The 142177-nt window shown below is 42.7% G+C and overlaps 2 protein-coding genes across 2 annotated transcripts; one reads left to right on the top strand and one right to left on the bottom strand.

Annotated features, from left to right (window-relative positions):
• The first annotated feature begins 23515 nt into the window (after nucleotides 1-23515).
• Nucleotides 23516-49025, top strand: LOC106560666 (uncharacterized). The gene is made up of 7 exons (XM_014123768.2): nucleotides 23516-24032; nucleotides 24189-24303; nucleotides 45472-45587; nucleotides 46264-46363; nucleotides 46975-47096; nucleotides 47343-47437; nucleotides 48157-49025. Exons 1-7 carry the CDS (start codon nucleotides 23942-23944, stop codon nucleotides 48202-48204), a joined length of 687 nt encoding a protein of 228 aa, XP_013979243.1. The 5' UTR covers nucleotides 23516-23941; the 3' UTR covers nucleotides 48205-49025.
• A 1-nt stretch (nucleotide 49026) lies between these two features.
• On the bottom strand, nucleotides 49027-108494 carry sec16a (SEC16 homolog A, endoplasmic reticulum export factor; the record flags this gene model as incomplete). Its single annotated transcript, XM_045699333.1, has 27 exons — nucleotides 49027-51847; nucleotides 52164-52235; nucleotides 54240-54299; nucleotides 56228-56299; nucleotides 56425-56510; nucleotides 56681-56821; nucleotides 57295-57418; nucleotides 61088-61144; nucleotides 61318-61401; nucleotides 61980-62123; nucleotides 62216-62263; nucleotides 62350-62750; nucleotides 62911-63112; nucleotides 63205-63318; nucleotides 63682-63822; nucleotides 64212-64317; nucleotides 64849-64960; nucleotides 77675-77792; nucleotides 80446-80527; nucleotides 95680-95777; nucleotides 97313-97555; nucleotides 103701-103839; nucleotides 104124-104185; nucleotides 106759-106901; nucleotides 107178-107361; nucleotides 107533-107731; nucleotides 108316-108494. Coding segments are annotated over 27 exons (3483 nt in total), but the record flags the coding sequence as incomplete, so codon positions are not given.
• Nucleotides 108495-142177: the final 33683 nt, after the last annotated feature.

The raw sequence follows: 142177 nt of genomic DNA, 5'->3' as shown, positions 1-142177 counted from the left end.
AAAATGGTGTAAAATAGTCATATGTTTGAAAAATTGAAGTTTTTGCATTTTTGAGGTATTTGAATATCGCGGCACGGGATTACACTGGCTGTTGAGTAGCCCATAGAAGATATACAGTATATACAGACCCCTTGACTTTTTTTCCAAATTTGTCACATTACAGCCTTTTTCTGAAATGGATTACATTTTTTTTTTTTTTATCCTCAGCAATCTACACACAATACCCCATAATGACAGTGAAAACAGGTTTTTAGAAATGTTTGCAAATTTATAAAAAAAAAGAAATGCCTTACTTGCCTTATAAGTATTCAGACCCTTTGCTATGAGACTTGAAATTGAGCTCAGGTTCATCCCGTTTCCATTGATCATCCTTGAGATGGAAAAAGGCACACACCTGTCTATATAAGATCCCACAGTTGACGGTCCATGTCAGAGCAAAAACCAAGCCATGAGGTCGAAGGAATTGTCCTTAGAGCTCAGAGACAGGATTGTGTCGAGGAACAGATCTGGGGAAGGGTACCAAAAAATATCTGCAGCATTGAGGGTCCCCAAGAACACAGTGGCCTCCATCATTCTTAAATGGAAGAAGTTTGGAACCACCAAGATTCTTCCCAGAGCTGGATGCCGGGCCAAACTGAGTAATCGGGGGAGAAGGGCCTTGGCCAGGGAGGTGACCAAGAACCCAATGGTCACTCTGACAGAGCTCTAGAGTTCCTCTGTGGAGATGGAAGAACCTTCCAGAAGGACAACCATCTCTGCAGCACCACCAATCAGGCCTTTATGGTAGAGTGGCCAGACGGATGTCAGGGTTCCTCCTGGCACCAGAGGGCGGCCGAGACCGCTCTAGAGATTTTTATTGGATCAGGTGTGTCTTACTATTTCATGATTGTGTCACTGTTAAAAGAGATGTTTTCTGTGGTCCTTTGCAGAAGCTTGAATTGTTCACTGTGTCCGGTCGTTTCCTGAGTGAGGTTTGAGACAGTGTTTTTTTGTTTGTTTTTTTTCTCCCCAAAATGTACTGTGATCCTGCGGCAACCATTTCTCAGTAAAGTATTATGTTTATCCTTAACCACTGATTCCTTATCTGGTCTCTTCTCTGCACCTGGGTCCAACCTTATCACGTCACAATGGAAGTCACTCCTCAGTAAAAGGCACATGACAGCCCGCTTGGAGTTTGCCAAAAGGCACCTATAGACTCTCAGACCATGAGAAACAAGATTCTTTGGTCTAGTGAAATCAAGATTGAACTCTTTGGCCTGAATGCCAAGTGTCACGTCTGGAAACCTAGCACCATCCGTACGGTGTTGCATGGTGGTGGCAGTATCATGCTGTGTGGATGTTTTTCAGCGGCGGGGACTGGGAGACTAGTCAAGATCGAGGCAAAGATGAACTGAGTAAAGTACAGAGAGATCCTTGTTGAAAATCTGCTCCAGAGCGCTCAGGACCTCAGACTGGGGCGAAGGTTCACCTTCCAACAGGACAACAACCCTAAGCACACAGCCAAGACAACACAGGAGTGGCTTAGGGACAAGTCTCTGAATGTCCTTGAGTGGACTAGCCAGAGACTGGACTTGAACCTGATCGAACATCTCTGGAGAGACCTGAAAATAGCTGTGCAGCAACGCTCCCCATCCAACCTCACAGAGCTTGAGAGGATCTGCAGAGAAGAATGGGAGAAACTGCCCAAATACAGGTGTGCCAAGCTTGTAGCGTCATACCCAAGCAGATTGGAGGCTATAAAGCGCAGCCAAAGGTGTTTCAACAAAGTACTGAGTAGAGGGTCTGATTACTTATGTAAATGTGATATTTCATTATTTTTTTAAATATAAATTATTTATAAAATTTAAAGACCTGTTTTTGCTTTGTCATTATGGAGTGTTGTGTGTGTGTAGATTGATGAGGGGGAAAAACGATTTAATACATTTTAGAATAATGCTGTAACCTAACAAAATTTGGAAAAAGTCAAGTTGTCTGAATACTTTCCGAATGCACTGTAGATGACGAATACCTTAGTCAGAAAATCCCAGGAGTGGTCAATGCACGTCGCCTGACCCATATGGTAAATGGAAGGAAGGAGAAAAGCGTATCGATGTTATTGTCATTTGAGGAGACTCTGCTTGGATATGTGAGGCATGCGGTGAGAGAATTTGTGTCCAAACCATTACAGTGTGGGAATTGTCAATTATATGGTCACGTGTGACATGTTTGCAGATGGGAGAAGTATAGTGTTGAAGAATCTGTCAAAATAATTTTGCAACTGTGGTATGGATCATACTCCAGACTTCCTTGATTGTCCTGTTGGGGTGAAGGATGTTGAGGTGTCAAGGATCATGGCTGTGCAGCAGATCTCCTACGTGGAGGCGGTGAAGAGAGTCAAAGGGGCAAGAGGCAACAGTGCTGAAGATATGGATACACTCATTGTGAAGAAAGTGGATTTTTTGGGGGGCATTTATAGCCACAGTGATTAATTGTAAAGCACAAGTATCTAAGAAGTCCAAGAAGCTGGTCGTCATTATCTGCAGCCTATACGTTTTTGGGGCTCCAAGACTTCACGGCAGAAGCACTGCATGGACTATTGTTGCTAGGAAATGTCCAGCCCTCACAGGACTCTTTTGAGCCTGTGTAGGGACCTGATTAGAATGAGTTTTTTTTTATAGGGAAGCAGGTTGATTTTTGTTTAGTTCATTTCTTTTTTTTTTATATAGTTTGTATGATATTTGATTTATTTTTACCCACATTATTTCCTTTTTTGTAATACTTATTATTCACCCGCACAGTAGGTGGCGGAAGCACATCAAATTGTTGCGAACGCCATTATACCATAGAAGAAGGGACACTATCTGACAGAGCTTTGTCATTTGTCTCTTATGTCATCGCCTCTGTTTATTTCGCATTATTGATTGAACGAACCGCACATGGATCCAATGGCTAGTAATATTTATTACATTTTAGGCTTAAACTAATATTGAAAAAGATAGTTAATAGCTAAATCTAATAAAGCAAATATTCATTCAGCCAAGTAGATATCAACGTTGTGGGAACATGTTTGATTATGACAACGGAACTGTTTTACTAGTTATTGGATCCGTGTGCGGTTTGTTCAATCAATATGCAAACTTAAACAACTAAGACGGGTAATTATTTCGACTGCGTGAATTCATTTTTCTTATGTCGTCCACAAGATTGAATTAATGAGCAGAGACTCTGTTGGCGTAGAGAGGAGAGGCTGAAACAGGATACGTGTGCAAGCTGTTCTCAAAGTTAAAGGTGTGTGTATCTGATGTTACGGCCCGTGTACACTACTGGTGAAACACCGCTTCCCATTCATTTTCAATGAAAGAAAAGCGGTGAGAAGCAGAGAGGGCAGTGGACCTTTGGGTGTTGCGAACGTGGCGTAGGAGGCGGTGAAAAAGTTCAGCATTTCCCAACTTTATGGAAACCACCAGCGGCGACCGCTGGGCAATGACCAATCATCGAGTGGTTCCCATGACGAATTTGACACTATGCGACCCATCGCTGGTGACTTTCTTCAGCTAAGATGGATGACAAAAATACTACGATGGAAGCAAATATAAGTAATTATGTCATAACGAGTCATGCAAAAAATGTACATTTGAGATGAATATGTTACTTAATGTAGAGTAGCTGCGATTTTAGCATGTAAATCTTGGTGGGGCAAAAAAATAAATATGTGGGAGGCGTGCCAGCAAAGCCACTACACAACACTAAACGGCAACAAACGGTGCCCACAAACTGTTAGGGCCTACATAAAACTGTCCCAACAGCAGAGTCCCAACACCTTACCACTGCTAAACCTGGCTTTCAGTGGAGACTTGTCTGACAGCGAAACAGTTCATTCAGCCTCATTTACTGCCTTTAAAAAAAACATAGCTGATTTGGCTAACTTGCTTAAACAATTGTGGCTTCTATTAACAATTTAGATGTACAAATGATGGCATAAGGGGATGACACAGCCACTCCATTGAATAGCAGGCTAACATTAATGGTTTCTTTGCGATGCTTGCAATTAGCCACTGATTCCTTCCAAACAACTCGTTGAATTTGTGATTTCCAACTTGTTGTGTAATCTTTATGTACAATGGCCACTGAACATACGTTTTATCTATAATTTCTCTTCAGTATTTATCTTCATATGACAAGGATTAAAAAAGATTTGTCGACTTGATGACAACTGATGATGACTGCTAGCTAAGACTTTGAAAGTAAAATCCAATCAAAACTACTGTAGATAGAATGACATCAAACCACATTATATCTGTGGCCAATGACCTTGAGCCTTCTTTGATGGGCACATAATAATATAATATAACTCTATGGCAGAGCCCAAGGGGCAAAATATTTCGAGCTCTAACCTTAGAATTGGGGATGACGTACTGTCCCATGAGTGAAAGAAAACTGAGCCAATCATGACAGAAAACTGAGCTAATCGGGCACAACGCTCTGTATTTTCTGCTGGCTAGCCCCTCCACCACAGAAAGCACTGAGCTAGGTTGAAATACTTCCATTTTGGAGCTAGCTTACTCAAAAAAGCAAAAAGAGACCATGTTTGTATGCAGCTTTATTAACTCAATGCCATTATATATATTTTTTCATTGTTTGAAAACTGACATGTCACACGTATTAATGCCAAAGTAACAAGCAAAACAGGCAAGCCCCCCCCCAAAAAACAAAACAAATGTGGTGCTCAAAACAGGTGGGTCAGAGCCCTGAATGACGGGTCGCTGCTAATCTAGAGACAAACGATTGTGCCTATTTTTTTGTCAAAGTTAACATTAGCCAGCTAGCTAGCTTCATGGGTGTTGTGATGTGAGTATGAAATTGTAATTTGTGTTTAATGTTTTAGGTACTCATGAGAGAACCAGCTGTCGTCTTGTGAAACAGTGGCTAGTTAAAGCATTTACTGCAAATTCAATGTACAATTTTGTAAGCTTGCCTTGCTGATATTTCCCATGCAATGCAGATGAAGTAACGTAGCTAGCTAACTATTTTCTTGCTTATTGTGCAGTGGAGGATAAAATACCTGTATGCCTATGGATGTGTAGCTAGCTATGTAGCAAATCTGTGTTTGGACCCTAAAACGTTTGGTATAAATATTAGTTCAGAACCTAGCTATGAACCTCAGCTATCATACCCTGTTGTATCAACGTCAAAACAGTCGGAATGACATTAATGAAGCCTATGGATTGAGTAGAATATAATATAACTTTATTGTGCCAAGGATGCAAGTCCTACAGTTGTCGGATGTTTACATACTCTTAGGTTGGAGTCATTAAAACTCGTTTTTCAACCACTCCACAAATGACTTGTTAACAAACTATAGTTTTAGCAAGTCGGTTAGGACATCTACTTTGTGCATGACACAAGTAATTTTTCAAACAATTGTTTACAGACAGATTATTTCACTTATAATTCACTGTATCACAATTACAGTGGGTCAGAAGTTTACATAGACTAAGTTGACTGTGCCTTTTAAACAGCTTTGAAAATTCCAGAAAATGATGTCATGGCTTTAGAAGCTTCTGATAGGCTAATTGACATCATTTGAGTGAATTGGAGGTGTACCTGTTGTTGTATTTTAAGGCCTACCTTCAAACTCAGTGCCTCTTTGCTTGACATCATGGGAAAATCAAAAGAAGTCAGCCAAGACCTCAGATAATTGTAGACCTCCACAAGTGTGGTTCATCCTTGGGAGCAATTTCCAAATGCCTGAAGGTACCATGTTCATCTGTACAAACAATAGTACGCAAGTATAAATACCATGGGTCTACACAGCCGTCATTCCGCTCAGGAAGGAGACGAGTTCTGTCTCCTAGAGATGAACGTACTTTGGTGCGAAAAGTGCAAATCAATCCCAGTACAACAGCAAAGGACCCTGTGAAGATGCTGGAGAAAACCCGTACAGAAGTATCTATATCCACAGTAAAACGGGTCCTATATCGACCTAACCTGAAAGGCCGCTCAGCAAGGAAGAAGCCACTGCTCCAAAACCGCCATAAAAAAGCCAGACTATGGTTTGCAACTGCGCACAGGGACAAAGATTGTACTTTTTGGAGAAATGTCCTCTGGTCTGATGAAACAAAAATAGAACTGTTTGGCCATAATGACCATTGTTATGTTTGGAGGAAAAAGGGGGACGCTTGCAAGCCGAGGAACACCATCCCAACCGTGAAGCACGGGGGTGGCAGCATCATGTTGTGGGGGTGCTTTGCTGCAGGAGGGACTGGTGCACTTCACAAAATAGATGGCATCATGAGGAAGTCAAATTATGTGGATATATTGAAGCAACATCTCAAGACATCATTCGGGAAGTTAAAGCTTGGTCGCAAATGGCTCTTCCAAATGGACAATGACCCCAAGCATACTTCCAAAGTTGTGGCAAAATGGCTTAAGGACAACAAAGTCAAGGTATTGGAGTGGCCATCACAAAGCCCTGACCTCAATTCAATAGAACATTTGTGGGCAGAACTGAAAAAGAGTATGTGAGCAAGGAGGCCTACAAACCTCACTCAGTTACACCAGCTCTGTCAGGAGGAATGGGCCAAAATTCACCCAACTTATTGTGTAAAGCTTGTGGAAGGCTACCTGAAACGTTTGACCGAAGTTAAACAATTTAAATGCAATGCTACCAAATACTAATTGAGTGTAATGTAAACTTCTGACCCACTGGGAATGTGATGAAAGAAATAAAAGCTGAAATAAATAATTCTCTACTATTATTCTGACATTTCACATTCTTAAAATAAAGTGGTGATCCTAACTGACCTAAGGCAGGGAATTTTTACTAGGAGTAAATGTCAGGAATTGTGAAACTGAGTTTTAAATGTATTTGGCTAAGGTGCATGTAAACTTCCGACTTCAACTGTGTGTACATGTAGTTAATACCAAGCATGAGATCCCCACGTGTAGCCTGTACATTGAATATATTCACTGATCATGTACTCTACCTTGGAAAATAAAGATGCGATTCAGGCATGAATGTCTGTGAGATTATTTTTCAGTCATATCCAATACCAGGAGTATCAAATTCCAGTCTTTGAATGATGCTGTGTCTGCATGTATGTATTACAATTGTACACTCCAACAGTGTTTACCAATCCTGGTCCTGGGACATCAATGGTCAGACATTGTAACTATGCAATAGTTACAATCCATCTTTATTTTTTTTATATATTTTTTTGTTCTGTTAGTTTTTAATTTGTCTTAATGTATTTTCTTAACTGCATTGTTGGTTAAGGGCTTGTAAGTAAGCATTTGATTTGATTTTTACCCGAAACATGATTTAAGTAATTAAACTATTTACCTATTTAATAACCAGACTTTTGTACAAACTTCTTATGCTGAATTCTTGACGCACAATCGAACGTGCTGCCATATGCTGGCAACACGCCCACAAGCGAGCCACTCTGGGCGGCCAAAGCAGCACACGTCCATTTAATGCATGCTAGTGTACACAAGCCTTCATTAACAGTTGTTTTGAGCGCAGCACAAATCATGCTTCATTGACAGCATGGCCAATGTTGATTGTTTATCATGTTAAGCTTGGAAAAGAGAGCCTTAATCCCAGACTTGGGTCGCCACAGCCACTCCACTGAATAGCAGGCTAGTGATTGCTTTGCAATGCTTGCAGCTAGACACTGATTCCTTCCAAACCACTCATTGTTGAATTTGCGATTTCTAGCTTGTTGTGTAATGTTTATGTCCAATGGCCGATGAGCACTGATACGTTTTATCTATCATTTCTATAATTATTGTCATGTATACTCCCATTAATTATTTGTCTTCATATGACAAGGATTAAAAAGGATTTGCTAGTAGATTGTCGACTTGATTCATGATGATGACTGTTGGCTAAGATTTTTAAAGTATGATGTTGACATGATCAGTCCAATCAAAGCTACTGTAGATATAACGTGATTTGACATAATTTTATCTGTGACCAATGACCTTGAGCCTTCTAATGTAACTCTATGGCAGCACCCAAGAGGCTTGAATTTTCGAGCTCTACCATTACACTTGGCGGTGACGTAGTGTCTCCATGAGTGACAGAACACTGAGCCAATCACGGCGCAACTAGAGAACATTACCAACCCCTACGCTCCGTATTTTCATCTGGCTGCCCCTCCACCACAGAAAGCACTGGAGCTAGGCTGAAACACCTGCATTTTGGAGCTGCCTTACTCAAGAAAACAAAAAAAGAGACCATGTTTGTATGCAGCTTTATTAACTCAAAGATTTAAAAAAAATTGTTACATTGTTTGCAAACTGATATGTGACATGTATTAATGCCAAAATAACATGAAAAACAGGCAAGCCCGCACCAAATTGTATTTATTTTTTGCTAAAAATGTGGGGCTCAAAACAGGTGGGGTTCTGCACAACAGTTATGCCATTCCTTGCCTTGCATGATATGGCTTTGTATATACTAGAGTCCTCAAACTACACTCTGGACCCCGAAGCCAGTTCCATTGCCTTTTTTAATCCCCCCCCCCCCCCTCTAATCAGGGACTGATTTAGACCTAGGACACCAGGTGGGTGCAATTAATTATGAGGTACAACAGAAAAACAACAGGGTCCGGACCTCTTAGGGTAAAAGAGTTGAATATCCCTGTACTAGAGTATAATGACATATTTATATCTGTTTTTCTAGAAGGACAGGGACAGTGTGTAATGTGCAATTAACTAAATTGACTTTGTATTTGACTCTCTGTTTAGAATCTTCATTCTCCATAGATGCTGGATGCAGAATTACAGTATCTTACAATCCCTCTTATCCTACACATGTTCAGTAGACAGCAGAACATCCATAGACATGGAGCTGCTGCAGCAGCTCGACCACTTCCTACAGTTAACACGCACACACAGGAATGGATGAGCACACACAGACACACATGGTCATAATTTCCACATAGAAAGGCTTAAAGTCTGCACGAGAATCTTATGAGTTTTATTTGTGTGTGTGTGTCTGTGTGGTGTGTGTATGTGTGAGGTAACATGCTGATCAGACCGGACACGTCGCAAAATAAATTTCGAAATCCATGTTATTGAATTATTGCACCCACACTGCTCGCGCGCGCCAACGAGCGTCTGCGATGCCAAGGGCTAAAATAGAACTCCTTTCTATTTCTGACGCAGATCGCGCTGCAAGTCCTGCCTCTCCCATCTCCTCATTGGTTTATAGAAGCAGGTACCCACGTGCCATCTCCTCATTGGTTATACCCACGTGGGTGATTGAAAGACGAACTGTGTTGCCGGTTGTCGTGGTAATACTATGAAAGTGTAGATGCCAATCACCATATAAGTTCAAAGATGAAAAAGCCTGGAAGGATGAAGATGACTAGAAACGATTCGGTTGGCCGTTTTATGTGTGGATTAATTGGTGGAGTAGAGGACCTTGTGCATTTCAGGTAAAATAACAACTCAATGTTTATATCCCAGGACAAATTGTCTAGCAACAGCAAGCTAGCTAAATAGGACAAATTAGCTAGCAAGTGCAAGCTAACTAGCTAAATTGCCATAAATTTTTTATTTTTTTTATTTTTTTTATTTCACCTTTATTTAACAAGGTAGGCAAGTTGAGAACAAGTTCTCATTTACAACTGCGACCTGGCCAAGATAAAGCAAAGCAGTGTGACACAGACAACAACACAGAGTTACACATGGAGTAAACAAACAAGCCAATAACACAATAAACAAGTCAATGATACAGTAGAAAAAAGAAAGTCTATATACAGTGTGTGCAAAAGGCATGAGGAGGTAGGCAATAAATAGGCCATAGGAGCAAAGTCTGCCCTACTCATAAAAGTGTTTTCACTATTGTATGAAGTTGATGTGTGTTCTCTGTTGTTTGATTGAATCTCGTTCCCCGGACACTTCCGCCCATGTGCGGAGAGTCTGGTGGGCCAACACGTCAAATGTGGTCAGAGGGAGCAGGGGTCCAGACAGCAGATAGTGGGAGAGGTGGAGAGGGCAGTGGACTCAGTGGAGGACACTGCTACCTCCTACCTGATGGGTAAGTAGACATCACTTATACAATCAATTAGTTTTTTTTACATCAGCACTTTTATAGTAATCCGGTTTACAACAGGGTAACGGCACCATCTTTTTCCCTGTGTGATTTTATTTCCCTTTTAGGTGTTTTATTTTAATTTTTTACCTTTTATTTAACTAGGCAAGTCAGTTAAGAACAAATTCTTATTTTCAATGACGGCCTAGGAACAGGTACCTGGCCAGCCAGCCGAGTGCAGGTGGGCTTTCCCGTCAAGATGAGGCTCCAGCTGCTCCCTCCCCAAATACACACAGTTGCACACATACACAGGTACACACACACACACACACACACACACACACACACACACACACACACACACACACACACACACACACACACACACACACACACACACACACACTATTAGGAATGTTCCCCTATTTACATGTATGTCTGTCAGAGTTGAGGGACGCTAAGCAAGTGTTTTAGAAGAGCCGTCTGGTGTGGGAGGAGGACATGCAGATTCACTCCAAGTTCCTGGACAGAAAGGTGACACATTAGTCTTTCCCTACACCCTACCATTACCCCCTACTCTCACCTAGCCCCCTACTCTTAAACCACTAACCCCTAAGTTTCTAACATGACCTGACGTGTGTGTGTGTGTGTTACAGGACGCATACAGTCCACATTAGAAGTTTCCAAACGGAAAAACATTCAAGGAGATCCAGGGATATGGTGCAACAAAAAGGTTTATTCTTCTTATATCTAACAAAAAAAATGTTTATATGGTCAAAAGACTATACCGCTACCGTGTTTAGCTAGGACTCCCTCCCACGAAGGCCCAACTTCCTGCATTTATCCTATCACTAACACACTTACCACAATACAATGAATGGGCGATGGGGGGGGGGGGGTGGGGCAAAAACTAAGTTACACTAATAACAAAGGAATATATCTCAATCAGCTAAATATAAATCATAAAGGTACGTACCTAACTAAGTTACACTAATAACAAAGGAATATATCTCAATCAGGTAAATATAAATCATAAAGGTACGTACCTAATATTTCATCGTATACATTCATATATTTACACACGTACATGGAGCTCTGTGTGTTCTGTCTTTTATACAAATATGTCCAATTCGGCTCTAACATAATGTATTTCATGTCTTGTATATTTTCCCAGCTTTATTTCTGTTAAGAACTTTATCCTCGAGTGTGATCATTTCAGTAACCTAACTGCTTTAGCTCTGATGTGATCACCTCATAAATTTGTAAGAATGAAGTTCCAAATGAAGGTAATGCTATTGTTTGGATAACTTTGCTGCACCTATTTTCCAAGGATATTGTCATGTATACTCCCAACACATATCAATTAATTAAATCAGACAGCTGGCAAAGATGTTCAATAATTCATAAATGTAATGAACTCCATGCAGTTACTGACAATTAAATGTTTTTATTGTAACATAAACAACAATCAAATGTAACATAGAAACAAGCATTTAACATATTAACAAAACAAACAATTTCAAGTCAACCAACTTCACTTCAAGAAAACATTGTCAGGTCCAACATTTTTGACACCCTTGATAAAGATGAGCAAAAAATACTAAAATAAATAACTATAATAAACATAGAGCTATATTATATGCTCCCTGAAAATATTATTTTATACTCAGAGAAATAGATTATATTTAACAACCAATAATTTCAAAAAAGGCCAATCAAGCAACACTTCCAATTATTGTGTCATTGCAGGGCTACAGCATATTGATGCCATAAGTCAATGGTGCCACCTGTCAATGATTTTAGAAGGTGGGATAATGATGATTTAAATGGTTTCTCTGCCCTGATCTGTCTACACTTGTAAGATATCCAGATGCAATGTGTGCCTGACTACCTCCGGAGGTGGTCAGGAAGATCTGATCACAATGCGCCGTTTAATTGTCTACACCTGTCTGAAAATGTGGGCACAATCAGAATATGGACAAGATCGGGACAATGATGGATGTTAGAACCAGGTATAAATGGGGCTTTTGTCTCCTTGGCAACCTTGACCTTCTACCCCACCAAAACAAACTTCTCTGGATTTATTTTGCTCTGGGAATCTTTCAAAACTCTAAAAACAAAAATAACTCCATACAGCACTGGCACCAACTGATCGTTGAATATGTACACATGGAACAAATCACAATGACAACAACCCATCAAACAGCTGCATTCATTACGGTCTGGAATACATTACTAGTCCATCTGAATCTCATACCCAACTTAACAATTCAACCCCTTCATGTACACTCCAAAATAAATGTCACCCGACTGTACAAAAGTTTTGTATCCCTACTTTGTGAGTTGTGTGTTGGTGGTTCTACCACAGGGTAAGTAGTGTGTCAAGTGCAGTAGCCAAGGGCCACAGATTGAAAGTAGTAAGCCTCCCCTCCCAGTAGCCTCTCCACTATCAAAACCCTTGCAGTGCCTCCTCATGGCAACACATATGGTAAGTAGCTAACTTATGACTCATACTAAACGGCTTGTGATCTTGCAGCAGCAGTGGGCCACAGAGATATAATGTGCATGCCCACTCTCATGTGGACACGCCCAACAACTGCCCCAGCTATGGGTTAATAGTTAAAGAGCTCCAAGCATCAAAGGGTGGAGTGGGACTCTGAGCGCAAACAGCCAACAGCAAATGTCAGGAGGATCTGTGCTCCCTGATGCTCCAGGACTTGGGGAGATTGAGGCCTAAAAGATGCTACCTATTGGCCACTAGTTTTCCAATTGTAGAAAATAAAAATGGTATTCTTTATTCCTATCCTAACATCCATTGATATGACTGGTTTCTATCAGTTATTCATAGAATTGCACCTGTGTCGTATAGGTAATTAGTCCAGACTCCTTAAAGAGTAAGGTTATTGTGAGTACACATGATATATAAGGAAAGGATTTATCTGCAAATAAGCATGGAACTATGGTCAATGAATACAATGTCATATCTAAGGTCTAGACTGGATTGTATCAACACTATGTTGGGGTGTGGATAAGGCAATGGAGCTTAGATGTAAGAAGCGTGGGTTGTGTGAGAAATTGGGTTTAGGTGTTTACAGCCAAGCTGATGTGTGGTAGTAAGTTACTGTTTTGTTTATTTACAAGTACATGATATTCAGGAGATATCGCCCTGCATCTCAAAATTAGTTTTAATCTCTTTTAAGCCGCTGGGAGGAAGACCCCTCTTCCATCTAGAGAGTTTACAGCAAGAAGGAGAAAATGGTTCTTGCAGCTGACTCCCTTCCTGCAGTGGTGTAAAGTACTGAAGTAAAAATATATAAGTAGTACTTAAGTATTTTGGGGGGTATCTGTAATTTAGTATTTATATTTTTGACAACTTTTACTTCACTACATTCCTAAAGAAAGTACACCATACATTTCCCCTGACACTCAAAAGTACTCATTACATTTCGAATGCTTAGGATCACAGGAAAATTGTCAAATTTACCCACCTATCAAGAGAACATCCCTGGTCATCCCTACTGCCTCGGATCTGGTGGACTCACTAAACAGAGAACATCCCTGGTCATCACTACTGCCTCTGATCTGGTGGACTCACTAAACAGAGAACATCCCTGGTCATCCCTACTGCCTCGGATCTGGTGGACTCACTAAACAGAGAACATCCCTGGTCATCCCTACTGCCTCTGATCTGGTGGACTCACTAAACAGAGAACATCCCTGGTCATCCCTACTGCCTCGGATCTGGTGGACTCACTAAACACAAATGCTTAGTTTCTAAATTATGTCTGAGTGTTGGAGTGGGCCCTTAGCTATCCGTAAAGATAAAAAAAAGAAAATCGTGCCGTGTGGTTTTCTTAATATAAGGACTGTGAAATGAGTTTATTTTGTTACTTAAGTATATTTTAGCAATTATATTTACTTTTGATACTTATAATTTAGGCTTTTACTTAACTAGTATTTTAATAGGTGACTTATACTTTAGTAATTTTCTATTAAGGTATCTTTACATTTACTCAAGTATGACAATTAGGTACTTTTTCCACCACTCACTTCCTGCAGTGGTGGCCTCTGTGCAGCTTGCTGACCAGGCTCCACCAGTAAATCCTTCAGCAACAGGTTCTGAAGGACACGTTTTCCTGTGCTGTATGCAGAGGTGAGTGATCTCTGACCTTCTCACTGACTGCCACATTGAAAGCAGTGTGTAGGTCACACTAATCTTTTGCAATTTGCATTTCATTTAGCTGATAGTCCTTGCACATCCAACATGACATGTGTTACACACAGCAACAAGCATTTGCCATGCCTGATGGTCCTGGGCCAATTTTTCAGCCAAGACAGGCTCATGGTCTTCAAATAATTTGTATCAAAGCACAACGCAAAACCCAAATGCAGACACAGGAGGCAGATGGTCGGAGTCTTACAATGTTTATTAATCCAAAGAGGTAGTTAAGAGAATGGTCGTGGACAGGCAAAAGGTCAAAACCAGATCAGAGTCCAGGAGGTACAGAGTGGCAGACAGGCTCGTGGTCAAGGCAGGCAGAATGGTCAGGCAGGCAGGTACAAAGTCCAGAAACAGGCAAGGGTCAAAATCAGGAGGACTAGAAAAAAGAAAATGCAAGAGAACGGGAAAACTGCTGGTTGACTTGGAAACATACAAGACAAACTGGCACAGAGAGACAGGAAACAGGGATAAATACAGTGGGGAAAACAAGCGACACCTGGAAGGTGTGCTGACAATAACGAGGACAGGTGAAACTGATCAGGGTGTGACACATTTGTGGTTGAATCAGAGGTATGGATTAAAGTTTAAAGGACAACAAAACCATGTTGTCTTGACAAATTAGGTAAAGGCCAGTTGAAAGGACACTCATCAAAGTATTCCATTCAGAAACCAGATCATACATACATAGCATTTCATTCTTACAGATTTATGGGGTGATCACATCAGAGCCAAAGCAAGGTAGCAGTTACTGAAATTATCACACTCGAGGATAAAGTTAATATACAAGACATGAAATAATAATAATAATATTTTATTCACACCAACTGACAACTGTAACTCTTGCGACTGGCATATCAACAGTTGATTGGAATTTGTTTCATTGCAGCTCATACAAAAACAGTAGAAAGTAAAAACAGTATCACAAAATAAAATACAAAAAAGATACATAAAAGCATTCATTTGATGATGGAGGGCCTCTACATACTAATGACAAGTGCTAACCAGAACAGTATTGTCCTCACTAAAGTGCCAGTAGGAGGAACCTACAAGACTATTGAGACGCAGGCACAGTGTGTGTCCTCAAGGTGAGGAGGTATTGAAGGTATTGAAGGGTTGCCGGGAGGCGAAGGGAGAGATGTCCTCATGGGCGAACATGAAGACATAGCTCGGTTTTCGTAGTAACAGGAATTGCAAGAAGTCGGCCATCATGGCACAGAGTTCCAGGTGCTTCCACAGGTACGAGGCATGCTCCACCTTCAACTCGTCCTATAACACACACGTCAGGTCATGTTGGAAACTTCGGGGTTGGTGGTTTAAGATTAAGGGGCTAGGTGAGAGTAGGGCTTAGTGGTTTAACAGTAAGGAGCTAGGTGAGAGTAGGGGGTAATGGTAGGGTGTAGGGAAAGACTAATGTGTCACCTTTCTGTCCAGGAACCTGGAGTGAATCTGCATGTCCTCCTCCCACACCAGACGGCCCTTCTAAAATACTTGCTTAGCGTCCCTCAACTCTGACACACATACATGTAAATAGGGGAACATTCCTAATAGTGTGTATGTGTGTGTGTGTGTGTGTGTGTGTGTGTGTGTGTGTGTGTGTGTGTGTATGTGTGCAACTGTGTGTATTTGGGGAGGGAGCAGCTGGAGCCTCATCTTGACGGGAAAGCCCACCTGCACTCGGCTGGCCAGTTACCTAAACAGGAAATGAAATCACACAGGGAAAAGATGGCAAGAGCAGTGGTGCCCTGTATGTCCCGGGTTACCCTGGTGCAGGCTGGGTTACTGTAAAAGCACTTGGTGACAACTGAAAAGAAAATGCCATATATAATTTTGATTGATTGTATAAGTGATGTCTACTTACCCATCAGGTAGAAAGTAGCAGTGCCAACACTGCCAATTGGCTGGGATATCCTCCACTGAGTCCACCGTCCTTCCAAACACACCCACAACTTTCACTCCCACAGTCTGGTGTCTGCACCCCAGCTCCCTCTGACCAGTATGACCCACCAGACTCTTCACACATTTGGGCAGAAGCGAGATTAATTCAAACACAACTAAGAACACACATCAACTTCATAGAGCAGTGAACACACTTATCTCACAAAACACAAGTATTATGAGTAGGGCAGACTAAAACAACTGACACACACGAATGGATGGATATACTCAAATATGTGGAGGTTGAGATGTGTGTCCTGGTGAAAGGAGAGGAATGTCATGTTTTTCGGCAAGTTCTTTCTCAGATGGAGTAGCATCAGAAGTAGCAGGCTGGAGCCCTCACACACTAACCCCTTCAGAGAGGACACTGGGTACGACAAAGTCTGCCTTTTCACTTCCTACACACAGTTAGAGCCTTCAGATACATACCCTCTAACAGAGCACATCGGGGAAACACTCACTCTGCCCCCTTACATCACACAGACTCACACAGACACACACACAAATACGAATAAGATTTTTTTCTTTAATGAGTCCAAGGGGCGAAGATCGGGTTGCCTTGTTAGAAATCGTTGGCGAGTGGGTAACCCGCCTCTACCATCCGTTCTATTGGCCAACGTGCAATCACTAGAAAATAAACTGGATGATCCTACCAACGGGACATTAAAAACTGCCATCTCTTATGTTTCACAGAGTAGTGGCTGAACGACGACACGGAAAATATATATTTGGCTGGGTTTTCCGTGCATCAGCAGCACAGAACAGCTACGTCTGGTAAAACGCGGGGTGGGGGTGTGTGTCTATTTGTCACTAAGACCTGGCACTAAAACCGCACTCAACGAGTTGTATAAGGCCATAAGAAAATGTTCATCCAGAAGCGGCGCTCCTAGTGGCCGGGGACTTTAATGCAGACAAACTTAAGTCCATTTTACTTAATTTCTACCAGCATGTCATATGTGCAACCAGAGGGGAAAAAAACTCTAGACCACCTTTACTCCACACACAGAGACGCATACAAAGCTCTCCCTCGCCCTCCATTTGGCAAATCTGACCGTAATGCTATCCTCATAGTTCCTGTTTATAAGCAAAAACTAAAGCAGGAAGTACCAGTGACTCGCTCAATATGGAAGTGGTCAGATGACGCGGATGCTATGCTACAGGACTGACTTGCTAGCACAGACTGGAATATGTTCCTGGATTCGTCCAATTGCATTGAAAAGTATACCACCTCAGTCACTGGCTCATCAATAAGGGCATCAATGAAGTCGTCCCTACAGTGACCGTATGTACATATCCTGACCAGAAGCCATGGATTAGAGGCAACATCTGCACCGAGCTAAAGGCTAGAGCTGCCGCTTTCAAGGAGCGTGACACTAATCCGGACGCTTATAAGAAATCCCGCTATGCCTTCAGACAAACCATCAAACAGGCAAAGCGACAATAAAGGACTAAGATTGAATCCTACTACATTGGCTCTGACGCTCACCGGATGTGGCAGTCCTTGCAAACTATTACAGACTACAAAGGGAAACCCAGACGTGAGCTGCCTAGTGACGTGAGCCTACCAGATGAGCTAAATGCCCTTTATGCTCGCGTCGAGGCAATCAACACTGAAGCATGCATGAGAGCACCAGCTGTTCCGGACGACTTTGTGATCACGCTCTCTGTGGCCGATGTGAGCAAGACATTCAAACAGGTCAACATTCACAAGGTCGACGGGCCAGATGGGTTACCAGGACGTGTTCTCAGAGCAGGCACGGACCAACTGGCAAGTGTCTTCACTGACATTTTCATCCTCTCCCTGACCGAGTCTGAAATACCTACATGTTTCAAGCAGACCACCATAGTCCCTGTGACCAAGAAATCGAATGTAACCTACCTAAATGACTACAGCCCCGTAGCACTCACGTTGGTAGCTATGAAGTGCTTTGAAAGGCTGGTCATGGCTCACATCAACACCATCATCCCGGAAACCCTAGACCCACTTCAATTCACATACCACCCCAACAGATCAACAAATGATGCAATCTCAATCACAATCCACACTGCCCTTTCCCACCTGGACAAAAGGAACCCCAATGTAAGAATGCTGTTTATTGACTACAGCTCAGCGTTCAACATCCTAGTGCACACAAAGCTCATCACTAAGCTAATGACCCTGGGACTAAACACCTCCCTCTGCAACTGGATCCTGGACTTCCTGACAGGCCGCCGTCAGGTGGTAAGGGTATGCAACAACACGGGGGCCCCTCAGGGGTGCGTGCTTAGTCCCCTCCTGTACTCCCAACACCATCATTAAACTTGCTGATGACACAACAGTGGTAGGCCTGATCACCGACAACGATAATCAAATGGCCTCCCGGACTATTTACATTTCCCCCCACTTTGTTTTTACACTGCCGCTACTCGCTGTTTATTATCTATGCATAGTCACTTTACAAATTACCTCGACTAACCTGTACCCCCGCACATTCACTCAGTACCGGAACCAAAGGGAGTGACATATATAGGGCAGGTAATCAAGAAGGTGATGGAGTCCAGGTGAGAGATGACGCGCAGGTGCGTGTAACGATGGTGACAGGTGTGCGCCATAACGAGCAGCCTGGTGACCTAGAGGCCGGAGAGGGAGTACACGTGACACAACGCATGTGACAAATACAATTTGATTTGATTTGACAGCTTATAGGGAGGAGGTCAGAGACCTTGCAGTGTGGTGCCAGGAAAACAACCTCTCCCTTAACGTGAGCAAAACAAAAGAGCGGATCGTGGACTACAAGAAAAGGCGGGCTGAACACGCCCCCATTCACATCGACGGGGCTGTAGTGGAGTGGGTCGAGAGATTCAAGTCCCTTGGTGTCCACATCACCAACAAACAACCATGGTCCAAACAGTACAAGACAGTCGTGAAGAGGGCACGACAACACCTTTTCCCCCTCAGGAGACTGAAAAGATTTGGCATGGGTCCCCAGATCCTCAAAAAGTTATACAGCTGCACCATCAAGAGCATCCTGGCCGGTTGCATCACTGCCTGGTATGGCAACTGCTCGGCATCAGACCGTAAAGTGCTACAGAAGGTAATGTGTATGGCCCAGTACATCACTAGGGCCAAGATTCCTGCCTTCCAGGACCTACACTACTGTTCAAAAGTTTGGGGTCACTTAGAAATGTCCTTGTTTTTAAAAGAAATGCACATTTTTTGACCATTAAAATAACATCAAATTGATCAGAAATATAGTGTAGACATTGTTAATTTTGTAAATGACTATTGTAGCTGGAAACGGCAGATTTTTTATGGAATATCTACATAGGCGTACAGAGGCCCATTATCAGCAACCATCACTCCTGTGTTCCAATAGCACGTTTTGTTAGCTAATCCAAGTTTATCATTTTAAAAGGCTAATAGATCACTAGACAACACTTTTGCAATTATGTTAGCACAGATGATAACTGTTGTTCTGATTAAAGAAGCAATAAAACTGTCCTTCTTTAGACTAGTTTGTGGGTTCGATTACGGGCTCAAAATGGCCAGAAACAAAGAACTTTCTTCGGAAACTCATCAGTCTATTCTTGTTCTGAGAAATTAAGGCTATTACATGCGAGAAATTGCCAAGAAACTGAAGATCTCGTACAACGCTGTGTACTACTAAACTGGCTCTAACCAGAATAGAAAGAGTAGTTGGAGGCCCCTGTGCACAACTGAGCAAGAGGACAAGTTCATTAGAGTGTCTAGTTTGAGAAACAGACGCCTCACAAGTCCTCAACTGGCAGCGTCATTAAATAGTACCCGCAAAACACCAGTCTCAACAGTGAAGAGGCGACTCCGGGATGTTGGCCTTCTAGGCAGAGTTGCAAAGAAAAAGCCATATCTCAGACTGGCCAATAAAAATAAATTATTAAGATGGGCAAAAGAATACAGACACTGGACAGAGGAATTCTGCCTACAAGGCCAGCATCCCGGAGTCGCTTCTTCACTGTTGACGTTGAGACTGGTGTTTTTAGAACACCTACACATTCAAGGGTTTTTCTTTATTTTTACTATTTTCTACATTGTAGAATAATAGTGAAGACATCAAAACTATGAAATAACACACGTAGTAACCAAAAAAGTGTTTATATTTTATATTTGAGATTCTTCAAATAGCCACCCTTTGCCTTGATGAAAGCTTTGCACACTCTTGGCATTCTCTCAACCAGCTTCACCTGGAATGCTTTTCCAACAGTCTTGAAGGAGTTCCCACATATACTGAGCACTTGTTGGCTGCTTTTCCTTCACTCTGCGGTCCGAGTTATCCCAAACCATCTCAATTTGGTTGAGGTCGGGGGATTGTGGAGGCTGATGCAACACTCCATCACTCTCCTTCTTGGTCAAATAGCCCTTACACTGGAGGTGTGTTGGGTTATTGTCCTGTTGAAAAACAAATAATAGTTCCACAAAGCCCAAACCAGATGGGATGGCGTATCGCTGCAGAATGCTGTGGTAGCCATGCTGGTTAAGTGTGCCTTGAATTCTAAATAAATCACAGACAGTGTCACCAGCAAAGCACCTCCACACCATAACACCTATTCCTCCATGCTTTACATTGGGAAAAACACATGCTGAAATTATCCGTTCACCCACACCGCGTCTCACAAAGACACGGCGGTTGAAACCAAAAATCTCAAATTTGGACTCCAGAGCCAAAGGACACATTTCCACCGGTCTAATGTCCATTGCTTGTATTTCTTGGCCCAAGCTAGTCTCTTCTTCTTATTGGTGTCCTTTAGCAGTGTTTTCTTTGCAGCAATTCGGCCATGAAGGCCTAATTTACGCAGTCTCCACTGAACAACTGATGTTGAGATGTGTTTGTTCCTTCAACTCTGAAGCATTTATTTGGGCTGCAATTTGAGGCTGGTAACTCTAATGAACTTATCCACTGCAGCAGAGGTAACTCTGGGTCTTCCATTCCTGTGGCGGTCCTCATGAGAGCCAGTTTCATCATAGCTCTTGATGGTTTTTGCAACTGCATTTGAAGAAACTTTAAAAGCTCTTGAAATGTTCCGTATTGACTGACCTTCATGTCTTAAAGTAATGATGGACTGTCGTTTCTTTTTGCTTAGTTGAGCTGTTCTTGCCATAATATGGACTTGGTCATTTACTAAATAGGGCTGTCTTCTGTATACCCCCAGTTAATTGAAATGTATTCCAGGTGACTACCTCATGAAGCTGGTTGAGAGAATACCAAGAGTGCGCCAAGCTGTCATCAAGGCAAAGGGTCTCAAATATAAAATATATTTTGATTTGTTTAACACTTTTTTGATGACTACATGATTCCATATGTGCTATTTCATAGTTCTGATGTCTTCAGTACTATTCTACAATGTAGAAAATATTACAAATAAAGAAAAACCCTTGAATGAGTAGGTGTTCTAAAACTTTGGACCAGTAGCGTTCATGGAAAGATCATGTCATGAATGTTGAAACAAAGTGGAAGAAGGTGGTGAATCTTATGCGCTCGGTCTCTGGTTATGAATGGGTTGCTGACAGACAATCGTTGATGGATATTTATAGAGCTCAATTGATTACGGGTGTATAGTTTATGGTAGCGAAGACTTGGCTTCAGAAGCTGGACAGAATCCAGTATATAGCTGTAATGGGTGCGTGCTGGTGGCAGGGAAGTCAGGCACAGGAGAGTGAACTTGGTATAAACGGAGCAGTTTAATAAATGCTAAAAAACACAGAAAACCAATATATACAAAAATAATATAAAAGGGTACAAAACCCATCGCATACCAGAACATGACTTGCAGAAAACATACAACAAACAATCACCGACAAAGACATGAGGGGAAACAGAGGGTTAAATACACAACATGTAATTGATGGGATTGAAACCAGGTGTGAAGTAAGACAAGACAAAACCAATGGAAAATGAAAAATGGATCAGCGATGGCTAGAAGGCCGGTGACATCGACCGCCGAACACCGCCTGAACAAGGAGAGGGACCAACTTCAGCGGAAGTCGTGACAACAGCTTCAAGGATATGTATTGGTGCATTTAAATCAACATCTGTATGTGTCTTACAAGTGGAGGCAGGTGAGATGCCTTTGGATATACAGTGTAAAAAAAATTGTCATTCGTTTATTGGGTTCGGTTGAAAAGCTGTGAGGTTGAGCATCCCACTGCTACTGTTCTAGATGACTGTTGGGAATATACTAGTAGACAAGGCAGTGGTTTTGGTTGGACATTTGGAAAGCTTGCTGATGAGAGTGGTTTGAGGGAGTTACAGGTTGGCCCTTCTGTGGTGATAGGGGATGTTCCCCCATGGTTACTCCCAGATCCTGCTGTTGATCTAACCTTGGTAGAGAAAAGGAAATATTGGTCAGAAGTCAGTGATATAGGGAAACTGGTTGACAATTACATTGGTAGAAGTTTTTATGCTTTTTTACTACTTTTCACAGATGGATCCAAGGACCCAAATAGTGGGTGCACAGGAGCAGGTGTTTTAAGTTCCTGAATGTGATGTGCAGATATGTAGAAGACTAACAGATGAACTGCCAGTATACTCAGTTGAACTGTTGGCGATAATAGTTGCCTTCCAGTGGGTGGAGGACATACAACCGGTTAGAATTATAGTATGCTCAGATTCTCTTTCTTTAATGAATAGTTTATCATCTGGTAAATCTAATAGAAGTGACCTACTATTGTAGGTATTCATGTTATTATGAAGAATTGAGAGAATGGGTGTAGTAGTGAGATTCTGCTGGGTCCCAGCACATTCGGGTGTGGAAGGGAATGAAATTGTAGACCAGTTAGCCAAAAGAGCTTTGAAACGAGATATAATTGATATTAATGTTCCACTGGGTAGAGGTGAGGCCAAATGTAATATCAGAGCCCTTTTGATCGATGAGCAGCAGAAGAGATGAGACTCTGAGCACAAGGGCCGGCATTTATATGCCCTCCAAAGAAAGGTCGTGGACCAAGGTCAAAAGGTCAGATTAGGAAGGAAGAGGTGGTGTTTGCTCAATTGCGCTTAGGACGTACATTGAACTCATTATTACATCTGGTTGGGAAGCATGCGAATGGTTTGTGTCTGGAGTGTATGGTCGGTGAAATGGTGGAGCATGTGTTGTTATATTATATTAAGTATGTTGAAAAGAGGGAAAGATTGAAGTGTAGGGTCATTGAGGTTGGATGGGGTTAGGGGGGGGGATTTTGAGCGATGGAGGAGGGTCTATTAGAAGTTAGTATGGCTCTTTTTATTTTCTCAGAAGTACTGAGTTAAGCAGGAGGATTTAGAAATGTTGTAAACCGTGATTGACCACACACTCCAGCACTAGGTGGCGGCATGTAGCTTTAACGGTGGTTTGCGGACCGCCATTCTATCATAGAAGTAGAAGAATCTTTGTGGATGACATAAGACAAATTAATTAATGCAGTCGAAATGATTATCAGTCTTAGTTGTTTAAGTTCGGATATTGATTGAACGAACAGTACACGGATCCTATTGTTATCGATGTACCTCTAAATCGTATCTGTGTCAACAAGCTAGCTAGCTAATTTAGCTATACATCATCAATTGAGTCTGTCACTGTCAGTCTGATCTAGCTCGTCGATCATAGTTGAGATGTTGCAGCTTTTAAAGATAGTTAGCTACCTCTGTACTTTAAGTTCGAGGTCTCAAATATGAACTTGTAAGTCGGAGAACGAATCAGACAATAGAAAATGTCAGGTTAGCATTGTAAACAACAGCAGCGAATAACCAGTCAAACATCACATCATCATGGAGGATGAGGAAGATCTCGAGGTACTTGGCGAACAACTGTACGATTTAATTTACCCCAAGCACGCTGAGATCGCCGGGAAACTCACAGGTGAGTCACCCATAACGTTTTACATTTACACTCACATTCAAATTGCAAAGCATTACGCAGCTATGTAGGCATATGCATTACTACCAATATGTTATAGCTAGGTAGTAGATTACATTTTACAACATGGTTTCATGGTATATTGTAATTGGGTCGGAGGCATGTTGCTGGAACTACCTGGTCCTGTCCTGACTCGGATGCAGCAGGATGAAGCTATGCTGACAGAGGCCCTTGAGAAAGCACTCAGAGCTCTGCAACTACCTCAGGGCCCCAGGTAAGACTGATAATACCACATTCTTAGACGCTAGCGTTAACTACTCTAGCGCCTATTGACGATAGTATCTTCTGATCGGAGGAGTTTTGTTAAGAGCCCGGAGTCTTGCTTTAATAGGCTGGACATTACATTTTTAACTACGCTTTTTTTTCCTAATAACAACTTATTCATTATGCCCGCCGTGGAGCCCAATTTCATAATATTACCATCTGTCCCAACTGCTTGCCGTAGTCTTGAAGTAATCGTGAAAAAACAGGCCTTATTTTAGGTCATTTTTCAACCTGTCAGCTCCTATTAGTTATATTGAGCACCGTGACACCAACTCACCTTCTGAACCTTCTATTCCCAGTCCATTGTTCAATGTCACAATGCCAAATTCCAGTACCTGGCTGGTTGATCAATGTATTAACTAGGAAAATACGCTTTTCTTTACCTGAGATGACTGAATTAATGTTCAGGATTATTGATAATCGTTAGTGAAATAATAATTCCAAAACATGCACATGAATACAGGTAATAACCAAACATGAAGAGTCATTAATTCACAGTAATCTGTTAAAATACTTTTTAAAAGTATTTCTGTGGTTGTGCAATATCTCAAATGTAACACACATACAATGGAAATTAGCCCTTTATTATGAATGATTTGGCTCTTAAAATAGCCTTTGGTTATGTAAAAGAAATGTATGTTTAAGATTGTTGCACTGGCACTCATATTCTAGTGAATGTAATCACAAGAACAAAACATTTTTGGTGCATTTTAATATAGCCCACACTAGACCATGAGAGGCAGACGCAATATAAAAGTCCTATAAACATAATATACTGTAAAGAGTATAATTAGCATGTCTTTCAATTAAGTACATTATGAACATAAAACCAAAAAATACACACACACATCAAATGACTGAAGTTACGTTTTATAAACTGGCATTCAAGTTTAACAAGGAGATACCTTGTAGGCCCCCTGTCTCATATCACTGTCCTGCAAGTCCTAAAGCAGCTACGTTGCCTCATATTACCGTCCTGTCAGTATCTACTGGTATCGTATCCTAAGGAATAGATCCACTCAGTAGATATAAATGAGAACAAAAACACAGAAATCTATGTAAGAATTCTGACGTCATTTTCATAATCGAATAGAAGTGGATATTCTGATACAGAACTACTCACTTCTTCATCCTCTTCTTCATAGTGTATTACAAATTGTAAGGCGTGGGTGTTTGCTGACGAGGAATCAAGTGCAGGAAGCAGCGATGCAGGGTATTGGCTTTAATAGGCACAATAGCTTAAACGACAGGCCAACCCAAACAGCGCTCAGAGCGCACAACAAAACAAAGTGCCCCAAACACAAGGGACAAAACACAGCTTGCGCAAAACACACGCACCACTGAAAAATACAACAACAGCGTGTCACCACGCACAGCATACAACAGAAACAATCCCGCACAAAGAGCAGGCGGGCCTACTGGCTAATAAAGCCCGCTAATCAGCCCAACTCAGAACAGGTGCACCTAATAATGAAAAGGGGGAAAACAAAAAGGGAATCAGTGGCAGCTAGTAGGCCGGTGACGACGACCGCCGAGTGCCACCCGAGCAGGAGGGGGGGCCACCTTCGGTAGGAGTCGTGACACAAATGTGTCTCCTTTAGAACTAATTACTTTACCCGGCCACCAGCACACGCTCCCATCCTCGCTGCAAATATACATGTGTTAAAAAATGTAGACGACCAGATCCTTTGCACAAACAGGGATACATTTTATACGGTTTTCCTGATATTCCAACCATGAGGGCAACCAGGGCATATAACTAGTTTTGTCATATCTTATTCTAAACTCATAATGTCATCTGATTTTCTAATGTCTACCACTGTTGCATCATACTCTGTATCTAAAACGTTTCCACTAAACGTATGCTGAACACGTTCTACAAGAAACTGCAGTGGCATTTTAATACTTGGTAATCTAACCACATCTAAATGTCCTCTCGTATGCCCCAGATCTTGTGCTTTAAGGTGCTGTTTGGTAGCATCTCTCAAAAATACCTCTTTACTTTGAGCAACAAGATCAGCTGGCGCAGTAATGCATGCTTCATCTAAACTAGTGTCAAGTGGCTCACTCATAACAACTACTACACCCTTCACGTTACTGATGAGCTGATATGATGACAGCCGTTTCTGATATTTTGATAAGTAATAAATGTAATTCTCGTTTTTCTGGCCTAATAAAAAGGCGTCTAAATTTTAACTGCTCTGTCACGGCTGGTATTTACTTAAATTAGCTATCTGCTCGTCGACTTCCTCCACACTGGTCCAGAACCCACCATATTTGCCCATATCTACAGTAATCTGTTGTTTTTACTGACTCCCTGAATGTCTTTTTGCTTTTGTCTATCTTGTTTCTCTTTAAGTGCCTGCAGTCTCTCTTATTTTAAACATACGCTCACAATATATGGCTCTCTGTCGTTTAACTGATGCCCTAGATGTTGTAAGGTCCTCAGCTTTCCTCTCAGGACCAAAACTAGCCAACCATTCCCAAGGCCTATACTGTTTAAACATGATCATGCCCTCTAATGCTATTTTGCTTTCCCTAGACTTTGATCTTATTAATTGATAAAAAAGTCCCAAAATCCCTCTCACACGCAACGTTAGTTTTTGGAGCAGATTCTAATGCTTTACACTGCTCGTCAGATACATTGTCGTACCGTTCATGCTTTAGGTGATTTGCTGTCAACCTACAGCACACCTTCACTAGACTAGCAAAAAAATGCTCTAGAGCTTGTTTTGTGATGTCATCAAACTCTTCTGATTCTTGTGCTATGAGTTTGTCGAAGATGGGTCCCCTGTGGACGTCTGCGTCATGAAACAAAGTGACCTCACCTCTAATGATGGTGCTGCTGTCTGCCTGCCACTCTGAGCTTTCTAACAAGCATACTATACCTGTTGGTCATGTTCTTTCTTTCCAAGAACTCTCCAGAATGGTTCGGTAACCTGTTTGGATATAAGGCCTAATGCCCAATTTGTATTTTATTTATTTTTTATTTATTTAACTAGGCAAGTCAATTAAGAACAAATTCTTATTTACAATAACGGCCTACCAAAAGGCAAAAGGCCTCCTGCGGGGACGGGGGCTGGGATTAAAAATGTGAAAATAAATATAAGACAAAACACACATCACAACAAGAGAGACAACACTACATAAAGAGAGACCTAAGACAACAACATAGCAAGGCAGCACCATATGACAACATAGCATGGTAGCAACACAACATAACAACAACATGTTAGCAGCACAAAACATGGTACAAACATTATTGGGCACAGACAACAGCAAAACCACATGACCTTTGTTTTGGAGGTGTTCAGAACAAGGTTAAGGGTAGAGAAAGCTTGTTGGACACTAAGAAAGCTTTGTTGTAGAGCATTTAACACAAAATCCGGGGAGGGACCAGCTGAGTATAAAACTGTATATAAATGGATGAGATGGCTTCCTAATGCCTGAGCTATATTGTTGATGTAAATTGAGAAGAGCGTGGGGCCTAGGATTGAGCCTTGGGGTACTCCCTTGGTGACAGGCAGGCTGAGACAGCAGATTCTTTGACTTTATACACTGCACTCTTTGAGAGAGGTAGTTAGCAAACCAGGCCAAAGACCCCTCAGAGACACCATTACTCCTTAGCCGGGCCACAAGAATAAAAAAAATAAAGCTTTGGCCAAGTCAATAAAAATAGCAGCACAATATTGCTTAGAATCAAGGGCAATGGTGGCATCATTGAGGACCTTCAAGGTTGCAGTGACACATCCATAACCTGAGCGGAAACCAGATTGCATACCCGAGAGAATACTATAGACATCAGAAAAGCCAGTCAGTTGATTATTGACAAGTTTGTCCAACACTTTCGATAAACATGGCAAAATAGAAATAGGCCTATAACAGTTAGGATCAGCTTGATCTCCCCCTTTAAATAAAGGACGAAGTGTGGCTGCCTTCCAAGCAATGGGAACCTCCCCAGAAAAGTTAAAAAGGTTGGAGTTAGGCTTGGCGATGATAGGGGCAGCAACCTTAAAGAAGAAAGGGTCTAAACCATCTGACCCAGATGTTTTTTTGGGGGTCAAGTTTAAGGAGCTCCTTTAGCACCTCAGACTCAGTGACTGCCTGCAGGAAGAAACTTTGTAGCGGGGCAGGGGAAAAAGAGGGAGGAGCATCGGGGCTAGTCGCATTAGAAGGGGTGGGAGATGAGGAAACGTTGGACGGGCAGGGAGGCATGGCTGAATCAATTAGGAATCCTGACTTAATGAAGTGGTGATTAAAAAGCTCAGCCATGTGCTTCTTGTCAGTAACAACCACATCATCAACATTAAGGGACATGGGCAGCTGTGAGGAGGAGGGTTTATTCTCCAGGTCTTTAACTGTTTTCCAGAAGTTCTTGGGGTTAGACCCACAGAGAGAGAACTGCTCCTTAAAGTAACTAACTTTGCCCTTCCGGATAGCCTGAGTGCACTTATTTCTCATTTGCCTGAAAGATTGCCAGTCACAAAGTATGCACACGCATACTTGGGCTAAGTCACCTTGATTTTGCACTGTGTTTTATCAGTTTATTTATGAAAATATTTAACGAAGTCCATGACAGTAGGTAAAGCAAGGGGCTATAGCAGCACACAAGCAGACTACAAATACATGCTAGGCAGGGCATGCCCTGAGCTCGTGAAATGAGCGCTACTGGAGCGAAATTGGAGCGAGAAGGCCGGCGTTCCAGCCTTTGGGAATCTCGCTCCAGTCAAATTGGGCAGGGCGACCCGCTCCACTCACATACTCAGCTACAGATACGCCGTATTCTGACTTTCACTTAGTTTCCTAATAATTCCACCACCTAAATGCGTGAGGAAACCATGAATAAGGTCTAGCGAAACTGCTGGTTCAAAGTGGAAAAAGCATCTACTACTCCCGATAGAAATAGCATCATTCTCCAGTATCGACCCCACCTGTTTTTTGTTGTTGCCTGTTTTGAATGTTATTTTGGCATTAATACGTGTGACATACCAGTTTGCAAACCATGTAAAAAAAAAACAATATTTCATTGAGTTAATAAAGCCGCACACAAACATGAGAAAAGCAGCTCCAAAATGCAGGTGTTTTAGCCTACCTTTGTGCTTTCTGTGGTGGTGGGGCAGCCAGTGGGAAATACGGAGCGTAGGGGTTGGTAATGTTCTCTACACACCGTGATTGGCTCAGTGTTCTGTCACTCATGGGGACACTACGTCACCGCACGATCTATGGGGAGAGCTCGAAAATTCAAGCTCTCTGAGTGCTGCCATAGAGTTACATTAAAAGGGCCTTCCAAGAAGGCTCAAGGTCATTAGCTACAGATAAAATGATGTCAAATCACTTTATATCTACCGTAGCTTTGATTGGACTGATCATGTCAACATCATACTTTCAAAATCTTTGCTAGTAAGCTAGAAGTCATCATCATAAATCAAGTCGACAATCTTTTCAAATCCTTGTCATGTGAAGATAAATAATTATGAGAAATTATAGATAAAACGTATCGGTGCTCATTGGACATGAACATTACACAAGTTGGAAATCGCAAATTCAACAATGAGAGGTTTGGAAGGAATCGGTGGCTAACTGCAAGCATTGCAAAGCAATAACTAGCCTGCTATTCAGTGGTGTGGGTGTGTGATAAAAGGATAAACATTCAACATTGGCCATGCTGTCAATCCAGCATGACTTCTGCTACGTTCAAAACAACTGGAAACTCGGAACTGGGAAATCTCAGACTTCAGTGAGTTCAAGACAACTGGGAACTCCGACTGGGAATGCTCCGACTGGGAAAATAGGTTTTGAATGGTCATCCAACTCGAAATTGCAAGTCGGGAACTCGGGCCTCTTTCTAGAGCTCCGACCTGAAGATCACTGACATCATGATTCAACCTTGTTTTTTTCCGAGGTACCAGTTGTCTTGAAAGCACCATAAATCCAGAGAAAACCAGACTTTGACAACAAATTTTGATGACAAAATGTGCCCACGAAGGACCGCCACGCCACCTTCCTATTCAATTGAGCACAGCACCACAAGGTGAGTCCCAAAATGTATTGTATGCTGCTGCATAAATGATGTCATATGCCAGGGAGAGACACTGTAGCTAAGAAAGTAATACTAAGTGTATGTTGTGTAGTAAGCTGTTAGTAGCCCATGTACCTCAACCTAATAATTTGGTCCCTTTTCCTTTTCCCCTCATAATTTTGCCTACTGTTCTGACTTGGTGGTGCACATGTAGCTTATAGCCTGTTTTAGAGAAATGTAATTATTGAATATTATAAGAGCTTTCATTGTCTGCTTATATGCCCCCTTTATTTATCCTACGGTTCTGACTTGGTGTACAGGGAGCATACTTTAAGAACGGCCCATGTTCTGAATTCTGTCGCTGTAAATTTCAAAAGTGCTGAACAAATAGTTATATTGACTACGTCCGTCCTAGCTCGCTCATTAATGTCTTAATCGAAATTATAGATTGCTACTTATCCAGTAGAAACCACATTAGTTTAAGCAAGTTTTTTAAAAGGCAGTAAATGAGGCTGAATGAACTGTTTTGCTGCCAGGCAAGGCTTCACTGATAGCCAGGTGTAGCAGTGGTAAGGTGTTGGGACTCTGCTGTTGGGAAAGCTTTATGTAGGCTCTAACAGTTTGTTTGCACCATTTGTCACCGTTATAGTGCAATTAATGTATTGTTTTTCGGTTTGAGACGTTAAACGGGTGTCCTGACACTCTGTGGTCATAAAAAATCCCATGGCATTTCTCGGCGTGTTAACCTTGGTGTCCTGGCGAAATTCCCAACCTGTCGCTATTTCCATCATGGCCACCTAATCATTCTAAATTGGCATATACAGTGCATTCGGAAAGTATTTAGACCCTTAGACTTTTTCCACATTTTGTTATGTTACAGCCTTATTCTAAAATGGATTAAATTATTGTTTTTCCTCATCAATCTACACACAATACCACGTAATGACTAAGCAAAAACAGGTTTTCTGAGAAAACGAGGGAAAAGGGTCAGGGAAGAGTCAGGGAGGTGACCAAGAACCCGATGGTCAATCTGACAGAGCTCCTCTGTAGAGATGGGAGAACCTTCCAGAAGGACAACCATCTATGCAGCACTCCACCAATCAGGCCTATATGGTAGAGTGGCCAGATGGAAGTCACTCCTCAGTAAAAGTCACATGACAGCCCGCTTGTAGTTTGCCAAAAGGCACATAAAGACTCTTAGACCATGAGAAACAATATTCTCTGGTCTGATGAAACCAAGATTGAACTCTTTGGCCTGAATGCCAAGCGTCACATCTGGAGGTAACCTGGCACCATCCCTACGGTGAAGCATGGTGGTGGCAGCATCATGCTGTGGGGATGTTTTTCAGCGGCAGGGACTGGGAGACTAGTCAGGATCGAAGGGAAAATGAACGGAGCAAAGTACAGAGAGATCCTTGATGAAAACTTGCTCCAGAGTGGACCTCAGACAGGGGCGAAGGTTCACCTTCCAATAGGACAACGACCCTAAGGACACAGACAAGACAACGCAGGAGTGGCTTTGGGACAAGTCTCTGAATGTCCTTCAGTGGCCCAGCCAAAGCCCGGATTTGAACCCAATCTAACATCTCTGGGAGACCTGAAAATAGCTGTGCAGCGACGCTCCCCATCCAACCTGACAGAGCTTGAGAGGATCTGTGTCTGAATACTTACCGAATGCACTTTATCACTCCACCTCTTCACCATGCTAGCTGATGTGTGGTGAGCATTCTGGCAGAAAATCGTTGCAGTGCATCACCCAGCTGGGTGGTACACATGGTGGTGGATGAGGTGAGTTTCCCCTTTACTGTGTAAAGCGATTTGAGTACCGTAGTTGATAAAAAGGCACTACATAAATCCAATCCATTATTATTATTATTAACCACACATATTCAACTGCCAATTTACTGTTACTTGCCTTCAGTTGGTTAGGCCTACATTATCATTCCATTACATTGTTTTGTTTACCTTAATTTGCTTCCTCTGTAAACGCCATCAACAGCCTTGTGGTTGCTGCTGAGGAACATCAGTAAAAGTTGGTAATTTATATATATTTTTTAAAGACATGTAGGCTAATTAAATCGTCATGAAGCGCAGCGCAGACCAAGCCGTAACAGTTTGAACCTGACGCATGGCACAATACTTGGCCGTGCCATCACACAGTTCCATGGTTAGTGCAGGCAATAGACGAGGGTATAGCCTACTATTGTACACTATTCGCCCTATTATATTTCTATGTACACTAATCTTCTAACATTACCATGAATTGAAGAACTGAATGTGGCAATTTTTTTAATTAATCAATCCACCATTTCCTTTATTAAGTGCGTAAAGGCCCTCCAAACCTGTTTTTTTTGTGATTCATAAATACTTTACTAAACCTAAATAATCTACATGATCAGAGTATTTTTTTTATCAAGCAATTGGTACTGAAACATTTTTCCCTAATATTCTGAACCCGTTCTCTCAATGAACTCAATATATTCTAGTGAGTCTGTCGTCAAAATTCCAACTAAAAATGTACACAGTATTTAAAGGGATGGCTTAAGATAAATGTACTGAAAACCCTGTTAAAAGAGAACTCCATGAGAAAATCTGTTGGCCAGCAAATGGGAGAGTTTTCAGTGGTTGAATTACATTTATTCAGAGTGCACAAGGCAGCCACACATGTAGAGTGCGTTACGCGACTGAATAAAGTCTGAATACCAAATCTCAGACTTCAGCGCATTCAAAACAACTGTGAACTCTGGAAAAAAACTAGCTCCAACTGGGAAAACAGTTTTGAACGGTCATCCAACTCGGAATTCCAACTCGGGAACTCTGGCCTTTTTCTAGAGCTCCAACTTTCTGACCTGAAGATCACTGATGTCATGATTTGACCTCATACTTTTTCGAGTTCCCAGTTGTTTGAGTCGGGCCACAGGATGAATAATAGACACATGGGCAACTAATCTAGCAGGATGGGGGGGAGGGAAGTCTTACTAACAGACCCCAAACAGCCCTCACCTCTAGTTTTCCTACTCTCCAGGATATTCTCAGTCTAGCTCTCAAAAACCCTTCTCTGTATGTAGGGTTTTCAGCCTTTAGGCCAACGTTCGCCCACATTTGGCTCTGTGTAAACTACAATTCCGATGCTGTGTTTAAACATTTAGAAACATCAATAACCATCGCTTTCTAAACAGATTTCGAAACATGTGGTGATATAAATGGTATAACATTTTATAAAATGGCACCTACAGAGGGGGCTGCCTCGCTTCTAGTCCTTAGGAAACTTTGCAGTATTTAGTTTTCTTACATTGTTAGCCCAGAAAATGGTGTGTTATTACATACAGCCGGGAAGAACTATTGGAAAGGGGGATACCTAGTCAGTTACCTAATATAACTGAATGCATTCAACTGAAATGTGTCTTCCACATTTAACCCAACCCCTCTGAATCAGAGAGGTGCGGGGGGCTGCCAAAATCGACATCCACGTCTTCGGTGCCCGGGGAACAGTGGGTTAACTGCCTTGCTCAGGGGCAGAACAACCCATTTTTACCTTGTCAGCTCGGCGAATCCATCCAGCAACCTTTCGGTTACTGGCCCAACGCTCTAACTACTAGGCTTATTGGATATCAGAGTGGCAGTAACTTACCAGCATTATGACCAGGAATACGACTTACCTGAAGTGGATGGTTTGTTCGCACCACCCAGGGCAATTGAACTGATTCCAGAGGCCGACCCAAAACAACACCAGTGGAGACGAGGGATTCGGAGCAGTCTTCTGGTCAGACTTAGAAGGCGCACACCACCCACCGCTTCCGAGTATATTACTCGCTAGTGTTCAGTCCCTGGATAACAAAGTTGATGAGATCAGGACAATGGTTTCTTTCCAGAGATCAGGGATTGTAACATACTCTGTTTCACGGAAAAACATGGCTCACTCGGGATATACTGTCAGAGTCGGTCCAGCCATCTGGATTCTCAGTTCATCGCGCCGACAGGAATAAACATCTCTAGGGGAAGAAGGGCGGGGGTGTATGTTTCATGGTGTAATTGTAATGACATACAGGAACTCAAGTCCTTTTGTTCACCCAAACTAGAATACCTCACAATCAAATGCCAACCGTATTACCTCCTAAGAGAATTCACTTCAGTTATTGTCACAGCCGTGTATATCCCCCTTCAAGCCGATACCACGACTGCCCTCAAGGAACTTCACTGGACTTTATGCAAACTAGAAACAATATATCCTGGAGGCTGCATTTTTTGTAGCTGGGGACTTGAACAAAGCAAATTTGAGGAAATACCTCAATTCTATTAGCATATTGACTGTAGCACTCGCGCTGGAACAACACTCGACCATTGTTATTACAACTTCCGGGATGCATACGCAATCGCTGAAGTTGGAGACTTTTATTTCCCTCACCAACTTTAAACATCAGCTATCTGAGCAGCTAACCGATCGCTGCAGCTGTACATAGCCCATCTGTACATTGCCCACCCTACCTACCTACCTCATCCCCTTACTGTTTTTATTTTATTTACTTTTCTGCTCTTTTTGCACACCAGTATCTCTACATGCACATCTTCATATGCTCATTTATCACTCCAGTGTTAATCTGCTAAATTGTAATTATTTGCTCCTATGGCCTATTTATTGCCTACCTCCTCATGCCTTTTGCACACACTGTATATAGACTTTCTTTTTTCTACTGTATCATTGACTTGTTTATTGTGTTATTGGCTTGTTTGTTTACTCCATGTGTAACTCTGTGTTGTTGTCTGTGTCACACTGCTTTGCTTTATCTTGGCCAGGTCACAGTTGTAAATGAGAACTTGTTCTCAACTTGCCTACCTGGTTAAATAAAGGTGAAAAAAAATTAAAAAATACAAGGCCCTCCCCCGCCTCCTTTCGGAAAATCTGACCACGACTCCATTTTGCTCCTCACTTCCTAGAGGCAGAAACTCAAACAGGAAGTACCCATGTTAAGGACTATTCAACACTGGTCTGACCAATTGGAATCCACACTTCAAGTTTGTTTTGATCACGTGGACTGGGATATGTTCCGGGTAGCTTCAGAGAATAATATTGATTTATATACCGAGACGGTTACTGAGTTTATCAAGAAGTGTAGAGGACATGTTGTACCCACTATTAAAACCTACCCTAACCAGAAACCATGGATAGATGGCAGCATTCATGCAAAACTGAAAGCGCAAACCACCGTGGCAAGGTGACATGGGAATATGGCAGAATACAAACAGAGTAGTCATTCCCTCCGCAACGCAATCAAACAGGCAAACCATCAGTATAGAGACAAAGTGGAGTCACAATTCAACGGCTCAGACACGAGACGTATGTGGCAGGGTCTACAGACAGTCATGGACTACAAAAGGAAAACCAGCAACGTCGCGGACATCGACATCTTGCTTCCAGGCAAGCTAAACACGTTCTTCGCCCGCTTTGAGGATAACACAGTGCCACCGACATGGCCACCTACCACGGACTGTGGGCTCTCCTTCTCCGTGGCCGACGTGAGTAAGACATTTAAACGGGTTAACCTTCGCAAGGCTGCCGGCCCAGATGGCATCCCTAGCCGTGTCCTCAGAGTATGCGCAGTCCAGCTGGCTGGACATATTCAATCTCTCCCTATCCCAGTCTGTTGTCCCCACATGCTTCAAGATGGCCACCATTGTTCCTATACCCAATAATGCAAAGTTGTAACTGAACTAAATGACAATCGCCCCGTAGCACTCACTTCTGTCATCATGAAGTGCTTTGAGAGACTATTCAAGGATCATCTCACCTCCACCTTACCTGTCACCCTAGACCCAGTTCAATTTGCTTACCGCCCCAATAGGTCCACAGACAATGCAATCGCCATCACACTGCACACTGCCCTATCCCATCTGGACAAGTGGAATACCTATGTAAGATTGCTGTTCATTGACTAGCTCAGCATTCAACACCATAGTACCCTCCAATCTCATCATTAAGCTTGAGGCCCTGGGTCTGAACCCCGCCCTGTGCAATTAAGTCCTGGACTCCTTGATGGGCCTCCCCCAGGTGGTGAAGGTAGGAAACAACACCTCCACTTCGCTGATCCTCAACCCTGGGGCACCACAAGGGTGCGTGCTCAGCCCCCTCCTGTACTCCCAGTTCACCCATGACTGCGGGGCCATGCACACCTCCAACTCAATCATCAAGTTTGCAGACAACAGTTGTACAGTCGTGGCCAAAAGTTTTGAGAATGACACAAATATACATTTTCACAAAGTCTGCTGCCTCAGTTTGTATGATGGCAATTTGCATATACTCCAGAATGTTATGAATAGTGATCAGATGAATTGCAATTAATTGCAAAGTCCCTCTTTGCCATGCAAATGAACTGAATCCCAAAACAAAATTTCCACTGCATTTCAGCCCTGCCACAAAAGGACCAGCTGACATGTCAGTGATTCTCTCGTTAACACAGGTGTGAGTGTTGACACGGACGGACAAGGCTAAAGATCACTCTGTCATGCTGATTGAGTTCGAATAACAGACTGGAAGCTTCAAAAGGAGGGTGGTGCTTGAAATCATTGTTCTTCCTCTGTCAACCATGGTTACCTGCAAGGAAACACGTGCCGTCATCATTGCTTTGCACAAAAAGGGCTTCACAGGCAAGGATATTGCTGCCAATAAGATTGCACCTAAATCAACCATTTATCGTATCATCAAGAACTTCAAGGAGAGCGGTTCAATTGTTGTGAAGAAGGCTTCAGGGCGCCCAAGAAAGTCCAGCAAGCGCCAGGACCATCTCCTAAAGTTGATTCAGCTGCGGGATTGGGGCACCACCAGTACAGAGCTTGCTCAGGAATGGCAGCAGGCAGGTGTGAGTGCATCTGCACGCACAGTGAGGCGCAGACTTTTGGAGGATGGCCTGGTGTCAAGAAGGGCAGCAAAGAAGCCACTTCTCTCCAGGAAAAACAGACTGATATTCTGCAAAAGGTACAGGGATTGGACTGCTGAGGACTGGGGTGAAGTCATTTTCTCGGATGAATCGCCTTTCCGATTGTTTGGGGCATCCGGAAAAAATCTTGCCCGGAGAAGACAAGGTGAGCGCTACCATCAGTCCTGTGTCATGCCAACAGTAAAGCATCCTGAGACCATTCATGTGTGGGGTTGCTTCTCAGCCAAGGGAGTGGGCCCACTCACAATTTTGCCTAAGAAACAGCCATGAATAAGGAATGGTACCAACACATCCTCCGAGAGCAACTTCTCCCAACCATCCAGGAACAGTTTGGTGATGAACAATGCCCTTTCCAGCATGATGGAACACCTTGCCATAAGGCAAAAGTGATAACTAAGTGGCTCGGGGAACAAAACATCGATATTTTGGGTCTATGGCCAGGAAACTCCCCATACCTTAATCCCATTGAGAACTTGTGGTCAATCCTCAAGAGGCGGGTGGACAAACAAAAACCCACAAATTCTGACAAACTCCAAGCATTGATTATGCAAGAATGGGCTGCCATCAGTCACGATGTGGTCCAGAAGTTTATTGACAGCATGCCAGGGTGGATTGCAGAGGTCTTGAAAAAGAAGGGTCAACACTGCAAATATTGACTCTTTGCATGAACTTCATGTAATTGTCAATAAAAGCCTTTGACACATAATTATACTTCAGTATTCCATAGTAACATCTGACAAAAATATCTAAAGACACTGAAGCAGCAAACTTTGTGAAAAATGTATATTTGTGTCATTCTCAACTTTTGGCCACGACTGTACAGTGGTTCTTCCATTAAAAGTTACGAGCTTATGCTGCGACCGTTTGTGCTAGATGGTGACATTCAGTCATTGCACCACACTATCACAAGGAGTAAGAACGCTGATCTATCGGTTGTCTAAACTGTGGCAATTAATGGAGGCGTTTTCAGTCAGAGTCTCCCTGACACTAGAGTCCTGCATCAGGCAACAACAACAAACTGTCGGTGGTCCTGGAGTTAAGAGAGAAAATACAAATGAGGGAATTTCACTTGACGGACGGACAATTTTCCTAAAAATAGGTACGGTGGGCTTTTGGTTTCTTTCCCTATAAAAACAGAAATAATTCTAAATAACAAACTGTCAAACGTATAAATTAGTAAGAACGTCTCACCCCATGTTCAAGAATGGCCTTTTTCCCTTGCATTCACTCATTTTCGGGTTATTTGAAATTAAATGATCTCCAAAATATCGTTATTTTTTAGACAAGTTTTGAGGGAGTGCGCTGACTGCAGGAATGTCCACCAGAGCTGTTCCCAGATCATTTAATGTTAATTTCTCTACCATAAACCGCCTCCAACGTCATTTTATGACTACCGACCCGTAGCACTCACGTCTGTAGCTATGAAGTGCTTTGAAAGGATGGTCATGGCTCACATCAACACCAGCGTCCCAGAAACCCAAGACCCACTCCAATTCGCATACCGCACCAGCAGATGCACAGATGACGAAATCTCTATTGCACTTCACACGGCCTTTCCCACCTGGACAAAAGGAACACCTATGTGAGAATGCTGTTCATTGACTACAGCTCAGCGATCAACACCATAGTGCCCTCAAAGCTCATCACTAAGCTAAGGACCCTGGGACTAAACACCTCCCTCTGCAACTGGATCCTGGACTTCCTGACGGGCCGCCCCCAGGTGGTGTGTGCTTAGTCCCCTTCTGTACTCCCTGTTCACCCATGACTGTGTAGCCAAGCAGGACTCCAACACCATCCATTAAGTTTGCCGACTGGGCCTCCCGAGTGGCGCAGTGGCTCTAAGGCACTGCATCGCAGTTGCTAGCTGTGCCACTAGAGATCCTGGTTCGAGTCCAGGCTCAGCCACGACCGGGAGACCCATGGGGCGGCGCACAAGTGGCCCAGCGTCGTCCGGGTTAGGGGAGGGTTTGACTGGCAGCGATGTCCTTATCACATTGCGCTCTAGCGACTCCTGTGGTGAGCCGGGCGCATGCATGCTGACATGGTCGCCAGGTGTTTCCTCCGACACATTGGTGTGGCTAGCTTCCGGGTTAAGTGGGCATTGTGTCAAGAAGCAGTGCGGCTTGGTTGGGTCATGTTTCGGAGGACGCATGGCTCTCGATTTTCGCCTCTCCCGAGTCCGTACGGGAGTTGCAGCGATGAGACAAGACTGTAACTACCAATTGGATACCACGAAATTGAGAAGGAAAAAGGGGTAAACGTTTTTAAATAAAATTGTATAATAAATAAACAACCTTTGCCGACGACACAATGGTGGTAGGTCACCGACATCAATGAGAGACAGCCTATAGGGAGGAGGTCAGAGACCTGGCAGTGTGATGCCAGGACAACAACCTCTCCCTCAATGTGATCAAGACAAAGGAGATGATCGTGGACTACAGGAAAAGGAAATTCTGACAATTGCTAGGAGATCTCCTGCATCGACCGCTAGTGTAATGTATGACATTTTATATAATAATTTCAATTTAAGTGACCAGGTCACAAAGGACAAGGTAGGTAGTGCTAAAGTAGATCTCACACACACATCAGGCGGGGAGAGTGGTACAGTTAGGCCGAACTGTATGTAAAGCGGTACAGGAAGCCAGTTGAGTTCAGAACATTCTTGCTTAACAAGAATGGTTCTGACAACATTCCTTTAGTTACTTTCAAAGGAAACTGCATAAATGTGATGTTCCACAATGCAGCAGGTGTTTACTATCTCTACACTGACTTGTTGGACTTCACAAGACTCACCCAAAATGAAAACAGGTTCATTCAAGCCATCCATGTTAATCTGAATGTCATTCAGTTCATTGCGGGATGTAGGACCAAACAATTTGATTTACTGGTTTTAAGCATTAAACTTTCATATAGCTCTTTGTTGACTTTTGCTGGATGCTATCGTCCTCCATCAGCACCAGCCTGTACCCTACCTGCACTAAGCTCTCTCCTGGCCCCTTACACTGAGTCTGAATTTGTCCTGCTAGGTGACCTAAACTGGGACATGCTTAAACCACCTGACCAAGTCCTGAAGCAATGGGACGCCCTACATTTTTCTCAGATTATTACCAATCCCACAAGGTATGACTCCAAACACCCAGAAAAGGCTACCCTCCTCGATGTTATCCTCACAAATAATCCTGATAGGTATCAGTCTGGTGTTTTCTGTATTGACCTTAGTGAACACTGTTTTACAGCCTGTGTTCATAATGGCTGCTCAGTGAAACAACCTGTCCTGATTTGTCATAGACGCTTGCTAAAAAACTTTAATGAGCAAGCCTTCCTTCATGAACTGGCCCCTGTAAAATGGTATAGAATCAGCTTGATCCCCTCTGTCGAAGACGCTTGGACCTTCTTTTTTTATATTTTCAGTGGTATTGTTAACAAACACACCCCCATAAAGAAAATGAGAAGTAAAAACCGGTTCAGCCCCTGGTTTGACCGTGATCTTGCAGAGTTACTCCACCTCAAGAATTGCATTTGGCGAAAGGCTCAGCACACGCATACTTAGGCTGACTGGCTCTCGTTCGGGCAAATGAGAAATAAGGGCGTTCAGGCTAACTGGAAGGTCAAAGTTAGGAGCAGTTCTCTCTCTGTGGGTCTAGACCTGGAAAATAAACCCTCACCCTCCTCACAGCTGCCCATGTCCCTTAATGACAAGATGCACATGGCTGAGCTTTTTAATCACCACTTCATTAAGTCAGGATTCCTATTTGATTCAGCCATGCCTCCCTGCCCGTCCAACGTTTCCTCATCTCCCACCCCTTCTAATGCGACTAGCCTCGACGCTCCTCCCTCTTTTTCCCCTGCCCCGCTACAAAGTTTCTTCCTGCAGGCAGTCACTGAGTCTGAGGTGCTAAAGGAGCTCCTTAAACTTGACCCCCCAAAAAAACATCTGGGTCAGATGGTTTAGAACCTTTCTTCTTTAAGGTTGCTGCCCCTATCATCACCAAGCCTATCTCCAACCTTTTTAACCTGTCACTCTTTTCTGGGGAGGTTCCCATTGCTTGGAAGGCAGCCACACTTCGTCCTTTATTTAAAGGGGGAGATCAAGCTGATCCTAACTGTTATAGGCCTATTTCTATTTTGCCATGTTTATCGAAAGTGTTGGACAAACTTGTCAATAATCAACTGATTGGCTTTCTTGATGTCTATAGTATTCTCTCGGGTATGCAATCTGGTTTCCGCTCAGGTTATGGATGTGTCACTGCAACCTTGAAGGTCCTCAATAATGTCACCATTGCCCTTGATTCTAAGCAATGTTGTGCTGCTATTTTTATTGATTTGGCCAAAGCTTTTGATACGGTAGACCATTCCATTCTAAGGCGTATTGGTGTCTCTGAGGGGTCTTTGGCCTGGTTTGCTAACTACCTCTCTCAAAGAGTGCAGTGTATAAAGTCAGAGAATCTGCTGTCTCGGCCACTGCCTGTCACCAAGGGAGTACCCCAAGACTCAATCCTAGGCCCCAGGCTCTTCTCAATTTACATCAACAACATAGCTCAGCCAGTAGGAAGCTCTCTCATCCATTTATATGCAGATGATAGTCTTATACTCAGCTGGCCCCTCCCCGGAATTTGTGTTAAATACTCTACAACAAAGCTTTCTTAGTGTCCAACAAGCTTTCTCTACCCTTAACCTTGTTCTGAACACCTCCAAAACAAAGGTAATGTGGTTTGGTAAGAACAATGCCCTTCTCCCCACAGGTCTGATTACTACCTCAGAGGGTTTAGAGCTTGAGGTAGTCAACTCATACAAGTACTTGGGAGCATGGCTAAACGGTGCACTGTCCTTCTCTCAGCAGATATCTGGCCCTTCTTTGGACACTGCTAACAAGCCTTCAAGCAAGCTTCAACACCATACAACACTCCTTCCGTGGCCTCCAACTGCTTTTAAATGCTAGTAAAACTAAGTGCATGCTCTTCAACCGATTGCTGCCCGCACCTTCCCGCCCGACTAGCATCACTACTCTGGACGGTTCTGACCTAGAATATGTGGACAACTACAAATACCTAGGTGTCTGGTTAGACTGTAAACTCTCCTTCCAGACTCACATTAAGCATCTCCAATCCAAAATTAAATCTAGAATTGGCTTCCTATTTCACAACAAAGCCTCCTTCCCTCATGCTGCCAAACATACCCTCACAAAACTGACTATCCTACCGATCCTTGACTTCGGCAATGCCATTTACAAAATAGCCCCAACACTCTACTGAGCAAACTGGATGTAGTCCACCACAGTGCCATCCGTTTTATCACCAAGCCCCATATACTACCCACCACTGCGACCTGTATGCTCTCGTTGGCTGACCCTCACTACATATCCGTCGCCAAACCCACTGGCTCCAGGTCATCTATAAGTCTTTGCTAGGATAAGCCCCGCCTTATCTCAGCTTACTGGTCACCATAGCAACACCCACCCGTAGCACACGCTCCAGCAGGTATATTGCACTGGTTATCCCCAAAGCCAACACTTACTTTGGCCGCCTTTCCTTCCAGTTCTCTGCTGCCAATGACTGGAACGAATTGCAAAAATCACTGAATCTGAAGTCTTATATCTCCCTCTAACATTTTAGCATCAGCTGTCTGAGCAGCTTACTGATCACTGTACCTGTACACAGCCAATCTGTAAATAGCACACCCGACTACCTCATCCCTATATTATTACTTACCCTCTTGCACCCAAGTATATCTACTTGCACATCATCAATATCTGCACATCTATCACTCCAGTATTAATGCTAAATTGTAATTATTTTCGCCTCTAGGGCCTATTTATTGCCTACCTCCCTACTCTTCTGCATTTGCACACACTGTACATAGATTTTTCTATTTTTCTTTTCTTTTGTGTTATTGACTGTATGTTTGTTTCTGTAACTCTGTGTTGTTGTTTTTGTCGCATTACTTTGCTTTATCTTGGCCAGGTCGCAGTTGTAAATGAGAACTTGTTCTCAACTGGCCTACCTGGTTAAATAAAGCTGCAGGCTCAAGTTAAATCTAGACTTGGTTTCCTCTTTCATAATCGCTGCTCTTTCACCCCAGCTGCCAAACTAACCCTGATTCAGATGACCATCCTACCCATGCTAGATTACGGAGACATAATTTATAGATCGGCAGGTAAGGGTGCTCTCGAGCGGCTAGATGTTCTTTACCATTCGGCCATCAGATTTGCCACCAATGCTCCTTATAGGACACATCACTGCACTCTATACTCCTCTGTAAACTGGACATCTGTATACCCGACGCAAGACCCACTGGTTGATGCTTATTTATAAAACCCTCTTAGGCCTCACTCCACCCTATCTGAGATATCTACTGCAGCCCTCATCCTCCACATACAACACCCGTTCTGCCAGTCACATTCTGTTAAAGTTCCCCAAAGCACATATCCCTGGGTCGCTCCTCTTTTCAGTTTGAGCAGCTAGTGACTGGAACGAGCTACAACAAACACTCAAGCTGGACAGTTTTATCTCAATCTCTTCATTCAAATGACTCAATCATGGACACTCTTACTGACAGTTGTAGCTACTTTGTGTGATGTATTGTTGTCTCTACCTTCTTGCCCTTTGTGCTGTTGTCTGTGCCCAATAATGTTTGTACCATGTTTTATGTTGCTACCATGTTGTTGTGTTGCTACCATGTTGTTGTGTTGCTACCATGTTGTTGTGTTGCTACCATGCTATGTTGTCATATGTTGCTGCCTTGCTATGTTGTTGTCTTAGGTCTCTCTTTATGTAGTGTTGTGTTGTCTCTCTTGTTGTGATGTGTGTTTTGTCTTATATTTATTGTCCCATTTTTAATCCCATCCCCCGTCCCCGCAGGAGGCCTTTTGCCTTTTGGTAGGCCGTCATTGTAAATAAGAATTTGTTCTTAACTGACTTGCCAAGTTAAATAAATGTAATTAAATAAAAATAGGGCATTAGGCCCAGGTTACAGAACATTTCCTTAGTGTTGTCTCTCTTGTTGTAATGTGTGTTTTGTCCTATATTTATATTGTATATATTTATTTTTTTAATCCCAGGCCCCGTCCTCGCAGGAGGTCTTTTGCCTTTTGGTAGGCCGTCATTGTAAATAAGAATTTGTTCTTAGCTGACTTGCCTAGTAAAATATAAAAAATAATTTGAAGTGTTGCCCCCTTTCGCAGCATTTTTTTTTTGGTGCATGTTCTGCAGACAGGGTGACCATCTTCGATTAAGTTCCCCTCAGCACTCTTGTAAAACCCAAAATACGACCACACTTTTTGGTCCTCTAAGAAGGCTGAAAAATCTCCCGAGCGCTGTCACTACCTTCCGCCATGTTGTCACACAAAACAAAACCAACGTTGCAGCTGCGCCTGCGTCAGACTGTTGCTAACTTTGGTTGATGCTGGACAGTATTTACCGTGAGTTTTTCAAACCGTGATAAGCAAACACGATTTTAATGATAATTAAAATTTGAACAGGTAATACTAATCGTCAGGGAATTTTATGTTGAAACCAGTAACCATTTCATCCCTTCTTCTGACCTATTTATGCTGTTTAATATGACATGTAGCCTATTTGAAATGATGTGCAAGTCTTACAATCACCTTTTTCATGTTTATTCAAATACTTTTCATTGAAATCACATGGTTTGGTTTCAATTCTTCAAAACCAAATGGTAGGTCCAGGTTGTCATAAAAATAGATGGGTGTTAAATTGTGATTTTAATGAATTAATTGTATTTGGAGCTGCAGCTTTTTTCCTGTGAGTACAGAGCGGTTTTTAGCTAAGTGATTGGAAAAAGACCGGAGTGGTTGGATTTCCAACCACACAACTCCGCTCACATACTCTGATCTGTAGACACCTCCTCCACACCTTCATTTATTTTATCTCCACCCCAAACAAATAGCGTTTTAAAAGGCAGTAAATGAGGCTGACTGTAGAGAGAAAAGTTCATAAAAAGGGAATTGTGCTCCATTTCCACATGCTTAACTCGGGTTGAACTCCGCCCCGTGTGAGTTTTTGTGTCACAATTTGGTTGAGTTTGATCTTAACTAACCTCCAGAGCCCAGGCTTCTCGTAGTCTAGTCAACGAGACGGATTTGGAAGAATGGCCATGTGAGACTAGACCTCAGCTAACTATGATCTCTCCATGACTTCTGTCCTGTCAGCAATACAATGATGTCAAAGGAGGAAGATGAAGCATCTGCCTCTTCTGACTCGCTTGGGGAACAGCTGTTTGAGCTAGTGGACATCTACAACACTGGCCACACACAGAAAATCACTGGTAATCAACCTACTGATCAGTAAGCCAATCATCTCTCCTCCCTCCAAACGTATGATTTTATTTTATTTACTTAACCCTTATTTTACCAGATTAGTCTCATTGAGAGAAAAGATCTTGCCAAAAAAGCAACACACAAAGTTTGACACTTTTCTGCTTGACCAAAAAGTTCGACAACCTGAGTTAGGCTCTGCACAAATTAATTCCTTAAATCTCTTCCAATGGCAAACAACTGGTTGTGAGACACTCACTCCCTGCGTGTATTTCAGGGGGAGTTGGGATATGCAAGAAATACATTTCCATTACACCCTTCTACAACTGCTTAACCGGACAAATATAGGCACCCCCAAATTATTATTATTATTATTAGGTGTTAACAAATACCAGGTGTAGGCAACTAGATTCAGCTGCGGGATGATTTTTGTTGGACCTGATTTTTGCTGAATCCCTGGTGACTTTAGTCTTTTTTTGACCCAAAACTAAAATTCAGTTTTATTTAAAACATTTTATTTTTATTACAAAAATATGTTTGGGGCCAAGAAAATCACTTGCTGGCCACCTGTTGCTGACCCCTGCCCTATACAATGCGAATCCACACAGTGCAAGCGCAGGCTGATCCTTTATGAACCAACAGCTTATAATGCTTCCCTAACATGTATTTACCCATGTACCACTCCAGGCATGCTACTGGAGCAGCATAAAGAAGCGGTGCTGCATCTTCTCTCAGAACCCTCACTACTGGAGGAGCAGGTGAACCTGGCCTTGAAGACCCTGCAGGAGTGAGTGTGGAGCTGGACATCATTGTGGGGAAGAAAGATATTATGAAGGACTTTGTTTGTATATCCAGACACAACGCTGATGAACCTCTGAATGGATGGAAACTAGTCTGATTAGGCTACTTTCTGTTAATGGCCGTCATTAATTTTAGATCTGGCAGTCAAGCAGACTGAGGCCCTGTCCAAATACATCCCATATTACCCTAGAGTTGGGTAGGTATAAGCAATATGATAGTAGCCACTGATTAACTAATTCTATTTTTCCACCATATTGGTTACACCTACAGTTTCCACACTCAGATCTACCTAAAAGCCTTGAGGATACATGACTTGGGGTTGTTTCTGTATGGGCCATTGGTCTCGAAAGGAGAGCCTAGAAACCTGACACAGAAGGCTAAGACAGCGTTCCTCACTTATACAGTAATATAACACTATCCATCCATTTTATGGTGTCATTATTGTACATCCAATAGTAAATACATGGTGATACCAGAATAATATCTAATATCTCTCTAGTCGAAAGCCATAACGTGTGGGATACTTAGCCTATAATGTGCAATTTTGTTTAGGATATTCATGGTGTGATATGTTTCCCCTACCCTGTTTTGCTGTAGGCTGGGTGTGGAAGAGACAGATGTGAGTGACTCATCAGATGCCGATGACACTGAGAGGCTGGAAGAGAGGCTGTTTCTACTGGTGCAGGAGATGGACGCAGTGCACTCAAATGACATTACAGGTTAGCCCTGCCACTAGCCAGTCCCAATTTGATCCCTACTCTCCCTTTGGCCCTTCAATATTTGCAGATCTGTAAGGCGGAAGCAATATGGTGGCAGCTTCACCACTAAACTGTTTAAACATAAGTCTCTAGAACAAAATGTCTCATTGAGTGAACTGTAATATCACAGATACTGCTAATGCTGTCTTTCATAAACCATTTTAGTGGTCTGTAATAGTTAGAATTTAGAAGGACTCTGTCTCGTAGGCATGCTTTTGGAGATGGACCCTGCAGCTCTCAGACAGATGCTGAGCGACCGCACCATGTTGGAGGGAGCCGTTCAAAAAGCACAAGCAGCGCTGGTAACCTTCAACCGAAACTACCCATGTCAATATATTGATTGATTGTTTGGTACACTAATTAGTGCCCTGCCCATATGGTCTTATAAGACACTATTTCATCAAGTATGTGTACACAGAGCACAAAACAAAAACTACATTTAACAAACTAAAGGCATTTAACAATTAAATGCATAATTAACCGTATCCCCAGGCTATTGCGCACAGCACATATTATAAGCCTGGGATATCAACGATTCAAAATTGGCCTTAGTGGGAGTGACCTTACTGAGTAAATTATTTGGAGGCAAGACACTTATGGGGGAGGGTAGCCTCAGCGCAGTCATAAAACAACCATATGTTCCGGTTTTCAAGGGAAATTGAAGAGAGAGCCTGTGACTCCCGCTTTCAGAGGTTAACAAGGCGACACTCCATTTTACTGGATTGGTTGAACACTGCAGAAAAGAACATGGACAGTTTTGTTACTCTCGTCAACAAGAGCAGAATGTGTGGGGGGGATCTAGTTCCAGGCATTTATTTTACACCTGCCAAGTTAGGTTAGGAAGAAGGTGCTGTGGGAGATGATTGGTTGGTAGATTAAGCCGATTAAAAGAATGCTGATGCGGAGGTAGTTTATCCCAGCCTTTCTAGTGTGCAATGTCAAACTCCCATATACACATGAATTACAATCTTGCTTTGTTAGCCTATAGATTCTAACTACATTTATTTTGGGATTTTTACAGGAAAGCCTTTGGATCCAAGAGGACAAAGAAATCACCAAATCCAAATGAAGTTGGCCCAAATACTGTGACATTTCAGCTGAAGAAAACTACTTTATGAACACAAGAACATTTATGTGCCACTAACCCACAGGATCATAGCTGCCATGAAGGGGTGTATGTATATACTGCACTCTAAGTGGCGATTCCTGATTTCAGATATTTTTCTCACTCGAACTCCCAACACTTGTCGGTGACTTGTTTCGGAGTGCAATGCACTTTAGTTAAGGCCACACTCATGATTGGACAGGAAGGGGAAAATGAGCCAGTGAGGTGTGCTGCGACGCCCTCACACACTTGCTAAAAATAAAACCAGGCACCGTACACTCCTTGAAATATACATGCAAATGCTCCTTTAGACTGCAGACTTCAGGAGTGGAGAATGGAACAGGCCTGTAGTCTTGTTTTTGTTGCTTCCAATGCCATAGGAGAATTTGACCACTGTCTGGGTTGATTGGATTTTTCTACTTGCCAGAGTTGTCAATGAGGGATAGGTAGTACTGGTCCAAAATACTTTCATCCTGCAGAAAGTAACTACATCTGTGATGCCAACAGACTTGATATTGCACACATTTTAGGTCCACAGGTAGTTTTGGGGATATTTGTTTGTACTTCACTCAATAATAAAATGAATTCAGTAACATTACACAAAGATTATAATATTCCATATTCAGACAATTTTAGCCAACTCTTGTGATGTACTGCAATGTGTGAATAGGAAATGTATTTTGATATGTAGATAAAACATGACACTCCATGATGATCCTTGAATACTAATCAGAATAGAATGCACCCTTCACTAGACATACAAAATTAAACATTCTTTCAAAGTGCTAAAGAGCGGCAAAATATCTTTATTACCATTTTTTTTGTCAAGAATTTTACAGGGTTGAATTCTAAAACAGGAAAAATCAACAGCTTTTCTCTGACAAAAAGGAGACCTTTGGGAAAAAAATAATTGGGTGTTCAACACAAACAAAGTCAAGAACAAAGGGGAAGCAAGGAATTTTGGATAACAAAAGCAACAGCAAAAAAATGGAAAACGGCAGTTTTGAGTAAAATTTGCTCTCCTTTCACAGATGTATTTAATGATGGGCTAGTTAATCTGCAGAAGCAGCCGATACAAACGTGAATCCAGGTATTATATAATCTATTAATATCTGCAAAAACAATAGTTGCTCTTCACACTTTTGCTCATGACTACAGCTCATAAATACAATCGATCAGATAAATATTTGGATAGATTAATGACATTTAAAAATTGTAGTCAAATGACACCATGACTATTCCCTATAAAGTGCATGCACTACTTTTGACCTGAGCCACCTAGTTGTGCACTATATAGGAAATATGGTGTCATCTGAGACTTGACCAATATAGTCCTGGGGCCTCATTTATAACTGTTCACACATTTCCGAATTAGAGACATTTCTGAAAATTCAGCGGGAGTACAAAAATATTTAGATTCATACATTTGGTGCACACCCTATATATGCATGATTGTTTCCCGTTTATAAATCGGACCGATTGTAAAACTGCACGCATTAAAACTCTGCCTGGAAAACACCTCCATTCAACTTTTATGGTGACAATAACACACTTTATTTGCTGTAAAATGTGGAATTAGGCCATGGCAGTATCTAACATGGGCAATTGCAATTTTGATCACATTTCTGTGGGCAGAATGTTTTGCAGTTATTCAAACTAAACATGCATGCTGCCTATAGCGAGTGCGTGATGTCTGTAAGGTTGATTGTAGCCTATATTTTGAAACACTTTAAAAGTAGGCTAAATGCTACAGCCCACACTAAAGTGCAAAATAGAAATTGTTTCTATCTATTGATAAACAAAATATTGAACAATGTCCTGCCTTAGTATAGGCTCTGATTAAATTGCCAATGTTGTGCTTCTATCTCACAGCAATACATTAGCTTACCCATAATCAAATATTTTACATAAAACTACTGTGTTGGCAGAATGTTCCAATACAGTTTATGAAAGAGAAAACAAATGGCAAATTGTGGACCTGTCAGCAGAACGTTTAAATTCAACAATGTTTTGCATTGACTTTTCATCTAAATATGATGGGACTGGCCGTGAATTCTGAAAAATTGTCTAAGGCTACCAACTTTTTTTTATTACATTAGCATACATAGGCCTACTTCAATGTAAAAGAAACTGTTCACCTTTTAAATTAGACTGTAGGCTATATTATAAACCACACTGCCTATGGGATTGCACAACTTAATACATAGCCTATCTATTTACTAGGCTCCTAGGTCCAATTAAATTAGATGCACATGCTAATTTGTTGTATGGCTACTTCGGGAATATGAACCCATTACGGCTAGAAAAGGTGAGAAATGTATTCTGCAATGGTTATGAAAATAGAAAGATTCAAATGTTTATTTTAGATTAAATAAAGAATTTTGCTCTTAGTAATGGCAAATGGCTGCATTTGTGTTAATATGTTGTCCTGTTTTTAGTTTTTTTATGAATAAGCTTTTCATCATATCCCCCATTTGGACAAAATACTTGCTTGCCAGCTTGCAATACAATATTTCAGTCACTAGTAGATGTGCTTACGCATGGTCTAAACGGGGAGCTGAGCACATTCTCACATCACGTTACATCTTTATAAATGCCAACTTGATCGTGAAAACTGGCGCATGCACATTTTGGGGTATGCACGCACGGTTTATAAATGAGGCCCCTGAATCCCAGCTCACTCCTTGTTCCTCTAAAGGCCTGCTTCTAAACTCAGTTGGGAGAGAGGAAGCCTAGTTGAGACTTAAGACCTTTGTGCATGATAATGTTGTTGGTAGGCAGCAACATTTTATAAATATCTAAAAAGAACATTCCAACACTCAAACTTCTAAACTCCTAGGGTAGCGAGGCGTGACAGTCACTCCTATTGCCTCTGCTGGACCCCACATCACACCTCCTGAGCACATCTGAATGAGGGAGAGTGAACACAGCAGGCATTGCACTACTGATACTCCACACACATCAGCGCTACAGTACCTTCAGTATCTGTACGGGAACACTGAGGAGCCATATACACTAGTATAAACAAGTGAGCTGAGCTCCCTAAGTGCTACGCATTTTTTTTAAACTCTTTTACACACTAACGTAAGGGGCAAAGACACACGTAATAGATAAAAATTGGACCAGAACAGTCCTTTGTCTCAGCATGTGTGTAGAGGGAATGTTGTCTAAGAGCTAAACACACTAGCATGTCTGTCTCCACAGTCAAGGGAGAACAATAGGTTGTCACATACAGTATAATCAAGCTAAGTATGTGCATGTCCGTTAAGATCCATTGTACCAACTAACTCAGTTTGGACACATGAAAAAGCCCTTTATGACAATCTTGCCTGCAAATAATTAACAAATGTTCTTTTTTTTTTTTTTTTAATTAGTGAAAGAGTGGTATAGTCATTTGACGATGATGGTACTGGTGGTAGTGTTCGTCTGGGGGTGTAAGGGGGGGTCCATCAGAGGGGGAGTTGAGGTGTCTATGCGCTTCCCAGGGGGTGGATAAACCCATAAAGTCTGTTTTAGGATGAACTAGGCTGGATATCTACTTCAGCACTGGGTATGCCCTCTGACCGCCCAACCTCCCAGACAGAAGCCGTCCCGATGGAGTACTCGCCTGGGGAGAAAGAGAGAGGTATACAAGGGTTGATTTGACAGTGTTAACATAGCTACTGGTGTGTCCTAGCACCTCAATGGTGGAACAAGCCTTACTTCTTTTCTTACTAGCACTGATTTCACAGCTTTATTGAGTCAAGTTTTACTTGCAATGACTGATGTGGTTGTACCTTTCGGCTAAATTACCTTAAATGTAAATGATGTCATCACAACTTCACTTGAAATCGTTGATTTTTCCCACAGATGTCAACGTAAACATTTACATAAGTGTCAAGTCTTATTGGGAACCCTGGCCTAACCGTTTTCAACAAACTTACCTGTGCAAACTGGGCGGGGTTATAGAACGTCACACCTCCAGAGGGTGGAGCTCCCTGGGGAGTCGGGGGCACCTGGAAGGCATAGATACAGGAGTTACCTTGGTAACCAGGCAGTGAGGCAAGGCAATAATCCCTTTTTCTCCATGGCTACAGAGAGGACAATCTGTGACCACAGGGTCGTGTTCATTAGGGCATGCAATGAAAAGCGAAAATGAGCATTTCTTGTTGGACAAGTACAGGTAATGTTTGGTACCTAATGAACATGACCCAGGTTTCCTCTTCTGGGTTAATGATGTAATTATGGGAACAGGCCAGGGGGAGGAGCAAGTCTCCAGCATGCCTCTAGTTTGTAAGCAAAGGTATTTTATCAGGTTTTGTATTATCGCATTTGTGATATACACTGAACAAAAATATAAACGCAACATGCAGCAATTTCAAAGATTTATTGAGTTACACTTCATATAAGGAAATCAGTAAATTGAAATAAATAAATTAGGCCCTAATTTATGGATTTCACATGACTGGGAACACAGATATGCAACTATTGGTCACAGATACCTTTAAAAAAAAAAAGTAGGGGCGTGGCTCAGATAAAGTCAGTATCTGGTGTGACCACCATTTGCCTCATGCAGCGCAGCACATCTCCTTCGCATAGAGTTGACCAGGCTGTTGATTGTGGCCTGTGGAATGTTGTCCCACTCTCCAATGGCTGTGTGAAGTTGCTGCATATTGGCGGATGCTGGAAAACACTGTCGTATGCGTCAATCCAGAGCATCCCAAACTTGCTCAATTTGTGACATGTCTGGTGATTATGCAGGCCACGGAAGAACAGACATTGTGTACAGATCCTTGCGACATGGGGCTGTGCCTTATGCTGAAATATGAGGTGATTGTGGCAGATGAATGGCACAACAATGGGCCTCAGGATCTCATCACGGTATCTCTGCATTCAAATTGACATCGATAAAATTCAATTGTGTTCGTTGTCCGTAGCTTATGCCTGCCCATACCATAACCTCACCATGGGGCACTGTGTTCACAACGTTGACATCAGCAAACTGCTCGCCCACAAGACGCCATACACACTGTCTGCCATCTGCCCAGTACAGTTGAAACTGGTATTCATCCATGAAGAGCACGTCTCCAGCTTGCCAGTGGCTATTAAAGGTGACCATTTGCCCACTGAAGTCGGTTACAATGCAGAACTGCAGTCAAGTTAAGACCCTGGTGAGGACGACGAGCACGCAGATGAGCTTCCCTGAGACCGTTTCTGACAGTTTGTGCAGAAATTCTTTGGTTGTGCAAACCCACAGTTTTATCAGCTGTCCGGGTGGCTGGGCTCAGACGATCCTGATGGTGAAGAAGCCGGATGTGGAGGTCCTGGGCTGGCGCGGTTACACGTGGTCTGCAGTTGTGAGGCCGGTTGGACGTACTACCAAATTCTCTAAAACGACATTGAGGCGGCATATGGTAGAGAAATTAACATTCAATTATCGGGCAACAGCTCTGATGGGCATTCCTGCGGTCAGCATGCCAATTGCACGCTCCCTTTGCTGTGTGACAAAACTGCACATTTTAGAGTGGCCTTTTATTGTCCCCAGCACAAGGTGCACCTGTGTAATGATCATGCTGTTTAATCAGCTTCTTGATATGCCACACCTGTTAGGTGGATGGATTATCTTGGCAAAAGAGAAATGCTCACTAACAGGAATGTGCACACCTTTTGATAGAAATAAGCTTTTTGTGCACATGGAACATTTCTGGGATCCTTCAGCTCATAAAACATGGAACCAACACTTACATAGCGTTTATATTTTTGGTCAGTGTAGTATCTTAACATTTTAAAATTAAGTCAGAGACACCATCAGAACAGCTCTAATTGGATGCATTCTCCTCCAATCTGAGAGATGTTGATTACCTCAAATCGGTTGAAAGTTAGCTAGCATGCTAGTGGGTGAGAGAGTGGTGCTTGAGACAGCCAGGGGGATACAGCTGAGGGAATGTTGAGCAGCAAGGCAGTGAGGTGGGGGATGTGGTGAGGGTGTGGGGGGGCGATTGAGGCCCAGCTAGAGGTACCTGGTTTATATGGTGACTCAATTCAAGTGATAAAGAACTCATTGAGCTAGAACGCGACAGCTAAAGATGGCAGGGGAGGGAAATAAACAGCACGGACAAACAAAACCACAGAATTATTTCATCATCCCGTGCATGGATTAGATCAAGATCTGCATCCACTCCCAGTTTAAAAAAATCTCCTCAAAAGCAGATTTAAATCAAAATATCAACATCAGAAATAAATCCTTATTGTCAAGATGCACAATCTTAGGGAGAGGATCCATTATTATTATTATCGGAAGACTCAATAGCCTTGGTTTCTCGAATGACTGCCTCGCCTGGTTCACCAACTACTTTGCAGACAGAGTTCAGTGTGTCAAATCGGAGGGCATGTTGTCCGGACCTCTGGCAGTCTCTATGGGGGTACCACAGGGTTCAACTCTCGGGCCGTCTCTATTCTCTGTATATATCAATGATGTCGCTCTTGCTGTGGGCGATTCCCTGATCCACCTCTATGCAGACAACATCATTCTGTATACTTCTGGCCCTTCCTTAGACACTGTGCTAACTAACCTCCAAATGAGCTTCAATGCCATACAACACTCCTTCCATGGCCTCCAACTGCTCTTAAACGCTAGTAAAACCAAATGCATGCTTTTCAACCGTTCACTGCCCGTACTCGCCCGCCCAACTAGCATCATCACCCCGGACGGTTCTGACCTAGAATATGTGGACAACTATAAATACCTAGGTATCTGGCTAGACTGTAAACTCTCCTTCCAGACTCATATTAAACATCTCCAATCCAAAATCAAATCTACAATCGGCTATTTCGCAACAAAGCCTCCTTTACTCACGCCGCCAAACTTACCCTAGTAAAACTGACTATCTTGCTGATCCTCGACTTCGGCGATGTCATCTACAAAATAGCTTCCAATACTCTACTCAGCAAACTGGATGCAGTCTATCACAGTGCCATCCGTTTTGTTACCAAATCTCCTTATACCACCCACCACTGCGACCTGTATGCTCTAGTCGGCTGGCCCTCGCTACATATTCGTCGCCGACCCACTGGCTCCAGGTCATCGATAAGTCTATGCTAGGTAAATCTCCGCCTTATCTCAGTTCACTGGACACGATAACAACACCCACCCGTAGCACACGTTCCAGCAGGTATATCTCACTGATCATCCCCAAAGCCAACACCTGATTTGGCCGCCTTTCCTTCCAGTTCTCTGCTGCCAGTGACTGGAATGAATTGCAAAAATTGCTGAAGCTGGAGACTTTTATTTCCGTCACCAACTTTAAACATCAGCTATCTGAGCAGCTAACTGATCGCTGCAGCTGTACATAGTCCATCTGTAAATAGCCCACCCAATCTACCTACCTCATCCCATACTGTTTTTATTTTATTTACTTTTCTGCTCTTTTGCACACCAGTATCTCTACTTGCACATCATCATCTGCTCATTTATCACTCCAGTGTTAATCTGCTAAATTGTAATTCTTCGCTACTATGGCCTATTTATTGCCTACCTCCTCATGCCTTTTGCACACACTGTATATAGACTTAATTTTTTTCCCTACTGTGTCATTGACATGTTTATTGTGTTATTGGCTTGTTTATTCCATGTGTAACTCTGTGTTGTCTGTGTCACACTGCTTTGCTTTATCTTGGCCAGGTCGCAGTTGTAAATGAGAACTTGTTCTCAACTAGCCTACCTGGTTGAATAAAGGTAAAATAAAAAATAAAATAAAACATTTGAAAATGTGAGTCTTTTACATGTCGTCCTGCCCAGGTGTTAGCATGGTTATGAGGCCCACACAGGAAAATAAAGGCTGGAAGTTGAAACATGCTCCCACAAACAAACACGCACGTACCAACCATCACTCAACCAAGCTAGATGACTGTTAAAAGTGGAAGGTAATTTGTTTCAATGGGGGCATGAGGGTTTATGATACAGTAGCAGGGGTACTACAGTCCTCTAGGAGGATCGAGGTGCTTCTACCTCTCCTGACGGTGACCCAGAGGCAATAGGGGGCCCCACTGGACCGGGCGGTAACAATGTTGGGTTGAACATCTGGACAGATCAAACATCTTAATTCAGTTCTGCAGATATTGAATTGGTGTGTCTAATCTGATGGTCAGTTGGTGTGAAATCTAGTATACACAACTATAACCATCACTGGGAGTGTAATACGGTACCTGTGGCACAGCACTGGGGTTAGGGTCGCTCTGTTCCTGGTTCCCTCCTGTCTCTGGGACATTACCCTCCATGGGCTGCTGCTCCTCTGGAGCCAGACAGGAGAGAACACATTAGAATACAAATACAGTACACTCACACACCGGTATCAAAGCGACACGCAAACAAACTAATATTCCCAACCCAGTCACACTCATAAAGACCTATGATGACCATCGCTAGAGTTCATTGATATATTTATTCAAAAGGTTAGCATACCTGCTCCGGGCACAAACAGGTTGGCTGGCATGGGCATGGGAGCCAACGGGGCAAAGAAGTCTGACGGGGCAGGTGCCGATCCACCAGGCTTGACACGGGGTCCACCTGGGTTCAGGACATCCACGTAGCGGCTCTTTGTACCTGAGATGGGTGAGAACATACTTTTTTTTTTTTATCTGCTAAAAAAATCACCCAGAAAATCTGACGGGCCAAAATGGCAAGCACTATTAGAGGTTTGTAGTGGTTTCAAGTGCAATGTGACATGTATCATTCTTTTCCTTCACATTCCCGAAAGCCAGGATCATGTACCTGCCTCTATTTCCCTCTACAATGCTCACAAGCCATGCAGGACTTGCTAGAACTGGGAGTGTGACAAACACACCTGGCTAATTCAAAGCATACTCCCTTCAGACATCCTAGTTGCCAAGTGTGAGCAGGGAGTGATGCGCTCCCATAGTAGTCAATGAAACCTGATACACTGGTCATGTGAGCAGCAGCACAAGTGAAACGTAGCCGCAAGAGTTTTGCAGCACCGCATTGAATCTAAAACCTGTATCAGCTAAAAACCCGCAATGAGGGGCTGGTTACGTTATGCCAACACGTGTAAATCTCACCTGCTCTCCTGGAGAACATGTTGACAGGCGGCCCACCAGTAGGGGGACCCCCAGGACCCCCTTGTCCCGGTATGGGTCCCAGCATCTTAGGGAAGCCCGAGGGAGGAGGAGGAGGGGGCTTGTACTGGTTACACAGACACAAACACACATCAATACTTTATTATTAGGATCAATGATATCTCTGTGTTAGTATGATAAACCAAAATAGATGGTCATACATGTGCTAGGACAATAATATAAACCTCTTATTACGAGGACTAGGAATGCACATTTTGGGAAATGTTGCTGCCGACTAACCGACCCTCATTAAACGGTCAACAAACGGTTACATTTTTTCCAAACAGCAATTTGATGTGATCAACAGAAAATACTATGCATGCATGCAAGGAATGGACGTTTTTCATTAAGAGCACAATGGAAGCATGCAACAACAACACGCCTGTCGTCTTCCAGTCAAAAGGCTATATAGCCTATTATTCAACATGCAACTCCTGTAATGAAGCAGATAAAAAAACGTAATTTCAAACATATACCAAAATGCAATTTGAGGGAAAACACTGTTCTAAACAGAGCACCTAATGCGAGCGGTTCAATATGTGACAGATGAAAACACTGTTCTGAACAGAGCACCTAATGCGAGCGGTTCCATACGTGACAGATGAAAACACTGTTCTAAACAGAGGACCTAATGCGAGCGTTTCCATATGTGACAGAGATGAAAACACTGTTCTAAACAGAGCACCTAATGCGAGCAGTTCCACATGTGACAGAGATGAAAACACTGTTCTAAACAGAGCACCTAATGCGAGCGGTTCCATACATGACAGAGATGAAAACACTGTTCTAAACAGAGCACCTAATGCGAGCGGTTCCATACGTGACAGATGAAAACACCGCTCTAAACAGAGCACCTAATGCGAGCGTTTCCATACGTGACAGAGATGAAAACACTGTTCTAAACAGAGCACCTAATGCGAGCGGTTCCATACGTGACAGATGAAAACACCGCTCTAAACAGAGCACCTAATGCGAGCGGTTCCATACGTGACAGAGATAAAAACACTGTTCTAAACAGAGCACCTAATGCGAGTGGTTCCAAACGTGACAGAGATGAAAACACTGTTCTAAACAGAGCACCTAATGTGAGCGGTTCAATATGTGACAGATGAAAACACTGTTCTAAACAGAGGACCTAATGCAAGCGTTTCCATATGTGACAGAGATGAAAACACTGTTCTAAACAGAGCACCTAATGCGAGCGGTTCCATATGTGACAGATGAAAACACTGTTCTAAACAGAGCACCTAATGCGAGCGGTTCAATATGTGACAGATGAAAACACTGTTCTGAACAGAGCACCTAATGCGAGCGATTCCATACGTGACAGAGATGAAAACACTGTCCTAAACAGAGCACCTAATGCGAGCGGTTCCATACGTGACAGATGAAAACATCGCTCTAAACAGAGCACCTAATGCGAGCGTTTCCATATGTGACAGAGATGAAAACACTGTTCTAAACAGAGCACCTAATGCGAGCGGTTCAATATGTGACAGATGAAAAGACTGTTCTAAACAGAGCACCTAATGAGAGCGGTTCCATACGTGACATTGAAAACACTGTTCTAAACAGAGCACCTAATGCCAGCGGTTCCATATGTGACAGAGATGAAAACTCTGTTCTAAACAGAGCACCTAATGCGAGCGGTTCCATATGTGACAGAGATTAATTTTTTTTCTAAACAGAGCACCTAACGCGAGCGGTTCCATATGTGACAGAGATGAAAACACTGTTCTAAACAGAGCACCTAATGCGAGCGGTTCCATATGTGACAGATGAAAACACTGTTCTAAACAGAGCACCTAATGCGAGCGGTTTAATATGTGACAGATGAAAACACTGTTCTAAACAGAGCACGTAATGCGAGCGGTTCCATATGTGACAGAGATGAAAACACTTTTCTAAACAGAGCACTTAACGCGAGCAGTTCCATATGTGACAGAGATGAAAAGACTGTTCTAAACAGAGCACCTAATGCGAGCGGTTCAATATGTGACAGATGAAAAGACTGTTCTAAACAGAGCACCTATTGCGAGCGGTTCCATATGAGACAGAGATGAAAAGACTGTTCTAAACAGAGCACCTAATGCGAGCGGTTCCATACGTGACAGAGATGAAAACACTGTTCTAAACAGAGCACCTAATGCGAGCGGTTCCATACGTGACAGATGAAAACACTGTTCTAAACAGAGGACCTAATGCGAGCGTTTCCATATGTGACAGAGATGAAAACACTGTTCTAAACAGAGCACCTAATGCGAGCAGTTCCACATGTGACAGAGATGAAAACACTGTTCTAAACAGAGCACCTAATGCGAGCGGTTCCATACATGACAGAGATGAAAACACTGTTCTAAACAGAGCACCTAATGCGAGCGGTTCCATACGTGACAGATGAAAACACCGCTCTAAACAGAGCACCTAATGCGAGCGTTTCCATATGTGACAGAGATGAAAACACTGTTCTAAACAGAGCACCTAATGCGAGCGGTTCCATACGTGACAGATGAAAACACCGCTCTAAACAGAGCACCTAATGCGAGCGGTTCCATACGTGACAGAGATAAAAACACTGTTCTAAACAGAGCACCTAATGCGAGTGGTTCCAAACGTGACAGAGATGAAAACACTGTTCTAAACAGAGCACCTAATGCGAGCGGTTCAATATGTGACAGATGAAAACACTGTTCTAAACAGAGCACCTAATGTGAGCGGTTCAATATGTGACAGATGAAAACACTGTTCTAAACAGAGGACCTAATGCGAGCGTTTCCATATGTGACAGAGATGAAAACACTGTTCTAAACAGAGCACCTAATGCGAGCGGTTCCATATGTGACAGATGAAAACACTGTTCTAAACAGAGCACCTAATGCGAGCGGTTCAGTATGTGACAGATGAAAACACTGTTCTAAACAGAGCACCTAATGCGAGCGGTTCAATATGTGACAGATGAAAAGACTGTTCTAAACAGAGCACCTAATGAGAGCGGTTGCATATGTGACAGATGAAAACACTGTTCTAAACAGAGCACCAATTGCGAGCGGTTCCATATGTGACAGAGATGAAAACACTGTTCTAAACAGAGCACCTAATGCGAGCGGTTCCATACGTGACAGATGAAAACACTGTTAGAAACTTAGAAAGAGTGGGAATCTAAAGATGTTACAACTAGGTCGAGTTGCTAATATGACCAGGATTGTGCCATTGGAAAGTAGAAGTCTTTATAACTTTTTGATGGATGGATTTTGGCTAGGCTACTTTGAAGCAAGGTAAGACATGCTTCATTATTTGAAGTAAAGTAAAATAGGTTTCAAACAATTATACTGCCTCAAACTCACATTGCAAAGTTTAACATGTGTTTGAATTTACAATTGTTATTTGTTGCGCAGTGACTGGGCTTATAAAAGCATACATTTCACTCCAGTAGCAGCTTTTTGAGGAGCTGCTGTTGCGCTGTCTGACAGGAGATAGGCTATTCTGCTCTTCAAACTAGGCTCTGTAGCTGTACGCGTATGATAAATAAGATGCATGAGGACTAACAGAAAATACACGCTGCAATTTAAACCACTAAATTAGGCAAATTAACCTATAGACCAATAAGCATGACCGGTCAAATTAAGTTTTGCCGGCTACCGATTAACAGATAACCGTTAACATCCCTAATGAGGACTAATAAAAACAACAATACATATAGACATGCTAATCATAATGGCTAATCATAAAAATTTACCTCCTCCTCTGGCTCATCCAAGTTGACCCATTTCTGTTTCTTCTCGTCCCAGACAATCTGACAGAACAGACCAGTTAACTGAAGCCACTCATCGTTTCCAATACACACACATACTGACCACACTGCCATGTATAAACTGTGAGCTTTTACAGACAGGATTCAGTAGAGTAGTAAGGAAGAGTATGTACAAAAATGACTGGAAAACAAGGAGTGTCGAAGAGTTGACTTACAGATTTGTTCTTGTCATCCGGAAGGTGGGCTTCATTCTTCCCCTTCCTATAGAGCCAGTTGAGCCAACCACCACCCCCCCCTCCCTGAGAGAGAGAAAAATAAAATCAGAAATGGTTACAGAAATAAAGAGCATTTATATATGTGTGTGTGTAAGAGCTGAAATGATAAACCGAAAATTACCGACGCCAACCGAACCAACCAAAGACATTTTGCTGATATCAATAATTACTATAAGTAGCCTATATAAAAAAGAGCTAATCTGGGTGATTGCTAACGGGACAATTGATAGCTACAAAATTCAAAGTAGTAGTAGTTTTAACTAAGTAAGTAGCCTTGCATGAGACTTGGCTTATACCAGCCAGAACGGCACATAGACTCCTGCCCTATCTCCTGTTTCTGTAGCGTGAGGCAGCTTGATGTACAAGTACACCCCCTGGACAGGACGCTAGTCTATCACAGGGCCTTACCCACAATCTATCTCCTTAATGCTGAACTCACAACATTCCAATCTCAGGATGGACACTCTAACCACAAGGCCATTGGGGTAATAATAAAAAGTAACTGTGTTGTGTGTGGGATTGTGTGTGAAAGGGACACAATACGTAGTGTGTGTGTGTGTGTGTGTGTGTGTGTGTGTGTGTGTGTGTTATGTCTGCATAACCTTTTTAGGCGAGTCCTTCTTGGCCTGCTCAGGGATGGAGAGTGGAGGCGGAGAGGACTGCTTGGCTGCCGAGTTGCTCCTCTCTCGTCCTCCGGAGTGTGTGGAAGATTCCGACATGGTGCGGGAGCGGCGACCTGGAGGCTGCTGCAGACAAAACAGAACCAGTCAGACAAACACATGCACACACACTGCCAAAGGTAACAGAGACCTGACACACAAGCATGCACACACCCTACCATGTGCATTGAGGACTGTGAAGTAGTCCTGGATCTTCTTCCTGGGCCCTGTGCAAACAAGACAAGAGTTAGTGACATCAGCTTATCTCCTCAAACTATTCTAACAAGGCTGAATGCACGTAACACACACACACCATGTGAGCCATTTGGTCATAGAAGTCCATCTGAGGCGTGAAGGTGTTCCTCTGTGGAGAGGTGGACATGGGAGGAGGCTGTAGTTCCAGTGGACCCGTCGGCTGATAATCGTCAGAGGGCATCTTTTGTGGCTGCTGTATTTGCGGGGGCATCATCTGTTGCTGATGCTGTGGTGGCGCCATCTGCTGGTGCTGGGCTCCAGGAAACATGTCCTTTTTATCCGGTTGGGGCTGCTGGGGTTGGTAAGGTTGCACAAAGCCAGAGCCTTGGGGAGGGAACCCTGATAAGGGGATCTGGCCAGGTGGTCCAGGGAGACTGGGGGGTACTGGGTAGAACTGGACCCCCTCGTTGGGGTGTGGCGGCTGGGAGACCATTCCGTCCTGGAGGATAGTTGGGGGAGCTAGATGGGTGGAGAAAGTTTCTGTGTTTAGTGGTGGCTGCTTAGATTTGTGAACTGCTTTGGGACAGTGGTCATTGCATTGATTAAGGAGTCAACAAGATCTAAAACGTACATGAACAAACACACACCTATCGTGTTACAAGGTGGGCTTGTTGCTCACCTGGAGGCATCAGCTGCACCCCTTGCTGAGGCGGTCCGGGCATGAGTGATGTCATCAGAGGGTTGTCAGAGGTGTGGCCAACCATGTCCAGAGGCTGGGCATATGGCTCAGGCGGGCTGGTCTGGTCTAACTCAGAATTGGGGGTGCTGCAGTCATACTGTTGAGGAGTAGCCCTGTCTGCATTGTATGCAATCACTCCAGTCTATGGGGGAAAAAAAGAACAGCCCAGTCAGTTACAGACACACCTACAACAACATGAATAGGCTTCTCATGTACATTAATAAACACACACACCCTCATCTGTCCATCCAGCTGTCTCAGATTAATCAGCCACTCTGGCTCGTTGAAGAGCTCCTGATCCGCCTTCTCCTTCAGTTGTGGATCGAAGAATCGCATCTTCTCAGACATCTACAATTAACAGCAGACCAGACATTCAAAATTCTCACACATAGTAACAATCAACACCTAAGAGATAGGTGTGTGTGTGAGAGTGAGTGAGAGAGTGAGAGAGACTCTGCATGTATGAATGCTTCCCTGTGGGGGGCCAGTACAAAAATAAAAAAATAAATGCATGAAATGAAATGTATGCATTCACTACTGTAAGTCGCTCTGGATAAGAGCGTCTGCTAAATGACGTAAATGTAAATGAGGGTATGTGTGTGTGTGCGCGCGCTTGTATTTGTGTGAAAGTATGAGTAAGTACGTGTGTGTTGACAGTGCGCTTGTGTGTGTGTGTTGTGAGAGTGATCGTATGTGGGTGTGTGTGTCTACCTGTATCAGCTGACTGGTGAACACAGGAGAGTGGTAGGACGGCTGCATGAGCACGCTCCTGGAGATAACCTCACAGTAATGGAAGGCCTGAGCACACAGGCCGGCCTCGGCCAGGCGACACGCATAGATCAGCTTGAACACCTAGAGAGAGACAGGAGGAAGAAAGGGCAAAGGTCATGATAGCTGATTTCATCGCACAGAGGCTGGGCACATTCACTTACATTAGGAGTGAAGAGAATTCAACATCTCTTGGAGGGCAGTGGAAGTTGATCAAAATGCTTCTTTAATGATAAAACCAATGTGTTTCAGCCCTTCACATCAGGGTTTTACTTAAATTCGGAGAACAGGGATCAGCACTACTCATAGAAATAGAATGACTAGAAGACATTTCTATGCAGTTACTGCCATGCTATACAGCATCTCTAGATGACCATTCAGTCCATTTCTGTAAGATCATAGGGGGAAAGGTTCAGGAGCTATGTCTATGGTGTGTGCTCAAGTTCAGATGTTTGATATGTGTGTGTACTCACCTGGAAGTTGGGCAGGGAGCAAGGCTGGGAGCCCAGAGACTGGGCATACTCATAGGCCTCCGTCCTCTGGATCGCTTCGTTAGACGCAAACTGGAAGAACGATAGACTAACGAGAAAGAGGTCATCAAAGCCTTTGTATGCCATATGCATGAAAGTTCATATTTCTATGTAAGATTATATGCCTTTGAGTTTGTTCCACAGTGTGGCAGCGAAAGCAGAGCAGAGGTAAGTGTGTGAGAGAGAGTGAGAAAACTGACTGTCCGTGTCCAAATAGCCATACTTGCATTCTAAATAATAGGCATTTTGTGTATGTGAAAAAAAATGGTTTTACATTGTGAAATTTCAAAAATTGAGTATGTGTTAAATGCCAGGATGTCATACTCATTTCAGCTATTCATCTAGTAGAATTCACTGTACACCATTGAGGAAGAGAATAGTCTTTTGAGCGTCAAATGTGTTTGACAACAGCTGATAATCAGCTGAGGGGACATGCTGTTCCCAAATTAACGAATGGCGGGAATCAACGCAATATGTAGTATGTATTCTGATTACTACACAGTAAGCAGTTTAAGTAGTAGGCAAGACATTTCCACAACAGCCAACAAGTGAGAAAGGGACAGAGCAGCAGATGTCTAACCTGTGGTTTGAGCCGATTAGAACCATTTTGGTGCTCTTTTTGGTGAACACCCCCAAACCAACCTGGGCCATCAGGTAACAGAAGTGGGCCGCATCGGTTAGCCCCTTGGAAGCTGTAACACACGTCACTCGATGGTGAAAAGAGCCTGATTGTACCTCAAATTCAACTCAATTTATGAATATCGCAGAACTCTGTTCTGACTGTTTTCGGTCAGGATTGCAGCAGGTAGTTATATTGCATTTATTATCATAATATATAGTTTGTCATCAACATCATAACCATTAGTGATGGGTGGGGAAAAAAACAACAGTTACATATCGCAATATTACTTTGACCAATATCATATAGATACTTTGGACTTCAAGTATTGATTTGTAAAAAGGTAGCATTAGCTAGCGCTAGTCGGATGTACCTGCGTCAATATGCTGGTATTTTTCATCATATAGCTTGGTCTCCATCTTTACAACAACAACAAAAAATTATAGTACGCCAACATGTTTTCAGCACTTTTTATTTTCATGACTGATCAAAACTTGTTTATTATGGCTCTTGCCTCTGCAGCAGACATATAGTGAGCAATATGTTTGGAACATCAAATCACAAAATCAAATGGCAACAATGGAGGCTCCTCAGAAGATGACCATTCTACTCAGTGAATTTAAGAGAAATAAAAAGTGAAACATTAAAAGTGATATTACATTCACTACACTACCAAAAGTATGTGGACAGCTGCTCGTCGAACATCTCATTCCAAAATCATGGAGTCGGTCGCTCATTTGCTGCTGTAACAGCCACCACTCTTCTGTGAAGGCTTTCCACTAGATGTTGGAACATTGCTGATATAACAGCCTCCACTCTTCTGGGAAGGCTTTGCACTAGATGTTGGAACATTTCTGCGGGGACTTGCTTCCATTCAGCTACAAGATCATTAGTGAGGTCGGGCACTGATGTTGGCCGATTAGGCCTGGCTCACAGTCAGCGTTCCAAATCATACCAAAGGCGTTCGATGGGGTTAGACATCGCTTTGTGCACAGGGGCGTTATCATGATGAAACAGGAAGGGGCCTTTCCCAAACTGTTGCCACGAAGTTCAGAATCGTCTAGAATATCAAAGTATGCTGTAATGTTAGGATTTCCCTTCACTGGAACTAAGGGGCCTAGCCCGAACCATAAAAAACAGCCACAGAACATTATTCCTCCTCCTTTACAGTTGGCACTACGCATTGGGCAGGTAGTGTTCTCCTAGCATCCACCAAAACCAGATTCGTCTGTCAGACTGCCAGATGAAGTGCGATTCATCACTCCAGAGAACGCATTTCCACTGCTCAAGTCCCCAATGACGGCAAGCTTTACATCACTCCAGCCGACGCTTGGCATTGCACATGGTGATCTTATGCTTGTGTGCGGCTGCTCGGCCATGGAAACCCATTGCTTGAAGCTCCCGACGAACAGTTCCTGTGCTGACGTTGCTTCCAGAGACAGTTTGGAACTCGGTTGTGAATGTTGCAACCGAGGACAGGCGATTTTTACGTGTTACGCGCTTCAGCACTCGGCGGTCCCGGTCTTTGAGCTTGTCTGGCCTACCACTTCGCGGCTGAGCTGTTGTTGCTCCTAGACATTTCTACCTCACAATAACAGCACTTACAGTTGACCGGAACAGCTCTAGCAGGGCAGAAATTTGACAAACTGACTTGTTGGAAAGGTGGCATCCTATGATGGTACCACGTTGAAAGTCACTTCAGTAAGGCCATTCTACTGCCAATGTTTGTCTATGGAGATTGCATGGCGGTGTACTCGATTTTATAAAATAGCCGAATCCACTAAATTTGTCCACATACTTTTGTATATATTAGTGTATATTCACATCACCAAATATCTGATTAAAACACACTTTTTTGCAATGAAGGTCTACAATAGCCTCAACAGCACCCTCTATGGTAGCACCATGGTGTAGCCGGAGAACAGCTATTTTCAGTTCTCTGGGTACATTGACATCAATACAAAACCTAGGATGATCATGGTTCTCACCCCCTTCCATAGGTACACAGAAATGATGTCTTCTGGAGCATTTCATCATTCCATCCCCATACAGTTTATTGCAACACAGACATTTGTTTCATGTTTAATAGGCATACGATATATTTTAATTTAGCCAACCATTTATTAGCCTGCTATGAGTGGACGCAATGTTTATAGTGCACATGAATGTTAGCAAGACTCATGAGGTAGAAGTTCTGTTCATTTGATTCAATGTATGGTTTCCTTTGTTCATATTTTCTGTGTTATGTCAGAGTTCCTTGTGTCTGTCTCCTACAGTGCATTCGGAAAGTATTCAGACGCTTTTTCCCCCACATTTTCCAGTATTATTATAACATTTATTAAATAATTTTTTCCCTTCAATCTACACACAATACCGCATAATGACAGAGCAAAAACATTTTTTTCAATTTTTTTTCAAATTTAAAAATATTTAAATATGTATTCAGATCTTTTACTCAGTACTTTGTTGAAGCATGTTTTTGCAGCGATTACAGCCTTGAGTCTTCTTGGGTATGACGCTACAAGCTTGGCATACCTGTATTTGGGGAGTTTCTCCCATTCTTCTCTGCCGATCCTTTCAAGCTCTGTCAGGTTGGATGGGGAGAGTCACTGCACAGCTATTTTCAGGTCTCTCCAGAGATGTTCGATCGGTTTCAAGTCCAGGCTCTGGCTGGGCCACTCAAGGACATAGAAACCACTCCTGCGTTGTCCTGTTGGAAGGTGAACCTTCGCCCCAGTCTGAGCGTCCTGAACTCTCTGGAGCAGGTTTTCATTAAGGATCTCTGTACTTTGCTCGACTTCTTGGCGCTGACGGAAACATGGATTACCACAGATAACACTGCTACTCCTACTGCTCTCTCCTCGTCTGCCCACGTGTTCTCGCATACCCCGAGAGCATCTGGCCAGCGGGGTGATGGCACTGGAATCCTCATCTCTCCCAAGTGGACATTCTCTCTTTCTCCCCTGACCCATCTGTCTATCGCCTCCTTTGAATTCCATGCTGTCACAGTTACCAGCCCTTTCAAGCTTAACATCCTTATCATTTATCGCCCTCCAGGTTCCCTTGGAGAGTTCATCAATGAGCTTGACGCCTTGATAAGTTCCTTTCCTGTGGATGGCTCACCCCTCACAGTTCTGGGTGACTTTAACCTCCCTACGTCTACCTTTGACTCATTTCTCTCTGCCTCCTTCTTTACACTCCTCTCCTCTTTTGACCTCACCCTCTCACCGTCACCCCCTACTCACAAGGCAGGCAATACGCTTGACCTCATCTTTACTAGATGCTGTTCTTCCACTAATCTCATTGCAACTCCCCTCCAAGTCTCCGACCACTACCTTGTATCCTTTTCTCTCTCGCTCTCCTCCAACACTTCTCACTCTGCCCCTACTCGGATGGTATTGCGCCGTCGCAACCTTCGCTCTCTCTCTCTCCCGCTACTCTCTCCGCTTCCATCCTATCATCTCTTCCCTCTGCTCAAACCTATCTCCTGATTCTGCCTCCTCAACCCTCCTCTCCTTCCTTTTTGCATCATTTGACTCTCTATGTCCCCTATCCTCCAGGCCGGCTCGGTCCTCCCCTCCTGCTCCGTGGCTCGACGACGTCATTGCGAGCTCACAGAACAGGGCTCCGGGCAGCCGAGCGGAAATGGAGGAAAACTCGCCTCCCTGTGGACCTGGCATCCTTTCACTCCCTCCTCTCTACATTTTCCTCCTCTGTTTCTGCTGCTAAAGCCACTTTCTACCACTCTAAATTCTAAGCATCTGCCTCTAACCCTAGGAAGCTCTTTGCCACCTTCTCCTCCCTCCTGAATCCTCCTCCCCTTCCCTCCTCCCTCTCTGCGGATGACTTCGTCAACCATTTTGAAAAGAAGGTCGACGACATCCGATCCTCGTTTGTTAAGTCAAACGACACCGCTGGTCCTGCTCACACTGCCCTTACCCTGTGCTTTGACCTCTTTCTCCCCCCTCTCTCCAGATGAAATCTCGCGTCTTGTGACGGCCGGCCGCCCAACAACCTGTCCGCTTGACCCTATCCCCTCCTCTCTTCTCCAGACCATTTCCGGAGACCTTCTCCCTTACCTCACCTCGCTCATCAACTCATCCTTGACCGCTGGCTACGTCCCTTCCGTCTTCAAGAGAGCGAGAGTTGCACCCCTTCTGAAAAAACCTACACTCGATCCCTCCGATGTCAACAACTACAGACCAGTATCCCTTCTTTCTTTTCTCTCCAAAACTCTTGAACGTGCCGTCCTTGGCCAGCTCTCTTGCGATCTCTCTCAGAATGACCTTCTTGATCCAAATCAGTCAGGTTTCAAGACTGGTCATTCAACTGAGACTGCTCTTCTCTGTGTCACGGAGGCTCTCCGCACTGCTAAAGCTAACTCTCTCTCCTCTGCTCTCATCCTTCTAGACCCATCTGCTGCCTTTGATACTGTGAACCATCAGATCCTCCTCTCCACCCTCTCCAAGTTGGGCATCTCCGGCGCGGCCCACGCTTGGATTGCGTCCTACCTGACAGGTCGCGCCTACCAGGTGGCATGGCGAGAATCTGTCTCCGCACCACGTGCTCTCACCACTGGTGTCCCCCAGGGCTCTGTTCTAGGCCCTCTCCTATTCTCGCTATACACCAAGTCACTTGGCTCTGTCATATCCTCACATGGTCTCTCCTATCATTGCTATGCAGACGACATTCAATTAATCTTCTCCTTTCCCCCTTCTGATAACCAGGTGGCGAATCGCATCTCTGCATGTCTGGCAGACATATCAGTGTGGATGACGGATCACCACCTCAAGCTGAACCCCGGCAAGACGGAGCTGCTTTTCCTCCCGGGGAAGGACTGCCCGTTCCATGATCTCGCCATCACGGTTGACAACTCCATTGTGTCCTCCTCCCAGAGTGCTAAGAACCTTGGCGTGACCCTGGACAACACCCTGTCGTTCTCCGCTAACATCAAGGCGGTGACCCGATCCTGTAGGTTCATGCTCTACAACATTCGCAGAGCACGACCCTGCCTCACACAGGAAGCGGCGCAGGTCCTAATCCAGGCACTTGTCATCTCCCGTCTGGATTACTGCAACTCGCTGTTGGCTGGGCTCCCTGCCTGTGCCATTAAACCCCTACAACTCATTCAGAACGCCGCAGCCCGTCTGGTGTTCAACCTTTCCAAGTTCTCTCACGTCACCCCGCTCCTCCACACACTCCACTGGCTTCCAGTTGAAGCTCGCATCTGCTACAAGACCATGGTGCTTGCCTATGGAGCTGTGAGGGGAACGGCACCTCCGTACCTTCAGGCTCTGATCAGTCCCTACACCCAAACGAGGGCACTGCGCTCATCCACCTCTGGCCTGCTGGCCCCCCTACCTCTGAGGAAGCACAGTTCCCGCTCAGCCCAGTCAAAACTGTTCGCTGCTCTGGCACCCCTATGGTGGAAGAAGCTCCCTCACGACGCCAGGACAGCGGAGTCAATCACCACCTTCCGGAGACACCTGAAACCCCACCTCTAAGGAATACGTGGGATAGGATAAAGTAATCCTTCTAACCCCCCCCCTAAAAGATTTAGATGCACTATTGTAAAGTGGTTGTTCCACTGGATATCATAAGGTGAATGCACCAATTTGTAAGTCGCTCTGGATAGGAGCGTCTGCTAAATGACTTAAATGTAATGTAAAATGTAATGCTCTGTTCAGCTTTCCCTCCATCTTGAATAGTCTCCCAGTCCCTGCTGCTGAAAAACATCCCCACAGCATGATGCTGCCGCCACCATGCTTCACCATAGGGATGGTGTCAGGTTTCCTCCAGACGTAACGCTTTGCATTCAGGCAAATGAGTTCAACCTTGGTTTCATCAGACCAGAGAATCTTCTCATGTCAGGAGGAATAGGCCAAAATTCACCCAACTTATTGTGGGAAGCTTGTGGAAGGCTACCCAAAACGTTTGCCCCAAGTTAAACAAACCTGTTGGGGCTAGGGGGCAGTATTTGCACGGCCGGATAAAAAACGTACCCGATTTAACCTGTTAGGTACAGACGTTCCGCTAGCGGAACGCCTCCCCAATATCCAATGGTATAGAGTGGCGCGAATTACAAATACCTCAAAAATGCTAAAACTTCAATTTTTCAAACATATGACTATTTTACACAATTTTAAAGACAAGACTCTCCTTTATCTAACCACATTGTCCGATTTCAAAAAGGCTTTACAACGAAAGCAAAACATTAGATTATGTCAGGAGAGTACCCAGCCAGAAATAATCACACACCCATTTTTCAAGCTAGCATATATGTCACAAAATCCAAAACCACAGCTAAATGCAGCACTAACCTTTGATGATCATCAGATGACACTCCTAGGACATTATGTTATACAATACATGCATGTTTTGTTCAATCAAGTTCATATATCAAAAACCAGCTTTTTACATTAGCATGTTTTGTTCAGAACTAGCATACCCACCGAAAACTTCCGGTGAATTTACTAAATGACTCACAATAAACGTTTACAAAAAACATAATTATTTTAAGAATTATAGATACAGAACTCCTTTATGCAATCCCGGTGTCCGATTTTAAAATAGCTTTTCGGTGAAAGCACATTTTGCAATATTCTGAGTAGATAGCCTGACCATCATGGCTAGCTATTTTGACACCCACCAAGTTTGGCACTCACCAAACTCAGATTTACTATAAGAAAAATCGGATTACCTTTGCTGTTCTTCGTCAGAATGCACTCCCAGGACTTCTACTTCAACAACCAATGTTGTTTTGGTTCCAAATAATCCATAGTTATATCCAAATAGCTGCGTTTTGTTCTTGCGTTCAAGACACTATCCGAAGGTTGACGCACCGGCGCGTATCGTGACAAAAAAATGTCAAAATATTCCATTACCGTACTTCGAAGCATGTCAAACGCTGTATAAAATCATTTTTTATGCGATTTTTCTCGTAAAATAGCGACAGTATTCCAACCGGGAGACGTTGTATCCGTTCAAACACTGAAATAAGAAAATGGAGAATTCTCATGAACGCGCTTCTCAGTCTCACTGTTCCCAGGCTGACCACTCACAAACAGAGCTGCTGTACTTCGCTTACTTTGAGGTATTTGTATTGTGCGCCACGCGATTCCACTGGCTGTTGACTAGGTTGACAAGCATCCCACCTCGCCCAGACAGGTTAAAAGGCATTGCTACCAAATACTAATTGAATGAATGTAAACTTCTGACCCACTGGGAATGTGATGAAAGAAATAAAAGCTGAAATAAATCCTTCTCTCTACTATTATTCTGACATTTCACATTCTTAAAATAAAGTGTGATCATAACTGACCTAAGACAGGGAATTTTTACTAAGATTACATGTCAGGAATTGTGAAAAACTGAGTTTAAATGTATTTGGCTAAGGTGTATGTAAACTTCCGACTTCAACCGTACATTTTTATTTAACTAGGCAAGTCAGTTAAGAACAAATTTTTATTTACAATGACGGCCTACTGGGGGAACAGTGGGTTAACTGCCTTGTTCAGGGGTAGAACAACATATTTTTACTTTTCAGCTCAGCGATTCGATCCAGCAACTATTCGTTTACTGGCCTGCCGCCCCAAAATAAGGTATCAGTTTTTATTTGTTAATACATTTGCAAAAATGTCTAAAAACCTGTTTCGCTTTGTAATTATAGGGTATTGTGTGTAGATTGATGAGGGAAAACATTTATTTAATACATTTTAGAGTAAGGCTGTAACGTAACAAAATATGGAAAAAGTGAAGGGGGCTGAAAAATTTCCGAATGCACTGTATGTTTCTATACATTTTTTTGTGCGTAATAGGAGGACGCGCTACCCAGTGCGCATAGAAATAGGCTACGTGGCCTACACTCCACACTATAAGAGAAAAGTATTGTTCCATGTATGCATGGTGTTGAAATATCAATAATCATCAAGTCTGATTAAGACCAATGTAACAATGGATGTCGAAACTGCCTTTTACATTTTAGAACCAGTTTATTGGTTGCAATTGCCAAATTGGGTAATTGTATGGTCCTGGGGGCCAAGTGCTTATGTTATTGTAGGCCTACCTGTTTGAGCTCCTGTTAGACAGATTCGATTTGGTTTCTCAAGGGGAGTCTGTACATTCTATACCTCTACCGGTGTCCGTTCAGATAGGACAGGTTAAGCCTGATACAGAGGCTATTTCTTTTGGGATATTGCCCGTGTCTTTCAGTAAATCTACTTGTATATTTTGTATGACTTGGTGCTTTCACCATTGGATCACAAATACTACACGTCAACCTGCCTTACCTTCTGCTGATTTCAGGCAATTACGACTGCTACAAGGTCCCCATTTTACAATTACATAGGTTAATCAAAACGTGTTGTAGACAAAATAATGAAAAGGGCTGTCTGGTAGTCTCAATAAATAGACAAAGATTTGTAGTTGAACAGGCATGAATAGATTTGTTTTTAAGACTCAACTTGAAAACGTGTGACTCAACTTGACTGGCTCTTAGAATGGGTGACCTGGACTTGACTCCAGTCTTGACCTGTTCTACTTGGGACTCGATTTGAGACTCAGACCTTGTGACTTGAGTCTTGCTTGTGACTCAAATAACACTGAGTGACTTGGTCCCACCTCTTTCAGCCGGTGTAACTGCTAGCTGTACAGTGTACTGCGTGATAGTAAACCCACAAGCCAATCCGTGTACAAACGTGTTAGTTTCAGTTTGTTGACTATAACGTTGAAATGGTGAAAGTATAGTTTAGGCTGTGTAGTGGTTAGCGTCTATGGTTTGAAGAGGTTTTTGTGCCTGATCACAAACAGCTGTTTTGTTGTGCACTAGAGGTCGACAGATTAATCGGAATGGCCGATTAATTAGGGCCGATTTCAAGTTTTCATAACAATCAGTAATCGGTATTTTTGGCCACGGATTTGCCGATTTTTTTTTTTTTTTTAACTAGGCAAGTCAGTGAAGAACACACTCTTATTTTCAATGACGGCCTAGGAACGAACGGTGGGTTAACTGCCTTGTTCAGGGGCAGAACGACAGATTTTTACCTTGTCAGCTTGGGGATTCAATCTTGCAACCTTACGGTTAACTAGTCCAACGCTCTAACCACCTGCTTTACATTGCACTCCTGCCTGTTACGCGAATGCAGGCAGGAGCCTGCCTGTTACGCGAATGCAGTAAGAAGCCAAGGTAAGTTGCTAGCTAGCATTAAACTTATCTTATAAAAAACAATCAATCAATCATAATCACTAGTTAACTACACATGGTTGATGATATTACTAGTTTATCTAGCCTGTCCTGCGTTGCATATAATCGATGCGGTGCGCATTCGCAAAAAAGGACGGTCGTTGCTCCAACTTGTACCTAACCATAAACATCAATGCCTTTCTTAAAATCAATACACAGAAGTATATATTTTTAAACCTGCATATTTAGCTAAAAGAAATCCAGGTTAGCAGGCAATATTAACCAGGTGAAATTGTGTCACTTCTTTTCCGTTCATTGCACGCAGAGTCAGGGTATATGCAACAGTTTGGGCCGCCAGGCTCGTTGCGAACTAATTTGCCAGAATTTTACGTAATTATGACATACATTGAAGGTTGTGCAATGTAACAGGAATATTTAGACTTATGGATGCCACCCGTTAGATAAAATACGGAACGGTTCCATATTTCACTGAAAGAATAAACGTGATCGTTTCGGGATTTGACCATATTAATGACCTAAGGCTCATGTTTGTGTGTTATTATGTTATAATTAAGTCTATGATTTGATAGAGCAGTCTGACTGAGCGATGGTAGGCACCAGCAGGCTCTTCGCAATGCATTGCGCTGTTTATGACTTCAAGCCTGTCAACTCCCAAGATTAGGCTGGTGTAACCGATATGAAATGGCTAGCAAGTTAGCGTTTCAAACGTCACTCGCTCAGACTTGGAGTAGTTGTTTCCCTTGCTCTACATGGGTAACGCTGCTTCGAGGGTGGCTGTTGTCGATGTGTTCCTGGTTCGAGCCCAGGTAGGAGCGAGGAGAGGGACGGAAGCTATACTGTTACACTGGCAATACTAAAGTGCCTATAAGAACATCCAATAGTCAAAGGTATATGAAATACAAACCGTATAGAGAGAAATAGTCCTATAATTCCTATAATAACTACAACCTAAAACTTCTTACCTGGGAATATTGAAGACTCATGTTAAAAGGAACCACCAGCTTTCATATGTTCTGAGCAAGGAACTTAAACGTTAGCTTTCTAACATGGCACATAATGCCCTTTTACTTTCTTCTCCAACACTTTGTTTTTGCATTATTTAAACCAAATTGAACATGTTTCGTTATTTATTTGAGGCTAAATTGATTTTATTGATGTATAAAGTTAAAATAAGTGTTCATTCAGTATTGTTGTAATTGTCATTATTACAAATATATATATATATATATAATAATAATAATAAAAAAAAAAATATATATATATATATATAAATAAATAAATAAATAAATAAATAAATATATATATATATATAAAAAAAAAAACGGCCGATTAATCGGTATCGGCGTTAAAATCATAATCGGTCGACCTCTATTGTGCACTGAAGTCCACAAGCGAAGGGAAAAGTTGAGAGGAGAGCCTATAGATGCAAGAAGGAATTATACACAAGCAAAGTGGTAATGCTGTGGCTGCAATGAAAGTGAACTGTGTGTGTGGATGATCAGCGGTGTATTCATTTAGCCAATTCTGTTGCAAAACGTTTCTTAAACGGAAGCAAACGGAATGAAACGGGGAGAGATCTACCTGAATTTGTCCAATAGAAACTATCGTTTTAGTTGGAAAACAGTGTTTCTGCAACTGTTTGGACTAATGATTACACCCTAGGTCACCTAGATGCAGGCAAAAGTGTGCAAGGCGATATTGAATGTGTCACTGTCTGTCACCTTGATTAGTCCAAACAGTTGCAGAAACACTATTATTTGTCACATGCACAGAATACAAATATTATTTGTCACATGCACAGAATACAACAGGTGTAGACCTTACTGTGAAATGCTTAATTACAAGCCCTTAACCAACAATGCAGTTCAATAAATAAAGTTAAGAAAATAATTAATAAATAAAATAAAAAGTAACAATAAAATAACAATAATGAGGCTATATACAGGGGGTACCGGTACAGAGTCAATGTGTGGGGGTACAGGTTAGTCGAGGAAATTTGTACAACTTATGGGATGCCTACAAGGCCCTCCCCCGCCCTCTCTTCGACAAATCTGATCACAACTCCATTTTGCTCCTCCCTTCCTAGAGGCAGAAATTCAAAACAGGAAATACCCGTGCTAAGGACAATTCCGGGTAGCCTCCGAGAATAACATTGACGAATACATATATACGGTGACTGAGTTCATCAGGAAGTGTATAGGAGATGTTGTACCCACTGTGCCTATTAAAACCTACCCTAACCAGAAACCGTGGATAGATGGCAGCAATTGTGCAAAACTGAAAGTGCGAACCATCGCATTTAAACATGGCAAGGTGACTGGGAATATGGCTGAATACAAACAGTGTAGTTATTCCCTACGTAAGGCAATCAAACAGGCAAAACGTCAGTATAGAGACAAAGTGGAGTCGCAATTCACCAGCTCAGAAACAAGATGTATGTGACAGGGTCTACAGATAATCACGGACTACAAAAGGAAAACAGTCACGTCGTGGACACGAACGTCTTGATTCCGGACAAGCTAATCACCTTCGCCCGCTTTGAGGATAACACAGTGCACCACTGACGCGGCCTGCTACCAAGAACTGTGGGCTCTCCTTCTCCATGGTTGACCTGAGTAAGCCATTTAAGCGTGTTAACCCTCACAAGGCAGCAGGCCCAGACGGCATCCCTAGCCGCGTCCTCAGAGCATGCCTGGACCAGCTGGCTGGAGTGTTTACGGACGTATTCAATCTCTCCCTATCCCAGTCTGCTGTCCCCACATGCTTCAAGATGGCCACCATTGCTCCTGTACCCAAGAAAGCAAAGGTAACTGAACTAAATGACTATCGCCCCGTAGCACTCACTTCTGTCATCATGAAGTGCTTTAAGAGGCTAGTCAAGGATCATATCGCCTCTACCTTACCTGACACCCTAGATCCACTTCAATTTGCTTACCGCCCCAATAGATCCACAGATGATGCAATCGCACTGCACACTGCCCTATTCATAGGCTAGGTTGTAGCAACCTCATGATGAGTATAGGGCAAATTAGAGTATCATGTAGTAACCTAAATCTATCAATGTTACATTAGGCTGGGTGAATGGAATAAGAATGACAGTCATCCAAATGATGCTGTAATAGAAATAAGTCCATGCTTATAAAATTAATAAATAATCGCCCTGCCTAAGCTTAAAAACAGCTCTGACCACCACTGAATCGCAATAGATATAGTACCATGAGGATCGCTATACATATTGTACCGGCACCTAAGTATCGTGATCATATCCTAAGGTCCCTAGCAATTCCCAGTCCTAATAACCATCATAATTCTCATGATGATGACGGTTATGGTTGATGACAAACTATTATATATTATGATGATAAATCTTAATCTTATATTCATGATAGGGAACATTTAGATGGCATTTTCAATTGTCAGCGCACAAGAGTTCAGCAACATACATCCTCCATACATCCTATGCATGTAATGTGATTAAGGACCAGAGTTTCTCCTGACCACATCTGACCTAACCAAGAAAACTATGGTCAGGTTACGTGGTCAAGGAAAACTTCTGGCCCATAAATGTGTCCTTTGATGTCTCACCCAGAGTGTCTCCCATGGTGGTGATGGTACGTGTGTCCAGGTCCAAAGTGTGGGTCAGGTTGGACAGCACCATGGCCAGATGGGGGCGCCAGTCGCCCCACTTCTCATCCCCACAGCACTGCAGAGACACTTATGTAACTTTTACAGTATAGTGCTGAACCCAAATGAACTTTTTTGATCCGTTCTTCAATAAGTGCAGTTCAGTATTGAACAGCCAACTTTAATTTCGCATTGCTGAAAGATCACTTTTTTATTACTTTAAAATGTTCATTCATTAAGCCACAAGAACAATTTAATTTTAAACATGTAATGTTAAAGGGCCAATGCAGCTGTTTTAATCTAATATCATATAATACCTGGTTAACAATTAAGTAACTTACTATGATTGTTTTCAATTGAAATGGTCAAAAAGAAACAAAAATAGGTTAGCAAAGAGCAATTTCTTATGCAAGAATTTTGCTAGGACTGTGAGTGGGGAAGGGAAAACTTAAATCTAACAGAGGTTTGGAATTCTCTCTTATTGGTCTATTAACTAATTTACCACCTGGTGATGTCACCAGGCAAGCCAAAACTCCATCCCACCAAAACAGAATGAACTTTCAGGCAACCTTTTCAAAAAGCTATTACACTAAAAAGGGCATATTATTATTTGACCATGCTGGTCATTTATGAACATTTTAACATTTTAACATTTTGACCATGTTCTGTTATAATATCCACCCTGCACAGCCAGAAGAGGACTGGCCACCCCTCATAGCCTGGTTCCTCTCTAGGTTTCTTCCTAGGTTTTTGGCCTTTCTAGGGAGTTTTTCCTAGGGAGTTTTTCCTAGCCACCGTGCTTCTTTCACATGCTTTGCTTGCTGTTTGGGGTTTTAGGCTGGGTTTCTGTACAGCACTTTGAGAATATCAGCTGATGTACGAAGGGCTATATAAAAATAAATTTGATTTGATTTGATTGTCATAATTTCCCCAATTTCACAGTATTATTCCAACCTTATAGTGTGGAAATATACACTGCTCAAAAAAATAAAGGGAACACTAAAATAACACATCCTAGATCTGAATGAATGAAATAATCTTATTAAATACTTTTTTCTTTACAGAGTTGAATGTGCTGACAACAAAATCACACAAAAATAATCAATGGAAATCCAATTTATCAACCCATGGAGGTCTGGATTTGGAATCACACTCAAAATTAAAGTGGAAAACCACACTACAGGCTGATCCAACTTTGATGTAATGTCCTTAAAACAAGTCAAAATGAGGCTCAGTAGTGTGTGTGGCCTCCACGTGCCTGTATGACCTCCCTACAACGCCTGGGCATGCTCCTGATGAGGTGGCGAATGGTCTCCTGAGGGATCTCCTCCCAGACCTGGACTAAAGCATCCGCCAACTCCTGGACAGTCTGTGGTGCAACGTGGCGTTGGTGGATGGAGCGAGACATGATGTCCCAGATGTGCTCAATTGGATTCAGGTCTGGGGAACGGGTGGGCCAGTCCACAGCATCAATGCCTTCCTCTTGCAGGAACTGCTGACACACTCCAGCCACATGAGGTCCAGCATTGTCTTGCATTAGGAGGAACCCAGGGCCAACCGCACCAGCATATGGTCTAACAAGGGGTCTGAGGATCTCATCTCGGTACCTAATGGCAGTCAGGCTACCTCTGGCGAGCACATGGAGGGCTGTGCGGCCCGCCAAAGAAATGCCACCCCACACCATGACTGACTCACCGCCAAACCGGTCATGCTGGAGGATGTTGCAGGCAGCAGAAAGTTCTCCACGGTGTCTCCAGACTGTCACATGTGCTCAGTGTGAACCTGCATTCATCTGTGAAGAGCACAGGGCGCCAGTGGAAAATTTGCCAATCTTGGTGTTCTCTGGCAAATGCCAAACGTCCTGTACGGTGTTGGGCTGTAAGCACAACCCCCACCTGTGGACGTCGGGCCCTCATACCACCCTCATGGAGTCTGTTATTGACCGTTTGAACAGACACATGCACATTTGTGGCTTGCTGGAGGTCATTTTGCAGGGCTCTGGCAGTGCTCCTCCTGCTCCTCCTTGCACAAAGGTGGAGGTAGCGGTCCTGCTGCTGGGTTGTTGCCCTCCTACGCCCTCCTCCACGTCTCCTGACGTACTGGCCTGTCTCCATGCTCTGGACACTACGCTGACAGACACAGCAAACCTTCTTGCCACAGCTCGCATTGATGTGCCATCCTGGATGAGCTGCACTACCTGAGCCACTTGTGTGGGTTGTAGACTCCCTCTCATGCTACCACTAGAGTGAAAGCACCGCCAGCATTCAAAAGTGACCAGAACATCAGCCAGGAAGCATAGGAACTGAGAAGTGGTCTGTGGTCCCCACCTGCAGAACCACTCCTTTATTGGGGGTGTCTTGCTAATTGCCTATAATTTCTACCTGTTGTCTATTCCATTTGCACAACAGCATGTGAAATTTATTGTCAATCAGTGTTGCTTCCTAAGTGGACAGTTTGATTTCACAGAAGTGTGATTGACTTGGAGTTACATTGTGTTGTTTAAGTGTTCCCTTTATTTTTTTGAGCAGTATATATTAAACACAAGACAATCTCATTTTTGAGATTGGGCCTTTAAATGTAAATTCCTGTTTAAATTAATAACGAATTTAATAAACTTAATTTATTTTTATTTTTTTAAATACTCGCTTTTAATCTCAAAATGTAATTTCTGAACAAGAGAGCAGTGTGGTTCTGTTATTAAATTAGAAAAGGTACCACAGGGTCATACTCACAGTGGCTGAGGCGGGCATCCTCCCAGACATCAGTTGGTACACTGTCTGCAGAGGGTCGTTGATGGGCAGACTGTTCGCAAACCTGACCACCCCAAGAAAAAAGGATCACAAGTTTCATCTTCGGTCAATACATTCACCTCTTTTTAAAAATGTTTTGAGGCGCTGCAGTGGATAGCTAACGTCTTCCGGCCTCCTGACTAATTCTGCTATTTTGTGTGTTTTTTCTACGTTAAGCAACTTTTTTGTACATACAATGCCTTCAGAGAGTATTCCTACCCCTTGACTTATTCCACATTTTGCTGTGTTACAACCTGAATTCAAAATGGATTGAATATATTTTCTTCTCCCCTATCTACACACAATATCCCATAATGACAAAGAGAAAAATGTTTAGAAATTAGCACATTTATTGAAAACGAAATACAGAAATAAACTAAATGACCAAAAGCTTGTGGACACCTGCTCGTCCAACATCTCATTCCAAAATCATGGGCATTAATATGGAGTTGGTCCCCCCTTTGCTGCTATAACAGCCTCCACCCTTCTGGGGAGGACTTTCCACTAGATATTGGAACATTGTTGTGAGGACCTGCTCCTATTCAGCCACAAGAGCATTAGTGAGGTTGGGCACTGGCTCGCAGTCGGTGTTGCAATTCATCCTAAAGGTGTTTGATGGGGTGGAGGTCAGGGCTCTGTGCAGGCCAGTCAAGTTCTTCCACACCAATCCCAACAAACCATTTCTGTATGGACCTCGCTTTGTGCACGGGGATATTGTCATGCTGAAACAGCAAAGGGCCCTCCCCAAACTGATGCCACAAAGTTGGAAGCACAGAATCATCTAGAATGTCATTGTATACCGTAGCGTTAAGATTAACCTCCACTGGAACTATGGGGCCTAGCCCGAACCATGAAAAAAAACAGCCCCAGACCATTATTACTCCTCCATCAAACTTTACAGTTGGCACTATGCATTGGGCAGGTAGCGTTCTCCTGGCATCCGCCAAACCCATATTCATCCGCTGGACTGCCAGATGCTGAAGCGTGATTCATCACTCCCGAGAACGCGTTTCCACTGCTGCCGAGTTCAATGGCGGGGAGCTTTACACCATTCCAGCCGAAGCTTGGCATTGCGCATGGCGATCTTAGGCTTTTGTGCGGCTGCTCGGCTATGGAAACCCATTTCGTGAAGTTCCCGACGAACAGTTAATGTGCTGACGTTGCTTCCAGAGGTAGTTTGGAACTCGGTTGTGAATGTTGCAACTGAGGACAGATGTTTTTTACACACTTTGTGCTTAAGCACTCAGCGGTCCTGTTCTGTGAGCTTGTGTGACCTACCACTTGACAGCTGAGGCGTTGTTGCTCCTAGACGTTTCCACTCCACAATAACGGCACTTACAGTTGACCGAGGCAGCTATAGCAGGGCAGATATTTGACGAACTGACTTGTTGGAAAGGTGGCATCCTATGACGTTGCCTCGTTGAAAGTCACTGAGCTTCCCAGTAAGGTCAAGCTACTGTCAATGTTTGTTTTAAATAGTACCCGCAAAACACCAGTCTCAACAGTGAAGAGGCGACTCCGGGATGCTGGTCTTCTAGGCAGAGTTGCAAAAAAAAATACATTCTCTGTCCAGTGTCTGTTCTTTTGCCCATCTTAATCTTCTCTTTTTATTGGCCAGTCTGAGATATGGCTTTTTCTTTGCAACTCTGCCTAGAAGGCCAGCATCCTGGAGTCGCCTCTTCAACGTTGACATTGAGACTGGTGTTTTGCAGGTACTATTTAATGAAGCTGCCAGTTGAGGACTTGTGAGGCGTCTGTTTCTCAAACTAGACACTGATGTCCTTGTCCTCGTACTCAGTTGTTCAACGGGGCCTCCCACTCATCTTTCTATTAGAGCCAGTTTGCACTGTTCTGTGAAGGGAGTAGTACACAGCGTTGTATGAGACCTTCAGTTTCTTGGAAATTTCTTGCATGGAATAGCCTTCATTTCTCAGAACAAGAATATACTGATGAGTTTCAGAAGAAAGTTATTTGATTCTGGCCATTTTGAGCCTGTAATCGAACCCACAAATGCTGATGCTCCAGATACTCAAATAATCTAAAGGAGGCCAGTTTTATCTTTAATCAGCACAACAGTTTACATCTGTGCTAACAATTGCAAAAGGGTTTTCTAATGACCAATTAGCCTATTAAAATGATAAACTTGGATTAGCTAACACAACGTGCCATTGGAACACAGGAGTGATGGTTGCTGGTAATGGGCCTCTGTACGCCTATGTAGATATTCCATAAAAAAATCGGCCGTTTTTCAGCTACAATAGTCATTTACAATGTCTACACTGTATTTATGATCAATTTGATGTTATTTTAATGGACTTTTTTGTTGTTGTTGCTTTTCTTTCAAAAACAAGGACATTTCTAATTAACCCCAAACCTTTGAACGGTAGTGTATATTTTCAAAGAAGCATGGATCATAATTATTTTGACCGTATAGGTTAAGGTTATAGGTATGGTCCAATAATATATTTAAAATCATCCATCTACCTTCAGGATATGTTTGCACATTTGGTAAAAATGTGTGTTAATTAATATCACCCCCTTTGCCCATGGTGGTTGAATCGGTACAGAGATGAGGTAGTCATTCAAAAATAATGCTAAACACTATTATTGCACACAGAGTGAGTCAATGCATCTTATTATGTGACTTGTTAAGCAAATGTTTATTCCTGAACTTATTTAGGCTTGCCATTGTTGGATTCGGGGTAACCTTTGAACATTGTTATACGCATAAGCATAGTATATAAAAAAAGTGGAAGAGACTGGTTTTTATGTCAGAGGTTAATGGTTCTCTGTAGAAAGACCGATGGCTTTGGAATGTGTTGGGTGGACGGGAGAAAGTAACAGGATTGCTATAGGGGAAGAGGGTGGACATCTGTGGACTAGGCGAAGGAGGGGTTGAGGTCAGGTCAGATCCCCTGAAGGGAGAAAGTATGGTTTATTATCCTATTACCCTCTTCCAGTCGAACCATAAGATGTAAGGATTGGAGAGAAGGAGGTGTGCCCAAAGTGGAGTATATATATATTTGTAGTGGTGGAAACATGTCTTTGTCTGAATACAGCTGTGTCGACCCTTTGGGGAAAAATTGAACTTGGTAAAGCTTCTCTAGTGTCCGTGAGTTATTTACTCTAAAAAATTTGAACCTAATACCATAAGGGGGTTAAATACTTCAACGAGTCGCCAGCACTGGACGCTATGCTTACCCCAGACAAGGAAAATGGGGGCGTGTTGAGCCATGACCAGCCTTTCAAAGCATCTCATAGCTACAGATGTGAGTGCTACGGGGCGATAGTCATTTAGACAGGTTACCTTTGCGTTCTTGGGCACAGGGCCTATAGTACTGCTTGAAACATGTAGGTATTACAGACTGGGTAAGGAAGAGGTTGAAAATGGCAGTGAAGACATTTGCCAGCTGGTCAGCACATGCTCCGAGTAAGCATCCTGGTAATCCGTCTGGCCCTGCAGCCTTGTGATTGTTAACCTGTTTAAAGGTCTTATTCACATTGTCTATGGAGTGAGTGATCACACAGTCGTCCGGAATAGCTGGTGATCTCACACATGGTTCAGTGTTACTTGCCTCGAAGCAGGCATAGAAGGTATTTTTCTAGTCGCGTCACTGAGCAGCTCGTGGCTGGGATTCCCTTTGTAATCCGTGATAGTTTGCAAGCCGTGCCACATCCGACGAGTGTCAGAGCCGGTGTAGTAGGATTAGATCTCAGTCATGTAGTGATGCTATGCCTGTTTGATGGTTCGTCAAAGGGCGTAGCAGGATTTCTTTAAGAGTCCAGATTAGTGTCACCGCTCCTTGAAAGCGGCAGCTTTAGCCAAATAGTAAAAAAATCAAAAAAATAGCTATTTGGTTATTTCACCTTTATTTAACCAGGTAAGCCAGTTAAGAACAAGTTCTCATTTACAACTGTGACCTGGCCAAGATAAAGCAAAGCAGTGTGACACATACAACACAGAGTTACACATGGAATAAACAAACGTACAGTCAATAACACAATAGAAAAGTCTATAAACAGTGTGTGCAAATGAAGTAAGATTAGGGAGGTAAAGCAATAAATAGGCCGTAGTGGCAAAATAACTACAATTTTGCACATAAACACTGGAGTGATAGATGTGCAGAAGATGAATGTGCAAGTAGAGATACTGGGTTGCAAAGGAGCAAAAAAAAAGTTAAAATATAAATAAAATAAATAATAATGGGGATGTGGTAGTTGGATGGGCTGTTTACAGATGGGCTATGTACAGGTGCAATGATCTGTAAGCTGTTCTGATAGCTGATGCTCAAAGTTAGTTAGGAGATCTGAGTCTCCAGCTTCAGTGATTTTTGCAATTCGTTCCAGTCATTGGCAGCAGAGAACTGGAAGGAAAGGCGGCCAAAATAGGAATTGGCTTTGGGGGTGACCAGTGAAATATACCTGCTGGAGCGCGTGCTACGGTTGGGTGCTGCTATGGTGAGCTGAGATAAGGCAGGGCTTTACTGAGCAACGACTTATAGATGACCTGGAGCCAGTGGGTTTGGCGATGAATATGAAGCGAGGGCCAGCCAACGAGAGCATACAGGTTGCAGTGGTGGGTAGTATATGGGGCTTTGGTGACAAAACAGATGGCACTGTGATAGACTTCATCCAATTTGCTGAGTAGAGTGTTGGAGGCTATTTCGTAAATGACATCGCCGAAGTAATATTAATTATGAAGACAAGTCTTGTAGGAAAACCCTCAAACGGATCACTAATACCTTTGACCTTACACAGCTCGTTAAAGGGCCAACCAGGGTGACTTGTTGCTCTAAAACACAGATTGATTTGGTGTTCAGTAATAAACCAGAGAGAGTGACTAAATCATTCAATATGGTTACTGGGCTATCTGATCATAATTTGACACTTATAGCCAGAAAGTTGTCTAAGAGCAGGTTTAAGCTTTCTACTGTTAGAAAGCCGGATCAACTAAGAATACCTAAGAGTGAATTAAACTAATTTGAAAACGCAATTAATGGAATTAACTGGAATGATCTCTTGTCCTATACAGACGTGGAAGCTGATAGTGAGGTTTTTCTATCCACAATCCAGGCTACAATAAATGGTTTCCTAAAGAAAATCAATTCCAAACCTGGCCAAAAGAGCACTCTTCCTTGGCTAAATGGAGAAATTTGGAAATTGATGAAAGAACGAGATTATGCTCTAAAAACAGCCCTAAAATCCAAATTAGAGCATGACAGACGTAGGTTTACCATGTTGAGAAATAAGGTGATGAAAGAAATCAGACAGGCCAAGGCAAACTTTTTTATTAACATAATTGGTGAGGCAAAGGGAAATTCTAAATTGATCTGGGAGAATCTAAAAAAGTTAACAGGGAAAGACCATAGTAACACCGCAAAAGACTAGAAATCATGGTGAATAACAATCTAACACAGGATGCAGTTGAAATAGCAATAGCCTTCAATTCCTACTTTATTGACTCTGTCAAGGTACTGACACAGAACCCCTCCACTGGTTTATTGGGCTCAGTGCTAGTGAATGACGCTCAACCTGTCTTCATCATAAGGGAGGTTTCTGAGTCAAAGGTGAACAAAGTGATTAGCTCACTAAAGAACTCTAAATCCAAAGATGTGTTTGGGCTGGACTCTACCTTTCTTAAAAACTACAAAGAGTCACTCATTGGCCCCATTACTAAGGTCACCAACACATCTATTGGTCTGGGGGTGTTTCCAAGGGTATGGAAGTCAGCCATAATAACGGCCATCTTTAAATCGGGCGACCCTGCTGATGTGAGTAACTACAGGCCCATTAGTATACTACCTGTAGTGTCGAAGGTTGTTGAAAAGTGTGTAGCAGAACAACTGATTTCCCACCTCAACAATAGCCCCTTCACATTACACTCCATGCAGTTTGGCTTCAGAGCGAAACACTCCACAGAAACGGCCAACTGCTTTCTTCTGGAAAATGTGAAGTCCAAGATGGACAAAGGGGGCGTTGTTGGGGCTGTGTTTCTGGACCTAAGGAAGGCTTTCGATACTGTTAACCATGAGATTCTCATCACAAAATTGTCCAAGTTCAACTTTTCCCCCGATGCCTTGAGATGGATGTAAACATACCTTGAAGGCAGAACTCAGTGTGTCAGAGTGAGCAATGAGCTGTCGCCCACTCTTAGCTATGATGTGGGCGTGCCCCAAGGGTCAATACTGGGGCCCCTCCTGTTCAGCCTGTACATTAATGATCTGCCTTCCGTTTGCAACGGGGTCTGAAGTTCAAATGTATGCAGATGATAAAGTGATATATGTGCATGCAAAGAGCAAACAACAAGCTGCACAAGAACTCACTACTGTAATGGTCCAGGTTACAAAGTGGCTCAGTGACTCGTGTTTGCATCTCAATGTGAAAAAAACAGTTTGCATGTTCTTCACAAAGAGGGCAACAGATGCTACTGAGCCAGATGTCTATGTGTCAGGGGAGAAGCTCCAGGTGGTATCTGATTTTAAGTACCTTGGAATCATACTTGATTCCAACCTCTCTTTTAAAAAGCATGTGAAAAAGGTAATTCAAATAACCAAATTCAACCTAGCTAATTTCCGATTTATACGAAATTGTTTGACTACAGAGGTAGCAAAACTGTATTTCAAATCGATGATACTCCCCCACTTAACATACTGCTTGATTAGTTGGACCCAAGCTTGCTATACAACATTAAAACCTATTCAGTCTGTCTACAAACAGGCTCTCAAAGTGCTTGATAGAAAGCCCAATAGCCATCATCACTGTTACATCCTCAGAAAGCATGAGCTCCTGAGTTGGGAAAATCTTGTGCAATACACCGACGCATGTCTTGTATTCAAGATCCTAAATGGCCTAGCTCCCCCTCCACTCAGTATTTTTGTAAAACAGAAAACCCAAACATATGGCAGCAGATCCACAAGGTCTGCCATGAGAGGTGACTGTATAGTTCCCTTAAGGAAAAGCACCTTTAGTAAATCTGCTTTCTCTGTGAGAGCTTCCCATGTCTGGAATACACTGCCATCAGACATACATAACTGCACCACATATCACACTTTCACAAAATGCATGAAGACATGGCTAAAGGTCAATCAGACTTGTGAACATAATCCCTAGCTGTGTATTGCCGCTTTCCATGTTGTCTGTTGTCTGTAGCTTGTGAGGTGTGGAAACACTTTGTTGTTTTTATGGATTTTGTCATGTTGCTTTTTGTTCTATGTTGCTCTGTCTGTATGCTACATCTTGCTTGGCCTATGTTGCTATGTCTTGCTTGTCCTATGTTACTCTGCGTGTGCTCACTGTTCAATGATTGTCTATATTGTAATTGTTTTTAATAACCTGCCCAGGGACTGCGGTTGAAAAATTAGCCAGCTGGCTAAAACCGGCACTTTTACTGAAACGTTGATTAATGTGCACTGTCCCTGAAAAAAAAAAAAACTCAAACTCAAGTCAAGGATCGGTAGGATAGTCAGTTTTACGAGGGTATGTTTGGCAGCATGAGTGAAGGATGCTTTGTTGCGAAATAGGAAGCCGATTCTAGATTTCATTTTGGATTGGAGATGCTTAATATGAGTCTGGAAGGAGAGTTTACAGTCTAACCAGACACCTAGGTATTTGTAGTTGTCCACATATTCTAAGTCAGAACCATCCAGAGCAGTGATGCTAGGCGGGCAGGCAGGTGCGGGCAGCGATCGGTTGAAGAGCATGCATTTAGTTTTACTTGCATTTAAGAGCAGTTGGAGGCCACGGAAGGAGAGTTGTACAGTGTCCAAAGAAGGGCCAGAAGAATACAGAATGGTGTCGTCTGCGTAGAGGTGGATCAGAGAATCCTAGCCGCAAGAGCGACGACATTGATGTATACAGAGAAAAGAGTCGGCCCGAGAATTGAACCCTGTGGCACCCCCATAGAAACTGCCAGAGGTCCGGACAACAGGCCCTCCGATTTGACATACTGAACTCTGTCTGAGAAGTAGTTGGTGAACCAGGCGAGGCAGTCATTTGAGAAACTAAGGCTGTTGAGCCTGCCGATAAGAATGCGGTGACTGAGAGTCGAAAGCCTTGGCCAGGTCTATGAATACAGCTGCACAGTATTGTCTTTTGTCGATGGCGATTATATCGTTTAGGACCTTGAGCGTGGCTGAGGTGCACCCATGACGAGCTCGGAAACCAGATTGCATAGCGGAGAAGGTACGGTGGGATTCGAAATGGTCGGTAATCTGTTTGTTAACTTGGCTATTCGAAGACCTTAGAAAGGCAGGGTAGGATAGATATAGGTCTAACAGTTTGGGTCTAGAGTGTCTCCCCCTTTGAAGAGGGGGATGACCACGGCAGCTTTCTAATCTTTGGGGATCTCAAACAATACGAAAGAGGTTGAACAGGCTAGTAATAGGGGTTGCAACAATTGCAGCCGATCATTTAAAAAAAGAGAGGGTCCAGATTGTCTCGCCCAGCTAATTTGTCGGTTTCCAGATTTTGCAGCTCTTTCAGAACATCAGCTATCTGGATTTGGATGAAGGAGAAATGGGGAGGCTTGGGCAAGTAGCTGTGGGGGGTGCAGAGCTGTTGACCGGGGTAGGGGTAGCCAGGTGGAAAGCATGGCCAGCCGTAGAAAAATGCTTATTGAAATTCTCAATAATCATAGATTCATCAGTGGTGACAGTGTTTCCTAGCCTCAGTGCAGTGGGCAGCTGGGAGGAGGTGCTCTTATTCACCATGGACTTTACAGTGTCCCAGAACTTTTTGGAGTTTGTGCTACAGGATGCAAATTTCTGCTTGAAAAAGCTAGACTTTACTTTCCTAACTGACCGTGTATATTGGTTCCTAACTTCCCTGAAAAGGTGCATATCGCGGGGGCTATTCGATGCTAATGCAGTAACGCCACAGGATGTTTTTGTGCTGGTCAAGGGCAGTCAGGTCTGGAGTGAACCAAGGGCTATATCTGTTCCTGGTTCTACATTTTTTGAATGGGGCATGCTTATTTAAGATGGTGAGGAAAGCACTTTTAAAGAATAACCAGGCATCCTCTACTGACGGAATGAGGTCAATATCTTTCCAGGATACCTGGGCCAGGTCGATTAGAAAGGCCTGCTCGCTGAAGTGTTTTAGGGAGCGTTTGACTGTGTTGAGGGGTGGTCGTTTGACCGCAGACCCATTACGGATGCAGGCAATGTGGCAGTGATCGCTGAGATCGTGGTTGAACACAGCAGAGGTGTATTTAGAGGGCAGGTTGGTCAGGATGATATCTATGAGGGTGCCCGAGTTCATGGATTTGGGGTTGTACCTGGTAGGTTCCATGATAATTTGGGTGAGATTGAGGGCATCTAGCTTAGATTGTAGGGTGGCTGGGGTGTTAAGCATATCCCAGTTTAGGTCACCTAACAGTACAAACTCTGAAGATAAATAGGGGGCAATTCATTCACATATGGTGTCCAGGGCGCAGCTGGGGGCTGGGGGGTCTGTAACAAGCGGCAACAGTGAGAGACTTATTTCTGAAAAGGTGGATTTTTAAAAGTATAAGCTCGAACTGTTTGGGCACAGACCTGGATAGCATGACATAACTCTGCAGGCTGTCTCTGCAGTAGATTGCAACTCCACCCCCTTTGGCAGTTCTATCTTGGCGGAAAATGTTATAGATTTTTGGTGGCCTTCCTAAGCCAGGACTCAGACACGGCTAGGACATCAGGGTTGGCAGAGTGTGCTAAAGCAGTGAAAAAAAAAAACTTAGGGAGGAGGCTTCTGATGTTAACATGCATGAAAACAAAGCTTTTACTTTTACAGAAGTCAACATATGAGAGCACCTGGGGAATAGGAGTGGAGCTAGGCACTGCAGGTCCTGGATTAACCTCTACATCAACAGAGGAGGAGTAGGATAAGTGTACGGCTAAAGGCTATAAGAACTGGTCGTCTAATGCGTTGGGGACAGAGAATAAAAACAGCAGATTTCTGGGTGTGGTAGTATAGATTCAAGGCATAACGTACAGACAAGGGTATGGTAGGATGTGAGTATAGTGGAGGTTAACCTATGCGTTGCGTGATGAGAGGTTTAGTCTCTGGAGTTATCAATTAACACTAGGTGAGGTATCCGCATGTGTGTGGGGTGGGACGAAAGAGCTATCTAAGGCAATTTGAGCGGGACTGAGGGCTCTACAGTGAAATAAAGCCATAAAAACTAGCCAAAACAGCAGTAAACAAGCAGTAGACATATTGACATTAGAGAGGCATAAAGCAATCACAGGTGTTAATCAGGAGAGCTAAGACAACAACGGGTAAATGGCGAAGAAAGGGCAGAGCGGGTCAGTTAGATACATACAGGACCTGAGTTTGAGGCTGGGGCCGACAGGTAAACAAAATTAGGTACCATGTTATTGAAACAGTCCAAGGGGCATCAGCTGTGTCGCCGAGTGATCATAGGGTCAAAAGAGTAGCGATAGGTGAGACAGGGTGCTGTACGGTATTCACTACTACACTGGGCGAGCAGGGGACACAGCATTCAGAAAAAGCTAACAGGCCGGGACTAGTAGATGGTTCTGCGGCGATATCGTAACAGAATAGCCTGATGAGACCACATTGTGCAATCACGTCGGCAGTCCAGTCATGATGGATCGGCGGGGCTCCGTGTCGACAATAAAGGGTCCAGGCCAATTGGCAAAAGAGGTAATTGTAGCCCTAGAATTAGTTGGTTTATGGGCCTCGCTTGAGACTAGCTGGTGCATGTATTGGGACAGAGGCGTTAGCTAACAGTAGCCACTTGTTTGCAGCTAGCTAGGAGTAATGATCCAGTGTAATGATCCATAGCGGCAGGAATCCGGTGATATGGTAGAGAGATGCAGTCCGATGTGTTCTGGGTTGATACCGCCATGTGCAGACTGGCAGGTGATTGTCCGAGCTAAGGCTGGCTGATTGCGGGGGGAAAAGGCAGGGACAGCTAGCCGTGGCTAACAAAGACTAGTAGCTAGTTAGCTGGCTAGCTCCTGATGGAAGTTCCATTTATAAGGAATAAAAATAACAGATCCGCACCACACTGGGTGAGGCGGGTTGCAGGAATCCAGTGATATCGTAGAGAGAAGCAGTCCGATATGCTCTGTGGGTTGCGCTGTGCAGACTGGCAGGTGATTGTCCGAGCTAAGGCTGGCTGATTCCGGGGAAAAAAGGCAAGGACAGTTAGCCATGGCTAACAAAGACTAGTAGCTAGTTAGCTGGCTAGCTCCTGATGGAAGTTCCAGTTATAAGGAATGAAAATAGCAGATCTGTACCACATTGGGTGAGGCGGGTTGCAGGAAAGTATATTTAGTTTGTAGATAGAAGTGAGATTAAGATATACACAAAAAAGACTGGCTATTTACAAGGGAGAAGACAAAGACAGATATACACGTCCTACTGCGCTGCCATCTTGGTTTACCCTGACTATCTGTAGTAACCTCTTTGCACTCACTTTAGGCTCATCACATATGCTGCTGCTACTGTTTATTATCTATCCTGTTGTCATGACGTGGCCCTTTCTGGGTGTAGATCCCAGCTGTCAGGTTTACATCTAAATATTGTGAAAAGTATGTGATTAAACATGAACCTATTTGTGAAAAGATGTAATGTGATATTAACCTTCTAAATGAGAGTATGGATTTTCATATGAAGATTAACTAGTCAGTGGCCACACCCCCGTGAGCCCAGACATCACATTAGGCATCATGGACCGCACTTTTCTACTGAAACGTATAAAACCCACTCCTGATGAAATTCACACCAGACCACGCAAACCATGGTGTAAACTAAGGTTACAAATGGTTGTATTTCTAAGACCAAAACATGCCAGGTGACGCTGGCGTGTGAAGTGGTTTAAACTACAACTCTACCAAAAGGACAAGACTATACCAAGTGGAGCATTAGCTACACAGCTGGAAATGGTTAAACTCTGAGACTATCGATCCCTACAGAATAAGAGCAAATCTTAGACACGAATTACTAGTCTGCAGCTAGAAATTATGTAAACCTGGGACGAGAATACAGACAACCGCCGAAACATCTATTCTATGAGAATTTTTGAATGTACTCTGAAATATCCATTCTAACCACCTACAACCACGAAAGACACTGACTTTTTCTTTGTATCATTGTTAGTAACCAATATCTACTGTTTATGTATTTCTGTGATTAGTTAATTAGTTCGTAAATAAATAATTAAGCCAATTTGTATATTGCTGATTCATAATTTATGCTAAGGTTCGTGCAGATAACCAAGAATTTTATGACGTTTGGAATGAGACTAACAAGGCAATTAATAATCATTAATGGAAGACTGCAATTGATAAGATAAAAATACCTGAAGAGTTATAGTTGGGAAATTATAACTCTAAACATTTTCCTGTGGTGCCCCGACTTCCTAGTTAATTAATGATTACAGGATTAGTTTAATCACCTAATAATTAAACCTAGAGAACTGATTTGATAAAATAACAGTCTTCACATTTAATGATAGTAAAGACACGACACTGTTGCCTAGTCACTTTACCTTTACCTAAATGTACATATCTACCTCAATTACCTCATACCCGTTCACATCGACTCCCGTGTATACACTGGATTTGGAAAGTATTCAGACCCCTTGAATTTTTTTGTGAGATTACAGCCTTATTCTAAAATTGATTAAATCAATCTACACAGAATACCCCAAAATGACAGAGCAAAAACAGGTTTATAGAATTTGTTAGCAAAATTTGGTAAAAATAAAAACAAATACTTTACATAAGTATTCAGATCCTTTGTTATAAGACTCGAAATTGAGCTCCGGTGCATCCTGCTTCTATTGATCATCCTTGAGATGTTTCTACAACTTGATTGGACTCCACCTGTGGTAGATTCAATTGATTGGACATGATTTGGAAAGGCACACACACCTGTCTATATAAAGAACCACAGTTGACAAATGCATGTCAGAGCCAAAACCAAGCTATGAGGTCGAAGGAATTGTCCGTAGAGCTCCGAGGTAGGATTGTGTCGAGGCAGATCTGGGGAAGGTTACCAAAACATTTCTGCAGAGTTCCTCTGTGATGGGAGAACCTTCCAGAAGGACAAACATCTCCGCAGCACACCACCAATCAGGCCTTTATGGTAGAGTGGCCAGATGGAAGCCACTTCTCAGTAAAAGGCACATGACAGCCTGCTTGGAGCTTGCCAAAAGGTACCTAAAGGGCTCTCAGACCATGAGAAAGATTCTCTGGTCTGATAAAACAAAGATCGAACTCCTTGGCTTGAATGCCAAGCGTCACGTCTGGAGGACACCTGGCACCATCCCTATGGTGAAGCATGGGTGGCAGCATCATGCTGTGAGGATGTTTTTCAGCGGCAGAGACTGTGAGACTAGTCAACATCGAGGGAAAGATGAACGGAGCAAAGTACAGAGAGATCCTTGATTAAAAACCTGCTTCAGAGCGCTCAGGACCTCAGACTGGGGCGAAGGTTCACCTTCCAGCAGGACAACGACCCTAAGCACACAGCCTAGACAACGCAGGAGTGGCTTCGGGACAAGTCTCTGAATGTCCTTGAGTGGCCCAGCCAGAACCCGGACTTGAACCCGATCGAACATCTCTGGGGAGACCTGAAAATAGCTGTGCAGCGACACTCCCCATCCAACCTGACAGAGCTTGAGAGGAACTGCAGAGAAGAATGGGAGAAACTCCCCAAATACAGGTGTGCCAAGCTTCTCGTCATACCCAAGAAGACATGAAGCTGTAATCACTGACAAAGGGTTCTTCAATAAAGTACTGAGTAAAGAGTATGAATACTTATGTATATGTGATATTCTTTGGGCTCCCGAGTGGCGCAGCAGTCTAAGGCACTGCATCTCAGTGCTAGAGGCATCACGACAGACCATGGTTCGATCCCTGGCTGTATCACAACCGGCAGTGATCAGGAGTTCCATAGGGCGGTGCACAATTGGCCCAGCATCGTCAGGGTTAGGGGAGGGTTTGGTCGGGGTTGGCCGTCATTGTAAAGTAAGAATTTGTTCTTAACTGACTTGCCTAGTTCAATAAAGGTTAAAATAAATAAATAATAAATAAATAAATATATACACACACATATATGTATGTATATATTATTATTATTTTTTTATTTTTTATTTTAACCTTTATTGAACTAGGCAAGTCAGTTAAGAACAAATTCTTACCACACACACACACACACACACACACACACACACACACACACACACACACACACACACACACAGTACCAGTCAAAGGTTTGGACACCTATTCATTCCAGGGTTTTTCTTTATTTACCATTTTACATTGTAGAATCAAAACTATGAAATAACACATATGGAATCATGTATTATTATTATTGTATTATTGACTATGTTTTTTTACTTAATGTGTAACTCTGTGTTGTTATATGAGTCGAACTGCTTTGCTTTATCTTGGCCAGGTCGCAGTTGTAAATGAGAACTTGTTCTCAACTTGCCTACCTGGTTAAATAAAGGTGAAATAAAATAATAAAAATAAATAAAAAAATGCACTGACCAACAAAGTGTTAAACAAATCAAAATATATTTTATATATGAGATTCTTAAGAACCCTAAGTGTTTGAGCTTCGAGTTGAGGACCAATCAAATTAGATTCCCTCCATCTCGCAAATAGTGCATCATCTTAACTTAACTTAATACAAAAAAAATCTTGATAGAGGGGATAAAGGTGCTTGTGCATTTCACACCAAAGACGGCATTAACGACACGAGGAATAAAAGAAAGACTGCTCTTCTAGTAGCCTATTTCCCACCCTAGCCTGCTGAATAACTTTTTTCATTTTGATTTCGTAAAGAGTTCTGCGTTTGACTAGCTGGGGTGTCCACGTGCAACATGTATGCGCAGTTACAAGCATGGCCGAGTTCTACTCAAGCTAGCGGTAGCTGAAGGATCACTATCCATCCACCTTCGTAACATGGATGAAGCTAACTGAAGCTGGCTAGCTTTAGAAAACCCTGAGTAGAGCTAGCTAGATTCCTAGTATAACCCTCTGGTCCCAGATCTGTTGCTGCATAGCCAACTCCTATGATGGTTATCATGCCATGTTTGGCAGATCTGGGACCGGGCTAGCAGCATAGATCTGTGTTTAGAATCTTATTTTTTTGCTGAAGCCCCTGACTAAAGCCATTCGATGTGCATGGGTTGCATGCATTCGCTTCACCCACCTGGTCATGACGCGAGCATGTGTCCGGCTGTCCATCTTACTGGCCAGCAGCAGGGCGTGGCCCCACAGAGCTCCCTTCATGGCTGCCTCCAGGGCATCCTACACAAGCACAGGTAGTAAAAAGGATATAACACATATAACTGTAGCACACGTAAATCACAACACACAGTCAAAATCCTCCTACTCTCCCACTTAAAACCTGATGTGGATAGGGGGCAGTATTTTCACGGCCGGATGAAAAAACATACCCGATTTAAACTGGTTACTACTCTTGCCCAGAAACGAGAATATGCATATTATTAGTAGATTTGGATAGAAAACACTGAAGTTTCTAAAACTGTTTGAATGGTGTGTGTGAGTATAACAGAACTCATATGGCAGGCAAAAACCTGAGAAAAAGTCAACCAGGAAGTGTGGGATCTGAGAAATGTAGTTCTTCTTTCTAGTCCCTTTCAAAACTACAGTATCTGTGCTGTTACGTTGCACTTACTAAGGCTTCCATTGGCTGTCTAAAGCCTTCAGAAACTGGTTTGAGCCTTCTCCTGTCTCTGGGCAGAGTATAGGAGCTCAGTAACTGAGTGGTCTGCCTGAGGACAAACAGATTGGATATGCGCGTTCCCGTGAGCACGCTGTTTTTTATTTTTCTCCTTAGGAATACACTATTGTCTGGTTGGAATATTATCGCAATTTTACGTTAAAAATACCATAAAAATTTATTTTAAACAGCGTTTGACATGCTTCTAAGTACGGTAATGGAACATTGACTTTTTGTGTCTCGAACTTTGGATAGTGACCTGAACGCACGAACAAAACGGAGGTATTTGGACATAACTATGGATTATTTCGAACAAAAACAACATTTCTTGTGGAAGCAGCAGTCCTGGGAGTGCATTCTGACGAAGATCAGCAAAGGTAATACAATATTTCTAATACTAATTCTGAGTTAAGGTTGCCCCGAACTTGGCGGGTGTCTGAATAGCTCGCCGTAATGGCGAGCTATGTTCTCAGAATATTGAAAAATGTGCTTTCGCCGAAAAGCTATTTTAAAATCTGACACAGCGATTGCATAAAGGAGTTCTGTATCTATAATTCTTTAAATAATTGTTGTGTATTTTGTCAACATTTATGATGAGTATTTTTGTAAATTCACCGGATGTTTTTGGTGGGAATACATTTTCTGAACATCACACGCCAATGTAAAAAGCTGCTTTTGGATATAAATATGAACTTGATTGAACAAAACATACATAATGTCCTAGGAGTGTCATCTGATGAAGATCATCAAAGGTTAGTGCTTCATTTAGCTGTGTTTTGGGTTTTATTGACATATATGCTTGCTTGGAAAATGGCTGTGTGGTTATTTTGGTCTATGTACTCTCCTAACATAATCTAATGTTTTGCTTTCGCTGTAAAGCATTTTTGAAATCGGACAATGTGGTTAGATTAACGAGAGTCTTATCTTTAAAATGGTGTAAAATAGTTGATTGTTTGAGAAAATTGAATTGTGGTATTTTAGTAGTTTTTGTATTTTGCGCCATGTGATCCCATTGGCTGTTGGCTAGGGGTCCCGCTGGAGCGCCTAGATGCAAGAGGTTAACATAAACCAGTAAATTCAAGGTAGATGGCATTCATACCTTCTTGCGACCAAATAGCAGCAGTTCCCTGAAGCGCTCCGTTTCCTTGCCTACGTTCTCGGGGACAGTCATGAAGGTGTCTGATAGGAGGGACAGTGGTCCCGTCCCAGGCTCCTCCTCGGCCCGCGCCAGTGGCTCGTTGTTGAAGTCAATCAGGTTGGCCTCGTTAGGTGACTTGCCCGGCAACCACACTGAGCGATGCTCCTTCAGCAACAGATCAGCTATGTCTGTCCCAACCACGGTCTGGGAGAAAAGGGAAGATCGAGGAAGAGGGAGAAAAAGGGTTGTTTAGATATATGCCTACACCACAGTCATGACCAAAATTATTGGCACCCTTGATAAAGATGAGCAAAAATTACTATAAATATAGAACACTGAGCTATATTGTATGCAACAAAACATTATAATTATTTTATACTAATACAAATTGCTCAAAGAAAATAATTTATTTGCCAAAAACCTGGTTGCCTCTGTCAGGAGGCTGAATCTTGGCCGCAAGTTGATCTTCCAGCAAGACAATTACCCCAAGCTACAGCTGGGCTATATGGCCTAAAAATCATATCTCAATTCTTTCAAACTTATGGGTGGGCCACGATATACATCTCAATTTTATTTAAAGAAAATTCTAAATAAGCTTTGTTGCACCATTAAAGGTCAATATACTACATTTCTAACAGTCAGGAAAAATCTAAATGCTAAGCGCGTCAGAAACTGAGCATACATTTTCCAAAACATGTTCATTGATACTCTCGTTTAATTAAGGTCTGCTTTGTTCTACATTTTGAGTTGGGTCAAAAAGGTTAAGTTCTCATCTATTACAGTAAAATAATGTCTAAGCAATTCTGTGTCCATATGACGATTCTGTTGGACCAAACCTCAAAACCTCAAATGCAAATGGCGAGTTTAAACTGCTTGTTGTCAGAGAGGAAGAAGTGTCTGTGTGCGAGTGGGAAGGTGCACAGTGCACACAGCACAGAAGGAGCGAAGGAGACGAGACCAACAAGACATAGAACGCTCATAAAAACAAGAAACTTGATTCTTGCAATGAAGGCATTTGGGACATTGAACTAAAACATGAATTCAAATTAATTCGATATAATCGCCCAGCCCTACCCCAAACACACATCAAAATCCACAAAGAAAAATGGTTAATTGACCACAAAAGCAACATTTTGCACTGGCCATCTCAGTCTCCGGACTTGAACCACATTGAAAACCTGTGGATTGAATTAAAGAGGGCAGTCCATAAGCGCAAATAAAGAATATCAACAGTCTGGAAAGATTCTGTATGGAGGAATGTTCTAAGATCCCTCCCAATATCTTCTCCAATCTCATAAAAGATTTTAGAAAAAGGCTCAGTGCCATTATCATCACAAGGACAGGGTGTAGGAGTCTTGAAAGAAAGGGTACCAATAATTTTGACCACTAACTTTGAAAAGAAAACATTACTTGTTAACCTGTTAGGGCTAGGGGGCAGTATTTACACCGCCGGATAAAAAACGTACCCGATTTAATCTGGTTACCACTCCTACCCAGTAACTAGAATATGCATATACTTATTACATATGGATAGAAAACACCCTAAAGTTTCTAAAACTGTTTGAATGGTGTCTGAGTATAACAGAACTCATTTGGCAGGCAAAAACCTGAGAAGGTTTCATGCAGGAAGTGGCCTGTCTGACAAGGTGTTGTTGTTCTTGCTTCTGTTTATTGAAGAGTCAGGATCTTAGCTGTAACGTGACATTTCCCACGGCTCCAATAGGCTCTCAGAGCCCGGGAAAAACCTGAACAATGACGAGGCAGCCTCAGGCTGAAACACATAATCGCCTTTGCCAAGTGGCCCATCAGAGGACAATGGAATTAGGCGCGTGCCCGATTCGACCCAGTGATATATTTTCCTTCGGCTGTTTATCTAATTGCAGATTCCCGGTCGGAATATTATCGCTTTTTTACGAGAAAAATTGCATAAAAATTGATTTTAAACAGCGGTTGACATGCTTCGAAGTACGGTAATGAAATATTTAGAAATCTTTTGTCACGAAATGCGCCGTGCGCGCGACCGTTATTTACCATTGGGATAGTGTCTGGGACGCACGAACAAAACGTCGCTGTTGGAACATAACTATGGATTATTTTGGACCAAACCTACATTTGTTATTGAAGTAGAAGTCCTGGGAGTGCATTCTGACGAAGAACAGGAAAGGTAAGACCATTTTTCTTATAGTAAATCTGATATTGGTGAGTGCTAAACCTGCTGGGTGTCTAAATAGCTAGCCCTGTGATGCCGGGCTATGTACTTAGAATATTGCAAAATGTGCTTTCACCGAAAAGCTATTTTAAAATCGGACATATCGAGTGCATAGAGGAGTAATGTATCTATAATTCTTAAAATAATTGTTATGCTTTTTGTGAACGTTTATCGTGAGTAATTTAGTAAATTGTTAGTAAATTCACTGGAAGTTTGCGGGGGGTATGCTAGTTCTGAACGTCACATGCTAATGTAAAAAGCTGTTTTTTGATATAAATATGAACTTGATTGAACAAAACATGCATGTATTGTATAACATAATGTCCTTGGTGTGTCATCTGATGAAGATCATCAAAGGTTAGTGCTGCATTTAGCTGTCTTCTGGGTTTTTGTGACACTATATGCTAGCTTGAAAAATGGGTGTCTGATTATTTCTGGCTTGATACTCTGCTGACATAATCTAATGTTTTGCTTTCGTTGTAAAGCCTTTTTGAAATCGGACAGTGTGGTTAGATTAACGAGAGTCTTGTCTTTAAATAGCTGTAAAATAGTCATATGTTTGAGAAATTGAAGTAATAGGATTTTTAAGGTATTTGAAAATCGCGCCACAGGATTCAACTGGCTGTTACGTAGGTGGGACGAATTCGTCCCGCCTGCCCCATAGAGGTTAAACAAAATGTCTTTCTCTGAGCATTTGTATTTGTATAAAATAACAAATTACCAATTTTTTGGGGCATACAAAATAGTTTAGTATTTGTATTATACAGTCTTTTTTGCACATCTTTATCAAAAATGGTGCAAATAATTTCAGTCATGACTGTGCAAACCAAGACATACCGTCAGTCACACACTATCCCCACTGCTTGATAGACTAGACCTCAAGAGAAGTAGACTTTGCCATAGACACACTCTCACCCTCATAAAGAACCATACTGACACACAAACACAGTAACCACCCAAAAACACCAAAGAGAATGTGGTCTTCACAATCGTCTGATGTCTATGTCTGATGCAACGGTCTGTGTTTGATTTGATTTATTAGGATCCCAATTAGAGACAGCTTGTCTTACTGGGGTCTGACACAACAAAAATACATTACAGACCAGACTTTACAATTGACATATATTTAAAAACATGAACATGTAGTGTGTGTGTGTGCATCAATCAGTTACACATACAGTGCCTTCGGAAAGTATTCAGACCGCTTGACTTACTCCACATTGTCACGCAGCAGCATTATTCCAAAATTGATTAAATCGTTTTTCCCCCTCTCAATCTACAGACAATACCCCATGACAAAGCAAGTTATTTATAAATATACTGCTAAAAAAAAATAAAGGGAACACTTAAACAACACATCCTAGATCTGAATGAAAGAAATAATCTTATTAAATACTTTTTTCTTTACATAGTTGAATGTGCTGACAAAATCACACAAAAATAATCAATGGAAATCCAATTTATCAACCCATGGAGGTCTGGATTTGGAGTCACACTCAAAATTAAAGTGGAAAACCACACTACAGGCTGATCCAACTTTGATGTAATGTCCTTAAAACAAGTCAAAATGAGGCTCAGTAGTGTGTGTGGCCTCCACGTGCCTGTATGACCTCCCTACAATGCCTGGGCATGCTCCTGATGAGGTGGCGTCTGTGGTGGACAGTCTGTGGTGCAACGTGGCGTTGGTGGATGGAGCGAGACATGATGTCCCAGATGTGCTCAATTGGATTCAGGTCTGGGGAACGGGCGGGCCAGTCCATAGCATCAATGCCTTCCTCTTGCAGGAACTGCTGACACACTCCAGCCACATGAGGTCTAGCATTGTCTTGCATTAGGAGGAACCCAGGGCCAGCCACACCAGTATATGGTCTCACAAGGGGTCTGAGGATCTCATCTCGGTACCTAATGGCAGTCAGGCTACCTCTGGCGAGCACATGGAGGGCTGTGCGGCCCCCCAAAGAAATGCCACCCCAGACCATGACTGACCCACCGCCAAACCGGTCATGCTGGAGGATGTTGCAGGCAGCAAAACGTTCTCCACGGCGTCTCCAGACTCTGTCACGTCTGTCACGTGCTCAGTGTGAACCTGCTTTCATCTGTGAAGAGCACAGGGCGCCAGTGGCGAATTTGCCAATCTTGGTGTTCTCTGGCAAATGCCAAACGTCCTGCACGGTGTTGGGCTGTAAGCACAACCCCCATCTGTGGACGTCGGGCCCTCATACCACCCTCATGGAGTCTGTTTCTGACCGTTTGAGCAGACACATGCACATTTGTGGCCTGCTGGAGGTCATTTTGCAGGGTTCTGGCAGTGCTTCTCCTGCTCCTCCTTGCACAAAGGCGGAGGTAGCGGTCCATGCTCTGGACACTACGCTGACAGACACAGCAAACCTTCTTGCCACAGCTCGCATTGATGTGCCATCCTGGATGAGCTGCACTACCTGAGCCACTTGTGTGGGTTGTAGACTCCGTCTCATGCTACCACTAGAGTGAAAGCACCGCCAGTATTCAAAAGTGACCAAAACATCAGCCAGGAAGCAAAGGAACTGAGAAGTGGTCTGTGGTCCCCACCTGCAGAACCACTCCTTTATTGGGGGTGTCTTGCTAATTGCCTATAATTTCTACCTGTTGTCTATTCCATTTGCACAACAGCATGTGAAATTTATTGTCAATCAGTGTTGCTTCCTAAGTGGACAGTTTGATTTCACAGAAGTGTGATTGACTTGGAGTTACATTGTGTCGTTTAAGTGTTCCCTTTATTTTTTTGAGCAGTGTATATATTTTTTGAAATATGGAAATATCACAATTACATAATAATTCAGACCCTTTACTCAGCACTTTTGGCAGCGATTACAGCCTTGAGTCCTTTTTTATTTTTTTATTTCACCTTTATTTAACCAGGTAAGCTAGTTGAGAACAAGTTCTCATTTAAAACTGCAACCGGGCCAAGATAAAGCAAAGCAGTGCGACAGAAACAACACAGAGTTACACATGGAATAAACAAGCGTAGTCAATAACACAATAGGAAAAAAAAGTCTATATACAGTGTGAGCAAATGGCATGAGGTGGTAAGGCAATAAATAGGCCATAGTAGCAAAGTAAGTACAATTTAGCAGATTAACACTGGAGTGATAGACAAGCAAATGATGGTGTGTAAGTAGTGATACTGGTGTGCAAAAGAGCAGCAAAGTAAATAAAAACAATATGGGGATGAGGTAGGTAGATTGGGTGGGCTATTTACAGATGGACTATGTACAGCTGCAGCGATCGGTTAGCTGCTCAGATAGCTGATGTTTAAAGTTAGTAAGGGAAATGTAAGTCTCCAGCTTGAGTCCTCTTGGGTATGACACTACAAGCTTGGCACACCTGTATTTGGGGAGTTTCTCCCCTGCAGATCCTCTCAAGCTCTGTCAGGTAGAATGGGGAGAGTCGCTACACAGTTATTTTCAGGTCTCTCCAGAGATGTTCGAACAGGTTCAAGTCGGGGCTCTGGCTGGGCCACTCAAGAACATTCAGAGACTTGTCCCGAAGCCACTCCTGTATCTGTCTTGGCTGTGTATTAGGGTCGTTGTCCTGCTGGAAGGTGTCCTGAGTGTTCTGGAGCAGGTTTTCATTAAGGATCTCTGTACTTTGCTACGTTCATCTTTCCCTCGATTCTGGCTAGTCTCCCAGTCCCTTCCGCTGAAAATCAAGCTCGCAGTTTCCCATTTCTAAAAACCTGTTTTTGCTTTGTCATTATGGGGAATTGTGTGTAGATTGATGAGGAAAACATTTCATTTAATCAATTTTAAAATAAGGCAGTAACATAACAAAATGTGAATACTTTCTGAATGGACTGTACACACAAAAAGTATGTCTGATGCAACGGTCTATAACAGGGTTATTTAAATCCGACCCTGAAGGGTCCAGTGTACTGCTGTTTTTCTTGATAATGGTACCCACCTGGTGTCCCAGGTCTAAATCAGTCACTTATTAGAAGGGAATAATGAAAAAAAGCTGTGAAACTGGCTTCAAGGTCCAAATTTGAATTTGAGAGGTGTACACCATGTTTATATTTTTGTTGTCTTTTAATGCATCTGTGATACAGACAATGAAACGTATATAATTTAAGAGTCTTGTCCCACCTCCGACCACCAGTCTTACCCCGTTCTGCCTACACAGCAGCACGATGAAGTCCCAGAGGAGGGCAGCCGAGTCCTTGTCCAGAAGGTCATTGTTGCGGGCACACTCCAGGCCTTTGTTCTGGGAGAACTTTATCACGTCGACCTTGTGAGTCTCCTCCCTGTGAGAAGTAACACATAGCTTGTTTGAGGTAACCAGTTTGAGCAAGGCGAGGCACAGAATTGCTCATTTTTAATCACAGAATTTGGGATTCAAGGGGATTTGTAGATCAATCCTTCTGCATAGTCCGCCTCCAATGTTGTCAATCTCACACAGACAGACAAACAGGTAGCACACGTAGCTAAGCAGTTGGGTATGAAAATAGCTAGGATGTAGCCTAATCTTTATCTCATTCTAGGAGACCAGGCGTCAGGGGTTAAGGGTGAAAGGTCAAAATGCTCTTACTTCAAAAGCGGTCCGGGGAAGGAGCGCAGCTCAGATTGGTCTGGTGTGTCCTGCAGCATCATCTGTAAGAAAACCATAGATGGTCAAGAAACACACTTCAAAAGGCCATTTAATGGTCATAATTTCACAATCTATTCAAATTGTGCTTTTTCCTATGATGGATAATAAAACAATGACTTTGTTTAGCATTTCTATTGTCTAATTTATAAAAGCCTAGTTTATTAGCTACGCAAAATGGGTGTCCTGCGTACTAATGTCACAAATATACACACAAGTGTGCAGGTCACAATCTGTAACATGATGCAACTACGAAAGAAAGCAATTTTGCTTAGCTAATTGCGTTACGCTCTTACGTTGGGTATAAAATATGCTTTATACAGAAACCAGCTGTGGTAAACCCTTCATGCATGTTCAGTTCTGTATCGGTCTGATGATACATGAGCTGCAAGTGAACTGCCATCTCCTCTAGTGATTGCCAATCTCAATCCATTCGCTTCCTTACACCCATGTGCTAAAATGCTGATCATACCTCACAACAATCAATGACAGACCCCCAGTTAAGGATGTCTTACACAGACTAGCTAACTCATCAGAAGCATCACCGAAGCAGACGCTGAAATACCAGGGTCACGTTCAGCACCAAGCTGACGTAAAGTAAGTAAGAGCCCATAGCGCAACTACCCACTATACCAGAGGTATTAAAATCGGACCCTGAAGGATCCAGAGTACTGCTGGTTTTCTGTTTTACCTGATCATTAATTGCACCCACTTGGTGTTCCAGGTCTAAAGTCCCTGATTAGAGGGGAAGAATGAAAATCAGCAGTGGAACTGGCTTCAAGTTCTAGATTTGAATTTGCCTGAACTGCAACATTCTTCTCAGCAAAATGATGCTATATTGGAGATATCAACCTCATTATGGCCAACACACTTCACAAGCTGCTTGGTGGACATCCCATCACCTCCCTGTGTATTTAACCTGTTATGGCTAGGGGGCAGTATTTTCACGGCTGGATAAAAAACGTACCCGATTTAATCTGGTTACTACTCCTGCCCAGTAACTAGAATATGCATATAATTATTGGCTTTGGATAGAAAACACTCCAAAGTTTCTAAAACTGTTTGAATGGTGTCTGTGAGTATAACAGAACTCAAATGGCAGGTCAAAACCTGAGAGATTCCTTTACAGGAAGTGGCCTGTCTGACCATTTGTCTTTCTTTGACATCTCATTCAATTACAAAGGATCTCTGCGGTAACGTGACACTTCCCACGGCTCCAATAGGCTCTCAGAGCCCGGGAAAAACCTGAATGTCGTCATTTCAGCCCCAGGCTGAAACACATTATCGCCTTTCTCAAGTGGCCGATCAAGGGACTGTGGGCTTAGGCGCGTGCACTGGCCGCCCCGTCTTTGTGTTTTTTCCTCTGTTTGCCGAAAAGGAGATTCCCGGTCGGAATATTATCGCTTTTTTACGAGATAAATTGCATAAAAATTGATTTTAAACAGCGGTTGACATGCTTCGAAGTACGGTAATGGAATATTTAGAATTTTTTTGTCACGAAATGCGCCATGCACGCGACCCTGATTTACCATTTCGGAATGTTTCTGGAACGCACGAACAAAACGCCGCTATTCGGATATAACGATGGATTATTTTGGACCAAACCAACATTTGTTATTGAAGTAGCAGTCCTGGGAGTGCATTCTGACGAAGACAACAAAAGGTAATCAAACTTTTGTAATAGTAAATCTGATTTTGGTGAAGGCTAAACTTGCCGGGTGTCTAAATAGCTAGCCCGTGATGGCTGGGCTATGTACTTAGAATATTGCAAAATGTGCTTTCACCAAAAAGCTATTTTAAAATCGGACATATCGAGTGCATAGAGGAGTTCTGTATCTATAATTCTTAAAATAATTGTTATGCTTTTTGTGAACGTTTATCGTGAGTAATTTAGTAAATTGTTAGTAAATTCACCGGAAGTTTGCGGGGGGTATGCTAGTTCTGAACGTCACATGCTAATGTAAAAAGCTGTTTTTTGATATAAATATGAACTTGATTGAACAAAACATGCATGTATTGTATAACATAATGTCCTAGGTGGGTCATCTGATGAAGATCATCAAAGGTTAGTGCTGCATTTAGCTGTCTTCTGGGTTTTTGTGACATTATATGCTAGCTTGAAAAATGGGTGTCTGATTATTTCTGGCTGGGTACTCTGCTGACATAATCTAATGTTTTGCTTTCACTGTAAAGCCTTTTTGAAATCGGACAGTGTGGTTAGATAAAGGAGAGTCTTGTCTTTAAAATGCTGTGAAATAGTCATATGTTTGAAAAATTGAAGTTTTTGTATTTTTGAGGAATTTGTAATTCGCGCCACGCCTATCATTGGATATTGGAGCAGGTGTTCCGCTAGCGGAACGTCTAGATGTAAGAGGTTAAAGGTTGACATCACATGGATATTACCATGGGATATTATTGACACAAAGCCACACCCGTACTTCAAATATTTGTTTGAATCCCAATCAACCACAGTATAGATTGATTATTTCCAGTGCTCTTTGAAACGCTATCGGTGACAACTGAATTCTGGCCTTAGCCAATTAGAAGGCTGGGTTGTGGGTTAGGTTCTCAGGGTTACCTCCATGTTGTGGATCTCCACTAGAGCAGGCTGGCCGGCCGAGGGGAGGTTGGGCAGGACCTGGATCAGCTGACCACCTGGCCCGAAGCGGGCACAGCGGTGGGATACCGAGTACTTCTCTGGAGTAACGGGACGAGGAGGAGCTGAGGGGGGAGAGGAAGAACTTTAGAAATAATCCAAAATCTGAACAGACTGAACATTCTGTCCCAATTTCTACAACTCAGGACAGTGGCCAGCACATTCGAGACAAATCAAAGGGGAAAAGGCTACAAGCCATTTCAAGAATCAGATAAGGTCAGCAATCAGGAAAATCCCCAGATCAGTCAGAATCACTCATGGGACTCAACACCTACTGGTTCTTTCTTCTATTCTGCAAACCAGAAATGACAAATGAATGTTACCAGTAACAATGTTCTTACGCTGCTCAGCGACGACCCAGGTGCTGTCATCTGCCTGGTAGCCCGATGTGTAGGGGTACTGGCTGAAGCTCTGTCCGGGATCCGTCTGCTCTGGGTATTGTCCATAGGAGTAGTCCACAGGCAGGGTAGAAACAGTGGGGTCGTAAACCGCTGTCAGGTCAGGCTGGGACCTGTACACCTCGCTCTACAGGGCAGAGGGGGGGTACATAAGTTAATATTTTGGAGGGTTTGAAGAAACTACATCACACAAGTGATTCACACACTGACGTGATGATCCATACTAAAAACAAATTAAAAAGTACCAACACTGGAAGGAAATTAAGACAGTCTTTCGCAAATCCATATAGACACACACCTGTTGTGAGCGGGAGCTAAAGCTGCTGCGTCGGCTGCGATGGCTTTGGGAGCTGTGTAGACTGTGGGCCGACTGTTCGCTGTGGACGCTCCGTCGGTCAAAATCGTCCCTGTACTCATCCCTCTGCCGCCGGTAGTCATCGTCAAAAGTGGCATCGTAACCAGGATAGTAGCGCCACTTGTCGTCATAGCCCTGTGGCCTACACACAGAAACTCCATTAGAACTGGACTTGGCCATGTTAGGCGGCACAACACTGACATCAAACGGGGGTGATTACTAACACTGAGATTGGAATGCAGAACAATCATTTCAGGGCTTGTCTCTCATTAAAGGGGTAGGTCACCCCAAAAGTTAGGTGGTGGCAGTGGCTATGTAAACAAACCTAATCCATGGATTACACCATGTCCTTGTCCATAAATTGCTTACAAGGCAAAGAAACAAATATGTAATTTTGTAATTCGGGTGAACCATCCCTTCAACATAAATATATGACATACATCAAAGTCAAGCTCCTGTAGTGTGTGATGGATGCTACAAGTTGGTTGTAGATGAGGCGAGTTTAGCAAAATACAAAATGTAAACCACTAAGACTGAGTATCTGGAAGTGCTAATGAAGCCATAGTCTGGTTTAGTGGTAGCACTCCTAACTCTGGACCACACATTGCCCCTTGAGGCATGGGTTCAAACCCTGCACTTCATTCTGTATTCCTCTACCCATCTGTCTTTCCCTATCATTAGTGACATATCTCAATGAAAAACAATCAAGGCTGTATAAGCGAATACCTGGCAGTAGCGGCAGGGTACTGCTGGGTGGGCTGCTGGTTGTAGTAGGCTGCCTCCCTTCCCCGGTAGGCCTCAGGGTTGTAGTTGTACCAGTAGTTCTGGTCGTAGTAGTCTCTGTAGCGGGGGTCATAAGTGCCTGCTGAAGCATTGTAGCCCTCCCACCTGCTCCGGTCTGAACAAACACAGACAGGTGGAGACCATCAGGATTACGTCAACGTTAGCTAACACTACATTAGAGATTTTATTATTATGTCATTGTTGTTGCAATTAATCCTGATGTTTACTGTATTTATATTGTCAATTCTGTATGTATATTTTTTATGTTGACTTTGTGTCTGTATTCTGTTTGTACATTGTCTATTGCTGGCAGTACCTATTCACTAAGCGCCCGATTCAGACTTAAGAAATGTACGCCTTTCCTACGCACTTTTCCGCAGTTGGTATTCAGGTGCATAACGGGCTTTGCAGGCGTGGTTCCCTAGTGTGTGCTAAATCCATTTAATTAAACCGCTAAAAACCCTGCCACTTTCTGGACAACATACTTTCTCATGGAGTTTTCATTGAATAGGGTTTTCAGTCCATTTACATAAAGCCATCCCTTTAAATTTGGTGTACCTTTAACTAGAATTTTCGACAGACTCACTAGACTATGGAGAGAATGGTTAGGGATCAATGAAAGAAAGCGATGCAAATACACACATTTTCTCCTTTTCCGCACCAATTGGTACATTTTAAAATTCTCTGATCTTGTATATTACTTAGTATTAGGAAAGTATTGATGCAAATAAAAAAACGGTTTGGACAGCCTTTACACATTAAATATATTTGTGCATAAAAAAAGTGGTTTGATTCATCCTGAAAGTTGCCATATTGAAATTGTTCAATCTATGAAATAGGTTTAAAAAGTATAAAATAGGGGTTGAACTGTAGTCCTATAAATGGAATTGTGATGACAACGGTCCAGTCGTCGTGAACCATGCGCCAGGCTTAAAACTGCTACATATGGTCTGCGTTCCATAATGATTCAAATAGGTTACATGTCCCAAATTATTGCACAACTTAAAATGGCCTACGTTAGCCTAATATGATCCACTTTTGCTTGCAATCCTCAGGAAGAACCACACAAACGTGACAAGAGGAAAGAAAGGTAAACTAACGATGTGATGTAATGGAATGATGCAAAATGTAAGTGAACTAACATTAAAAACAGTGACAGTTATACACTACCGTTAAAAAGTTTGGGGTCACTTAGAAATGTCCTTGATTTTGAAAGAAAAATCACATTTTTTGTCCACTAAAATAACATCAAAGTCTACAGTGTAGACATTGTTAATGTTGTAAATGACTATTGTAGCTGAAAAACGGCAGATTTTTTATGGAATATCTACATTGGCGTACAGAGGCCCATTATCAGCAACCATCACTCCTGTGTTCCAATGGCACATTGTGTTAGCTAATCCAAGTATATAATTTTAACAGGCTAATTGAGCATTAGAAAACCCTTTTGCAATTATGTTAGCACAGATGAAAACTGTTGACATGATGAAAGAAGCAATAAAACTGGCCTTCTTTAGACTAGTCGAGTATCTGGAGCATCAGCATTTGTGGGTTCAATTACAGGCTCAAAATGTCCAGAAACAAAAGGACTTTCTTCTGAAACTCATCAGTCTATTCTTGTTCTGAGAAATGAAGGCTATTCCATGCAAGAAATTGCAAAAGAACAGAAGGTTTCGTACAACGCGGTGTACTACTCCCTTTAAAGAACACCGCAAACTGGCCCTAACCAGAATATCAACTGACTTGAAAAGTCTGAGTTTGGGTTCACTTACCGCTTGACATTTATGCATTCCTCAGTAGACTTTTTGTGAATCCAATAATACCAGTGCAGAGGTGATTTACTTATAGTGCAAGGTTTTGAAGTTGTTAAACGTGGGAAACTTAACATCCAACAAGTCAGGTGACACCAACTGAGTTTGGCCTCCTTTGTAGACTATGTCCCGATTTTCCACACACACCTCTCTCCTTCTAACCACTATTAGTAGACAGAGCGGTGATATAGAGCAAATCTGACCACATGCACGTGTCCGTGAGGATCTCGCTCCAGATGTGTGTTTTATAGTTCTAGCCTTCTAACCATTCAGTCTCTACAGATGTTTTTGTTGGGAAGGTTAACACCAAACCTCCAAATTTAGGATTAGGTCCAATGCCCACATTTTTCAAAGAACCAAACCCACCCTGCTCCTCGTTAGTAGTGAGGGAGGTGGATCCATTTCGTCACGCTGGAGACCGTCTACCGACGGGGAGGAAAGATCAGATTTATTAGTGCAATGTCACTGAAACCACAGGTGGGAAATATGCTGTGAATTAAAGATTGATACTTATTATCTAAACAGTAGGTTTATTTCAGCACGAAGGCATTGCTGTTCGCGGTAGAATTTTCGCTGCCACGCAGGAGCGTCTTTGACCGATTCGCCAATGCAGGAACATTTGGAACGTGTCATTTTGACAAGATGCAACCCTGGAGGAAGAAATTTTTCGGAGATTGCCACCGAAGGCAACTTCGGTCATGGTAGAATTCTCAACCGACTTCAGTGTCTGAGTTTTGGCCACTTACCGCTGGACATTTAATAGCGCATTCTTCAGTAGACTTTTGTGAATCCATTGTAGATTTCTCAGGTGAGGTGATTTACTTTAGCAAGGCTTTAGTTACAAATGGGAACGAATATCCAAATAAGTCAGTGACAACTGTCTTGAGTTTGGCCAGACTAAGTGTCCTGGGATTTCCACACACCTTCCTTCTAACCATTAATAGTGGTTTGAGGTTATAGAGTGAAATCAGATCATACGTGTATTGTGTCCGTGAGTGGTCTCAGCCCATAGATGTACTATAGGTCTCTAGCCTAACCATCTGTAGTCTTTCACAGATGTTTTTGCTAGGCTAACACACCAACCTCTCCAAATTGAGATTAGTATCCACCCATTTTTCAAAGAACCAACCCATCTAGTTCTTCGTTAGCATAGTATGAGTATCCTTACTGTCACGCGAGACCGGGTTCAATTTCACGTGAGGAAAGACTGATTTTATTAGGTGTACAATGTCAATGGAAACCACATAATGGAAATATGTTAGAATTAAAGATTTGACACGACATTCAATGTGTGGGGTTTATTTCGTGCATCAGAAGGGTATTGGTTGTTCAGTGGTAGAATTTCAAGTTGTTACCTAGGAGGCCCAGGGAATTGATCGCCAATGCAGCAAACATTTGAACAAGCCGCCTTGACAAAGTATAAAACCCTCGAGAAGAGAATTTTGGAGATTAAGCAGGCCTATTGTTAAATCTCTTATTATTGGTAGAATTTTCAACTGACCTTAGTGTCTGAGTTTAGTTCACTTTCAATTTTTCTGGGACATTTGCTTACTCAGTGACTTCAGAATCCATTGTAGATTTTGGTGTGTGAGGTGATTTACTTTGCAAGGCTCAGTTGTTAGAATGTAAACTAATATCTGAATGTCAGTGACAACTGTCTTGAGTTTTCTGGCCTTGTGACTTATTATAAGTCTCAGATTTTCCACACACCTCTCTCTAACTACTATTGTGGTGAGCGAGAGTGCAGATAGAGCAAAAATCGACTACATGCATGTGGTCCGTGAGTGGTCTCAGTTTGCTAGATAAAATATGTAGTTCTATTCTAACCATTCAGTTCTCACAGAGCTTGCTGGGCACACCCAACTCTCCAAATTTAGGGATTAGTATCCAATGCTCACACATTTTTCACAAAGAACCAACCCACTCTGCTCGTTAGTAATAGTGGCGAGTATCCTCGCTTTGTCACGAGACCGTATTCAATCCCCGACGGGGAGGAAAGACCGATTTTATTAGGTGCACAATGTCACTGAAACCACAATGGAATATGCTTTGTAATTAAAGATTTGACACGACATTCAGCCGTGTTTATTTGCATCGCACGCATTGCTATTCAGGTAGAATTCTCATTTCTGCCGCCAGGAGGTCTGTTCGATTCTCAATAATGCAGGAACATTTGAATGTCATTTTGACAGCATGAACTTCGAGGAAGAAATTTTGAGATTGCCAGGTCGCATAGCAATCTCTGTCATGGTAGAATTCTCAACCTACCTGAAAAGTCTGGAGTTTCTTGGGTTCACTTACTGCTGGACACGGCGGCATTTCTCGGTGACTTTTGGGAATCCATTGTAAGATTTCAGCAGTGTGAGGTGATTACTTGTGCAAGGGGCTTTAGTTAAGAAATGAACGAATATCCAACAAGTCAGTACAATCGTCTTGAGTCATTCTTGTGACTATATGTTTCCGGGATTTTCCACATTAATTCTCTCTTCTAACTACTATTGTGATAGAGCGGTATAGAGCAAAATCAGATCATATGGCACAAACCAGGAGTGGCCGTCCTTGAAGCTTCCACAGATGTCACAGTAGTCTTACTCAACCATTCAGTCCCACAAGATGTTTTTAAGGGAAGGGTTAACACCCAACCTCCAAATTTAGGACTAGTATCCACGTCTATTGCTTCAAAGAACCAACCCACCTGCTCCTCAAGTTAGTGGCAGAGAACCGCCTGTCACGCGAGATCAGTTCAATCGACGGAGAAAGACTGATTTATTAGGTGCACAATGTCGGAAACCACATAGCGAAATATGCTTAGAATTAAAGACGGATAATGACATTCAGCTATTTATTTCAGCATCGCAAGGTATTGGCTGTTCAGGTAGACCTCGCCTGCTTCGAGGAGGCCCGCCCGATTCCCGCCATCGCAGGAACATTTGAATGTCGTTTTGATATATGCAAAATCGAGTGAATAAATCTTTTTGAGATCGCTGTGGCCTATTGGCACCCCGGCTTTGCAGAATTTCAACCGACTCTTTTAAAAGTCTGAGTTTAAGTTCATCATATCGCTTGGACACGTATTCAGCAGACTTTTGAATCCATTTGTAGAGCCTCATGTGGTGAGGAGATTTACTTTGAAAAGGCTTTTAGTCAGTTGGGAACGGGAAACTAATATCCAACAATAAAGACAACCGTCTTGAGTTTGGCCTTTGCAAGATTATGAACCCAGATTCTTCCACAACACACCTCCTTCAACCACTATTCAGGTATAGAGCGGTATAGTTAAAAATCGACTATATGTACAACTGTGAGGTCTCAGCTTCATAGATGTGTGCCATAGTAGTTCTAGCTCTATCCATTCAGGTCTCTACAGATGTTTTTATGAAGGGCATCTGACCTCTGAAATTTAGGATTAGTATCCAATGCTCCACATTTTTTCAAAGAACCCACCTGTTCCTTAGATATAGAGTATCCCGCCTGTCACGCGAGATCGGGTTCACCTGACGTGGAGAAAGACTGATTTTATTAGGGTACGCCGTCGAAACTACATATGGTATTATGCTGAATTAGTGACGGATAATGGCATTCAGCCGCGGGGTTTATTGCATCGCAAGGCATTGGTTGTCGAAGGGTAGAATTTTGCTTGTCACGAGGAGCAGCCCGGTTCGATTCGTTAATGGAGGAAACATTTGAACAAGTCATCTTGACAGCATGCAAACCTCTGAGGAATAAATTTTCTTTGAGACTGCCAGGTCACAGCAATCTCTGGTCATGGTAGAATTTCAACTGACTTCAGTGCTCCGAGCTATGCTCACTTTACCATTTGGATATTTGATGCATTCTCAGTAGACTTCAGAATCCATTGTAGATTTCAGCAAAAGGATAGATTTACTTCAGTAGTTAGTTTAAAGAAATAAATGGAAACGAACATTCAACATGTCAGTGACAATTGTCTTGAGTTTGGCCTTAGACTATGTCCTGGGATTTTCCACACACCACCTCACCTTCTAACTACTATTGTGTGGCTTAGAGTGGTATAGAGCACTCGACTACATGTAATGTGTCCTGTGAGGGTTTCAGCTTCCATGATGTGTCATAGCAGTCTCAGCTCAATCATCTGTCTCACAGGATGTTTTTTTGTTGGAAGGTTAACACCCAACTCTCTCCAAATTTAGGATAGGTATCCAATGCTCCATATTTTGTCAAAGAACCACCCCACCTGCTCGTTAGTATAGTGATGAGTATCCCCGCCTGTCACGTGAGACCGGGTCTACCGACGGGGGAGGAAAGACTGATTTCATTAGGGGTGTACAATGTCACTGAAACCACAAAAGGGAAATATGCTTAGAATTAAAGATTTTTGATACCTATTTAGTCAAGGGGTTTATTTCAGCATCATAAGGTGATTGGTTGTTCAGGCAATTTCAGCCATTATCGCGATGCCCTGGTTCGATTCTGCACAATGCAGTAGTACCGAACAAGTCATTTTGGATGTAGTATGCAACCACCGAGGAAGAATTCTTGAGATTGCCAGGTCGACAGCAATCTCTGATTACAGAATTTCTTAACCGACCTTGAAAAGTCTGGAGTTTATGTTTCACTTACCATTTGGACATTTACATTCTCAGTAGACTTGTGAATCCAACAGACTTCAGTGGTGGTGAGGTGATTTACTTTGTGCAATATTTTGATGTTGAATGAACTAATATCCAAACATGTCAGTGACAACTGTCTTGAGTTTACCTTGTATAGTTCTGGGATTTTCCACAATACCTTCACCTCTAACCACTATTGCAGGGATGCAGAGCGGTATAGAGCAACACCGACTACACGGTGACGTGTCTGAGATTTCATCAGCAGATGTGTCATAGTTCTAGGCCTAACCATTCAGTCTCTACAGATGTTTTATATTACACCAACTTCAAATCAGATAGCATCCACGCTCCACATTTTGTCAAAGAACCACCCCACCTGCCCTCGTTATATAGTGTAGAGATCCCTACTTGTCACGCCGGGAGACTGGGGTTCAATTTCCGACGGGAGAAAGACTGATTTTATTAGGTGTTAATGTCATCGAAACCAAAGCCGGAAATATGCTTAGAATTGAAGATTTTGATAATGATTAGTCATGTGGTTTATCTTCAGATCGCATATTGCTGTTCAGCGCAGAATTTCTTCGCCACGCTGGAGGCCTCGGTTCGATTCTCGCCAATGCAGGAATGAATAAATATTTTGACAAGTATGTAAACCATCGATAGAAGAATTTTGAGATTACAGGTCGATAGCAATTCTGGTCATGGCAGAATTTCAACCGACTTTTGAAAAGTCTGAGCTTCATGCTCATTACTATTTGGACATTGGCGGTTCTTCAGTAGACTTTGTGAATCCATTGTGATTTTGTGTGTAGAGGTGATTAATGCAGGTAAGGCTTTAGTTGTTAAATGGAAACGGTCCAACATGCTTGGGTGACAAATTGCCCTGGAGTTTGGCCTCAGGACTATGTCCTGGGATTTTCACACACCACCTTCTAACTACTATTGTGTGGCGCCAGAGCTGTATGAGCAACACCAGGACACATGCACATGTCCGTGAGGATCTCAGCCTCCAGATGGCAAGTCATAGTAGTCTCTAGCCTAACCCCAGTCTTAAGATGTTTTTGTTGAAGGGTTAACACCCAACTCTCCAAATTTAGGATAGTATCCAATGTCTATTTTGTCAAAGAACCACCCCACCTGCTCCTCAGATAGTGATTATATCCTCACTGTCACGCGACATCAATTGACTTCCCGATCGGGGAGTGAAAGACTGATTTTATTAGGGTGTATTAATGTCACTGAAACCACAAAGCGGAAATATGCTTAGAATTAAAGATTTTTGATACCGCATTTCTAGCCGCGGGGTTTATTTCAGCATCGCAATAGCTGGTTGTTCAGGCACCTCTCGCTCAAGCACGAGGCCCAGGTTCGACTCTGCCAATGCAGGAAATTCTGAATGTCATTTGACAAGTATGCAAACCTACTGAGGAAGAAATTTTGAGATTGCTGGTCGACAGCAATTCTGAATATGGCAGAATTCCCAACTGACCTTAAAGCCCGAGTTTGCTGCTCACTACTACTTGGGACATTTGCGCATTCTCAGCAGACTTTGTGAATCCATTGCAGATTTCAGTGTGTGAGGAAGATTTGGCTTTGTGTAAAGGCCAGTTGTTAAATGGGAAACGGTCCAACATGCTGTAGCGACAACTGTCTTGAGTTTGGCCTTTGTGACTATGTCCTGACGCACACACACCTCACCTTCTAACTACTATTGTAGTAGCTTAGAGGCGTGATGGGAGCAACACCGACTACATGTACGTGTCCGTGAGGTCTCAGCTTCCACAGACAGCTACAGTAGTCTCTAGCTCTCAACCATTTTAGTCTCTATGAGATGTTTTTGTTGAAGGGTTAACACCCAACTCTCTTCCAAACTTAGGATAGTATCCAATGTCTAACATTTTGTCAAAGAACCACCTGCCTTACTCCTCGTTAGTATAGTGGAGAGTATCCCTGCTCGTCACGCGAGATCGTTCAATTTCTGACGAGGAAAGACTGATTTTATTAGCAAAATAATGTCATTTGAACTAATAAAAGCGGAAATATGCTAGAATTGAAGATTTTTGATATCATTTAGCCACATGGGGTTTATTTCAGCATCAAAGATACATTATTGTTCAGTGGCAATTTACCGCTTGAATGTTGGAGGTCTAGTTCAGATTCCCGCCAATGGCGAATGGAATGTCATTTTATTATACAAAACCTTACCGAGAAATAGTAAACTTTTGAGATTGCCAGGCCGGCTGCTATCTGTCATGGTAGAATTTCAACTGACTCTTGAAAAGTTCGAGTTTATGCTTCGACTACCATTTGGACATTTATGCATTTCCTCAGTAAGACTTTGTGAACCATTGTGGTGATTTCCAGTGTGTGAGTGGTGATTTACTTTGTATACTTATTGTTGGAATGGGAAACGAATATTCAACATGTCAGTGACAACTGTCTTATTTAATTTCTTTGTGATTATGTCCCGGATTTTCCACACACACCTCACCTTCTAACTACTATTGTGGCTTGTGAGCGGTATAGAGCAACACCGATTACATGCATGTCCGTGAGGTCTCAGCTTCCATAGATGTGTCATAGTGAAGTCTCTGTGGCCTAACCATTCAGTTCCCTACAGATGTTATAGCGAATAACACCCAACCTTCAATCACTTAGGGACAGGCATCCATTTGCCCACATTTTGCCAAAGAATCCACTCCCACCTGCCTCGCTATAGTGATGAGTATCCCCGCCTGTCACGAGACCGTTCACCTCGGACAGAGGAAGACTGATTTATTAGTGTACTAATGGCCGAAACTACAAAGCTGGAAATATGCTTAGAATAAAGATTTTTGATACGCATTTCAGCCAATATTTCTGGCATCGCAAGGTTAGTTGTTCAGTGGCAGAATTCTTCATTACGCTGGAGTGGTCTATTCGAATTCTGCCAATGCAGGAACTTTGAACAAGTTATTTTGATGCGGCGCAAAATCTTACCGAGGAAGAGAATCTTTGAGATTACAGAATGACAGCACCCTGGTCATGGTAGAATTTTAACTGACTTCTGAAAGTCTGAGCTATACCACTACCATTTTGGACATTTATGCATTCTCAGTAGACTTTCAGAATCCATTGCAGATTTCCAGTGTGTGAGGTGATTACTGGTGCAAGGCTTTATTGTTAAATGAACTAATATCCAAATACGTCAGTGACAACGTCTTGAGTTTGGCCTTTGTGACATGTCCCGGATTTCCACACACCTCACCTTCTAACTACTATTGTGTGTTTAGAGCAGTATAGAGCAACAATCAACACATGTACGAGGTCCGTGAGGGTCTCAGCTCTATAGATGCGCTCAGTAGCAGTCTCTAGCCTCCCAAACCATCTGCCTCAGCAGATAGTTTTTGTTGAAGCACACTCAACTCTCCAAAATTTAGATAGTATCCAATGCTCCATTATTTTGTCAAAGAACCACCCCACCTGCCCTCGTTAGGCAGTGAGTATATTCATTGTCACGCGGAGATCAATTAATTTAGACGAGGAAAGAGACTGATTTTATTAGTGTATACGTCACTGAAACCACAAAGGAAATATGCTAGAATTAAAGATTTTACCATTTTAACAGTGGGGTTTATTTTCAGCATCGCGAAGGCATTGGTTGTTCAGCAGCAGAATAACTTACTTCGCCACGCGAGGCCCGGTTCGACTTAACATCGCAGGAAATGAATAAGTTACTGGACAAGTATGCAAACCACTGAGGAATAGGGTCTTCTTTGAGATTGCCAGGTCGACAGCAATTATAACAAGGTAGAATTTCAATCACTTGAAAAGTCTGAGCTTATGTCACTTACCATTTGGACATTTATGCATTCTCAGTAGACTTTAGACCCATTAGAGATTTGTGCAGAGGTGGATTACTGCAGCAAGGCTTTAGCTGTTAAATGGGAAATTAATATCCAACATGCTGCGACAACTGTCTTTGAGTTTGGCTTTGTGATCATGTCCTGGGATTTTCCACACACACTACAATTTCAATCATTATTGTGAGCGCAGAGTGGTAGACAACACCCATCGAAAAGGGTACTGTCTGGTGAGGGTCTCAGCTTCTACAGATGTGCCAGTGTCTCTAGCCTAACTATCTGTCTCTCTACAGATGTTTTTATTAAATAAGGAACACCCAACCTCCAAATTCTAGACAGTATCCAAGTTCTATTTTGCCAGCAACCACCCCACCTGCCCGTTAGTATAGTGAGCGATATCCTCGCCTGTCACGCGAGACCGGGTTCACCGACGGAGGGCGACTGATTTTGTTAGGTACAATGTCACCGAAACCACATAAAGCGGAAATATGCTGAATTAAAGACGGATATCGCATTTCAGTCAGTTTATTTCAGCATCGCACATTGCTGTTCAGCGGCAGAATTCTACTAGTTACTGGAGGCCCGGTTCGATCGCCATCGCGAAATTTTGAATGTCATTTGATAAAAGATGCAAACCACACTGAGGAAGAAATTTTTCGAGATTACAGGTCGACAGCACCTGGTCATGGTAGAATTTCAACTGACTCTTGAAAAGTCTGAGTTTATGCTCACTTACCATTTGGACATTATATCTTCGCAGACTTTTGTGAATCCATTGTAGATTTCCAGGTGGGAGAAGATTTACTTTGGTGCAAGGCTTATTGTTAAATGGGAAACCAATATCCAACATGTCAGTGACAACTGTCTTGGAGTTTAGTTTTGTGATCATAACCTGGGATTTTCCACACACACCACTTTCTAACTACTATTGTGTGGCTTTCAGAGCGTAGACAGATATAACACCGCGATCATATGCATTGTGTGTCCGCGAGGGTCTCGCAGCCTCCATAGATGGTTATAGTAGCCCCAGCTCTAACCATTCAGTCTCTACAGATGTTTTTGTTGAAGGGTTAACACCAATCCCTCCAAATTTAGGATATATCCAATTGCTCTACATTTTGGTCAAAGAAACCACCACCTGCTCCTCATAGTATATATAGAGATCCTCATTGCTCATTGCTGGGAGATCAGTCTAATTCTGACTGGGAGCAAAGACTGATTTATTAGTGTATAATGTCACCGAAACCAAAGGAAATATGCTTAGAATAAAGATTTTGATAATGATTAGTGTCATGGGGTTTATTTCAGCACGCAAGGTATTGTTCAGTGCAAGGTGCATCACTTGTTATGCGGAGGTCCTGGTTCGATTCTCGCCAATGCAGGAAATTTTAACAAGTTGTTTGATGTTATGCAAACCACTGAGGAAGAAATTTTTTGAAATTGCCAGGTCGACAGCAATTCATCATGGTAGAATTTCAACTGACTTCGAAAGTTCCGAGTTTGGCGTTTCATTTTACCATTTGACATTTATGCATTCTCAGTAGACTTTTGTGAATCCATTGCAGATTGTGCGTGTGAGATTTATTTTGCAGCAAGGCTTTAGAAGTTATAAATGGGAAACGAATATCGAATATGTCAGTGACAAATTGTCTTGAGCCTGTATTTTTGTGACTATAACCTTCTAGATTTTCCTTACACACACCTCACCTCTAACTACTATTGTGTATTAGAGGTGGTATATATAAACACCGACTACATGTAATGCGTGTCTGTGAGTGGTCTCAGCTTCACAGATGTCATAGTAGTCTCTGTAGCTCTAACCATTCAGTCTCTACAGATGTTTTGTTGAGATGTTAACATCCCAACTTCAGTCTTAGGATAGTATCCAATGCCCAGCACATTTTGTCAAAGAACCACCCCACCTGCTCCTCATATATAGTGATGAGTATCCTGCCTGTCACGCGAGACTGGGTTCACCTCTGACGTGGGGAGGAAAGACTGATTTTATTAGGCAGGCCAATGTCACTGAAACCACATGGGAGAACATGCTTAGAATTAAAGATTTTGATACGATTTCACACAGGTTTATTTCGAAGATCACGAAGGCATTGCTGTTCAGTGGCAATTCTCGCCTTCGCCACGCGATATTCCGGTTCGATTCGCCAATGCAGGAAAATGTGGAATGTCATTTTGACAAGACGTGAAACCACTGAGGAAGAAATCTCTTTTGAAAACAAGCAACGACAGCAATCTCTGTCGCGGTAGACTCTCAACTCGACCTGAAAGTCTGAGTTATCTTCATTTTACTATTTGGGACATTTGCGCATTTCTCAGTAGACTTAGAATCCATTGTAGATTTCAGTGGCAGGAGGTGATTTCTCTACTTGTGCAAAGGCTTTAGTTGTTAAATGGAAACTAATATCCAACACAGTCATGTGACAACTGTCTGAGTTTGGCCTTGTGACTATGAACCGGGGATTTTCCACACACACCTCACACCTTCTAACCATTATCAGTGGGTTTGGTGAGGTGGTATAGAGCAACACCAGACTACATGACGTGTCTCGTGAGGGTCTCTGTGCCTGCAGATGTGTCATAGCAGTTCTAGTTTTAAATCATTCAGTTCTAAGCAGATGCTTATGAAGGTTAACACCCAACCTCCAAATTTAGGATAGTATCCAATGCTCCGTTATCAAAGAACCACCCCACCTGCTCTCGTTGAGTATAGTGATGAGCATCCCGCCTGTCGCGGGAGACCGTTCAATCCTCACGGTGAGACTGATTTTATTAGGTGCACAATGTCACTGAAACCACAAAGCGAAATATAGCTTAGAATTAAAGACGGATGATTTATCAGCCGGGTTTTATTTCAGCATCGCGAAGGCATTGGTTGTCTGCGCAGAATTTCTCGGCCGTCACGCCGAGGCCCGGCCCGACTCCACAACGAAATTTAAGAAAACACGGACAAGATGAACCACCGAGGAAGAAATTTTGAAAGATCGCCAGGCTTACAGCAATCTCTGGTCATGGTAGACCACCGACTTGAAAGTCTGAGCTATGCTCACTTACCATTTTCTTCTATTATTTATGCATTTCCTCAGTAGATTCTCAGAATCCATTGTAGATTTCCAGTGTGTGAGAGGTGATTTACTTTGTGCAAGCGTTTAGTTAAATGAAACGAATATCCAACATGTCAAAGACAACTGTCTTGAGTTGGTCAAGACTATGTCTCTGGGATTTTCCACACACACCACCTTCTCAACTACTATTGTGGTGGCTTAAAGAGCGTATAGAGCAACACCGATCACATGTACGTGTCTGTGTGGAGGTTCAGTTTCATAGATGTCATAGCATTCCTAGCTCTAACCATTCAGTCTTGACAGACAGCCAAGGAAGGGTTAACACCCAACTTCAAAATTTAGGATAGTATCCAATGCCCACATTTTGTCAAAGAACCACCCCACCTGCCCTCGTTAGTATAGTGATGAGTATCCTCGCCTGTCACGGGAGACCTGTCCACTGACGTGAGGAAAGACTGATTTTATTAGGTACAATGTCGTACTTGATAAACCACAAAGCCGTGGAAATATGCTTAGAATTAAAGATTTTGACAATGATTTAATGCCGTATTTGATTTCAGCACGGCATTGGTTGTTCAGTGGCAGACTCTTCATTGTTACGATATCCGGTCTGATTCCTTGCCAATGGAAATCGTGGAATGTCATTTTATAAGATAAACCACTGAGGAAGAGTCTTCTTTGAGGATTGCCAGGTCGACAGCAACTTTCATCATGGTAGAATTCCCTAATCTGATTCCTGAAGTCTATTTATGCTTCACTTGCTCATTTGGACATTTATGTATTTCCTTGTAGACTTTGTGAATCCATTAGATTTCAGTGTAAGAGGTGGATTTACTTTGTGCAAGGCTTTAGTTGTTAAATGAAACGAATATCCAACATATCAAAGGACAACTGTCTTGAGTTTGGCTCCTTGTGACTATGTCCTGGGATTTGATTAACAACACCCTACCTTTCAACTACCACAGTATTTAGAGTTGTGAGCAGATAAACACCCCACTGCACACTTGTCCGTGAGGTCTCAGCTTTCCACAGATGTGTCATAGCAGTTCCCAGCTTTCCAACCATTCGCCCCACAGATGTTTTTGCTGGAAGGTTGAACACCCAACTTCCAAATTCTAGGGATAGTATCCATTGCCCATACGGTCAAAGAACCACCCCGTACCTGGCTCCTCGGTAAGTTAGCATAGTGATGAGTATCCCCGCTCTGTCACGCGAGACCGTTCAATTTCACGAGGAAAGACTGATTTATTAGGTGCATAATGTCACTGAAACCAAAGCGGAAATATGCTTATAGAATTAAAGATTTTGATAACATTTAGCCGTGGGGTTTTATTTTACATCGTGCATTGGTTGTTCAGTGCACTCAGCCTTGCCACAGTGGAGGCCCTGGTTCACTGGCCAATGCAGGAAATTTTGAACAAAAGCTTATTTTGACAAGTATGCGAAACCACTGAGAAGAAATTTTTTGAAATTGCCAGGTCGACAGCAATCTCGGTCATGGTAGAATTTCAATCGACTTGAAAGTTCGAGTTTGCAGTTTCACTTACCATTTTGGACATTTACATTCAGTAGACTTCAGAATCCATTGTAGATTTCCATATGTAGTGATTTATTTGCGCAAGGCTTTAGTTACAATGGGAAACGAATATCCAACATGTCAGTGACAACTGTCTTGAGTTTTACCAGACATGTCCTGGGATTTTCCAATAATAACACACCTCACCTTCTAACTACTATTGTGTGGCTTGTGAGTGGTTAGAGCAAACACCTAGACTCACATGTACAGTCCAGAGGGATCTCAGCTCACAGATGTGTCATGGCAGTCTCTAGCCTCCAACCATTCAGTCTCTACAGATGCTTTGTTAGCTACACACCTGAACTTCCAAATTTAGGATAGCATCCAATGTTCACATTTTGTCAAAGAACCACCCCACCTGCTCCTTAGTATAGTGATGAGCATTCCGCTTACACGAGACCGGGTTCACCTGACGGGAGAAAGACTGATTTATTAGGTGTACAATGTCACCGAAACCACAAAGGAAGAAGCGAATTAAAGATTTTGACACGATTTCTAAATAAGGGGGTTTATTTCAGCATCGCGTTAGTATTCGGTTGTTCAGGCAGCAGAATTTCGCTTGTTAATGCCGAGTCTGTCTCGACCGCCAATGCAGTGAAATTGAACAAGCCACGGATGTTACAAACCACCGATAATAGGGTCTTCTTTTGAGACTGCCAGGCTCTATTGTTAAACTTCTTGGTCATGCAGGCAATTTCAACCGACCTCCTTGAGGCAGTCTGAGCTCATGCTCACCACCATTTAGAATATGCATTCCTGTGCAGACTCTTGTGAATCCATTGTAGATTTCTAAGGTGAGTATGATTTACTTTGAAAAATATTTAGTTGTTAAATGGAAATCTATTCACCATGTCAGTGATGAATCGTTCGAGTTTGGCCTGTATTCATAACCTGGGGATTTTCCACACACACTCACCTTTCTAACTACTATTGTGTGTATTTAGAGCGGTATAGAGCAACACCTGGGATCACATGTACAAGTCCGTGAGGTCTCGTCTATGATGTGCTATAGCAGTCTTCTAGCTCAACCATACAGGCCTCTACAGACAGTTTTGTTGGAAGGGTTAGCCACCCAACTCTCCAAATTTAGGATAGATCCAATGCTCCATTTTGTCAAAGAAAACTAAATTCCCACCTGCTCCTCGTTAGTATAGTGATGAGTATCCGCTTGTCACGCGCGAGACCGTCTAACCGACGGGAGGAAAGACTGATTTATTAGGTGGTAATAATGTCACTTCGAAACCACAAAGCGAAATATGGCTTAGAATAAAGATTATTTGATAATGCATTTCAGCTTCTAATATTTCAGCATCGCAAGGTATCATTGTTCAGGCAGCAGAATTCTCGTCATACGCGAGGCTCCGGTTCGACTTCAGCTAATGCAGGAAATTTTGAACGTTGGTTTGATATAGCGTAAACCACTGAGGAAGAAATCTCTTTGAGATTGCTGTGTCGACAGCAATCTTCATCATAGGATTATCGTTGATTTAAAATTGAGTTATAACATTTTTAGCATTCACTTCTTCAGATATTTACGCATTCTCAGCAGACTTGCGAATCCACAGATTTCCAGTGATAGTGATTTAATTTTAAAAAGGCTTTAGCTGTTGAATGGGGAACTAATATCCGTCATGTCAGTGACAACTGTCTCGAGTTTGGCCTTGTGATCATGTCCCGGATTTTCCACACACACCACCTCTAACCATTATTGTGTGGCTTGTGAGTTACAGCAACACCGACTACATGTACGTGTCCGTGAGGTCTCAGCTCCATAGATGTGTCATAGTAGGTCTCTATTTCTAACCATTCAGCTCTAAGTTAAGATGCTTTTGTTGAAGGTTAACCCAACCTCCAAATTAGGATAGTATCCAATGCTCACATTTTGTCAAAGAACTACCCCACCTGCTCCTCATAGTGATGAGTATCCCGCCTCGTCACGCGGAGACCGTCTACCCCTATCGGATAGAAAAGACCGATTTATTAGGCAGACAATGTCACGAAACCACAGTGTTAAAATATAAAGAATGTAGAATTAAAGATTTTGATACGATTGTTTGGGGTTTGATTTCATCACATTGGTTAACAGGCGGCACCTCTCACTAATAGCGAGGCCCGGTTCGATTCTGCCAATGCAGAAATTTGAACAATACGGACAAGATGCAAACCACCGAGGAAGAAATTTCTTGAGATTGCCAGGTCGACAGCACCCTGGTCATAGAATTTCAACTGACTTAAAAGTCTGAGTTTATGCTCACTTACTATTTGGACATTTTATGTATTCTCAGTAGACTTTGTGAACTAATGGTGATTTCTGTGTGTGAGGATTTACTTGTGAAGGCTTAGTTGTTAAACGGGAAATGAATATCCAACATGCCAAGACAATCTGTCTTGAGTTTGGCCTTTGTGACTATGTCCTGGGATTTACACACACCTCACTTCTAACTACTATTGTGTGGGCTTGTGAGCGAGAGAGCAACACCGACTACAAGGTAACATGTCCGCAGGTCCTCAGCTTTCCAGAGGTTGGGTAGTCTTCAGCTCTGAACTATTCAGTCTCTGATGTTTTTATGAAGGTTAACACCCAACTCTCTCTCAAATTTAGGAGATAGTATCCAATGCTCCACATTTTGTCAAAGAACCACCCCACCTGTCTTGTTATGATGAGTATCCTTGCCTGTCGCGAGACCGTTCACCAGACGGAGGAGATCACTTTAATAGTGTAATAATGTCATCGAAACCAATAATGAAATATGGTTTAGAATTAAAGATTTTTGATACGATTAGCCGTGGTTATTTCAAAGATCGCAAGTATTGGTTGTTCAGTGGCACTTACCGTTACGCGGGAGGTTCGGTTCGATTTCGCCAATGCAGGAAACGGAACAATATTTTGACAAGTATGCAAACCACTGAGGAAGAAATTTTGAAAATTGTTATCGACAGCAATCTCTGTCATGGCAGAATTCCTCAACTGACCCTGAAAAGTCTGAGTCATCACTTATCATTTGGACATTTATGCATTCTCAGTAGACTTTTGGTGAATCCATTGCAGATTTTGCGGTGAGGCATTTTCATTTTGGTGTAAGGTTTTAGTTGTTAAACAAAGTTTAATATCCACATGTCAGTGACAAATCGTCTTTGAGTTTGGCCTTTGTGACATGTCTCAGATTTTCCACACACACCTCACCTTCTAACTACTATTGTGTGGCTTTGAGAGTGGCATAGAGCAACACCGATCACATGTACGTGTCCGTGAGGTCTCCAGCTTTCCACAGATGTGTCATATAGTCTCTAGTCAACCATTCAGTCTCATACAGATGTTTTGTTAGCGGGCACACCCAACTCTGGCAAATTTAGGATAGTATCCAATGCCCACATTTTGTCAAAGAACCACCCCACCTGCTCCTCGTTGGGGCATAGTGATGAGTATCCCCGCCTGTCACGCGACATCGTTCACTCTCCACGGGAGTGAGACTGATTTGTTTAGGTGTACAATGTCACTGAAACCATTAAAAGCCAGGAAATATGCTTAGAATTAAAGATTTTGACATTTACTTTCAATGTGGTTTATTTCAGCACGTAGCGCATTACAACAGTGGCAGAATTCTTCATTGCCACGCCGGGAGTGTCTGTCTTATCTTACTTAATGCAGGAAATTTTAATGTTTCATTTTGACAAGATGGCAAAACGACCGAGTGAAGCAATCTCGAGATTGCCAGGTCGGACAGCAATCTTGGTCATGGTAGAATTCTCAACTGACTTTGAAGCCTGAGTTTATGCTCACTTAATATCGGGACATTTACAAGAGCCTTCAGTAGACTTAATCATTGTAGATTTAGTGTGAGGTAGATTTACTTGTACAGCTTTAGTTGTTAAATATGGAAAATGAATATCCAAATATGTCAGTGACAACTGCCTTGAGTTTCTTACTTTCCTTGTGGACTATGTCCTGGATTTTACACACCAATTTTCTAACTACCATTGTGTAATGAGTTGTATATATATCAATTGATCACATGCACGTATCCGTGAGGACCAGCCCAGCAGATGTATTATAGAGTCTCAGCTTAATCCATTCACAGTCTCTACAGATGCTACATGTTAACACCCAACTCTGTAATTTAGGAGAAGATCCAATGCCCATATTTTGTCAAAGAACCACCCACCTGCTCCTCGCTAGATAGTGATGAGTACTCTGTCACGAGATCGTTCAAATTCTCTCGGACGTGAGGAAAGACTGATTTATTTAGGTACAATGTCATTTTAAACCACAAAGCGTAAATATATGAATTAAAAGATTTTTGACAATGCATTTCTATCGGGGTTTATTTCATCAAGGCATTGTTCAGTGGCAGAATCTTCATTGTTGATGAGGCCCGGTTCGATTCTGTAATAACGCAGGAAATTTTGAACATTATTTTGATATATGCAAACCACTGAGGAATAGGGAATTTCTTTTGAGATTAATATATCAATCTTCATCATGAATTCCCCAACTGACCTTTAAAGTCTGAGCTATGTCAATTTACCATTTGGACATTTATGCATTCTCAGTAGACTTTGTGAACTAACAGATTTGTGTGTGAGGTGATTTATCAGCAAGGGCTTTAGTTAAAAGAATGGTAATATCCAAATACGAATAATGATAATCAATTTGAGGTCGCTTACTTATATATGTCCTGGGATTTTCCACACACACCTCACCTTCTAACTACTATTGCGGCTTCAGGAGTTGGTGATAGACAACACTCACTCATATGGCACGTGGTCTCGTGAGGGTTCAGCTTTCCATAGATGTGTCAGCAGTAGTTCTAGTTTCAACCATTCAGTTCTTACAGAGCAGCTTGTTGGAAGGTTAACACCCAACTCCAAATTTAGGATAGTATCCAATGCTCCACATTTTGTCAAAGAACCACCCCACCAGTTCTCAAGAGTATAGTGATATATCCGCCTGTCAGCCGCGGAGACTGGGTTCAATTTCTTTGGACGGGAGAAAGACTGATTTATTAGGAAATAATGTCATTGAAACCACAGTAAGCGAAATATGAAGTAATTAAAGTATTTTTGACACGTATCATTTGGGGTTTATTTCCAGCATCGCAAGGCATTGGTTAACAGGCAGAATTTCGGCCATTATGCGGAGGCCCGGTTCGATTTCGCCAATGCAGGAAATTTTGAACAAAGTTATTTGACGCACAATCACTGAGGAAATTTCTTGAAATTGCCAGTGGTCGACAGCAATTCCTGTCATGGTAGGAATTTTCAACTGACCTTGAATGTCTGAGCTATGCTCACTTACATTGGACATTTATACTCTCAGCAGACTTTTAATCTAACAGATTTCAGCAGGTAGAGGTGATTTCATTTTAAAAGGGGCAGGTTTTTAGTTGTTAAATGGGAACGATCTGAATATGTCAGTGACAACTGTCTTGAGTTTATTTTATGACTATGTCTCAGATTTCCACACACCTCACCTTCTAACTACTATTGTGTGGCTTAGAGTGGTATAGAGCAACACCGACTACATGTAATGTGTCCGTGAGTGGTCTCAGTCATAGATGTCATAGGGCAGTCCAGCCTAAACCACTAACTTTCACAGATGTTTTTAAGGAAGTTACTAACACCCAACTCTGCAAATTTGTGATATCCAATGCTCCACATTTGTCAAAGAACCACCCACCCACCCTGTTAGTGATAGTGATATATCCGCTTGTCACAGGAGACCGTCCACCGACGGAGGAAAGACTGATTATTAGGCAACAACAACACCGAAACCACAGGCTGGAAATATGCTTAGAATTGAAGATTTTGACAATGTGATTTCACGCGTCATTTCAGCATCGCAATAGCATTGGCTGTTCAGTGCGGCAGAATTCTCGCCTGCCATTACGAGGCCCGGTTCGATTCTGCACAATGGCAAATTTCTGGAATGCTTGCTTGACAAGCATGCAAACCACTGAGGAAGCTAACTTTGAGATTGCCAGGTCGACAGCAATCTCTATCATGGCAGAATTGACCGACCTTAAAGTTCTGAGCTAAGTGCTCACTTACCATTTGGGACATTTATGCATTCTCAGTAGACTTTGTGAATCCATTGTAGATTTCCAGGTAGAGGTGATTACTTGTGCATGTTTTAGTTGTTAAATAAACACACTAAACATGTCAAAGTGACAACCGTCTTGAGTTTGGCCTTGTGACTACAACCTGGATTTTCCACACCTCACCTTCTAACTACTATTGCAGCCAGAGTTAGTATAGAGCAACACCGACTACATGTAATGCAGGTCTCGTGAGGTCTCAGCTTTCCACAGATGCAGCCATAGTAGTCTCTAGCCTAACCATTCAGTTCTACAAAGATGTTTTGTTAATGCACACCCAACCTCCAAATTTAGGATAGCACTTAACGCCCACATTTATCAAAGAACCACCTTCACCACACCTCGTTAGCATAGTGATGATATCCGCTTAGTTGTCATGATATCAATTCACCCTCTGACGTGAGAAAGACTGACTTTATTAGGTGTACACGTCACGAAACCAAAGCGGAAATATGCTTAGAATTAAAGATTTTGACGATCAGTCATATTTATTTCACATCGAAGGCATTGTTGTTCAGCGGCAGAATTCTTCGCTTGCCGCCGAGGCCCGGTTCTATTCTGTCAATGCAGGAAATTAACGTTTATTTTGATATACAGAAACCACTGAGGAAGAATCTTGGAGATTGCCAGGTCGACAGCAATTCTCTGGTCACAGAATTAACCGACTTGAAAAGTCTGAGTTTCATGTCACTTACCATTTGGACACTTATGCATTCTCAGTAGACTTTAGAATCCATTGTAGATTTAGCAGTGAGGTATTTGATTTTGTGCAAGGCTTTAGTTGTTGGGCAATGTGAAAAGAATATCCAACATGTCATAGACAACTGTCTTGAGTTTATTCTTGTGATCATAAACTGGATTTTCCAATAATAATCTCACCTTCTAACCAATATTGTGGACAGAGTTGGTATATATAAACCGGATCACATGTAATGCTGTCCGGTGAGGGTCTCATTTTCCACAGATGTTTAGTAGTAGTCTCAGCTCAACCATTCAGTTCTGCAGATGTTTTTGTTGGAATACACCCAACTTCCTCCAAATTTAGGATATATCCATGTTCATATTTTGTCAAAGAACCACCACCTATCTTCGTTAGTATAGTGATGAGATCCGCTTGTCACGCGAGACCGTTCAACTTAATGGAGTAAAGACTGATTTATTAGGTATAATGTCACTGAAACCATGTGTTGTAGTTATGCTTAATTAAAGATTTTGATACGATTAGCCGTGTTTTATTTAGCACGCATGGCATTGGGTTGTTCAGTGGCAGACTTCATTGCTATGAGTTCTGGTTTGATTCTGCCAATGCAGAATACCTTGAACAAGTCATTTTGACAAGTATGCAAAACCATTGAGAAGAAATTTCTTGAAATTGTTGAATGATAGTTAAATTTATCAGAGACTTCAACCGACTCTTGAAAGTCTGAGTTTTATGCTCACTTACCATTTGGACATTTATGCATTCTCAGTAGACTCCTTGTAAATCATTGTAGATTTCCAGTGTGGTAGGTGATTTACTAAAAAGGCTTTAGTTACAATGGGAAACTAATATCTAAACATGTTGTGACAATTGCTCCTGAGTTTACTTAGACTATGTCTCAGATTTTCAATAATAATTTAATTTTTTCTTAACTAATACGCTGTATTTGTATATAGATAAACACCACCACTGTCTCTATGGAGGTTCAGCTTTCCATAGATGTGTCATAGTCTTAGTTTCAACTATTCAGTTCTGATAATATAGTTGTTAACACCAACTTCTCCAAATTTAGGATAGTATCCAATGCCCACATTTTGTCAAAGAACCACCCACTCCTGCTCGTTAGCATAGTGAGAGTATCCTCATTGTCATCGCTGGGAAAACTGGGTTCACTTGACGGGAGGAAAGACTGATTTTGTTAGGTACAATGTCACTAAAAACTACAAAGTTAGGAAATATGCTTTAGAATTAAAGATTTTTGAGACGATTTTCAGCCGTGGTTTATTTCAGCATCGCATACATTGGTTGTTCAGTGGCAGAATTTCTCGGCCACATGAGGCCCAAGTTCGATTCTTGCCAATGCAGGAATGGATCGCGCTGACTTGATAAGTATGCAAACCACTGAGGAAGAAATTTTTTTGAAATTGCCAGATCGACAGCAATCTCTGGTCAGCAGTAGAATAACTGACCTTCGAAAGTCTGGAGTTTGCAAGCCACTTACCACTGGACATTATGCATTCTCGCAGACTTTGTGAATCCAGCTGTAGATTTCAGTGTGTGAGGGTGATTACTTATGCTTTATTGTTAAATAAAGTCTAATATCCACGTCAGTGACAACTGTCTTGAGTTTGGCCCTCAGACTATGTCCTGGGATTTTCCATAATACAACCTCAATTTTCTCAACTACTATTGTGAGTTTAGAGGTATAGAGCAATACTGACTGGCATGTAATGCAATAGTCTCGCGAGGATCTCAATATTTTCCATAGATGCCAGCAGTTCTAGCTCTAACCATTCAGTCTCTGCAGATGTTTTTGCTGTAAAAAAGCGTGGTTAACACCAACTCTCCAAATTTAGATATCCAATGCCCACATTTTGTCAAAGAACCACCCACCTGCCTCAGTTAGTGAGTGATATCCCGTTGTCACGGAGACCGGGTTGACCACGGGGGGAAAGATGATTATTAGTGTAAATGTGAGCCCAGAAAAAAAGCGGAAAATATGGCTTTGAATTAAAGATTTGATAATGATTTCTATCGCCGGGGTTTATTTCAGCATTGCATAGGCATTGCTGTTTCCGGTGGTAGAATCTCGCCTGCCACACGCCGGGAGGCCCGTGTTCGATTCCCAAAATGCAGGAACGTTTAACCAAGTCATTCGACAAGTATGTAAACCCGAAGAAGAGATATGTTTGAGATTGCGGTTGTCACAGCAATTCTGGTCACGGTAGAGATTCCCCAACTGACTTTGAAAAGTCTGAGTTTCGTGGTTCACTTACCCTTTGGACATATATTCTCAGTAGACTTTTGTGAATCCATTGTAGATTTCCAGTGTGTGAGGTGATTTACTTTGTGCAAGGCTTTAGTTGTTAAATGGGAAACGAATATCCAACAAAGTCAGTGACAACTGTTTTGAGTTTGGCCTTGTGACCATGTCCTGGGATTTTCCACACACACCTCACCTTCTAACTACTATCGTGGGCAAGCTTGGAGCGTATAGAGCAAAATCACTACACGTGAGTGTCCGTTGAGGGTCTCAGCTTTCATAGATGGTCATAGTAGTCTCTAGCTCAACCATTCAGTCCACAGATGATTTTGTTGGAAGGGTTAACACCCAACTCTCCAAATTTAGGGATAGTATCCAATGCCCACATTTTTTCAATTAACCAACCCACCTGCTCCTCGTTATATTGTGTGATATCCCCCTGTCACGCGGAGACCGTTCACCGACGGAAGAAACACTGCTTTATTAGGTGTACAATGTCTCTCGAGCCACAGCGGAAATATGCTTTGAATTAAAGCTTTTTATACGATTTCTCAGCCGCTGGGTTTTTTCAGCGTTGCAAGGCATTGCTTTTCTGGTGGGTAGAATTTGCCTGCCACGGCCGGTTGTTCAATTCCGGAATGCAGGAACGTTTTAGAAAAATTTTGACAAGTATGCAACCCCTGAGGAAGAAATTGTTTTAGATTAACAGCAATCTCTGGTCACGGTAGAATTCTCAACTGACTCTTGGAAAGTCTGAGTTTGGGTTCACTTACCGTTTGGACATTTAGCATTCTCAGTAGACTTTTGTGAATCCATTGTAGATTTCCAGTGTGTAGGTGATTTACTTTAGCAAGGCTTTAGTTGTTAAATGGGAAACGAATATCCAACAAGTCAGTGACAACTGTTTTGAGTTTGGCCTTTGTGACTATGTCCTGGGATTTTCCACACACACCTCACCTTCTAACTACTATCGTGTGGCTTGTGAGCGGTATAGAGCAAAACACTACACGTACAGTGTCCGTGAGGGTCTCAGCTTTCCAAGATGGGTCATAGTAGTCTCAGCTCTAACCATTCAGTCTCTACAAGATGATTTTGTTTGAAGGGTTAACACCCAACTCTCCAAATTTAGGGATAGTATCCAATGTTCCACATTTTTTCATTTAACCAACCCACCTGCTCCTCGTTAGTATTGTGGTGAAGTATCCCGTCTGTCGGAGACCCGGGTTCACTCGGACGGGAGAAAACAATTATTCTATTAGGTGTACAATTTCTGAGCCCAGAAAGCGGAAATATGCTTTGAATTAAAGATTTTTATACGATTTCTAGCCGTCAGGGTTTTTTTCGCGTTGCAAGGCATTGCTTTTTAGGTAGAATTTCGCCACGAGGCTTCCGTGTTCAGATTTCGGGAATGCAGGAACGTTTGAACAAGCATTTTGACAAGTATGCAACCCCTGAAGAAGAATTTGAGCAGTAATTCGGCACAGCACCTGGTCACGGTAGAATTCTCAACTGACTCTGAAAGTCTCGAGTTTGGGTTCACTTACCTTTGGACATTTAGCATTCTCAGTAGACTTTTGTGAATCCATTGTAGATTTCCAGTGTGTGAGGTGATTTACTTTGTGCAAGGCTTTAGTTGTTAAATGGGAAACGAATATCCAACAAGTCAGTGACAACTGTTTTGAGTTTGGCCTTTGTGACTATGTCCTGGGATTTTCCACACACCTCACCTTCTAACTACTATCTGTGGCTTTGAGTATAGAGCAAAATCGACTACATGTACGTGTCCGCGAGGGTCTCAGCTTTCCATAGATGGGTCATACAGTTCTCTAGCTCTAACCATTCAGTCTCTACAGATGGTTTTGTTGGAAGGTTAACACCCAACTCTCCAAATTTAGGGATAGTATCAGCTCCACATTTTTCATTAACAAACCCACCTGTCCTCGTTATAGTGGAGATGAGTATCACTTGTCTGCGGAGCCGGGTTCACTCGACGGGAGAAAACCGATTTTTATTAGGGTGTACAATGTCTCTGAGCCCACAAAGCGGAAAATTCTTTGATTAAGCTTTTTACATCATTCTAGCCGTCAGGGTTTTTTCAGCGATGCATAGCATTGCTTTTCGGTGGTAGAATTCTGACACTGCCACGCGAGGCCGTGTTCATTCCGGGAGATGCAGTAATTTTGAACAAGTCATTTTTGACAAGTATGCAACCCCTGAGGAAGAAATTTGTGTTTAGATTGTCAGGGCTAACAGCAATCTCTGGTCACGGTAGAATTCTCAACTGACTCTTGAAAGTCTGAGTTGGGTTCACTTACCGATTTGGACATTTAGCATTCTCAGTAGACTTTTGTGAATCCATTGTAGATTTCCAGTGTGTGAGGTGATTTACTTTGTGCAAGGCTTTAGTTGTTAAATGGGAAACGAATATCCAACAAGTCAGTGACAACTCGTTTTGAAGCCTTTGTGACTATGTCCTGGGATTTTCCACGACACACCCTCACCTTCTAACTACTATCGTGTGGCTTGGAGAGCGGTATAGAGCAAAACGACTACACATACATGTCGTGAGGGTCTCAGCTTTCCATAGATGGGTCATAGTAGTCTCTAGCCTAACCATTCAGTCTCACAGATGATTTTGTTTGGGAAGGGTTAACACCCAACTCTCCAAATTTTAGGATAGTATCCAATGCTCCACATTTTCATTAACCACCCCACCTGCTCCTCGTTAGTATGTGTGAGTATCCCCGTCTTCAGCGAACAGTCCACGGGGAGGAAAAGACATTTTATTAGTGTGTACAATGTCTCGAGCCACAAACGCGGAAAATATGCTTTGAATTAAAGCTTTTTTATACGATTTCTAGTCAGGTTTTTTCACGTGCAAGGCATTGCTTTGTTCGGTGTAGAATTCTCGCTGCCACGCGGGGCCGTGTTCGATTCCGGCCAGCAGGGAATTTAACAAGTCATTTGACAAGTATGCAACCCCTGAGGAAATTTTTTTTAGATTGTCAGGCTAACAGCAATCTCTGGTCGCAGAATTCTCAACTGACTCTTGAAAAGTCTGAGTTTGGTTCACTTACCGTTTGGACATTACTTCGCATTCTCAGTAGACTTTTGTGAATCCATTGTAGATTTCCAGTGTGTGAGGTGATTTACTTTGTGCAAGGCTTTAGTTGTTAAATGGGAAACGAATATCCAACAAGTCAGTGACAACTGTTTTGAGTTTGGCCTTTGTGACTATGTCCTGGGATTTTCCACACACACCTCACCTCTAACTACTATCGTGTGCTAGTAGCGGTATAGGCAAAATCGACTACATGTACGTGTCCGTGAGGGTCTCAGCTTTCCATAGATGGGTCATAGTAGTCTCCCAGCTCTAACCATTCAGTCTCTACAGATGATTTTGTTTGAAGGGTTAACACCCACTCTCCAAATTTAGGGATAGTATCCAATGCTCCACATTTTTCATTTAACCAACCCACCTGCTCCTCGAGTAGTAGTGGTGAGTATCCCCGCTGTCACGGGAGACCGGGTTCAATTTCCACGGGGAGAAAACAATTATTTTATTAGTGTGTACAATGTCTCTGAACCACAAAGCGGAATATGCTTAGAATTAAAGCTTTTGATAACGATATCAGCGGGCTTCATTTTCAGCAAGGCATTGCTGTTCAGTGGTAGAATTCTCCTCGCTACGCCAGGATCCCGATGTGAAATGCAGACGTTTGAACAAGTCATTTTGACAAGTATGCAAACCCTGAAGAAGAAATAATCTTGTTTAGATTGTCAGGCTGACAGCAATCTCTGTCGTGAGTAGAATTCTCAACTGACTCTTGGAAAGTCTGAGTTTGGGTTCACTTGACCTTTGGACATTTATCGCATTCTCAGTAGACTTTTGTGAATCCATTGTAGATTTCCCGTGTGTGAGGTGATTTACTTTGTGCAAGGCTTTAGTTTTAAATGGGGAAACGAATATCCAACAAGTCAGTGACAACTGTTTTGAGTTTGGCCTTTGTGACTATGTCCTGGGATTTTCCACACACCACACCTTCTAACTACTATCGTGTGGCTTGTGAGCGGTATAGAGCAAAATCGACTATATGTACGTGTCCGCGAGGGTCTCAGCTTTCCATAGATGGGTCATAGTAGTCTCTAGCTCTAACCATTCAGTCTCTACAGATGATTTTGTTGGAAGGGTTAACACCCAACTCTCCAAATTTAGGGATAGTATCCAATGCTCCACATTTTTCATTTAACCAACCCACCTGCTCCGCTATAGTGATAGTGGTGAGTATCCCCGGCTGTCACGCGGGAGACCCGGGTTCAATTTCCGACGGGAGGAAAAGACCGATTTTATTAGGTACAATGTCACTGGAAACCAGAAAGCGGAAAATACGCTTTTGAATTAAAGCTTTTTTATACGAATCTAGCCGTAGGGTTTTTTTCAGACGAAGGCATTGCTTTTCTCGGGTAGAATTCTCGTCGCCACGCCGGGAGGCCCGGTTCGATTCCCGGGGGATGGAACGTCATTTTGACAAGTATGCAACCCCTGAAGAAGAAATATCTGTTTAGATTGTCAGGCTAACAGCTTAATCTCTGGTCATGGTAGAATTCTCAACTGACTCCGAAAGTCTGAGTTTGGGTTCACTTACCGTTTGGACATTTACGCATTCTCAGTAGACTTTGTGAATCCATTGTAGATTTCCAGTGTGTGAGGTGATTTACTTTGTGCAAGGCTTTAGTTGTTAAATGGGAAACGAATATCCAACAAGTCAGTGACAACTGTTTTGAGTTTGGCCTTTGTGACTATGTCCTGGGATTTTCCACACACACCTCACCTTCTAACTACTATCGTTGGCTTATGAGCGGTATAGAGCAAAATCGACTACATGTACGTGTCCGTGAGGTTCTCAGCTTTCCATAGATGGGTCATAGTAGTCTCTAGCTCTAACCATTCAGTCTCTACAGATGATTTTGTTTGAAGGGTTAACACCCAACTCTCCAAATTTAGGGATAGTATCCAATGCTCCACATTTTCTCATTTAACCAACCCACCTGCTCCTCGTTAGTAGTGGAGAGTATCCCCGTCTGTCACGCGGGAGATCGTCACGACGGGAGGAAAGACTGATTTTATTAGTGTGTACAATGTCTCCGAGCCCACAAAGCGAAATATGCTTTGAATAAAGCTTTTGATACGATTTCTAGCCGTCAGGGTTTTCAGTTGCAAGGCATTGGTGTCCGGGTAGAATTCTCTCGCCTGCCACGCGGGAGGCCCGGGTTCGATTCCGCGAATGCAGGAAATTTTAAACAAGTCATTTTGACAAGTATGCAACCCCTGAAGAAGAATTCTTTGTTAGATTGCCAAGGCCACAGCAATCTCTGGTCACGGTAGAATTCTCAACTGACTCTTGGAAAGTCTGAGTTTGGGTTCACTTACCGTTTGGACATTTACGCATTTCTCAGTAGACTTTTGTGAATCCATTGTAGATTTCCAAGTGTGTGAGGTGATTTACTTTGTGCAAGGCTTTAGTTGTTAAATGGGAAACGAATATCCAACAAGTCAGTGACAACTGTTTTGAGTTTGGCCTTTGTGACTATGTCCTGGGATTTTCCACACACACCTCACCTTCTAACTACTATCGTGTGGCTTCTGAACGGTATAGAGCAAAATCGACTACATGTACGTGTCCGATGAGGGTCTCAGCTTTCCATAGATGGGTCATAGTAGTCTCTAGCCCCTAACCATTCAGTCTCTACAGATGATTTTGTTGGAAGGGTTAACACCCAACTCTCCAATTAGGGATAGTATCCAATGCTCCACATTTTTCATTTAACCAACCCACCTGCTCCTCGTTAGTATAGTGGTGAGTATCCCCGTCTGTCACGCGGGAGACCGGTTCAATTCCACGGGGGAGGAAAGACAATTATTTTATTAGGGTATAATGTCTCTGAGCCCACAAAGCGGAAAATATGCTTTGAATTAAAGCTTTTATACGACTCAGCGTGGTTTTTCAGCGTTGCAAGGTATGGCTTTTCGTGGTAGATTTTCGCTCGCCACGCCGGGAGGCCCGTTTCGATTCCGCCAATGCAGGAATTTCGAACTTAAGTCATTTTGAACAAGTATGCAACCCCTGAAGAAGAATTGTTTAGATTGTCAGGCTAACAGCAATCTCTGGTCACGGTAGAATTCTCAACTGACTCTTGAAAGTCTGAGTTTGGGTTCACTTACCGTTTGGACATTTGCGCATTCTCGGTAGACTTTTGTGAATCCATTGTAGATTTCCAGTGTGTGAGGTGATTTACTTTGTGCAAGGCTTTAGTTGTTAAATGGGAAACGAATATCCAACAAGTCAGTGCGACAAACTGTTTTGAGTTTGGCCTTTGTGACTATGTCCTGGGATTTTCCACACACCACTCACCTTCTAACTACTATCGTGTGGCTTGTGAGCGGTATAGAGCAAAATCGACTACATGTACGTGTCCGCGAGGGTCTCAGCTTTCCATAGATGGGTCATAGTAGTCTCTAGCTCTAACCATTCAGTCCCTACAGATGTTTTTGTTGGAAGGTTTAACACCCAACTCTCCAAATTTAGGATAGTATCCAATGCTCCACATTTTTTCATTTAACCAACCCACCTGCTCCTCGTTAGTATTGTGGTGAGTATCCCGTCGTCACGCGGAGACCGGGTTCAATTTCCGACGGGCGAAAACATGGATTTTATTAGTGTGTACAATGTCTCTGAGCCCCAAAAAGCGGAAATATGCTTTGAATTAAAGCTTTTATACCGGATTTCTAGCCGTCAGGGTTTTTTCAGCGTTGCAAGGCATTGCTTTTTCCGGTGGTAGATTCTCGCCACGCCACGGAGGCCCGTGTTTCGATTCCGGGCAATGCAGGAACGTTTGAACAAGTCATTTTGACAAGTATGCAACCCCTGAAGAAGAAATATTTGTTTAGATTGGCCAGGCGTAACAGCAATCTCTGGTCAGGTAGAATTCTCAACTGACTCTTGAAAAGTCTGAGTTTGGGTTCACTTACCGCTTGGACATTTACGCATTCTCAGTAGACTTTTGTGAATCCATTGTAGATTTCCAGTGTGTGAGGTGATTTACTTTGTGCAAGGCTTTAGTTGTTAAATGGGAAACGAATATCCAACAAGTCAGTGACAACTGTTTTGAGTTTGGCCTTTGTGACTATGTCCTGGGATTTTCCACACACACCTCACCTTCTAACTACTATCGTGTGGCTTGTGAGCGGTATAGAGCAAAATCGACTACACGTGACGTGTCCCGTGAGGGTCTCAGCTTTCCATAGATGGGTCATAGTAGTCTCTAGCTCTAACCATTCAGTCTCTACAGATGATTTTGTTGGAAGGGTTAACACCCAACTCTCCAAATTTAGGGATAGTATCCAATGCTCCACATTTTTCATTTAACAAACCACCCTGCTCCTCGTTAGTATAGTGGTGAGTATCCCCGTCTGTCACGGGAGACCGGGGTTCAATTCCCGACGGGAGAGAAAACAATTATTTATTAGTGTGTACAATGTCTCTGAGCCCAGAAAGCGGAAAATATGCTTTGAATTAAAGCTTTTTATACCATTTCTAGCCGTCAGGGTTTTTTCAGCAGCGTTAGGCATTGCTCTTTCGGTCGGTAGAATTCTCGACGCCACCGGAGGCCCGTGTTCACGATTCGCCGAATGCAGGAAACGGTTTGAACAAGTCATTTTGACAAGTATGCAACCCCTGAGGAAGAAATATGTGTTTAGATTGTCAGGCCGAAGCAATCTCTGGTCACGGTAGAATTCTCAACTGACTCTTTGAAAGTCTGAGTTTGGGTTCACTTACCGTTTGGACATTTACGCATTCTCAGTAGACTTTTGTGAATCCATTGTAGATTTCCAGTGTGTGAGGTGATTTACTTTGTGCAAGGCTTTAGTTGTTAAATGGGAAACGAATATCCAACAAGTCAGTGACAACTGTTTTGAGTTTGGCCTTTGTGACTATGTCCTGGGATTTTCCACACACACCTCACCTTCTAACTACTATGTGTGGCTTGTGAGCGGTATAGAGCAAAATCGACTACACGTACGTCGCGTCCGCGGGGGTCTCAGCTTTCCATAGATGGGTCATAGTAGTCTCTAGCTCTAACCATTCAGTCTCTACAGATGTTTTTGTTGGAAGGGCTAAACCCCAACTCTCCAAATTTAGGGATAGTATCCAATGCTCCACATTTTTTCCATTTAACCAACCCACCGCTCCTCGTTAGTATTGTGGTGAGTATCCCCGTCTGTCACGCGGGAGACCGGGTTCAATTCCCGACGGGGAGGGAAAACAGTATTTTATTAGTGTGGTACAATGTCTCTGAGCCAGAAAGCGGAAAATATGCTTTGAATTAAAGCTTTTTACGATTTTCGTCAAGTTATTTCAGCGTTGCAAGGCATCTTTTTTCGGTGGTAGAATTCCCTCCCGCCCCGCGGAGGCCCGTGTTCAATTCCGGGAATGCAGGAACGTTTGAACAAGTCATTTTGACAAGTATGCAACCCCGAAGAAATATGTGTTTAGATTGTCAGGCTAACAGCAATCTCTGGTCACGGTAGAATTCTCAACTGACTCTTGAAAAGTCTGAGTTTGGGTTCACTTACCGTTTGGACATTTACGCATTCTCAGTAGACTTTGTGAATCCATTGTAGATTTCCTGGAGGTGATTTACTTTGTGCAAGGCTTTAGTTGTTAAATGGGAAACGAATATCCAACAAGTCAGTGACAACTGTTTTGAGTTTGGCCTTTGTGACTATGTCCTGGGATTTTCCACACACCCTCACCTTCTAACTACTATCGTGTGGCTTGTGAGCGGTATAGAGCAAAATCGACTAACGTACGTGTCCGTGAGGGTCTCAGCTTTCCATAGATGGGTCATAGTAGTCTCTAGCTCTAACCATTCAGTCTCTACAGATGATTTTGTTGGAGGGTTAACACCCAACTCTCCAAATTTAGGGATAGTATCCAATGCTCCACATTTTTCATTTAACCAACCCACCTGCTCCTCGTTAGTATTGTGGTGAGTATCCCCGTCTGTCACGCGGGAGACCGGGGCTTAATTCCCGACGGGAGGAAAGACAAGTATTTTATTAGTGTGTACAATGTCTCTGAGCCCAGAAAGCGGAAAATATGCTTTGAATTAAAGCTTTTTATACGATTTCTAGCCGTCAGGGTTTTTTCAGCGTTGCAAAGGCATTGCTTTTCGGTGGTAGAATTCTTCGCCTGCCACGCTGGACGCCCGTGTTCAATTCCGCGGAATGCAGGAACGTTTGAACAAGTCATTTTGACAAGTATGCAACCCTGAAGAAGAAATATGTGTTTAGATTGTCCAGGCCACAGACAATCTCTGGTCACGGTAGAATTCTCAACTGACTCTTGGAAAGTCTGAGTTTGGGTTCACTTACCGTTTGGACATTTACGCATTCTCAGTAGACTTTTGTGAATCCATTGTAGATTTCCAGTGTGTGAGGTGATTTACTTTGTGCAAGGCTTTAGTTGTTAAATGGGAAACGAATATCCAACAAGTCAGTGACAACTGTTTTGAGTTTGGCCTTTGTGACTATGTCCTGGGATTTTCACACACACCTCACCTTCTAACTACTATCGTGTGGCTTGCGAGCTATAGAGCGAAATCGACTACATCGACGTGTCCGCGAGGGTCTCAGCTTTCCATAGATGGGTCATAGTAGTCTCTAGCTCTAACCATTCAGTCTCTACAGATGATTTTGTTGGAAGGGTTAACACCCAACTCTCCAAATTTAGGGATAGTATCCAATGCTCCACATTTTTCAAATAACCAACCCACCTGCTCCTCGTT

The sequence above is a fragment of the Salmo salar genome, chromosome ssa01, assembly GCF_905237065.1.
Source record: "Salmo salar chromosome ssa01, Ssal_v3.1, whole genome shotgun sequence".
In the NCBI taxonomy this organism is placed as follows: Eukaryota; Metazoa; Chordata; class Actinopteri; order Salmoniformes; family Salmonidae; genus Salmo; species Salmo salar.
This window is presented reverse-complemented; position numbering and strand designations above follow the sequence as displayed.

Excerpts from the sequence above, each read along its gene's own strand:
- LOC106560666 (XM_014123768.2), top strand. The coding sequence starts at position 23,942 with ATGGAGGATGAGGAAGATCTCGAGGTACTTGGCGAACAACTGTACGAT. Across the intron at positions 46,364-46,974 it reads GCCTTGAAGACCCTGCAGGA|GCTGGGTGTGGAAGAGACAG; the intron begins GTGAGTGTGGAG and ends GTTTTGCTGTAG. Across the intron at positions 47,438-48,156 it reads AAAAAGCACAAGCAGCGCTG|GAAAGCCTTTGGATCCAAGA; the intron begins GTAACCTTCAAC and ends GGATTTTTACAG.